Consider the following 144,179-nt stretch of genomic DNA (forward strand, 5'->3'; position numbering starts at 1 on the left):
CTCCCTGTGTCTACATAAGTTTTCTCCACGTGCTCCAGTTTCCTCTCACACTCCAAAGATGGATTTTAGGTGGAATGGCCATGCTAAATTGCACCTTCCTGTCCCAAGACGTGTATGCTAGATGGATTGGCCATGGGAAATGGATGGGGTTATAGGTAGAGGGCAGATGAGAGGGCCTGGGCAAGATACTCTGTCAGGGAGAAAAATTCAGACCATGAGTTCAAATCTCAACATGGTTGCTGGGACAACTTAAATTCAACTAATTAATAAATCCGTATTGAAATGTGATTCTCATTCATACTAACCAGGAAACTAGCAGATTGTCATTAAAAACTCCCTGTTTCATTGCCACACTTATGTGGTCTGGGCTGCACGAGATTCCAGATCCACAACAATGTGGTTGACTCTTGGTTTGTCTCTGGAAATGGTGTAGCAAGCCACTCAGAAACAGGAAAAAAGCACCATGGGCGTACACCACATGGAATGCAGTGGTTGAAGAAGGCAGCTATCCACCACCTTCTCATGAGCGATGAGTATTAGCCTTGACAGCAATGATCACATCACAAGAACAAATATAAAAGAGCAAAATACCCCATGCCACGTTGAGGTTAATCTGAGGCCAAACAGACTATTCTGTCTGATGCAGACCTTTTTCTTCCCAAAGTTGAGGAGATGTGAGAAATTTTCATAATGGTTTCATGGTCATCATTAGACTTTTTTATTCCAGTTTTTTTTATTGAATTCAAATTTCACCATCTGCCATGGTGGGATTCGAACCCGGGTTCCCAGAGCATTACCCTGGATCTCCGGATTATTGGTTCAGTGACAATATCACTATCCCACCGCCTGAGGCAATGAGGCAACAATGTTGTGTTTACAGCAAATTGCCACTGTACATAGGAAGGGTACACTTGTGGTATAGCATGGATTCTCTTCTGATGCATGCTCCCTCATGCTTGCCTAGTTGCTTTCTGAATCGCCTCGGCTGGTTGGACATATTCATGGAGTCACCATTTCCAGACCACCTGCTTCTAATAGTCGAATCTCTACACTCCCACCATTGGCCAGCCAACATGTCCATCCCCTCTGTGCTCCACCCTCCTCTGCTAATTGGAAAGCCGATGAGCTGGCTGCTTTATCACATCAGTCAAACAAACTTTTGTCCACAATGTTTTTGTAACTAACAAACTAAAATATTCAGAGAAAGCTTTAACAAAAAACACCCATTTTTTACTGTCCTTCTGATTTGCTCTGGGTTATTTGCAACTGTGTCCTGAAATTTAGGGGTGATTTTATCAGCTCGCCATGCCGGTCGATCAGCGTGGCAACTCGGTAAGATCAACCAAGAGGCGAAAAATTGGGCTCACGCCCGGTTTCTCAACTCTAGTGATGTTACTCACCCCAGTTCTACCGATGAAATCAGCCTCGTGCCCGGGAAGGGGGAGAGGGGGGTCATGCCCGGGGATTGACCAAGGGAGCGATATCTGTAGGGGAGATGGGGGACGGGGGGGGGGGGGGGGAGGCGGCATGTACGGGATAGGTGGAGGGGAGTGACAGATCTCCCAGTGCACTATGTACACACCTGCACACAGTGCACTGGGAGATCGGGGCGCCTGCACAATGGCACCCTGACATCTCAGCAGCTGGCTTCCCGGCATGAATAGGCTCTGCCCACTACCCGACTGGTGAGAATCACACCTTGCCGAATCTTTTTTTTTTCTAAATGCCATACAATTGAATCTGGGAGCTCGCCCAAAAAATGGGCACGATTCCCTCCCATTTTCATGTTCGCTTGGCACAGCTCACCCAAAAAAAATGGCCCATTTTCATGTTCGTTCGGCACTTAGGGGAAGGTTTTACCAAATTTCTAAGCCTTTAATTCCTGGAGATTGCAGGTATATTCTGGACGATTGGCAAACTTGATGCTTAGGTACAAGATGAGAAAGAAAAATGATCAAAATTCACACCAATATATCTGAAACTTCCAACGCTCATGCTTGGTATCACACGGAATGTGTTAGTGATAGATTTTCCTCCCGCAGACAATCAGATTGAAAACAGCAGTCTGTATTCTGACTGCGCTGCAAAATGTTTCGTTATAAATATGTAGAAATTATTGTTGCAGATGCTCCATAAAAACAAACAGAATGTACTTGGACAGATGCATTATTCATTAAGGTTACAGAGCGCAGGATCACATTACATTTTTATGTTTTCTGCTTTGAGTGCGCTGACCCGCAATGAATTCCACAGATGTTAAGTGCTTTCTGTTACTTCATGCAAGTAACTATTTCCATGTCTGAGACTAGATCGTGAGTGGTGGAAAATGGACTCATCACATACAACACTGATTCGAGCTGGATCTGACATCCAAACTCAAGCAAATCCCCAAAGCGACTGTGAAAGCTGGAGGTCAGTTGAATTCCTCGGTGCGGGGAACACCAGATTATTATCAGGTGAAGATACCAAGGGATGTGGATCAAGAAGAGTTGATGTACATGATCTGACTGAGGGACAGAACAGTCTCAAGGGGCTGAATGGCCTACTTCTGTTCCCAAGCCAGCAGGAAAGCAGCGGACAACCACCAGGAGCAAAGAGATCTTTCTGAAACCTACTTTTAGTGCCACTCGGTGAGATTAGCTGACCCAGTGCCAACTGTGAATTGAACTTGGATCTTCCTGCTCCCTCTGGTCCAATTTGACACTGGGTAGTGGATTCTAGGAGGAATCCATTGTGGATCTTCCTCATTTGTTTCCAAATCTTCCTATCTCACCTGTTTCTGATGGCAGAAGCAGGCGGCACGGTGGCTCAGTAGTTAGCACTGCTGCCTCACAGCAGCGTCAGGTGATTTTCTGCGTGGAGTTTGCACGCTCTCCCCATCTCTGCGTGGGTTTCCTCCGGGTGCTCCGGTTTCCTCCCACACTCCAAAGATGTGCAGGTTAGGTGGATTGACCATGCTAAATTGACCCTTAGTGTCAGGGGAATTAGCAGGGTAAATATGTGGGGTTATGGGGTGAGGGCCTGGGTGGGATTGTGGTCGGTGCAGACTCAATGGGATGAATGATCTTTTTCTGCACTGTAGGGATTCTATGATTCTAAGATGCCCTTTCCATTGCCTTTCTTGACCCAGCCATTGGAAGATACTTAACAGCAGCCAATCGTTGCTCATTGTCCAAATTTTCCCTCACCCAAGGAAGCACCTATCCACTTATGCCTTCCCAGGGCTGCCTCAACCCTTGCAGATCAGAAATTCAGTGCTCTTTAAAAATATTTTTTCATGGTATGTGGCCTTACATAACAAGGCCAGTTTTTATTGCCCATCATTAATTGCCATTGAAAAGTGTGATTAGCACATGTGACACACACATCATGTCAACACAAATAGTTAAACCACATTGCAATTGAGACAACTGTCTTCCTCAAATGGATGAAATTACTTCTTTAAAATGTCAGGAGCGTGGACAACAATTAATGTTTCTTTATCTTTTGTAGGATATGGACTTCACTGGCAAGACCAGCATTTGTTGCCCATTGTTATGCTTCCGGTTAGAAAGTTCAAAGTGTTTTATGAAACATAAGTTTTGCATTTTGAATTTGGCTGGAATAAACATGAGATGTTTCACTTCAGGTGTGTTTGCAAGTGACCCACTAAGGAGCTTTTATCAAACAAAGTTTATTTAAGAATATAGTTAACATGTATAGCAAGACAATTAGCTAGAACTTTTGTCAATTACAAACAAGAACCAAAACAACCGCTATAAGATATAACTCTCAATGAATATCTCTAATGTGTTCCAATCAAAACCAAAACCCATAGACAAGAAAAACCCTTTCCACAGTTTCAACACAGCACCGATTATTTTCTACTGGGATCGAGGCTGCTATTTGAATTCTGCAGTTCAATGTTCCTGAGACTCAGAACAGTTTGAAGACAAGACAGCTTCTCAAGGCACCAGAGAGACTCTGGCCCAGCCCCCGAGAACAACAGATTCTCACCCTTCAGGGAACCAACAGAGTTTTCAAAACAGCAGGGAGGGAAAACACTTCATTTTATCTTGCTGTCTCTTCTAAAACCCAACTCAAACCTGCAGCTCAAAACTGAAACTCAATCACTGTCACCTGACCTGCATACAGTTTTTTCTTCTCCCAACAATATTACAGAATCCCAACAGTACAGCAGGGGGCCACTCGGCCCATCGAGTCCGCACCGACTGCAATCCCACCCAGGCCCTATTCCCATAACCCCATGCATTCACCCTAGCTAGTCTCCCTTGACACTAAGGGGCAACTTAGCATGGCCAATCCACCTAACCCACACATCTTTGGACCACGGGAGGAAACCAGAGCAGCCGGAGGAAACCCGCACAGACACGGGGAGAATGTGCAAACTCCACACAGACAGTGACCCAAGCCGGGAATCGAATCCGCGTCCCTGGCGCTGTGAGACAACAGTGCTAACCACTGTGCCACCGTGCCGCCTTAACAATGACATCACCTAAGACTGTGAGCCTTATTTTTAAAAAAATCTGTTTAAGGTACACTAACATCACACTATCCTCAATGGCCTTGAACACGGAATGGCTTCAGAACCAGCTACATTGCTGTGGATCTGGCATCAGTTCAGATGGAGGGTCATCCAGACTCGAAAGGTTGGCTCTCTCCACAGTTACTGTCAGACCTGTTGAGATTTTTCAGCATTTTCTCAGATTCCAGCACCCACAGTATTTTGTTTTTTTATCAGGCCTGATCAGGTAAGGATGGCAGATTTTTGAACATAAGGTGCTCCAGATGGGTGTTTCACACAAAACAAATCAGCGGTAGTTGTTATCGCCACTGTTACCGAGACCATGGCCGGAATTTTCCCATCCTGCCTGCCACAGGAATCGGAGCAGGCGAGGGGCGGACCATGGAAAAATCCGTTGACCTTGGGCAGGATTTTCCGGTTTTGGGACGAGCGCAGTTGGAAAATCCCGCCCATTGTTCTAGATTTATGAATTGAATTGTATCATGTCCCCAGAGCATTAAGCCCTGGGCCTTTGGATCTCTAGCCCAGTGATATTACCATGGCAGCACCATCACTCTACTTACAGGACCTGAAATTTAGCTGTAAGTAGGAATCCATACCCTGCTGCTCATCAGGGGTTGGATTTTTCCCGTGAAGGCTCATTCTAAAAATTGCAGGGTTAGCAGCATAGTATTGGTCTATCATTATTGTGCATAGCGTCATCCTTACTGCAGCAGGAACAGATACATTATTTCAGAGAGAAAGAAATTCACAGAAGTACTGCATTACATCCTTTGAGTAAGAAGTTTAACAACACCAGGTTAAAGTCCAACAGGTTTATTTGGCAGCAAAAGCCACACAAGCTTTCGGAGCTCTAAGCCCCTTCTTCAGGTGAGTGGGAATTCTGTTCACAAACAGAGCTTATAAAGACACAGACTCAATTTACATGAATAATGGTTGGAATGCGAATACTTACAACTAATCAAGTCTTTAAGAAACAAAACAATGTGAGTGGAGAGAGCATCAAGACAGGCTAAAAAGATGTGTATTGTCTCCAGACAAGACAGCCAGTGAAACTCTGCAGGTCCACGCAACTGTGGGAGTTACAAATAGTGTGACATGAACCCAATATCCCGGTTGAGGCCGTCCTCGTGTGTGCGGAACTTGGCTATCAGTTTCTGCTCAGCGACTCTGCGCTGTCGTGTGTCGCGAAGGCCGCCTTGGAGAACGCTTACCCAAATATCAGAGGCCGAATGCCCGTGACCGCTGAAGTGCTCCCCAACAGGAAGAGAACAGTCTTGCCTGGTGATTGTCGAGCGGTGTTCATTCATCCGTTGTCGCAGCGTCTGCATAGTTTCCCCAATGTACCATGCCTCGGGACATCCTTTCTTGCAGCGTATCAGGTAGACAACGTTGGCCGAATTGCAAGAGTATGTACCGTGTACCTGGTGGATGGTGTTCTTACGTGAGATGATGGCATCTGTGCCGGATCATCGACACAGATGCCATCATCTCACGTGAGAACACCATCCACCAGGTACTCGGTACATACTCTTGTAATTCGGCCAACGTTGTCTACCTGATATGCTGCAAGAAAGGATGTCCCGAGGCATGGTACATTGGGGAAACTATGCAGACGCTGCGACAACGGATGAATGAACACCGCTCGACAATCACCAGGCAAGACTGTTCTCTTCCTGTTGGGGAGCACTTCAGCGGTCACGGGCATTCGGCCTCTGATATTCGGGTAAGCGTTCTCCAAGGCGGCCTTCGCGACACACGACAGCGCAGAGTCGCTGAGCAGAAACTGATAGCCAAGTTCCGCACACACAAGGACGGCCTCAACCGGGATATTGGGTTCATGTCACACTATTTGTAACTCCCACAGTTGCGTGGACCTGCAGAGTTTCACTGGCTGTCTTGTCTGGAGACAATACACATCTTTTTAGCCTGTCTTGATGCTCTCTCCACTCACATTGTTTTGTTTCTTAAAGACTTGATTAGTTGTAAGTATTCGCATTCCAACCATTATTCATGTAAATTGAGTCTGTGTCTTTATAAGCTCTGTTTGTGAACAGAATTCCCACTCACCTGAAGAAGGGGCTTAGAGCTCCGAAAGCTTGTGTGGCTTTTGCTACCAAATAAACCTGTTGGACTTTAACCTGGTGTTGTTAAACTTCTTACTGTGTTTACCCCAGTCCAACGCCGGCATCTCCACATCATTACATCCTTTGATGCAGGAAGTCAGCCTGAGATAACGTAATATCCCACAAATGGATATTAAATAATAGAAACAACCTAATAGAAATTATACACTTGAAATAAAGTCTTGTCGAAATTTTTCCTTGACTAACTGGATTGCTATTGTAAGTAGTCACAAATTATTATTATTAGATATCAGACTCTCCCACGGTATTACTCACTGACGGTAAGGAAGTTCATTACACATTTAAATTGACAGAAGAATTGGTACTCGAGATTTATGCATTTGCTTTTTCATGCTTTTGATTGGTACATCTTAAGTATGTCATGGATAACACTACATGGATTACTCAGGGCCTTTAAGAACTCCTCCATCTATACAGACATAGAGCATAGGAACAGGCGGAGGCTATTCAGCCCCTCGAGCTGGCTTCACCATTCAATAGATCATGACTGGTATGTACAACTCTATCTACTTGCCTCATCTCCATATTCCTTGAAACTCCATTTTTTAATGTTTTATTCATGGGGAGTTGCTGGCTGGCCAGCATTTATTGCCCATCCCTAGTTGCCCTTGAGAAAGTGGTGGTGAGCTGCAAGCCTGAAATGCTGCAGTCCACGTGCTATGAGTTGACCCACAGTGCCGTGAGGGAGGGAATTAAACGAGTTTGACACAGCGACAGTGAAGGAATGGTGACATGTTTCTCAGTCAGGACGGTGAGTGGCTTGGAGGGGAACTTGCAGGTGCTGGCATTCCCATGTATCTGCTGCCCTTGTCCTTCAAGATGGAAATGGTCGTGGCTTTGGAAAGTGCTGTCCAAGGATCTTTGGTGAATTTCTGCCTCAATGTCAAGGGCTGTCACTCCCACCTCACCTCTGGAATTCAGCTCTTTCATCCATGCTTGAACAAGTTAATTTCTAATATTCATCCTCTCTCCCCACCCTATGCCACCCCACCACCAAATACAAGTTGTTGTTGTCTTTCCATTTGAGTAGTAATTATGCAGACTCTGATTCTGGGTGAGTCTGACACTGCGTATCGGATGAGCTATGGCCCACCCAGATCCTCCCATGGCCCCTGCCCTGCGGTGTCCATTTCCAGTGCCCATCTGTGAACCATTTGGGATCTTTCTATTTAATTAATGGCATTGTCCAAACTCACTTGTTGTTGAACATCGTTGGGAAATCATGCTCACAGCGTTCCAAATCTGGCCTTGGACCTTCTGCAAAGTCTGGTTTGTATGGAGGGACAGAGCGTCAAGCCATCCTTGACCATAAAAGATGGCGGCCAACAGAGCCACGTACTGGCCGCGATAGTCATTTACATCCAATGCGACTTCTACCCCAGAAGGGCCTTTATAAAACTAACTCTTCAGATGGATCATAAACCCTACCAACTTCCTTCTTCTCTCACATTTAGGCCTCATTACAATACAGCTGTCAATAATTAAGGCCATTGTTGGGAAACATTTACCCATTGCACCGATTTATTTAAATTGTCACCATTTCTCCATTGGCGTTAGTTTTTAAAGTTTAAGTTTATTTATTAGTCACAAGTCGGCTTACATTAACACTGCAATTAAGTTACTGTGAAAATCCGCTAGTCGCCACACTCTGGTGCCTGTTCGGGTACACTGAGGGAGAATTTAGAATGGCCAAGCCCGCACATCTTTGGACTGTGGGAGGAAACCGGAGCACCCGGAGGAAACCCACGCAGACACGGGGAGAACGTGCAAACTCCACACAGAGAAGTCGGGAATTGTGACCCAAGCCAGGAATCGAACCCAGGTCTCTGGTACTGTGAGGCAGCGGTGCTAACCACCGTGCCACCCCAGTGAGTTTGCAGTTCACCGTATTGCTGCTTTTTTTTTGCTACGGGTAACAAGTAATAGGAAATTTAGGAATAGAAGGTCATAACACCAACCGCAACCCCCCCACCCCGGTCTCCCTGTCCACCATCACCCCTCTCCAAAACTACATTGGCCCAAGCCAAGAGTTGGATTGCCTTTCATTTCCTCCTTTACTGGCAAATGATGCATGGCAGAAAGAAACAGAAAACAAAGTGAATTTCAATCAACTGCTCACTGACAACTAGTGTCCTCGTGACATAACAAATATTTGTAAATGTTCCAAGAATCTTGGAGACTGCTTAACTTGACATCACCTCCCCTTTTGACGACTGTTTCACTGAAGTCTTAGAACACAATAATTACACATTGATTTCAATAGAATCAACTCTGGTCTGAGGTAATGACTTGAATATTTATGAGTATATACATTCTTTTTTCTGACTTGCAATTATGTGCCATCTTAAAAATCAATTTTAATGGAAAATGTGAATTTTATGTTACATCGTATTAACATAGTTTCAACATTACTATTCTGAGAACTGAGTAGCTCAAAGAACATTTACCATTAGCTCCTGTAGTTCTCAGACACTAGACGTTATAAATTGAAGAAATAGAGAGAGATGTAGGGCTGGGCCTGGATTTAATCTCACCATAGTCCAACTCTACATTGGACATTCTATTGGGTGGCCATAGAAAGGACCTAAACTATCCAAATTGAGATTGAGTCAAATCCAGATAAAGCCCCACAGGAAGGGGATAGCAGTTGGAAGTTGGAATTCTAACAGCTGGTTTAGGAGCTCAAATAGGGAAGCAGCCTCTGGTCCTTTCGGTCTGGGAATGCTCTGCTGCACCAGAGAGGAACCTGAAAAGAGTGAATAGGCAGAATAAACATTTCAAACAATGAACTAATGCCATTTGAAGAATAAGATGAATTAAATTCTGTCACACGACAAGAAATAAAAATGTTACGAACGTTTACCTATCAAACTGATGGTCGGTCTAAGATTGCATTGTGCGGAGTTCAGAAACATCAGCCATGGATCAGTGAACACAGAGTGGTGCTGATGGTATACAGATGGTATATGATGTTTTTAACACATTCTCGACAAGGAATTGGACCTTGCTAAAAATAAATTAACACAAAATAAAAAGTTCTGGATTACTAACATTCTTGGGACCACTGGTAAAGTGCCAGCTTTTATCACACCTCAACATGGACAGGGTTTGAGAACCTTTTGGTTATTATGTGGACTTTGCTGATGCAGAGGTGAACACAGTGATTCCAGTTACCACGGGGTGACCAGGTAAAGTTTCATTCCATGACTACCCCGCACGTTAAGCCTCTGTTTTCCTCAGTGCACGGTTTATTCTGCATGATACATTTACTCGTAAGCTCACTAAATACTGTGTTCGCTGAACTACATTAGCTTCTGGTCCAGCAATATCTCAATTTCAAAATTCTCATCCTTGTGTTCAAATTCGTCTATGGCCTTCACCACTCCCTATCTTGGTAACCTCCGAGACATTAGCGCTTCTCCAAATCTGGCCTCCTGGTGGAAGTGTCTTCAGCTGCCTATAGATTAATTCCCTCCCTAAACTTTGCTGCTTTTTTTCTTATCTCTCTTTCTATAAGTTGCTCCTTAAAACCTACCATTTGGTCGAAGAGGTAGATATGTGTGTCCAATCCTGTTAAGGACCTTGGGATATTTACCACATTAAATGCAGGGTTTTTTTTGTTGTTGTAGATCATAGGGTCCTCTGCTCATTTATCAGTCATTTTCCTCCCCCACTTCAGGACACCTACTCACCCTGTGACACTCTCTGGACTACAATACACTTGAAGTGAGTATCCTTCTCAGTGAAGTCAAGGACTATCCATGGATGGAGGAAAGTTAGCAGACTGAGCACCCTAGGTATTCTTGCATATGTCCTCAGCTGGTCTTACAGTGAACGAGTGCCATCGACTGCAGATGTGCAAAACCACTGCAGTTGTTGGTGCTCTTCAATATAAAGCAGCCAATCTCTGGAAAGCCAACAGTTTTGCCAGTTGGTATGTTTTATGATTTTCACAAGCTGCCATTGCGTCTCCAGTAATAACTTGAATTAGCAGAGCCAGGCTCCATCCCTCTGAACAATGAGAATGATAGCTTTGGTTGACAGTTGTTGGCAGGAGGAAAACTAAATGAGGGGCTTTCAGTTGAGGTTAGGAGCACATAGCAGTGGGGATGTGATACGAGGGATAATACTGACGGCCTAGAGGTTAGGCTGGTAGGAACGGCACTGGGTGTTTATTGTGGCTGCAGAAGGAAGTGATCTGAATGTGGGGAAGGAAAATGATGGCTAAATGGATGGAGGATCCCATAACTAAATGATTAGTTGAACCATTTGGAACAGGTCCTTGCTGCATTAAATGCTGGTATGGACTCCTGGGAGGCAGGGAAGAAGGGCAGGAATGGATGGAAGTTAGTCATCATTCCCTTATGCCTATGCAGTGACCTTTGAAACTTAGAAACTTAGAAACCCTACAGCACAGAAAGAGGCCATTCGGCCCATCGAGTCTGCACCGACCACAATCCCACCCAGGCCCTACCCCCATATCCCTACATATTTACCCACTAATCCCTCTAACCTACGCATCCCGGGACACTAAGGGCAATTTTAGCATGGCCAATCAACCTAACCCGCACATTTTTGGACATCTTTGAGGAGGACATGTGAAGAGGTAGCTGGGATAAAGCATAAATGTGACACCCTCTCCTCTGGAGAGTGACTTGCTGTTGCTTCTTGCTTACACACAGATAATGGCCAGTCAAAAAAGTTATAGCAAACCATCAGGTACTCACATATCCTAACAAGGAGTCATACCTTCAGGAATAGTAGAGGTTACAGCAGATAAAAAGAATGGGATCCCCAACATGCATTAATACAGAGATCGAAGGTGATGCTACATTTGGGCATTGCATTGTGGAGAGAATTGGTTTTACATTGGAGAATGTGACATTTAAATGGATGTCTCATCAAAGAAAGCAGACTATACCTCACAAACAGTCTGCCAAGGTGGTGTATGCAATTCTTTTCTGGTTCCTAACTTTTACTGTTTATTTGTCCTTGGTTGTGGATGAATATTCTGTTGAGCCTTTGAAGATAAAGTTATGGGATGAGCAGCAGACTAGGATGATTCACAAAGTCAGCTGTGTGCTTGCTGCTGATCGCGGTGGTCTCCAAGGTTTCCGAAGCAAGGGATGAAGAGGGTAGCCGTGTCTCCAAGAACCTATTCTTGCATTCTTTCGTCCTTCCAATAATCTAGACACGATGCATTTCCCTGCAAACAAAGGCATCTCGACGGCAGCCTGGGAAGCAGACGCTCACTTCTATGGCCCTGTTGTGTTGTGATGTGGAGGTGCCGACGTTGGACTGGGGTAAACACAGTAAGGAGTCTAACAACACCAGGTTAAAGTCCAACAGGTTTATTGGTAGCAAACGCCACTAGCTTTCGGAGCGTTGCCTGTTGTGTTGGCCAAAGCCAACTTGCTTGTTAATGAGGTACGAATCCATGGTGTTCATTAGGACAATGGGATTGTGTGTAACAAGCTGTCTGGATGCAATTTGAGGAAACTGCATTACTCTCCCATTCTGTTGACTGCCCATTGATAAAAGGATAGGATTACTTATCCCAGGAAATAATACACTGGTTACTGTTCAAGACGTCTGTGAAAAGTTATGCACAATTCCATGTTTTTCGCATTTAAGACATACAGCTAACGTTGAGCATGTACTTTCCTACAAGCTGCTTTTTGGTTCAATATTTGGTTATGTCAAAGTGTTTTCAAACCTGGATTCAATTCAGAAAACAAAATGAACGTCTCCTGTTGTATAAATGCCCCAAGAGACCTACGTGAGTTTAAGCAGCCTTGATTCATTTCCCTGCGGCCGTATACAGCGAGCACAAATAGATAGCACAAAACTATCAATGTGTTAGATATTAAATTATATTAATCTGTTCACCTTGTTTTGAAAGGTCACAAGAACAGAAAATGAAGGAATTCATAATGACACACGTGAGATTCCAGGCTGCGGATTGAATTAAGCAGACTCAGGAAACTCAGACCTGGCTCTGCCTTAATAGTCCACCTGGACAGGGTAAGAGTCTTCTGAAATAAGCAAAATACTGCGGATGCTGGAATCTGAAACCAACAGAGAATGCTGGAAAACCTTAGCAGGTCTGGCAGCATCTGTGGAGCGAGAAACAGAGTTAATGTTTCGAGTCTGTTTGACTCTCCATCAGAACTCAGAGAAAGAGAAAATTCTGTTCGGAATTATACTATAGCTGGAAGAGACTGCAACAAAAGTATAGCAATCACAAGAGCAAGATGTGGATGACCAGGGGGGCAGTTAAGGGGAAGCAATGATTTTGCATTGAGACAATATGTTCTTGGGACCCGGGTTCAGATCCCGCCACGGTAGATGGTAGAATTTGAATTCAATAAAACAATGAAATCTTGAGTTAACTGATGACCATGAAACCATTGTCGATTGTCGGAAAAAAATCCATCTGGTTCACTAATGTCTTTCAGGGAAGGAAATCTGCCATCCTTACCTGGTCTGGCCTTCATGTGATTCCAGAACCACAGCAATCTGGTTGACTCTCAACTGCCCTCCAAGGGCAACTAGGGATGGGTAATAAATGCTGGCCAGCCAGCGACGCCCATGTCCCACGAATGAATAAAAATTAAATAAATGTATGGAATATTAAAAAATGGGTTAAGATGGAGGAAAAAGGAAAAGTTGTTGAACTCAATACTGAGTGCTGAGAGCTGTAACATGTCGAATTGGAAGTGCTGATTCCAATATCCCAAAAAATTTTCAAGCACTCTCTGTTTGTTTAAGAGTCTTCTGGGCCATTTCCTTTCAGAACAATCATCCAGATCTATTTTTCAGTCTAAATCTGAAACAAATTGGTTACCATAGCCACTAAATTAATGCAACCAGAAATTGCAGCTTTTATTGTCCTTCCCTTTTTGCCTTTTTCTTTCTCTCTCCTTTACCAAAAATATTGTAGTTAGCTCTCCTTTGCTTCCTTTCTTCTCTCACTTTCCAAATAATTAATCGTGCAGACTCTTTCTCCATTTTGCATCCTCAAAATGTGCTGAAATCAAAGCTCAAGCTGATTATATTCTCATACTCAATCCTTGCCCAGGTTTCAAAATTATGGATCTGCTCACCGTTTATCCGTTTTCTCTTCCTCTGAAAATCTACAGGCCTTAAACCTTGGCTTTGCCTAAAGATTACTTCATGACTTATCTCAGCTCATCTCCCTCTCTTTTTACAGTGAGTCGTAGTTATGACTAGATAAACTGTGGCCAGCCCATGATTGAGAGACAGGAGTTCAAATCCTCCACCATGGTAGCTGGAAAATTGAAATTCATTTAAGTAAATCGAGAAGAAAAATCTCAGGTGCAATTTTCCCAGCCCGCTCCGTTGCTCGAGTAGTGTAATAGCCGGGAAATACCAACGGATGGCCACGAACGGGAATCACAGCTCGCACCGGGGAACAGCGCTGGTGGAATCAAAGGTCATTCAGTCGGTTGGGGGCTTGGGGGGTGCCTGTTGGGTAGTGTCAGCCTTGCACTGCCAGCCTGGCACACTGGCACTGCCCAGCAGGCACTGGACAGTGCCAATGAGGTTGGGCCTGAGGGGCAGGGCCAGATGGGGCAAGCCAGATTGGGGGATGGGGGTGGATAGGAGAGGATGGAATGGGGGGGAATTCCGCATGGGGGGACGGTGGGGGCTGGTGGTGACACTGGCTATGAAGGCCCAGTATGGCCATCAGGAGGCCGGCCATTGAGGGTGGGGTGGGATTCGGGTCTGGCAATCGGCAGGGACTGGGGCTAGTGATGTTGTGGGGGGAATCGGGACCGACCATCAGCAGGGGTCAGGGCCGGTGATGGGGTGGGGGGGGGGGGAGAGATGGCGATTAGGGGTGGACGGAGCCAGTGATCTGGTGGGGGGTGGGGATTGGAGCTGGCAATATCAGGGGAGAGGTTTGGGGCGGGCGATGGGAGTGGTGAGAGGGCGACTGGGGGCAGACGGGGCCAATGATCTGGTGGGGGGGGGAGGGGGGATGGTTTGGAGCTGGCAATATTGGGGGAGGGGTTTGGGGACTGGCGATGGGGGTACACCGGGCTCGATGATCAGTATACTGGGAGATCTGCACATGCGCACTGCTCACCTCAGCAGTCCGATGCTGGCCTCTCGGCTGGGATTTGGCCCTGCCCTACCCTGTCCCCCACCCCACACCCACTGGTGTAAATCCCCTGACGGCCTCAGTGCTCGGCTAAAGAATGGGCGGGAAAAACTCCTGTTTTCCACCCGTCGGGCACTTTGTTTTTTTTTCAGAAAATCACACCCTAATAATGGTGACCATGAAACTGATAGATTCTCCCATCTGATTCACCAATGATCCTTTAGGGAAGGAAACCTGGCATCCTTATTTTATAACTCCCAACACACAGCAACGTGGTTGGCTCCTAACTGCCCTCTGAAATTAAGTAGCAAGTTACTCCGTTGTATTCAAGAGGGCAGCTCACCATCACCTTCTGAAGGGCAATTAAGGATGGGCAATAAATGCTACCCTTACCACTGACACCCACACACCATAACTGACCAAAAACAAAATGGTTGTGTGGGTTAATAAAAGCAAGAAGTGCTCAAAAAGCCCAACCAGTCTGGCAGCATCTGTGGAGAGAGAAACAGAGTTAACGGCCGGAATTTTACCGGCACGTCCACCCCAGAATCAGGGCGGGCGAGGCTCAGAGATCGGTATTCTCCATTGGCCTTGGGTGGGATCTTATGAGCCTCAGACGGGCGAGGAGGTCAAATTCCAGCAAACGTTTCAAGTCCATTATGATGTATTAGAACCACATTGGATTCAAAATGTTAACTCTGTTTCTCTCTCCACAGCGAGAGCAGAAACTGTTAGCTGTTGCAGCACTTCAGATCTCCAGTGCCTGCAGTATTTTTCCTTTATAAAGGCTGTGTGTGTGTCTCGGCCATTCGTATTAATAAAAGGCTCTGCCATTAGGGGTACAGATGGGGTGAATAGGAAGCAGCTGTTCCCCTTGGTGGAGGGGTCAGTCACGAGGCGGCATAGTTTTAGGGTGAGGGGCAGGAGATTCAGAGTGGATCTGAGAAAACATTTTTTCATTCACAGGGTGGCAGTAATCTGGAATGCACTGCCTGGGAAGGTAGTGGAGGCTGGAAACCTTATCACCTTTAAAAAACATTTGGATGGACACTTGAAACGAAAGTGCAAGGATATGGGGCAAGTGTTAGAAAATGGGATTGTTTTATTCATTCGTGGGACACGGGCGTCGCTGGCTGGGCCAGCATTTATTACCCATCCCTAGTTGCTCTTGGAGGGCAGTTGAGAGTCAACCACATTACTGTGGCTCTGGAGTCACATGTAGGCCAGACCGGGTAAGGATGGAAGATTTTCTTCCCGAAAGGACATTAGTGAACCAGATGGGTTTTCCCAACAATCGATAATGGTTTCATGGTCATCAGTAGATTCTTAATTCCAGATATTTTTTATTCAAGTCAAATTCCACCATTTGCCTTGTTGGGGTTTGAACCAGGGTTGCCAGAACATTAGCTAAATTTCTGGATTAATAGTCTAGCAATAATACCACTAGGCCGTTTCCTCCCCTCCAAAAATTAATGCGACTGTAGTGGTAGTTTTCGGTGCAGAATCAAGCGGCCGAAGGATCTTTTCTGCGCTGTATAACTCTGTGGGGTGGAATTTTACCAGCTCGCCCTGCCCCATCCATGGGTGAGGCAAGCTGGTAAAATCCCGCGAGAGCCGAGAAATCAGGATTACGCCCTGGTTCTCGGCTGTCACGATTTTTATGAGAGCCGGATTTCCGGCGAGGTCAGCCTCTCTGAAACCATTGTCGATTGTCGGAAAAATCCATCTGGTTCACTAATGTCCTTTAGCGAAGGAAATCTGCCGTCATTACCCGGTCTGGCCTACATGTGATTCTCAACTGCCCTCCAAGGGCAATTTGGGATTGGCAATAAATCTGGCCAGCCAGCAACACCCATGACCCACAAATGAATAAAAAATAACTACATATAAAGAAATTAAGGTTCATCGAACTTCTTCCAATGATTTAATTCTTTAAGCCCTGCACCAAATCTGCAGAGGAAGTTTAAGATTCTCACTAGGTAAAAGCAATAACTGCATCATTTCAGATCTATTATACATTTCCAGATATCCTTGATATTTAGCATATCAGAGCAGAGTCTGCAATAAGATAGAGTCATAGAGGTTTACAGCATGGAATCAGGCCCTTCGGCCCAACTTGTCCATGCCACCGTTTTTTTAAAACCCCTAAGCTAGTCTCAATTGCCCACATTTGGCTCATATCCCTCTATACCCATCGTACCCATGTAACTTTCTAAATGCTTTTTAAAAGACAAAATTGTACCCGCCTCCACTACTACCTCTGGCCGCTTGTTCCAGACAGTCACCATCCTCTGAAAAAATTGCCCCTCTGGACACTTTTGTATCTCTCCCCTCTCACTGTAAACCTATGTCTTCTAGTTTTAGACTCCCCTACCTTTGGGAAAAGATATTGACTAGCTGATCTATGCCCCTCATTATTGTATAGACCTCTATAAGATCATCCCTCAGCCTCCTACGCTCCAGAGAAAAAAGTCCCAGTCTATCCAGACTCTCCTTATAACTCAATCCATCAAGTCCCGGTAGCATCCTCGTAAATCTTTTCTGCACTCTTTCTCGTTTAATAATATCCTTTCTATAATAGGGTGACCAAAATTGCACACAGTATTCCAACTGTGGCCTTACCAATGTCTTGTACAACTTCAACAAGACGTCCCAAATCCTGTATTCAATGTTCTGACCAATGAAACTAAGCATGCCGAATGCCTTCTTCACCACTCTGTCCACCTGTGACTCCACTTTCAAGGAGCTATGAACATGTACCCCTAGATCTCTTTGTTCTGTAACTCTCCCCAATGCCCTACCATTAACTGAGTAAGTCCTGCCCTGGTTCGATCTACCAAAATGCATCACCTCGCATTTATCTAAATTAAACTCCATCTGCCATTCATCAGCCCACTGGCCCAATTGATCAAGATCCCGTTGCAACTGGAGATAACTTTCATCACTGTCCACTGTGCTACCAATCTTAGTGTCATCTGCAAACTTACTAACAATGCCTCCTATATTCTCATCCAAATCATTAATATAAATGACAAATAACAGTGGAACCAGCACTAATCCCTGAGGCACACCGCTGGTCACAGGCGTCCAGTTTGAAAAACAACCCTCTACAACCACCCTCTAGCTTCTGTCAAGAAGCCAATTTTGTATCCCATTTAGATACCTCACCCTGGATTCTGTGAGATTTAACTTTATGCAACAATCTACCATACGGTACATAGAAATCATAGAAACCCTACAGTGCAGAAAGAGGCCATTTGGCCCATCGTGTCTGCACCGACCACAATCCCACCCAGGCCCTACCCCCATATCCCTACATATTTACCTGCTAATCCCTCTAATCTACACATCTCAGGGACAATTTTAGCATGGGCAATCTACCTAACCCACACATCTTTGGACTGTGGGAGGAAACCGGAGCACCCGGAGGAAACCCACGCAGACACGAGGAGAATGCGCAAACTCCACACAGACAGTGACCCAAGCTGGGAATCGAACCCAAGTCCCTGGAGCTGTGAAGCAGCAGTGCTAACCACTGTGCTACCGTGCCGCTCAACGACTTTGTCAAAGGCCTTGCTAATGTCCATGTAGACAACATCAGCTGCACTGCCCTCATCTACCTTCTTGGTTACCCCTTCAAAAAACTCAATCAAGTTTGTGAGACATGATTTTCCACTCACAAAGCCATGCTGACTGTCCATAATCAGTCCTTGCGTCTCTAAATGCCTGTAGATCCTGTCTCTCAAAATACCTTCCAACAATTTACCCATCAGAGGTGTGAGGCTCACTGGCCTGTAGTTCCCAGGCTTTTCCCTGCATCCCTTTTTAAACAAAAATGATCAGGGAAGCATCCTTGAAGATTTCATGATCTTAGCATGCAGAGTCCGATAAATATTCTGTACTAGAGTATGCATCACCTTGCATTGCCTCTCTGTCTTACAATGGAAAACATAACCAAACCTGAAGCAGCCTCAACCCCAATGGTAGCGCTCCCATCTTTGAGCTAGTAGGTCAAGAGTTTGATTCTCATCCCCCAGCATCTTTATTTACTTGTCACAAGTCAGGCTTACATTAAGACTGCAATGAAGTTACTGTGAAATTCCCCTCGTCGCCACAGTCCGGCGCCTGTTTGGGCCAATGCACCTAAGCAGCACGTCTTTCAGAATGTGGGAGGAAACCGGATCACCCGGAGGAAACCTACGCAGACACAGGGAGAACGTGCAAACTCCAAACAGACAGTCACCCAAGCCAGGAATCAAACCAGGGTCCCTGGCACTGTGAGGTTGCAGTGCTAACCACTGTGCCGCCCCAACTGTGTACAACTTGAAAACTGATGCTCAAGAGCAGCGCTGAGAGAGTACTATTGAGTTGCCTCCAGATGGGAGATTAAACTAATTAATTTTTTGCCTCTTAGATATGTCAAAGACCTTGTGGCAGTGTTTCCATGAAGAGCAGGGAGCTCTAATTGGTATTCTGGCCAATATTGATCCCTCAACCAATGTCACGAACAAATAAGATTGTTTGTCATTGCTATCCTTGGGACCCTGCTGTGTGCAAATTGGTTACACTATAATAGTAACTATACTTCTAATTTTTGTTGACTGTAAAGTACGCTGAAAGTAATAAAAGGTGCTACATCAATGCAAATCCTTCTTTGATCCTCCAGTTCTTATTGGTAAGGTCCCACTCCAGTCAACCGGCCTTGCAGTTCACAATGTAGCCAATATCTCATCCAAGTTGTGTTTTTTTAATTCATTCATAGGATGTGAGCATCACTGGCTAGACTAGCATTTATTGCCCATCCCTAATTGCCCTTGTCTGTCAAAAACAAAATATGTCAGAGTGTTTTGGGAGTAATATTGTAATATATCGTGCCTCAGGCAATACGGCACAAAATTGAGATCTTCAATGCAAAATTATTTCCTAAATCATTTTAATGTCTCATCTTTCATTCATTCTGAATCTATGCGAGTTATATTTGTGGATATTGAATATAAATTATACACAAGTTTTGTAATTCACTACTGTTCAGTTCCAATAATTCACTTTTTGCATTCACGTTTATTGTAAATTTGAATTTAATTCTTAAACATTGTTTAAAAAATAAACTTCAAACACAAATACGTTTAGGGACCATGTGCTCTTTACGAATAAAGCCCAGGAGGAACATAAAACCTTGTGCCATTCCAATTTCCGCAGACAGTTCAAATTTGGTAATGTAATGCTTTAAGGTCCTGCTCTTTGTAATCCGCAGGGAATCAAAATATTTCCCACATGAGTCACTTAATACAATGCGAATGCAACATTTTATGTCAGCCACAACATACAATGTTCATGACCTTAGTACAATAGGATGGTTCATTGTTTGCCTGTCTGCTAGGTCTGTTCAGTTTGTGGGCTTCACTCTTGGAATCTCACGCTAAATTAATGGTGCACATAGATCGTAATTTATTTCCCTGTCAACTTAAGTACATTTTCAAAATGCTCATAGTTTAAATCGAGGAGTTAAAAATTAGAACCCTGGTATTAACTACTTATAACATAAAGATATGATGTGGAGATGACGGCGTTGGACTGGGGTGGGCACAGTAAGAAGTCTCACAGCACCAGGTTAAAATCCAACAGGTTTATTTGGTAGCACAGGCTTTCGGAGCGCTGCTCCTTCATCAGGTGAGTGGGTGAGCCACTCACCTAATGAAGGAGCAGGGCTCTGAAAGCCCATGCTACCAAATAAACCTGTTGGAGTTTAACCTGGTGTTGTGAGACTTCTTACTATAACATAGAGCAGAAAGCAGGGAAACATGTGATAAGCCTGTAGTTGATATGATTTTTTTTGGAACTGTAGAAAGGTTACGGTGCAGAAAGAGGTGATTCAGCATACTGCGGCGAATTTTACTGACCCGCCCTCCACGGGAATCAGAACGGGTAAGGGGATGGAACATGGAAAGGTCCGTTGACCTCGGGCGGGATTTTCCGGTTTAAGGCTGAGCACGGCCAGAAAGTCCCACCCAATGTGTCTTCACCGGCCAAAATAGAGTAAAAATAAACTATCCTCTTGCTTTAATCTAATTTTCCAGCACCTGGTCCATTGTCCTGCAGGTTGCAGCTCTTCAGATGCAGATCCAGGAATCTTTTAAATGAGTTGAGCTCATTTATCATTTCATCTACTCATTCACAGGATGTTAATTGGGCACCACTGGCAAGGCCAGCATTTATTGTCCAGCTCTTAATCGCCCTGGAGGGTCAGGTAGCTCAGTTGGCTAGATGTTAGACTAAAGGAATCAAGGCGTATGGAGGCAAAGCGGGACTGGGATACTGAAAGTGCATGATGAACCATGATCACATTGAATGGTGGTGCGGGCTTGAAGGGCCGCATGGCCTACTCCGGCACCAATTTTCTATGTTTCTATGCCTCGAGTGTGATGCAGAATGATGCCAACAGCATGAGCTCAACCCCAGTATCACCCGTGATAGTTCATGGAAGGCCTTCTCTTTCCCTTACCCCATGTTTGATGTGAAGTGGTGCCCCTCAAACTGTATAAACAATTTGCCTCTTTCTACTGGAGAGAGATGTCTATGGTCCTTCTGAACTATGGCTTATTACCAATTGCCCTTGAAAAAGTGATTTTTTAAATTCATTTGTGGGACATGGGTGTCGCTGGCTGGCCAGCATTTATTGCCCATCCCTAGTTCCCTTGGAGGGCAGTTGAGAATCAACCACATTGCTGTGGCTCTGGAGTCACATGTAGGCCAGACCAGGTAAGGACGGCAGATTTCCTTCCCGACAGGACATTAGTGAACCAGATGGCCTTTTCCAACAATCAACAATGGTTTCATGACCATCTTAATTCCAGATTTTTTTTATTGAATTCAACTTCCACCATCTGCCGCGGCGGGATTCAAACTCGGGTCCCCGGAACATTTGATGATGATCATGAGCTTGCCAGGCTTTTCAGAGAGCAGTTAAGAGCTAACCGCATTGCTGTGGGTCTGGAGTCACATGTAGGCCAGACAAGGCAAGACAGCAGATTTTTCTTCCTGAAAGAATGTTGTGAACAAGATGGGTTTTGCGGTAATACTGTAGTATCATGATCATCATGATACTACAGTATTACTACAAATTGTGGCGGCACAGTAGCACAGTGGGTTAGCACTGCTGTTTCACAGCTCCAGGGACCTGGGTTCGAATCCCGGCTCGGGTCGCTGTCTGTGTGGAGTTTGCACATTCTCCCTGTGACTGCGTGGGTTTCCTCCGGGTGCTCCGGTTTCCTCCCACAGTCCAAAGATGTGCGGGCTAGGTTGATTGGCCATTCTAAATTGCCCCTTAGTGTCTCAGGATGCATAGGTTAGAGGGGTTAGTGGGTAAATATGTAGGGATATGTGGATAGGGCCTGGGTGGGATTGTGGTTGGTGCAGACTCGATGGGCCGAATGGCCTCTTTCTGCACTGTAGGATTCTATGATTCTATGATTCTATCATTACTCAATTAGCTGAATTAGCTTTTCCAGCTACCATGTTGGTATTGAACTGAAGACTCTGCATCATTAGCCCAGGCCTCTGGGTTACTAGAGCAGTAATATAACCATTCTGCTACCGTACGTTGACTACGTCTCTCGATTTCATACAGTACAGCTCTATTGAAGAATGTAAGTAAAATATACCTGAACGGAAAGAAGAAATCACTAAGGCTGAAACCTTGCTCCATTCCCACCCTCCCCAATCTGCTATGCTTACCCTACTTTTCCCAGCCTCAGTAAAACATTGTATCTAATTAATATTTTCTTTACAGAACAATGTTTAAATAAATGACCTGCATCTGAAACAAGCTGAGTAGAGAGAAAGAAAGGGAGATATCTATCTTGAGGTAAATGATGCTACTTAGTTTAATGTTCAAATACAAAACATAAATCTGTATATAAATCACCAGTGTATAAGTTACACCTTTTTCATAGAGTCATTGAATCCCTACAGTGCAGAAGGAGGCCATTTGGTCCATCGAGTCTGCACCAACCAGAATCCCACCCAGGCCCTATTCCCGCAACCCCACATATTTACCCTGCTAATTCCCTGACACTAAGGGTCAATTTAGCATGGCCAATCAACCTAACCCACACATCTTTAGCTGTGGGAGGAAACAGGAGTTCCCGGAGGAAACCCACGCAGACACGGGGAGAATGTGCAAACTCCACACAGACAGTGACCCGAGGCCGGAATTGAACCTGGGTCCCTGGCGCAGTGAGGCAGCAGTACTAACCACTGTGCCACCGTGCCACCCCTAACCACTGTGCCACTGTGCCACCCCGTAACCATTGTGCCACCGTGCTGCTTGTTATCTTCTGAACAAACTCCCTATGAAGTGCATTGGTTTATAAGGGCAGCATGGTGGCACAGTGGTTAGCACTGCTGCCTCACAGCGCCAGGAACCTGGGTTCAATTCCAGCCTCAGGTGACTGTGGGGAGTTTGCACATTCTCCCCGTGTCTGCGTGGGTTTCCTCCGGGTGCTTTGGTTTCCTCCCACAGTCCAAAGATGTGCGGGTCAGGTGGATTGGCCATAGTAAAATGCTCCTTCATGTCAGTGGGACTAGAAGGGTAATTAAGTGGGGTTACGGGGATAGGGCCTGGGTGGGATTGTGGGCGGTGCAGACTCGATGGCCTCCTTCTGCACTGTAGGGATTCTTTCATAAGCCATAGCCCTATAGTTGGTGATCATAAAATGTACATGACATTGCAGTCATTGAGTCATAGAGGTATACAGCATGGAAACAGGCCCTTCGGCCCAACTTGTCCATGCCACCCTTTTTTTTAAACCCCTAAGCTAGTCCTTGAACCACTCATGAACCAGTTGGGGTTTTACAATAAACTGCGGTTATTTTTCAGTGTAGTTTTATCTCGAATCAGCCCAAAAATTACCACACTTACTCTCTGCTGAGATTTGAACTCCCAACCTCTATCGCTAGTCTATTCCCGTAACCATTTGACTATTGCATTCATCTCAATGGTTGCCTCCAAAATGGATCAACTGGTGATTAACCTTGATGTTGTTTTTGGGATATTGCAGTGCATAAGATGCTGCCTTTGCATTTGTACCACGAGACACTCTGAATATTCAGTGTATGTGGGGCATTTTGAGGTGTTTTATTGAAGGATCCTGGGCTTAACAAATAGGGGAATTGAGTACAAAAGCGAGGAAGATATGTTAAAGTTGTATCAAATACGCCATCTGGTGTCTTGTACCCAGTTCTGGTCACCACATTTTAGGAAAAAAAGATTCAGGAGAGTGGTTTCAGGAATGAGGAACTTCAGTGATCTTCTTAGAGAAAGTTAAGAGGAGATAGTCAACATCATCTGGGATCTGGGCACAGTAGATAGGGAGAAGCTGTCCCCATTGGTGGAAGGATTGAGAATCCGAGGGCACAGATTTAAAATGATTGGCAAAAGAAGCAAGGGTGGCACAAGGAAAAGCCATTTTGTGCAGCAAGCGGTTGGGATCTGGAATTCACTGCCTGAGAATGTGATGGAGGCAGATTTAATCGAGGCTTTCCAAAGGGAATTGTGTCATTATCTGAATAGGAAACATTTGGAAGACTGCAGGGAAAAGGTGGTCAAGTGGGACTAGATGAATTGCTGTTGCAGAAAACTGGCACAGACGCAACAGGCTGAATGGCCTCCTTCTGTGTTGTAACTATTCTATGATTCTATGCTTCTTAGAAATGAGATAAGGTGCCGTTTAAATGCAAGTCTTTCTTTTAAACATGTTATCACAAGAGAATCACTGGCTTGTCTTACATTATTATTCATAAAAAGTAGACAAGACTATCAGTTCTTCACTATACTTTAAATATGCAGAGCTTCGTTATTGCCTGATCAACTGAAGCAATCTATTCTAACGCTATGCTTCCAGCTGATTATGCGACAAGGCATCACACTAGTTATTGGGGTTACCCCATTAAAGAAACTGTATGGGACATGTCTTTCCTTGTGTTTCATTGTGAAGCAACAGGAAAAGACAGTCCGACATATCAAATTCTGAAGCGCTTGACTCCCGATTAGAATGTTCCAGTTTCCAGCCCTGAGGCTGCTTCAGATGGCTGAGCCTCATCTGCTTTGAGCTTGGTTAGTCGATGTAATGCCATTTGGAACTGTGGCATTGCATCTTAGAAAGTACAGGGAGTGGAGAGGGAATGACTGACAGCCTGTCTAGATGTTACAGAAATGCATCCCCCACATAAGAATCTGGACTACAAGGTTGAATTATCTGTGTTTTGGGGAGGTCGCTTTAGTGATGAGAATTGTCTAAAAGGCTGGATTGAAAACTGGAAGGAAATAGATTGATGTATTCCAAAGCTCTCTGTGTTAATTTGCTAATGATACATATTTGCTGAAGAAACTGTTTTGTCTGCTAAAGATTATGTATGATACAATAGGCTTTCTTTATTATGCAGAATATGCACACAGTGCAACACTTCCACATGGGTACAAACAATATTAAATTAGAAACTTAATTCTGCATTTATTTAGGTGCCACACAATCCATATTTTAAACCACACATCAATCTTTAAATCACACACCACTTATACTGTTGTTATTTAGTTACGGGCAAAAAATAACTGGAGTGAGCTTCATGTTTATATTTCCTTCCTATATTTAGAAAACATCAAAGTGTACATGAATATATGACTCATATATTGCATCTTATATTTATCCCTCAGGCTGTATACGAGATTCAGTTCTATTACCATTTGTTTAACATCACAGCATCTCAGTCACGGAAAGATGCAGAGTGATGAAAATCCAATCATCATCTATATACCTATATACAGAGGCAGGATACCATAATATCTAGTGTAAATGTCACAGTCGCATATATTACGCATCCCTGTTTTATGGGTGAACTTGAAAGTACTTTATGAATCAACAGGTGCAGATTTCTGTCTTATAAAGAATATCTGAACATGAACTTGACTGGTCCATAGCCACCGACAATACATAGTTGGAGAGGTCATAAATATAGCTGACTCATTATCTTACACTGCGCAACCTAAGATTTGGATGCATAGTTAGTGCAACCTCTACCTAACAGTAAGAATATGAAACGTGTAAATATGAGTAAGCATGACAATTAATATATTGAGCAGAACAGATATGTGAAATGATTGTCCAACTCTAGAGTTCAAAGGGTCTTCAGAAATCATTGGACCTTTGAATGTTTCATACTATCAGAACCCCTGGATTGCCCTTTTGTTTGGGTGTCCTTTTGTCTTTTTCTTTCCCTCTATCTCGCTTCACTCTTCAATATATGATTTTCCAACAAATCTTAGTTGAAATTTAAATTTAATTGAATTCAATCTTTCAACGGCCGCAATAAATGGATTCAAAATCTCATCGTTAGTTTACACAATTGAAAGCTCATATGTTGACAGAGAGAAAAATTAAACTCAGCCGGAGCGATGTAACTCGCAGATAAAAGATGACTGAACAAGGAATAACTAACAATAGATGCTCTATCAGAGCAATTGATCTCCTGAAGTGACTTTTCCCTAACCCTATATAACACAGTAAAACATTCCACGAACACTCAATTCCCAAACTGGCGAGGAATTCAGACATCAGTTCTCAATATCTACTTGCTCTGCTAGATCTGTCATCAATAATGTAGTGAAACAAAGACACTGAACTGAAGCTGGAAGTCAGACAGTGTGACTGAAACACAGTGCTGCTAATATTCTTATCCAGTTCCAAGAAAACAGAACTCCCAATTGTCTGCTTAAGGGACAGGTGCAGTTGAAATGTAACATTCTGTGACAACATTACAGAAGATTTCCATGATGTAATTCATTTGGAGGATGTGCCAGAGTCAAGTAATTTATTTATACAACACAACACAATTTGATGCAGATGAACACACATCTCTAATTGTAAACCACACTATAAGCCACTCAGAACATTATTTAAAATTAGAATCCATTTAATCTATTACAGATGAATACTGCAAGCACGCTTAAGTATCGTACAGCTTGAAACAATATTTCATTAGTGTTTATCTTATTGAACGTTGTTCAATGCCAGATCTTATTTTTAATAAAAAGTTCCATGAATTAATAATGAATCCATCAGTTCTGGATATTACAAAAGCCTCTCCTCCCAAGTCCTGGTCTTTATGTGCACCATCTGAATATGATGATTTTAATTAAAGATGCAGTTTTATCTGTGAATGCCTGAAGGAGGGCTTTCATTATGTGAAGACTCCTCTCTCACCAATGGTCCACTGAGCACCCAGTGTTGCCATTAACATTGGGGATCTGGACTCCATCCACCTCACTGGGAGAAAAACCAATGCTCACAAGGCATAGGTCAGCTCATTGACATCATAAGGTGCGGTCCATTAAAGCTGGTCCGCACCCTAACAATAGAATCTAGTCTCCAGTGAATGTTGTCTCCGTGGTGAGTGTCGCTGTACCTGTGCTATAGTGTATACTGTTCGTACACCACTCAGCCCCCAGTTAGAACTCTTCCCTGTTAAGAAAGCAAATGTGGAAACCTAAAGATGTAAAACGTGTTATTAAAAACAAAGCAACCATCATTTCAACATTTCCGCATCTTAGCGTTATCACCAGTAAAAAGGTTGTCAACCATATCGATATAAACATCCCAATGTACAAAAAGCAAAGGCTGGCGAGATAGCACTGCCCGGAAGCTTTGTTAGCAAGTTCTTGTAGACCTAGACACACCTGTGTCTGTTTGTAAACACATTTTATAGAACTAATTACAAAAATAATGGTGAAGTAGCTCACTGATTATTTTGCCGAGAGCTGGTTTACGCATCTTGCTACAACATGCTGTAGCAATTTTAGATATTGATATATTTCTCTTTTACTCCCGGTTGTTTATTTAACAGCTCAAGGTTAACTGGTCTGTGTGTGTGTGTGGATAATTGCAGATATGCTCATACATGTATGCATAGCCTTGACTGGTTTCAGTTTGACCATATGTACATGAACATAATGTGAGGCAGAGAAGCGGTCCTGTTCCTATATGAGTTCGCTACTTCAGTGCATGTGAAACGGTACTGCTTTAAAAGCAGAATGTAAATAGTTGAGTTTCAGTCTGTTTTAAGGACTGCACTTTCATCTTACCAGAAGACAAAGGAGCACATGTAGGTCATTCGGCCCATCGAATTGCAACTAGCAACATGAATTACAGTGAGGGATACAAAATGCATATTTGATCCTTTTTAGCTTCGGGAAGCCAGAATTCTCTCACTTTGTCCTCAGTCTTCAGACGCCAGGGCTAGGCTGAAGTGGAAAAGGGTTGACGGACCTACAAGGACTTTTTTCCCCTGAGAGATTCTTTCGGATGTGATTATTTAATTTGCTTGTTCCCGCATGGGATTCACATTTTCAAAGTAAGTGAAAGGTTGAGCCATCATTTAAAAAAAATAATGTCGAAATTAACAGCATTATTCAACCGGAGCCGTATCCTTCGCAAGCAGCAACTAGGAAGATTGTCATTGTACAGTGGGGTTGCTTAGAACAAGCACCGTGCTCAAAACTGGGACACAACCTGATCCTTGATCAATTCTTAAGGGATGCATTTCGACTAAAATATAGCTTAAAATCCCAGTTGTTATGCCAATTGATTTGAAAGTATATTCTTTTAGAAGTTATACCACAGCAAATACTTTGATTAAACCTCGTTACATCCTAGTTTGACACAACCACTCTTTGCCAACAAATAAAGTTTGTTTAATCTAAGTAGTTAATTGGTTTACATGCGTCCCCCCACCCGCCCCCCCCCCCCCGCCAACACACACACACAAACAGGGCGTGGACACACTTTGATCCGTCCAGCGAGGATCTGAATCTTACCTTATCGAGCCATAAAGTGTCCAAATTCAGTTCCAAATTGGCTGCGAAAGTCCTCCTTGCCTGCTGATAAGATCCAACCACAAATGAGGGCAAAGTAAAAGAGGATCAAAGAAAGCAAAAAGGGGAAAGGTGTGTTGGGTGGTGGTGTCCTTTCCAGGAAGTGTACAGCTCAGAGGGAGAAGTGGGGGAGCCACTTCCCCATGGCTGGATCACCGTGGCTGCTCCGTCCCTCTGTCTGGGAAGGTGTTGGATGGAGTGAGGATTTCAGCACCAGCTCTCGTGGACAGCTCCCACTGTCTGTGCTTCGTGCGCAGGTGGAGCTGCCGTGACGGGCATAAGCAATCCCAGACTGAGAGAGACTGGGAGGGAGGAAGAGAGAGAGAGTGCCTTGGATAAGACTGGGACAAGAGCTTGTCAAAAAATAAAAGGGAGAATTATGAATGCATTGCAACCAAGCCCCCGCGCACACAGACCTGTGTGAAGGGGGAAAATCTGGCACTCTGTACAGTGGATCCACATTCTGCTTTGAGCGCTGTCAGCTTTACAAAAACATATCTTGTGAAAGGAGTCTGCTTTTGTCTCTCTCTCTCATACACATGCACACACACAAGCGTTCTGCCCACCCAGAACCATTGCGTGTAATAGTTTCACTGACTACAGTTTGCAATTGCATGTTAACCTGATACTAACACATATGTTACATTTCATTGTTGCTACGCTGCGCCCATTCTCCTGGTCACCTGTGCTAATATCTCCTCATCTGACTCTTATCAAATTTAGTTTGATGACCACTCCCCGCTTTGGGATGTTTTGTTACTTGAAGGACGCGATATAAATACAAGTTCTTGTTATTATTACCCATGCGCAGTGCCAATACTTTTGATGGGGTCAAAGCACTTTAGCCAAGTCTTCACACCTTGCACCAGTTTTGAAGGTTTTAAACAGAGGCATCTTTCCATTTTTCAAATCTACACCTTTTCTGCCCATACCCGTGAACTGACTCCTGTCGAAAGCGGTGTCTTGGAAACAAAAAGTGGTAAAATAACCCCGCCGAATTTTAACCGCTGAACCGCCTTGTTTCTGTCTGTTGCATTGGTAACGTCCTTTGGACGATAGCTGCTGATGTTATCATGAAGGGAGTTCATTTGGATGAGGTGGTAAACTGTTTAGGGTGAGGGGAGTGAATTAGTATTTTAACACAAATCACTAGCAGGAATGTGTTCTCTTGGCATATCCAACGTTGGATATTTTAGATAGAATGTAACAGTCCCGTTCAACCAGGTACCTGGCGAGCACAACTCTAAAATAATCAGGGACATAGATCAGCTAGATAGTCAACATCTTTTCCTAAAGGCAGGGGAGTCAAAAACGAAAGGGCATAGGTTTAAGGTGAGGGTGGAGAGATACAAAAGGGTCCAGAGGCGTATTTGTTTTCACACAGAGGGTGGTGAGTGTCTGGAACAAGCTGCCAGAGGCAGGTACAATTTTGTCTTTTAAAAAGCATTTAGACAGTTACATAGGTAAGATGGGTATAGAGGGATATGGGCCAAACGTGGGCAATTGGGACTAGCTTAGTGGTTGAAAAAAAGGTGGCATGGACAAGTTGGGTCGAAGGGCCTGTTTCCATGCTGTAAACTTTTATGACTCCATAACTGATTTTACAAATTCAAGAGATTGGGGCGGCACGGTGGCACGGTGGCTAGCACTGTTGCCTCACAGTGCCAAGGACCAGGGTTTGATTCCTGGCTTGGGTCGCTGTCTATGCGGAGTCTGCACATTCTCCTCGTGTCTGCATGGGTTTCCTCCAGTTTCCTCCCACAATCTGAAAGATGTGCTGGTTAGGTGCATTGATCTGAACAGGCACCGGAGTGTGGCGGCTAGTGGAATTTCACAGTAACTTCATTGCAATGTTAATGTAAGCCTTACATGTGACTAATAAATAAACTTCAATTTATTTTGACTCAATCCCTTCCTAAGCTGGATGTCAGTCTTGTGTTCCCAATAACCACTGAGGCCAATTCTATAGGCATCCATCTTGGAATGCATAAGAGTATTCAGTTAATATTCCTTTATTCTGAGCAGTTTAATTTTAATGATGTAGAATGGGTATGGGAAACTGATGTTGAAATTCCATCTTTAAGAATAACACTTACCAATAGGCAAATACACAAAGTAGAAACAGAAGTAGGCCATTTGGCCCTTCGAGCCTGTTCTGCCATTCAATAAGATCATGGCTGATCTGTTTGTGTTTCAAATTCTGTATTCCAATCTACCCCGATACCCCTGTTTCCCTTTCCTAACAAGAATCTATCTACATCCATCTTAAAAATATTCAATGGCCCTGCCTCCACCCCACCTGAAGCAGAGTTCCAAAGTCTGAGAGAAAAAAAACTCCTCACCTTTGTCTCTAAAAGGGCAACCCCTAATTTTAAAACAGTTCCCTCTAGTTCTGGACAATCACAGAGAGAAACGCCCTTTCCAAGCCCACCTTGTCAATGTTGTTCAGGAACTTACATATTTCAATTCAGTCACCCCCTCACTCCTTCAAACTCCAGTGCAAATAAGCCCAGTCTGTCCAACCTACCCTCATAAGGCAATCTGCTCATTCCTTCTATCAATCTAGTAAATTTCCTCTGAATCACATCCAATGCATTTACATTCTTCATTAAATAAAGAGGCCAAAGTTGCACACAAATTCGAGATGTCTCACCAATGCCTTGTATAACTGAAGCATAAAATCCTTACTTTTATGTTCAATTCTACTTGAAGGGATTCTCAGAATTGTTCCAGGCTTAGGGAGAGGTGGATTGATGTTTGGGTTTACTGGAGGTGCACATTTGCAAGACTTTAAAAAAATGCAATACAGTTAAATAAGATTGTGACCATTGTGTTGCAACATTGGGTGACACAGTGGTTAGCACTGCTGCCTGACAGCACTAGGGACCCCAGTTTGATTCCAGCCTTGGGTGGCTGTGTGGAGTTTGAACATTCTCCCGGTGTCTACATGGGTTTCCTCCACGTGCTCCAATTTCCTCCCACAGTCCAAAGATGTGCGGGTTAGGTGGATTGACTTTATAAATTGCCTCTTAGCGTCCAAATATGTATAGGTTAGGTGGATTGGCTGCGGTAAATGTGCAAGGTTATAGGGATAAGGCAAAGGGAAGGCCTAGGTGGGATGCTTTTCCAGAGAATCGGTGCAGACTTGATGAATGGCCTCCTTCTGCATTGTAGGGATTCGATGATTCTATTTCATAATATTTAGTCTGAATAAGGTTGACGCAGAGATTGCAGGTTGCAATGGCATTTGTTCAATGTAAGAAAGAAGTGATTTAGGGTGTGTACTGCCTTATCAACACAGTCAGGATTTACTTTCTTATTCCTTGCTTAATTTTCTCCCGCAATAAGTGTTATATACTAGCTCAGATCAAAAGTAGAAAACATATATCTGGGCTTCTGTAATACAGTGTCTTCACTGAGACTTACATCGCATCCCTTCTAAACATTCAGAACGGAGGGAAGCTGGCAAAGTACACCAAGAATAGAACTTAACAAACACAAATAAATCTCTTCTGCTCAACTGCTGTTTTTGTTCTCCCAAGATGTATTTTCACTGGCAGGGATCCAGTGTGCTGGTTAAATGAAAGAACATTTTGGAAGGGATGGATGCTCCTTCTGATATCTGCCCCAAAGCATCTCACCTAGAAGAAAAGATTTAGCTATGAGGAGAAGTTGGAGAAACTTGATTTGTTCTCACTGGAACGACGGAGGTCGAGGGGGGCGACCTGATCGAAGTCTATAAGATTATGAGGGGCATGGACAGAATGGATAGTCAGAAGCTTTTTTCCAGGGTGGAAGAGTCAATTACTAGGGAGCATAGGTTTAAGGTGTGAGGGGCAAGGTTTAAAGGAGATGTACGGGGTAAGAGGGTGGTGGGTGCCTGGAACTCCCTGCTGGAGGAGGTAGTGGAAGCAGATGCAATAGTGACTTTTAAGGTGCATCTTGACAAATACATGAATAGGATGGGAATGGAGGGACGTGGCCCCTGGAAGGGTAGGGGTTTTTAGTTCAATCAGGCAGCATGGTTGGTGTAGGCTTGGAGGACCGAATGGCCTGTTCCTGTGCTGTAATTTCCTTTGCTCTTGTTCTTTGTTGACCAGAAGTTGAAAGTCCAAATCCCAGTCCTAATTGGAGTGAAACCCAACTGCCGGGATTGGTTGTTTGTGACTGATGTTCAGCTGAAGCAGTGGGTTCTTATAAAATTCCATCTTCAGGTGGGAAAGCCTACTTTCAGGAAGCTTTTGACTTTCAGGAGGCTTTCGACAACGTCTCATATAACAGACTACTATGTAAAGTTAAAGTGCATGGGATTCTTGAGATGAATGGAAAGCTGGTTAGCAGGTAGGAAGTAGAGAGTTGGCATAAATGGATCTTTTTCTGATTGGCAGGCAGTTTCTAGTGGGGTACCGCAGGGATCTGTGCTATGACTCCAACTGTTCACATTATATATTGATGATTTGGAAATGGGAACAAAATGTATTATCTCCAAATTTGCAGATGATACAAAGTTGGGTGGTTGAGTAAGCTGTGAGGAGGATGCAGAGATGTTTCAGTGAGATTTGGACAGGCTGAGTGTGTGGACCTATGCATGGCAGATGCAGTATAATGTGGATAAATGTGAGGTTATCCACTCTGGTAGCAATAATAGGAAGACGGATTATTACTTGAATGGGTGTAAATTGAGAGATGTGGATACTTAGTGAGACCTTGGTGTCTTTGTGCATCAGGCGCTGAAAGTAAGCACACGGGTACAGCAGGCAGTAAAGAAGGCAATTGATATGTTGGCCTTCATAGTGAGAGGATTTTTTACTGCAATTGTATAGGGCATTGGTGAGGCCACGCCTAAAGTTTTGAGTCCAGTTTTGGTGTTCTTATCTGAGGAAGAATGTCCTTGCTAAGGAGAGAGCACAGTGAAGGTTTACCAGGCTGATTCCTGGGTTGGCAGGTCTGTCATATGAGGAGAGACTAAGTCAGTTAGGATTATATTCACTGGAGCTCAGATGAGTGAGAAGGGATCTCATAGAACCGTATGAAATTCTAACAGGATGAGACAGGGTAGATTCAGAAAGAATGGGGGTGTTTCTCCCAAAAGTGCTGAATTGGAGGGAAAACTGTTCTAGATGCGACTGTTTTTTCAGTTCAGCTTCTCACCTGAATCTCCGCACTCTGTGCACTGCAGAGGTCCCAGTCGTGAATCTCATTAAAAACTTGGGGGGCGGGGCCTATTCACGCCGGAGTCTGACAGCTCTGGAACTCTGCGCATGTGCAGTGGCCCCGATCTGTCAGTCTCCCCGTTTGCTGACCAGCTCAATTGCTGGCCAGCCTGGGACCCCCACAGTGCTGCCTCTCCAGCCCCCCCCCCACCCTGCACCCTCCCCCCCCCACCCCCCCAGGGCTCGATCGCAGCCCCCACAATTCCCGGGCCAGCCCTTACAACCCCCCCCCCCCCCCCCGCCCTGGAGCACCCTGATATCCAATCCACCCCGCCCCCCAGCAGTGGCGATCCCCCCCACCCCCTTCACCCCAGCAGACCTCCCCCCCACCTCCCCCCGCTGACCCCCCCGGGGTCATATCCCTCCTGGGAGGCAGGCCCCCTCAGCAGACCACCCCCCCAGCCCGCCCTAATCGCTGCCCTCCCTCAATTCCAGACCGATCGGCATGCAGAGCGGCAGTAGGACCCCACCGATCACCCCTAGGCTCCACCCACAGTCACCCACAGTTTTGTTTTGGATGATTTTTCCTCTTGCTTTGTCTCTTCTGTTTGGTGTTGGTTCCTACACCTGCTGAATGGTAGGTCAATGCATTGGTCAAATGTTGGCTTCCTCCCAACACTTTCACCAGGAGGTTGTTTCTATAGCTCCTTATTTATGCTGCAATACACCTCTAGCCACTCTGTCTGCTCAGTAATGTCCTGTCTGCAACTAAATGCACTAAGTACCTCATTGGCGGACTATTTTATTATAAAACCAATATCAAGAGACAGTGCCAAGGTACTCCCTGGGCATAGACACTTTGCCCCTTGGGCAGAGCCGGGGGCACAGGCTGGCACTGCCAGGGTGCCCATGCCCAGGGAGCACCACCCCCCCCACCCCAAAACCCCCTGGGGGGCCTCGATTGCCCCCCCTTCATTCCGGCGGGGTCTCCCGCTAGTTCCCCAAACGTGGAGAGCTACTCTAAACCCTGCCAGAATGAAGTATTCCTGGCGGTGTGGGAGATTCAATCGGGACCGCGAGTTCCCGATAATGAAATGTAAAGCATATTTAAAATACATTCAAAAAAGAAGCAAATGACTTACCTGTCTTCCCGCCGGTTTCCAGCGTGGTCTGGTCTCCGACTGTTCTCCGGCTCTGGGAGATGCGCATGCATTCCCGGCGCATGTGCAAATCCCGGAACAAGGCCGGCGACGCACATCTCCCACCCCGACCCGCCAGAAAAGTTGCGGGTTGCGATGGGAGAATCGCCCTAAATGTTCCCAATGGTGGGGGAGTCCAGAACACGGGGTCAAAGTTTGAGGATAAGGGGTAAACCTTTTAGAACTGAGGTGAGGAGAAATTTCTTGACCAAGAGAGTGATGAATGTGTGGAATTCGCTCCCATGGAAAGTAGTTGAGGCCAAAACGTTGTGTGATTTCAAGAAGAAATTCGATATAGCTTTTGGGATTAAAGGGATCAAGGAATGTGTGGGGAAGAGGTGATCAGGATATTGAATTCAATGATCAGCCATGATCATAATAAATGGTGGAGCAGGCTTGAAGGGCCTATTTCTGCTTCTAGATTGTATGTTTCTATTTTTCCATGGATTTTCCTTCAGCCCAATGATCAACAAAGGGATAGATTTGAGCAATGGGCTCAACTAACTTGAGGTAACTATGACAATGCATTTAAATGGAATGTTGCTAATTATCCCTTTCAAGATAGGACTTCAGTGTCCAAACCCTTGTAAAATTCAACCATTTTCAAAGAATCACCCCCCCCCCCCCCGCCCCCAACCTACACATCTTGCAACATGAAGGGGCAATTTAGCATGGCCAATCCACCTTACCTGCACATCTTTGGACTGTGGGAGGAAACCGGAGCACCCGGAGGAAACCCACGCAGACACAGGGAATAATAATAAATAAATTTTAAAACATTATTGAGGATTTGCCTGGAAAGAATTTACTGTGCAAATCATCCGTTACAGAGAAAGTGATTTAGCTTGTGTGGGTGAACTTTAAAAATCACACCGAACATAGTTTGCGGATGACTCCCTCTATTACTTTTGTTCTTGGACTAGCCGGAGCTTTGGGGAGGGGAGATAAGTAGCTTCATGGTTTACTCACTGAAGCCAGCGACACTGACTTGACTACAAAGAGAGACTTTAATCTTCTCAGTAGCATCTTCTGGTCTAATGATGACGGTGTTTATCCTTTTAGAAGACGTTTAACGACAATAGTAGATTTGTAACTTAATCACCCTTGTTAAGAGCTTAATGTTTCAATTCATTTGCTTTCTGCTTGTCAAGTATTGAATCTTTTTAGATTTAAAATGATACTACAGCTAGCGAACAGCTTGTCACTACTCTCCTCCCATGTTCCCTTCAAACAACGCTTCAGTTACTCATTTCATGTGCCGCACGGAAGTTTTATACTATGATTGAGGCTTTATTTTGGTCAAATAAAATAAATGTTAAACCGCATTCCGTTATGTTAAAACTGGTATGAGAGACACTACAATATCACAATGACTTTATATCTTCAGGATAATTTTCATCTTGAATTCAACTGACAGCATCTGAACTCCACCAAAGGCTCAGTCAGTCTTTCCAGTGAATGTTTGAACTATAATCCAGGAATGCCCTGAGTCTTCAGTGCCTCAATGGATGATGCCAGTTACGGATGGCAGAAAAACATCTGTGTTCCCCTGAACTAGTAAAACAGAGATTGACCAAGGTTCCTGCTCTTTTCTGACCTCTATCCAATGCATTGTTCAAAAGTTCAAAAATGTGCTTGTGTCAATGCTTTGGTGAAGTGGATTTGATATATATATGGTTGAATAGCATGCTGTGTGAGTTATCAGATTGGGGAAGATAGGGGTGTGGAGCAGGGGTGGGATGGAAGGGGGGGGTGTGGGTTGGAGGGGGATGGCGAGGAGCTGGCATTGCAAAGCACCCCTTGAAAGTACCCAGCCATATCAACATGATGCAGAGTGATATTGGTGTCCAGTGCATGATTCACAAAAGGCTAGTATACAGGCACTGGAAGTACTTAGGAAAGTTAATAGAAAGTTATAATTTCTGTGAGGGGAATTGAAAGTCGGTAGATTATACTTCAGTTGTACAGAGTATTGGTGAGGCCACATCTGGAGTACTGTGTGCAGCATTGGTCACCTTATTTAAGGAAGGATGTAAATACAATAGAAGCAGTTCAGAGAAGGTTTACCAGATTAATACCTGAAATGGGTGGGTTGTCTGATGTGGAAAGGTTGATTTGGTAGCAAAAGCCACACAAGCTTTTGGAGCCCCTCCGAAAGCTTGTGTGGCATTTGCTACCAAATAAACCTGTTGGACTTTAATCTGGTGTTGTTAAACTTCTTACTGTGTTTACCCCAGTCCAACACTGGCATCTCCACATCGTGGAAAGGTTGGACAGGCTAGGTTTGTGTCTGCTGGAGCTTAGAGGGGATTTGATTGGAAAAATAAGATCCTGAAGGGTCTTATCAGGATGATGTGGAGAGGAACTAGGGGGTCATTGTTTCAATATAAGGGGTTGCCCATTTCAAACAGAGACGAGGGGAAATATTTTCACTCAGAGGTTTGTAAGTCTTGGAACTCTATTCCTGAAAAGTTTGTGGAAGCCGAGTCTTGGAATGTTTTTAAGGCAGAGATGGATAGATTTTTGGCAGACAAAGGGTTGCTGGGTTATCAGTGGTAGGTGGGAGTGTAGATTTGAAGTTACTCTCAGATCAGCCTTGATCTTGTTAAATGGCAGAGCAGGTTTGAGACACTGAATAGCCTACTCCTGATCCTTGCTTGTATCTCATATGCAATGCACAGCAGAGATCATTATGCAGTAACACAGCTAATTGGTTTCTCTTCCTAGTCCAAGGGTACTGTTTAATTGTAATATTCTTACAGTCATCACTTTGTAGAATTAACATAGACAAGGGAAGCTACAGTGTCTCTGGGCCAACATGGCTCTTTACTTATTGATTAATGTACTCACCAGAGGTGCCATTAGTGAAGATCAAGGTTTTATAACATTCAGTGTATAGTCATTCTGCACCTAAAGATAGGCTCCTGTTTCTCCATGATCTGTGTGTTACACAATGTTATTTTCATCATTTTATTTTGCTGTTCTTGGAGCTAAGTTATGGATTTTCTTGTTGTACCGTTCTTCATTAGATTGTGATGTCTATCTTAGGGTGCTGTCTTCACCAGGTGATCATTCTGTTACTCACTCGAAGCACTATTCGTTATCTGTTGGTCCTGTTACTCTCTCAGTATTGCTTTTCACTTAGTGACCCACTGTTACTCCCTTGAGGAGTTGTCTTCATCTGCTGATCTTGTGTTGTTCATCTAATCTGTATCTTTTTTGAGACATTGTGTTGCATCTGTACAGCAAAGTTTGTGAGATCTTGAGTGTGGCCAGCAATTATCAGATTTTGATTTGATTTGATTTATTATTGTCAAATGTATTAGTATACAGTGAAAAATATTGTTTCTTGTGCGCTATACAGACAAAGCATACCATTCATAGAGAAGGAAAGGAGAGGATGCAGAATGTAGTTATAGTCACAGCTAGAGTATAGAGAAAGATCAACTCAGAACGAGGAAGAAGCTGTTCTTGAGTCGTATTGGCAGAATGGGACAGTGGTCCCTGGGTCTTGTACAATTTATGCTTATCTTTCTGTACTATTCATAACTCTGCATTCCTCTGATAGTCCTACAATGATAGCACAGATGTTGTGGAGGAGATAAAATAGTATTTCCATTTCTCATTCTGCACCCAGCATTCTTAATGTATATGCGATATGAACTGACAGTTCTTTCAAACAACCTCAAGCATAATAATCTATATTAGTGACCTTGTTTTTAATTGGAAGTGACGCACCCTGTTTATTCAATAACCTCCTCTGAGCCAGACACTTTAATCATTGTCACTTTATTGTTTTCATAGTTAAGAATAAAAATAGAGGAGTCATTGTGATCTGAGCATTTGGCATTTTGGAAGAAACCTCCTGAAGGAAGAAGGACAATCTGTAGGAAGGAATGCGTTAGATGGAAAGCACTTTGCCCATTTCATCTCTTTCAATGTCTTTGTGGTCAATCCCTTCTGAAATGTTCATCTTATAAATCCTAGTTGACTGGCATTTGCTGAATCCACCTTGGAGTCCCAAATAATCTGTGCAATTGGACTCTCATCCTCCTCTTGTTTGACCTTCATTTTGTTCTTCTTCTATCATCACTTCTCCCCTGAATGTGGTACCATTTGTATTAACATTTGCTCTTGTGGATGGTGCGTGGCATTCAGCATCTCGCCAGAGCTCTGTGTTTGGATAGTGAGTTGTTTCGGAGAATGTCAACCCAGGGATATGATGTTCTCATTCATATACCAGCGCAAAAACCTGACAGGCAGGAATAGATCAGCTGGTCCATCAAGCTTGCCCACTGAAACAGCTATGTAATAATAACCTGATTATTGGTTTCCATGCATTTGTTGAGGAATAAATATTGGGCAGAAATGAACAGAAACAAGACAAGGGATTTTCGCAGTAACTTCATCGCAGTTTTAATGTAAGCTACTTGTGACACTAATAAATAAAACAGGATGATACTGAAATCTACCCCCCTGAAATTGTAGACAGGTGAGCAAGCAAATGGGAGGTAAGGAGAAAAGGGATCATGCTAACCTGAAAATTCTCTTCCATGTGTCTGTATGGGTTTCCTCCGGGTGCTCCAGTTTTTCCCCATGGTTCGAAGATGTGCAGGTTAGGTGGATTGACCATGGTAAATTGCCCCTTAGTGTTCAGGGATGTGTAGGTCAAGTGGATTTGCCATGATAAATGTGTGGGGTTACGGGGATAGGGCGGGGGTGGGCCTTGGTAAGATGCTCTTTTGGAGAGTGAGTGCAGACTCCATGGGCTGAATTACCTCCTTCTGCATTGCAGGGATTCTATGCTACTAATGCAGAATTAACCTTGCACAAGTGGAAGTCACATCGAAATATAAAAGAAGCATCAGTTTCTCACGTTTAATTTTCCCCACTCTTACAAAGAACAAAGGACAAAGAAAATTACAGCACAGGAACAGGCCCTTCGGCCCGCCCAGCCTGCACCGACATGCTGCCCGACTGAACTAAAACCCCCTACCCATCCGGGGACCATATTCCTCTATTCTCATCCTATTCATGTACTTGTCAAGATGCCCCTCAAAAGCCACCACCGTATCCGCTTCCACTACCTCTCCCGCCAGCAGGTTCCAGGCACCCACTACTTTCTGTGTAGAAAATCTGCTCTCAAACAGGGCACAGAGACCTGTCCTGTCTAGAGACAATACACATCTCTTTAACCTGTGCTTAATGCTCCCTCCACTCACATTGTCTGTATCTTTAAGAACTGGTTGGCTGTAGAGATTTGCATTCTAATCAGTATTCTGTAACTTGATTTTGTACCTCTGTGCCCTGTTGGAGAGCAGATTTCCACTCCATCTGACGAAGGAGCAGCACTCCGAAAGCTAATGGTATTTGCTACCAAATAAACCTGTTGGACTTTAACCCGGTGTTGTTAAAACTGTTACTGTAAAAAATCTGCCTCATACATCTCCATTAAATCTTGCCCCTAGCACCTTAAACCTATGCCCCCTAGTAATTGACTCTTCCACCCTGGGAAAAAGCTTCTGACTATCCACTCTGTCCATGCCTCTCATAGCCTTGTAGACTTCTATCAGGCCGCCCCTCAACTTCTGTCGTTCCAGTGAGAACAAACCAAGTTTCTCCAACCTCTCTTCATAGCTAATGCCCTCCATACCAGGCAACATCTTCTTTAAAATATTGCCATGGAACCTTCCCTGTCCATCTGAGAGCGCGGACGAAGCTTCAGTTTAATGTTTCATTCGAAAGGCGATGCCACAATCTTGTGCAGCATTCCTCAGTACTGGCACGGCTGACACAACAACAGTGTCCAGGCTTTCCAAGCCAATGTGGCGCATTGTTAATTTCATCCCAGTTATTGTGGCAACCTAGGTGCATGGGATGGAAGTAGGTGACTGTGTAGATAAATGAATGAGAAAGGTGCAGGCAGCCTGGTGTGGGTTTGCCAAAGGTGATGGCTGTCAAGAGCTGATAAGTACTGTGGGCAGATGCCTTTAGGTTCTGTAGAGATTTGCCATGGTGTGATGATCTGACAGATCAGCTTCTGAATGATCAATTATGTTGCCATGAACTGGTTGGCAATAGTCATAAAAGAGATGCTAATAGATTGAGGCAGGGCTCTCCAAGATCCTTCAAAATATGTAGTGTGTTGAGTGTTTCAAGTCCTTTTCTGCATAATTTTAAGATGTATGGCACATCCAGTGGAAGAAAATGTCCAAGGGAGCCAAATGGAGACAGTCATCTTGTGATCATCATTTTATCTGTTACAATACGAACATGAAAGATGCTGAATAAATTCAAAACTATCTTCTTGTATCTGTTGTAATGCAAATTCATTGCGCTGTTTTGGATGCTTAGCCAAGGTTCGGAACTTGTCTCTCCTCTCATTGTCTCCTGAAGGCACTGATTCACGCTGGGAGTTGATTCAAAAATTGCTCTTAAGCTTGATTAGCTGGTCTTCGAATTCAGCGCAGCACTCAGCCTTCCTGCATATTTAACTGTGAAGACACCACAACTGAGTCCAATCCAGTTCTCATTTGATGTGTACACATAGGAGCACTTTTCAGTAGAAATCAATGAAGAGGCAGCACAATGGTTAGCACTGCTGCCTCTCAGCGCCAGGGACCCAGGTTTGATTCCAGCCTTGGGTCACTGTCTGTGTGGAGTTTGCACATTCTCCCCGTGTCTGCGTGGGTTTCCTCCAGGTGTTTCAGTTTCCTCCCACAGTCCAAAAATGTGTGGGTTAGTTTGATTGGCCATGTGAAATTGACCCTAGTGTCAGTGGATTAGCAGGGTAATTAGTTAGGATTGCAGGAGCAGGGCCTGGGTGGGATTGTGATCGCTGCAGACTCGATGGGCTGAATGGCCTCCTTCTGCACTGTAGGGATTCTGATTCTCCCACAGTCCAAAGATGGGCAGATTATGGATTGGCCATGCTAAATTGTCCCTTAGTGTCCCAAGGTTCAGGGAATTAGCAGGGTAAATATCTGGGGTTATGGGGATAAGGCCTGGGTAAGATGCTCTGTTGGAGAGTCAGTGCAGACTTGATGGACCAAATGGCCTTCTTCTGCACTATAGTGATTCTATGGTTCTAAGAGTAGAATCTTAGAACCATAGCAGGCAATCCACCTAACCTGCACACAAAATCCCCAAAGTGTGGAAGGAGGCCATTCGGCCCATCGAGTCTACACCGCCTCTGACCCAGGCTTACCTCGTAACACCATGTATTTATCCCGTTAAGCCCCCTAACCTATGTATCTTGGGACACTAAGGGCAAATTTAGCATGGCCAATCAAGCTATCCTGCACATCTTTGGACTCTTTGGATCAATGTCTAAATATTCCAGAAATGCTACAAGCCAATCATCTCACCGTATGAATTAAAATATAGAAATGCTGTAAGTACTCAGCAGGTCAGACAGCACCTGTGACGGGACACAGAGTTCACATTTCAGATCGACATTACCTTTCATAAGAACTGAGTGGCTTTTTGGCATACAGACTATTTGAAGGAAACTATTTGTAATCCTCATTTTAGCATGGTAATAAGATTCCTGCTCTGAAATCAATCTTTGCCATCTGTTACTCTTTCCCAATCCTTGTTTCGTGTGGAGATTATTGGTTCTGGTGGTAATTGTAAGTATGTGTTTACATGTAAAAATCCACTCCGTGTCCTCATTATGAATGAATATATTTTGAACTTTTTTTTATACTCAATTTTCTTCGCTCCTCCATTATGAAAACGCTGATCTATTCTGGGATAGTGCGAGCACTGCTTCGCACCTTGTTGCAATGTTTGTGATACAGTCGTGGCAAAGTGAGGGCGGTGGCAGAATCAAAGCTGATCTGGATCCAGTCCAATGTTTGGCAGCTGGCTTGCAGATGGTGATGGGGACATTTTGGCTACATTCCTTCTCCCTGAACCAGAGGAATCTGAAGCCAATTGTTTAGCCTAGATCGCCACGCCAACTGACTCAGCACAACTCAAAATGGAATCTGGCCACATTTCCCTCCCGGGCCATTTGGATCAGTCCGGATGAACGCGCTGAGCCATGTTGGAAATGAGTCACCATATCATGGGGTACACTAGATTTTGGAGGTAGCATACATAGCTTTACTGTTCAGGAAAGCAGGAAGAGAGAAACCAGGAACCTAAGGGAAGGCAGTGGAATTGTGGTATTGTCGTTGGACTAGTAATCCAGAGACCAAGGATAATGCTCTGGGGACCCGGATTCAAATCCCACCATGGCAGATGGTGAAATTTGAATTCAATAGAAATCTGGGCCGTGATTCTCCCATTGAGACCTGCAACTTTTTTGTCGGGTCGCGGTGGGAGACATGCGTCTGTAGCCTTGAATAGGGATTTGCGCGTGCACCGGGAACGCATGCGCATCTCCCAGAGCCGGCGAACAGTCGCCGGTCAGACCATGCTGGAAACCGACGGGAAGGCAGGTAAGTCATTTAAATCTGTTTTTAATCTGTTTTAAGTATGCATATTAGGTAATTATCGGGACTTTTCGGGTCCCGATTGTATCTCCCATACCGCCAGGAGGACTTCATTCCGGCAGGGTCCAGGCTAGCTCCACACGTTCGGGGAACAGCGGGAGACCCCGCTGGAATGAAGGGGGGCAATCGGGGCCCCCCAGGGGGTTGGGCGGTGGGGGGGTCATGACCCCTGGGCATGGGCATCCTGGCAGTGCCAGCCTGTGCCCCAGCACTGCCCAAGGGGCAAAGTTCCCATGCCCAGGGGGCAGCTTGGCACTGCCCACTGGGCATCGGGCAGTGCCAAGGGGTTGGGGCTTACTGTGGGTGGGGCCTAGGGGCGATCGGTGGGGATGGGCAGTCCCACTGCCACTCTGCAGACAGGATCAGTCTGGGATGGAGAGAGGGCAGCGATTTGGACAGGCTGGGGAGGGTCTGCCGGGGGGGGGGGGGGGGGGGAGGGGCCTGCCTCCAGGGGGGTCTGACCCTGGGGGGGAGGTCGGGTGGGGGGATGGTCTGCTGGGGTGAGGGGGGTGGGGGATTGCCACTGCTGGGGGTGGGGCCGGGACATTGGGGCGCTCCAGGATGGGAGAGGTCAGGGCTGGCCTGGGAATTGCTGTGGGGGCTGCGATTGGGCTGTGGGTGGGGGGGGGGGGGGGGGGCTGCTGGAGGGGCAGCACTGCGGGGGTGCCAGGTGGCCAGAGATTGGGCTAGCCAGCAAACAGGGAATCTGACAGATTGGGACCACTGCGCATGCACAGAGTTCCAGAACTGTCAAACCCCGGCGCGTATAGGCCCCTCACCCCTGGGCTTTTAATGAGATTCACGACTGGGACCTCTGCAGTGCACAGAGTGCGGAGATTCAAGTGAGAAGCTGAACTGATAGAACAGTCGGGATTTCGAACAGTTTTCCCGCCAATTCAGCACTTTTGGGAGAATCGCCTCCCTGGAATTAAAAGTCCCAGCGACCATGTAACCATTGTCAATTGTTGGAAAAACCCATCTGGTTCACTAATGTCCTTTAGGAAAGGAAATCTGCCATCCTTACCTGGTCTGGCCTACATGTGACTCCAGACCCCCAGCAATGTGGTTGACACTTCAACGTTCTCAGAGATGGGCAATAAATGCTGGCCCAGCCAGCAATGCCCACATCCCATTAACGAATTTTTAAAAATGAGTCAGTTAATCTGACATCAGTAATAAGGAAGATTCTGGAATCATTTCTTAGGGACAGAATAAGAAGACGTTAGAAAACATAATGGTCCAGGTCTGAACCAGGATGTGAACCCCTATTTCTGTCACACACAGTAAACTTCCTGCAATCTTTCAGTAGAGGATCATTCAGAACTGGCTCAGTGAAGAAACCAAATTATAATTTGATTGTTTAAAAAATAATAATAATTCATGTAGAAGTCATGCCCTACGCATGGCACATTTTTTGGGGTTTGCCCAGTCTTGCACTATCCAGAAACTAGGCCAGTATGATTGGGTAGAGTCAATACTGATTTGTGGAAAGGAAATTGTGTTCAACACATTGGTTTGTTTTTTTGAGGTTGTAACTAACTGGGTAGATAAAGGCAAATCCTTATATAGAATATTTAGTGTTTTAAAATTCACAATGTGCCACAGGGGATTACAAAATCAAAATACCTTGTCCACATCAAAGGGGAGGAAGTGGAAATGGTCGGGAGCTTCATGTTTCTAGGTTCCAGATCACCAACAACATATCCTGGTCCCTCCATGCCGACACTATAGTTAAGAAAGCCCATCAACGCCCCTACTTTCTCGGGAGGCTAAGGAAGTTCGGCATGTCCGCTACGACTCTCACCAATTTTCATAGATGCACCATAGAAAGCATCTTTTCTGGTTGTATCACAGCTTGGTATGGCTCCTGCTCTGACCAAGACTGCAAGAAACGACAAAAGGTTGTGAATGTAGCCCAGTCCATCACACAAACCAACCTTCCATCCATTGACTCTGTCTATACTTCTCACTGCCTCGGAAAAGCAGCCAGCATAATCAAGGACCCCATGCACCCCGGACACTTCTTCCACCTTCTTCCTTCGGGAAAAAGATACAAAGGTCTGAGAATGAGTACCAACCGACTCAAGAACAGCTTCTTCCCTGCTGCCATCAGACTTTTGAATGGACCTACCTTTTCATAGAATCCTACAGTGCAGAAAGAGGCCATTCGGCCCATCGAGTCTGCACCAACCACAATCCCACCCAGGCCCTATCCACATATCCCTACATATTTACCCACTAACCCATGCATCCCGGGACACTAAGGGGCAATTTAGAATGGCCAATCAACCTCGCCCGCACATCTTTGGACTGTGGGAGGAAACCGGAGCACCCGGAGGAAACCCACACAGACACAGGGAGAATGTGCAAACTCCACACAGACAGCGACCCGAGCCGGGATTCGAACCCAGGTCCCTGGAGCTGTGAAGCAGCAGTGCTAACCACTGTGCTACCGTGCCGCCATATTAAGTTGATCTTTCTCTTCACCCTAGCTATGACTGTAACACTACATTCTGCACTCTCTCCTTTCCTGCTCCCCTATGTGCTCTATGAACAGTATGCTCTGTCTGTATAGCGCACAAAAAATACTTTTCACTATATCCCAATACATATGACAATAGTAAATCAAATTAACTCGCCCTTGGTTGAGCATCTCAACTGCAAAACAGCACCTCAGACTGTGCAGAACCACCTCAGTGTCAGTCAAAGTCATTTGCTCAAGTCTTTTGAATGTTGTTTGAATCTATGACCTCCTGATGTAGCGTTGTAAGTGTTACTGACTCAACCATGTCTATTCCCCTTCAGGTGCAGATCTATTGAATATTCTGGACGATTTCTGTGCCTTGCGATCACAGATTTTCCTTCAATCCAAACAAATTTTGCTTTCCCCAGAGCTGGGGAAAATTGTTCCGACGAATCTTTCAGAGTCTGTGGGACTTTGATAAGATTGTTGCTATCCCTTCCCCTACGTGAGTTTTAACAATGCCACAGGTGCATGTGTGGGTAGCAGGCAGAAGGTGACAGGCAGTGGTAAGGCAGATGCACGGATCAGTTCAATGCCATTGCTGGCCCCAATCCCAGTGATATCCAAGGCAACATACGATTCAGTTCAGAAGTGATATTTAATCCCTGTTATTAATTCAGCATGGTTGGATGAGCAATCATCCATCTGGCAACCAACAAGCGCCTGTAAATTGGTAGATTTCTCTCATAGCGCCCATTACAATACAGGAGTATTCAACCCCTTTAGTATTTCAACAATGGATGCTTTCGTCTTTTGGGACGAGAATCAGTTTCTTGTTTTCCCATTCCCCTAAAAGGGACATGGATACAAAGATGCTAAGTACCCCCTCACCCAAGCAGCTATTCCTCATGTGCAAGCTTATAGCGTCAGAACCTGGAGTTCTTCTTCATTTCTTCACCGCCTTCTCATGGAGGAGAGTGTGGAGTAGTTGAAGGATTCGTAGATTGATTAACAATCTGACAGGCCACGATATGAAAGCTGGGTCCTTGGTTAGTCCTGTGGTTAGCCCTAACATAGAGTCATAGAGGTTTACAGCATGGAAACAGGCTCTTCGGCCCAACTTGTCCATGCCGCCCTTTTTTTTTAAAAACCCCTTAGCTAATCCCAATTGCCCGCATTTGGCCCATATCCCTCTATACCCATCTTACCCATGTAACTATCTAAATGTTTTTTAAAAGACTAAATTGTACCTGCCTCTACTACTACCTCTGGTAGCTCATTCCTGACACTCACCACCCTCTGTGTGAAAAAATTGCCCCTCTGGACACTTTTGTATCTCTCCCCTCTCACCTTAAACCTATGCCCTCTAGTTTTAATCTCCCCGACCTTTGGGAAAGGATATTGACTATCTAGCTGATCTGTGCCCCTCATTATTTTATAGACCTCTATAAGATCATGATTGGAAATGTTTATTGGCTCCCAAAACCCAAACATTGGAGTTTGAAGAGACAAAGAGCACTTACAAGAGTTGAGTATCCGGTTAGATATCCAGGTATTTCAAGCTGGAGCTGCTTTGTGGGATTTGAATCCTGCATCTTTTAATGTGGGAATGCTGACACTAAGCCAAAGACTCCCATTATTTGATATTCCTCTCTGCATTCTTTCCAGTGAAGTACCGGAGAATTCCGTCTGCACTTTCCTTCCCTAACCCAGAAACAATTCAGTGACTAATGGATCACCTATTGCAGCCCTGACTCACGACAATCAGACTTGAGAGATATGCCAGATGGCATCCATTCCAGATTACTGAGGGAGACAAGAGATGAAATTGCTGGGCTTCTAAAATAAATTTTTCCTTCTTTGTTGGCCACCACTGAGGTACCAGAGGATTGGAGGATAGCCAATGTTGTCCTGTTATTTAAGAAGAGCAGCAAGGATAACCTGGGTAATTATAGGCCAGTGAGCTTGAGCATCAGTGATAGTGAAACTGTTCGAGAAGATTCTTAGGAATAGTTTTTTAGGTGTCCAGATCACCAACAACTTGTCCTGGTCCCCCCATGCCGATGCTATAGCTAAGAAAGCCCACCAAAGCCTCTACTTTCTCAGAAGGCTAAGAAAATTTGGCATGTCAGCTATGACTCTCACCAACTTTTACAGATGCACCATAGAAAGCATTCTTTCTGATTGTATCACAGCTTGGTATGGCTCCTGCTCTGCCCAAGACCGCAAGGAACTACAAAAGGTCGTGAATGTAGCCCAATCCATCACGCAAACCATTGACTTTGTCTACACTTCCCGCTGTCTCGGCAAAGCAGCCAGCATAATCAAGGACCCCACACACCCCGGACATTCTCTCTTCCAACTTCTTCCTTCGGGAAAAAGATACAAAAATCTGAGGTCACGTACCGACTGACTCAAGAACAGCTTCTTCCCTGCTGCTGTCAGACTTTTGAATGAACTTACCTTGCATTAAGTTGATCTTTCTCTACACCCTATTTGTGACTGTAACGCTACATTCTGCACTCTCTTGTTTCCTTCTCGATGAACGGCATGCTTTGTCTGTATAGCGCACAAGAAACAGTACTTTTCACTATGTTAATACATGTGACAATAATAAATCAAATCAAATCAAATCAATTCAAGGATCTATACACATTTGGAACTGAATGGTCTTGTTAGCGACAGGCAGCATGGTTTTGTATGTGGGAGTTCATGTCTCACTAACGTAATTGAGTTTTTTGAGGAGATGACAAAAATGATTGACGAGGGAAGGGCTGTGGATGTTGTCTACATGGACTTTAGTAAAGCATTTGACAAAGTCCCTCATGGCAGGCTAGTTCAAAAGGTCAAATATCATGGGATCAGGGGTGAACTAGCTAGATGTATTCAGAACTGGCTTGGCCATAGAAGACAGAGGGTAGCGGCGGAAGGGTATTTTTCTGAACGGAGGTCCATAACTAGTGGTGATCCATAGGGATTGGTTCTGGGATCTCTGCTGTTTGTAATATATATAAATGACTTGGAAGAAAAGGTAGCTTGTCTGATTAGCAAGTTTGCGAATGATACTAAGATTGCTGGAGTTCCAGATAGTGATGAAGATTGTCAGAGAATACAGCAGGATATTGATAGGCTGGAAAATTGGGCGAAGAAATGGCAGATGGAATTTAATCCGGACAAATGTGAGGTGATGCATTTTGATAGATCCAATTCAGGTGGGAGCTATAAAATAAATGGCAGAACTATCAGGAGCATAGACAAACAGAGAGGTCTGGGAGTACAGGTCCACAGATCCTTAAAAGTGGCAGCACAGGTGGAAAAGGTGGTGAAGAAAGCATATGGCATGCCTGCCTTCATCGGACGGGGCATCGAGTATAAAAGTTGGCAAATTATGTTACAGTTGTATAAAACGTTGGTTAGGCCACATTTGGAATACTGTGCCCAATTCTGGTCACCACCCTACCAGATGGATGTGGAGGCTTTGGAGAAAGTGCAGAAAAGGTTTACCAGGATGTTGCCTGGTCTGGAGGGTATCAGCTACGAGGAGAGATTGAATAAACTGGGATTGTTCTCCCTGAAAAGATGGAGGCTGTAGGACGACCTGATGGAAGTTTATAAAATTATGAGGGGTATAGATAGGGTGAACAGTTGGAAGCTTTTTCCCAGGGCAGAAGTGACAATTGCAAGGGGGCACAAGTTCAAGATAAGAGGGGAAAGGTTCAGTGGAGATGTGCGGGGGAAGTTCTTTACACAGAGGATGGTGGGGGCCTGGAATGCACAGCCAAGTGAGGTGGTTGAGGCAGTTACATTAGCCACGTTTAAGACTTACCTTGATAGGCATATGAACAGATGGGGAATAGAGGGATATAAGCAGTTGGTTTAGATGGGTAAACGTGATCGGCGCAGGCTTGGAGGGCCAAAGGGCCTGTTCCTGTGCTGTACTGTTCTTTGTTCTTTGAGAACTTTCTGATCCACAGGGCTCAGATATTGGACAAAATCTTACCAAAATATGGCAGTGTTGCTTCCGGTGAGAAAACCGGTGTGTTACTCACCAGAGAAACACGTTGGTTTTCTCTCCAGATCTTACCACACTCTGCCTAGAAAAATCAAGAGGGCGTGTTTCAGGCCGTCAAGCAAATGGGCGGAGCCTCAACACCTCATCTAAACTAGGCTGCACAGAGATCGGGGCGCCATCTTTCCAGGATGCCCCAATCAGAACATGAGTAAACCTCCCCCACAGCCCACCACAGAGGTGCCAGGGGTTAGTATACAGATAGTTCGCATATAGATGATTAGCATATCGATAGTAATAGATGGTTACCATAAGGTAAGCCTATTCCACCGGTACGAGAAGACAGCTGTCTGGTAGAGAATGTTTGCACATGTGCAGTTTCCTCCTTCCTTGTTATCTCATTTTATTTTAACCCCCTACCATCTTTGTGTCAATTTCAGGCTCAGTTTTCTTTTCTATCATGGAGTTCAGTTTGGGAGATTTGGGAAGGTTCTGCCCTGGCCAGGCATGGCTAAGCATTGAGGATAGATTTTTTTGTGGGAGATTTATGGAGGCAAGTGTATGAGAGGGAGACAGAGGTCAGGAAGCAGAGCACTAGTTGGCCTGGCTCCACTATCAATTGCTGGAGCCCATTGCTATGGAGGTTGTAGTAGGATGGAGGATCATGGTGGCATTACCGTCCATCCAAAGATATGCAGGTTAGGTGATCGTCCATGCTAAATTGATCCTATTGTATGGGGAATTAGCGGGGTAAAAGATTATGGGAATAGGCCCTGGGTGGGATTGTGGCCAGTACAGACTTGATGGGCCGAATGGCCTCCTTCTGTACTGGGTTCTATAATTCTATGACTACGCAGAGATGGTATGGTTTGTGGAGGGGAAGTCCTGAAAGGTTGAACAGGTTGGGGCTGTACCCATTAGAGTTTAGAAAAATGGGAGCTGATCTTATTGAAATATGTAAGACCCCAAGGGGACTTGACAGGGTGGATGCTAAGTGGATGTTTCCTCTTGCAGGGGAGATGAGAACCAGGGGACACAGTTTCAGAATAAGAGGTCTATTTCTTAAAATGGAGATGAGGAGCATTTCTTTCCTTATTAGTCTGTGGAATTCTCTTTCCCAGGAAGCCGTGGAGGATGGGTCGTTGAATATGTTCAAGGCCGAGTCAGATTTTTGATTGACAAGGGACTCAAGGGTTAGGGATGGGGATGGGCAGACAGAGGAGTGGGGTTCAGAGCATAACTAGATCATCCTTCGTATTGAATAGGGGACCAAGTCTGAAGAGCCAAATGGCTTAATCCTGTGCCTAAATCTTGTGTTAAGGTAAATGGAACCAAAGCAGGTAGGTGGAGTTAAAACACTGAGCGACCTTGATCTAATTGAATGGCAGAACAGATCTGAGGGGCTGAATGGCCCATTCTTTTTCCTATGAGGTACTGCATAGCTTGATCACAAATTTAAGTTTGTCTCAACTGACTTTCATTTGCAACCCTTTTAAGTTTTTTTTGTATTTTGATTCCAATTCAATCAAACCAAGTCCAATTCAGAGTCTCAACAAGTTGAGACATTCCCGATCCAAGCTGACAAGACAGGGCTCTCACCTCCTTGTCTTGAGTTTGATCCTACATGATCCAAGCTGATTGGAGTCGGCATAGCTCTTCCTCCAAGGCTTGATCTCATTTGCATCTTAGCCAAAAGGCCGAGATGCCACTTTTAAAAATTGCTTCAAATGAAGCTAAAATGTAACCTAATGACTTCAACCAAGCACAGCATGTCGATACTACACTTGATCTTAGCCAAAAGTCCGAGAGATACTCCTTTTGGGGAGCATCCTTTTTAAGTTGTTAAAGGGAAGCATAGCCAGTCGACACTCGTCAGCTCATGATCAATTGCAGTGCTTATTCATCTGACAGAAAAGCCATCCTATTAAAGTAATACCTGCGTCCCTTTCACTGCTCTGTGAATCCAGTCTTCAAACATTAACTGAGCACACGACAGACCCACTGCAAAGAGCTCAACCATTGGGTACTATCAGATCCAGAATAGAAATATGTTAAAATGCTAATCGTGTGTTTACAGGAAATTATATTTAAATTAGGCACAAAATAGCCCTTACAGTCAAATGGTGTTGTGACTGAAAAACATATAATTTGTTATTATATTTCTGAATTACTATTATATTCCTGGTCAGAGACCAGTGAGCTTATTAAAGCTGCAGGAGCCACATTAGTGGCTTGCTCGTAGGGAATATAAATTCTGTAACAAACCAGAAATACGTTTAGCATTGCACACACCTCTGTGTTAGAAAGTTGGATCCATTTAAGGTCTATTTCAATGAATAGCTGCTCCTCTAGTGGCTAATTTTTGTAAATACAGTATCCAATGATTATTTCTCATGACTAATATACCATAATTTTACCGCCTCGCCCGCCCAAGGCTCATAAGATCCCACCCGAGGCCAACGGAGAGAATACCATTCTGCGAGCCTCGCCCGCCCCGATTCTGGCGCGGGCAAAGCTGGTAAAATTCCGGCCAGAGTCTTCCCTTCCCGAGGGCAGCACGCTGGCACAGTGGTTAGCACCGCTGCCTCACAGCACCAGGGACCCGGATATGATTCCCAGCTTGGGCCACTGGCTGTGTGGAGTTTGCTCATTCTCCCCGTGTCAGCGTGGGTTTCCTCCGGGCACTCTGGCTTCCTCCCACAGTCTGAAAGATGTGCTGGTTGGGGTGCGCTGACTGTGCTAAATTATTCCTCAGTATCATAGATCATAGAGGTTTACAGCATGGAAACAGGCCCTTCAGCCCAACTTGTCCATGCTGCCCTTATTTTTTTTAAAACCCCTAAGCTAATCCCAATTGCCCGCATTTGGCCCATATCCCTCTATACCCATTGTACCTATGTAACTATCTAAATGTTTTTTAAAAGATAAAATTGTACCCGCCTCTACTACTACCTCTGGCAGCTTGTTCCAGACACTCACCACCCTCTGTGCGAAAAAATTGTCCCTCTGGACACTTTTGTATCTCTGCCTCTCACCTTAAACCTATGCCCTCTAGTTTTAGACTCCCGAACAGGCGCTGGAGTGTGACGACTTGGGGATTTTCACAGTAACTTCATTGCAGTGTTAATGTAAGCCTACTTCTGACACTAATAAAATAAATAAACTTTAAACTTCTGTCATGGTGCATCTAATCTTCATGTTGGTCCACTTTTACCACACTAGACTGCACTCCGCTCACTCTGCAGTGTTTTGTGTTATCGACATTTCTAGTGGTGTCACTTAATGAGGAACGTGACCCTTGGGGATTGACAGGTCCGAAAGGTCGAATGTAGCAGTGAGTGATCAGTTTCCACTGCTGTCATCATGAAATATTCTGAAAAGTTCAACTGAGAGAGCTATCCAATTAGTTCCACTCTCCTACTCTTCCCCCATCACCCTGCAGATTTCACTTTCCACGTAAACACCTAATTCCCTCTGGAAAGTTCATGCTATAACTACTTCCACAACCCTTTCAGATATTGTATTACAGATCATAACAACTTGAGAGACTAAGGCGGTTACATAGAACATAGAACATAGAACAGTACAGCACAGAACAGGCCCTTCGGCCCACGATGTTGTGCCGACCTTCATCTGAAACCAAGATCAAGCTATCCCACTCCCTACCATCCTGGTGTGCTCCATGTGCCTATCCAATAACCGCTTAAATGTTCCTAAAGTGTCTGACTCCACTATCACTGCAGGCAGTCCATTCCACACCCCAACCACTCTCTGCGTGAAGAACCTACCTCTGATATCCTTCCTATATCTCCCACCATGAACCCTATAGTTATGCCCCCTCGTAATAGCTCCATCCACCCGAGGAAATAGTCTTTGAACGTTCACTCGATCTATCCCCTTCATCATTTTATAAACCTCTATTAAGTCTCCCCTCAATCTCCTCCGCTCCAGAGAGAACAGCCCCAGCTCCCTCAACCTTTCCTCATAAGACCGACACTCCAAACCAGGCAGCATCCTGGTAAATCTCCTCTGCACTCTTTCCAGCGCTTCCACATCCTTCTTATAGTGAGGTGACCAGAACTGCACGCAATATTCCAAATGCGGTCTCACCAAGGTCCTGTACAGTTGCAGCATAACCCCACGGCTCTTAAACTCCAACCCCCTGTTAATAAAAGCTAACACACTATATGCCTTCTTCACAGCTCTATCCACTTGAGTGGCAACCTTTAGAGATCTGTGGATATGGACCCCAAGATCTCTCTGTTCCTCCACAGTCTTCAGAACCCTACCTTTGACCCTGTAATCCACATTTAAATTAGTCCTACCAAAATGAATCACCTCACATTTATCAGGGTTAAACTCCATTTGCCATTTTTCAGCCCAGCTTTGCATCCTATCTATGTCTCTTTGCAGCCTACAACAGCCCTCCACCTCATCCACTACTCCACCAATCTTGGTGTCATCAGCAAATTTACTGATCCACCCTTCAGCCCCCTCCTCTAAGTCATTAATAAAAATCACAAAGAGCAGAGGACCAAGCACCGAACCCTGCGGCACTCCGCTAGCAACCTGCCTCCAGTCCGAAAATTTTCCATCCACCACCACCCTCTGTCTTCGATCAGACAGCCAGTTACCTATCCAATCGGCCAACTTTCCCTCTATCCCACACCTCCTTACTTTCATCATAAGCCGACCATGGGGGACCTTATCAAACGCCTTACTAAAATCCATGTATATGACATCAACCGCCCTACCTTCATCTACACACTTAGTTACCTCCTCAAAAAATTCTATCAAATTTGTGAGGCACGATTTGCCCTTCACAAATCCGTGCTGACTATCCCGGATTAATCCGCATCTTTCTAAATGGTCGTAAATCCCATCCCTAAGGACCTTTTCCATCAATTTACCAACCACCGAAGTCAGACTAACCGGTCTATAATTACCAGGGTCATTTCTATTCCCTTTCTTAAACAGAGGAACAACATTTGCCACTCTCCAGTCCTCTGGCACCATCCCCGTGGACAGCGAGGACCCAAAGATCAAAGCCAAAGGCTCTGCAATCTCATCCCTCGCCTCCCAAAGAATCCTAGGATACATTTCATCAGGCCCAGGGGACTTATCGACCTTCAGTTTATTCAAAACTGCCAATACATCCTCCCTCCGAACATCTATTTCCTCCAGCCTATTAGCCTGTAACACCTTCTCTTCCTGAAAAACATGGCCCCTCTCCTTGGTGAACACTGAAGAAAAGTATTCATTCATCACCTCGCCTATCTCTACTGATTCCATACACAAGTTCCCACCACTGTCCTTGACCGGCCCTAACCTCACCCTGGTCATTCTTTTATTCCTCACATAAGAGTAAAAAGCCTTGGGGTTTTCCTTGATCCGACCCGCCAAGGACTTCTCATGTCCCCTCCTAGCTCTCCTCAGCCCCTTTTTCAGCTCGTTCCTTGCTAACTTGTAACCCTCAGTCGAGCCATCTGAACCTTGTTTCCTCATCCCTACATAAGCTTCCCTCTTCCTTTTCACAAGACATTCCACCTCTTTTGTGAACCACGGTTCCCTCACTCGGCCATTTCCTCCCTACCTGACAGGGACATACCTATCAAGGACACCCAGTATTTGTTCCTTGAAAAAGTTCCACTTTTCATCAGTGCCTTTCCCTGACAGTTTCTGTTCCCATCTTATGCCCCCTAATTCTTGCCTAATCGCATCATAATTACCTCTCCCCCAATTGTAAGCCTTGCCCTGCCGTCCGGCCCTATCCCTCTCCATTGCAATAACAAAAGACACCGAATTGTGGTCACTATCTCCAAAGTTCTCTCCCACAACCAAATCTAACACTTGGCCCGGTTCATTTCCCAGTACCAAATCCAATGTGGCCTCACCCCTTGTCGGCCTATCCACATATTGTGTCAGGAAACCCTCCTGCACACACTGCACAAAAAGTGCCCCATCCAAACTATTTGACCTACAAAGGTTCCAATCAATATTTGGAAAGTTAAAGTCCCCCATGACAACTACCCTGTGACCCCCACACGTATCCATAATCTGCTTAGCAATTTCTTCCTCCACATCTCTATTACTATTTGGGGGCCTATAGTAAACTCCTAACAACGTGACCGCTCCTTTCCTGTTTCTAACTGCAGCCCATATTACCTCAGTGTGCATATCCCCCTCAAAGTGCTTTTCCGCAGCCGTTAAACTATCCTTGATTAACAATGCTACTCCTCCACCTCTTTTACCAGCTTCCCTACACTTACTGAAACATCTATACCCCGGAACGTCCAACAACCATTCCTGTCCTTGTTCTACCCACGTCTCCGTAATGGCCACAACATCGTCGTCCCAAGTAGCAATCCACGCCCCAAGTTCATCCACCTTGTTCCGGATGCTCCTTGCATTGAAGTAGACACACTTCAACCCATCTTCCTGTCTACCGGTACCCACCCTTGACCTTGATACCTTCCCCAATACCTCACCACCCTCAACACTGACTTCTGGACTACAACTCCTTTTCCCACTCCCCTGACAAATTAGTTTAAATCCCCCTGAAGAGCCGTAGCAAATTTCCCTCCCAGGATATTGGTGCCCCTCTGGTTCAGGTGCACCCCGTCCTGTTTGTAGAGGTCCCACCTTCCCCAGAACGTGTTCCAATTATCCACGTATCTGAAACCCTCCCTCCTGCACCATCCCTGCAACCACATGTTTAAGTGCACTCTCTCCCTGTTCCTCAACTCGCTATCACGTGGCACCGGTAGCGTACCAGAGATGACCACATGTTTTGTCTTTGCTCTCAGCTTCCAGCCGAGCTCCCGAAATTCCTGTTTTAAATCCCCGTCCCTTCTCTTACCTATGTCGTTGGTACCAATGTGTACCACGACTTGTGACTGTTTCCCCTCCCCCTTAAGAATCCGGAAAACACGGTCCGAGACGTCACGGACCCTGGCATCCGGTAGGCACAAACCATCCTCGAGTCTCTTTTGCTGCCACAGAACCTCCTATCTATCCCTCTAACTAACGAGTCCCCAATAACTATTGCCCTCCGGCTCTCCTCCTTACCCTCCTGAGCCACAGGGACGGACTCAGTGCCGGAGATCCTCTCACTGCGGCTCACCACTGATATGTCGTCCCCCTCAACCGTATCCAAAGCGGAATACTTATTGCTAAGGGGAACGACCACAGGGGATCCCTGCACCGACTGCTTCTTCCCAGCCCCTCTCACCGTCACCCATCTATTTTCATTCCGCGGAGTAACTGTATCCCTGAAGCTTCTGTCTATGGCCATCTCTGCATCCCTAATGATCCTAAGTTCCTCCAACTCCAGCTCCAGTTCCCTTACACGGTTTTGGAGGAGCTGCAGATGGATGCACTTCTCACAGGTATAATCAGCAGGGACACTGACGTCGTCCCTCACCTCGAACATAGTGCAAGAGGAACATTGCACTGCCTTCACACCCATCCCCTCTAGATACCTTGCCAGTACCAGGTAGAAACAGCAAAAAATGAATTAACTCACCCCTGCTCGCCCAAGCCCTGTGAGCCAAAGCCCTACAGCTTTCACTCTGCCTCCTGCTCACTCTGCTGCCCGCTAACGACGCTGCCCGCTCAAAAGTGCAGCCTACTTTTAAACCCTCCAAAAACCTTCCCAGACTCCTGCTGGGCCCACTTCCTGTTTTAAAAAAAAACCTCCGATTTTTTACACAAATTTAACTTAAAATAAATAAATAAATGTAGTGAACAAACCAACTGCCTTCTCCTCAGCCTGGTCCTGTGGTTACGATTATATTCTTTGGAGTTCAGCAGAGTGAGAGGTGATCTCATAAAAACTTAGGAAATTCTAAAAGGGTTATGCAGGGTAAATTCAGAAAGAATGTTCCCGATGGCGGGGGAGTCCAGAACTACGGGTTATAGTTTGAGGGTAAGGGATAAACCTCATGGGACAGAAGTGAGGAGAAATGTCTTCACTCAGAGAGTGGTGAATGTGTGGAATTCGCTACCACAAAAAGTAATTGCGGCCGAAATGTTGTGTGATTTCGGGAAAAAATTAGATATAGCTTTTGGAGCTAAAGGGATCAAGGGATATGGGGGGAAGGGGGGATCAGGATCTTGAATTCAATGATCAGCCATGATCAAAATGAATGGTGGAGCAGGCTTGAAGGGCCGAATGGCCTATTCCTGCTTCTATTTTCTATGTTTCTATGTTCGCAGTATCAGAAAAATAATCTACCACGTGCCTCAACTCCGTAAGTCCAGTCAGAATCATCAGGTTATTGGGCTGTGAATGTTTGCCTATTTGGCCCTCATCCTTTATCGCCCAGTGTCCAGAGTCTCCACAGCCCAGAGTCACGGAGTCAGGTTATGGCACTCAATGTACCTGCCTGGCTTAGTCCATTTCATTCACCACTGAGTGAGTACGGAACATCTTTCAATACATCGGTGGTATTTTTCTTCCCAGGGTGGCATGGTGGCACAGTGGTCAGCTCTGCTGCCTCACGGTGCCAGGGACCTGGGTTCAATTCCGGCTTTGGTCACCGTCTGTGCGGATCTTGCACGTTCTCCCTGTGTCTGCGTGGGTTTCCTCCGGGTGCTCCGGTTTCCTCCGGTTATTCAGGTTAACTGGATTGGTCATGCTAAATTGCCCCTTAGTGTCAGAGGAATTAGCAGGGTAAATATGTGGGGTTACAGGGATAGGGGAGGATTGTTGTCGGTGCAGGCCTGATGGGCCGAATGGTCTCCCTCTGCACTGTCGGGATTCTATGAATCAATTTATAATCCATTGTCTCTATTTTAACTATGAACTCACATCTTAAAAAACAAGCGAAAGCATCTTCAATTATCCACAGCGTTTGTGAATTAAACATAATGCTCAGCCTTTTCTTTTTTATTTCCAACAAAAGTTAATTGGGAGCAGTTTTAAGCTAGCCAGTCCATTGAAAATACAAAAGGATAAAGGCGCAATGCTGGTTTTACACTCTGCTCGATTTTACCCAATTCCCTTTTTTGAAATGGCATTCTACCCATCCCTGTGGGTTTATCTGCTGAGAGTTGGGAAAAATTGTCCCTAGAATGTCGATTAACTACAATTGGTGTAGCAGGTGGCATAGTGGCACAGTGATTAACATTGGCACCTCAAAGCGCCAGGGACCCGGGTTCAGTTCCGGCCTTGAGTGCCTGTGTGGAGTTTGCATGTTCACCTCGTGTCTGCGTGGGTTTCCTCCGGGTACTCCTGCCTCCTCCCACAATCCAAAGGTGTGCGGGTTAGGTTGATTGGTTAGTCAGTCAGACTAGTAGGGTAAATACGTGGGGTTACGGGGATAGGGTTGGGTGGGATTTTTGTTGGTGCAGGCTCGATGGGCCAAATGGCCTCCTTCTGCACCTTAGGGATTCTTGTTCTTCTTCACCTATCCGGCACCTTTTTCTTCATTAGTGAATTGGTTTCTAAGCTCCTCTGCCATTATTGTGAAGCCATTGTAGGTTTGGTGGGTAAAAGGTTGGTCTATGATTCCATTTTTTTAAAGTTTATTTATTAGTGTCACAAGTAGGCTGACATTAACACCGCAATGAAGTTACTGTGAAAGTCCCCAGGTCGCCGCACTGCGGCGCCTGTTCGGGTACGCTGAGGGAGAATTTAGCATGGCCAATGCACCCTAACCAGCACGTCTTTCAGTCTGTGGGAGGAAACCGGAGCTCCTGGAGGAAACCCACACAGACATGGAGAGAACATGCAAACTCCGCACAGACAGTGACCCAAGCCCGTAATCGAAGCCAGGAATTGATCCCGGGTCCCTGGTGCTGTGAGGCAGCAGTGCTAACCACTGTGCCACCGTGCCACCCTTATACTGAAAGGTCCTTGACCCCGAAACTTTAATTCTTTCTCTCTCCACAAATGCTGACTGACCTTTGAACTTTTCCAGCATTGTCCATTTTTTGTCTGTTTTCCAGCATCTGCAGTATTTCGCTTTTGGATAAATATCACGTTTGAAGTGGAAGCTGCTGGAAATGGGGCGAGATATTAAAGAGCCTGCTGTACAAATACAACCACTGACAAATGGGTTATTAATGCAGCTTTCATTGATTTTTTAAAAAAGTGCCGGTACTATCCCCTACAGCCAAAAACAGCTGCTGAGTAAAAGCTTAGAATTCTTATTCTCTATAGTTAGAAATAATACATTAAATACTGATCAGTTGGGAAGGAGGCTAGGATGGTAGTTGAGTCTGACATGAGTTGTCTAATGATTTTCATTCCAAAAAGGCAACAGGTAGATACATAAGCATAGAGTCAACATGCACCATAGGAAGCATCCTTTCTGGTTGTATCACAGCTTGGTATGGCGCCCGCTCTGACCAAGACCACGAGAAACTACAAAGGATTGTGAACGTAGCCCAGTCCAGCTCACAAACCAGCCTCCCATCCTCTGACTCCGTCTTCACTTCCCACTGCCTCGAAAAAGCAGCCAGCATAATCAAGGACCCTACGCACCCCGGACATTCTCTCTTCCACCTACTTCCGTCGGTAAAAAGATACAAAAGTCTGAGGTCACTTACCAACCGATTCAAGAGCAGCTTCTTCCCTGCTGCAATTAGGTTTTTGAATGTGTAAATTAAGGGGATTAGCGGGGTAAATGCGCAAGGTTATGGGGATAGGATGGGGGAGAGGGCCTGGTTAAGACATTCTGTCAGAGAGTTGGTGCAGACTCAGAGAGTCATAGATGTTTACAGCATGGAAAGAGGCCCTTCGGCCCAACTTGTCCATGCCACCCTTTTTTTTTAAACCACTAAACTAGTCCCAATTGCCCGCGTTTGGCCCATATCCCTCTATACCCATCTTACCCATGTAACTGTCTAAATGTTTTTTAAAAGACAAAATTGTACCCGCCTCTACTGCTACCTCTGGCAGCTTGTTCCAGACACTCGATGGGCCGAATGGCCCCCTTCTGCACTGTAGGGATTCTGTGATTCTATGAAGACTCGTGTCTCTTGCTGTGGTACTTGAAGCTCATGACAATTCTATCATTTTCATTCTTGGAAGATTATATTTTTCCCTCAGTTGAGTTTAGGCTTTGCGGGCATTAACACACATGACTGACCTCTTCTGCAGGAAATGCATCTCGTAATTGACACCTAGGTCATCCCAATATGGCCTGGGCCTTTTTTAATAAGTAAGAGTTTTAACAACACCAGGTTAAAGTCCAACAGGTTTATTTGGTAGCAAATGCCATTAGCTTTCGGAACGCTGCTCCTTTGTCAGGTGGAGTGGATATCTGCTCTCAAACAGGGCATACAGAGACACAAAATGAAGTTACAGAATTTTTTAATAATTCAGGAATGTAGGAAGGACCAGCATTGGCCGGCACCATTGCAGTTGATCCGGCTGATAACAACGTCTGCATGGTTTTGTGAACAATGAGACTGATAACGTTGCGCTTGGAAAGTGGCAATTTGAGATCAGCTCAGTTTAGATGTCAGTTATACTTAGGGATTTAAACACTCCAGGATTAGCCTAGAGTCCTCAGGAATTCTCAGAAAAATCATAGAGGGATTAAAATTCAGATTTGCATCTTCTTTGGACATTTTTATAAACATATTGAAAATGGAGAATTGAGGATATTTGGCAATCATATTGTCCAGTTGTATGCTGAAGCTGACATGTTCTCTCTCCGAGTGGTATGTGTAATGTGCTAACTATATTAGGCGTGGTGGGTTTTAACAAAGAGAAAAGAACATGGTTTGCACACACACATTTAAACTAAGGGCCCGATTTTACCATTGCGTCGCGCCCATTTTCGGGCGCGAAAACTTGGTAAAATCGATCATGAGGCGATTAGCACGACCCGCGCCCACGTCCGCACGGATGCCCACTTTACCAAAGCCCGAAAATGGCCGCAATCGGAACCCCGAAATGGACGCAACGTCAACTTAAATTAATTTGCATGCATTTAAATTGACTTAACAAGCTGGATGCCCAACTTTACCGACACTTCCCCCTTTACCATCGCGTTCGCCCATCCAGATTCGGCATGAAACAGACATGCTATGCAAAGGTCTGTTTTGGGCATTCCAGCTTCTGAAGAGGTGGGTTCAGAGCTTCCAACAACTCTCTGACTCAGATCAGTGGTGGGGAGGGGGGGGGGGCAGCAGGGGAAGGGAGGGAAGCAGGTCAGGTCATTCTCTGGTGGGGGAGGAGAGGAGGAGGCGGGTCAGATGTATCTCTGGTGGGGGAGGGGGGGAGGAGGGAGGCCCGATCATTCCCTGGTGGGGGTGGGGGGGAGGGCCAGATCGCTCTCTAGTGGGGGAGGGGGAGGGAGGCCAGATGGTTCCCTGGTGGTGGGGTGGGGGGGGGCGGGCAGGTTTGGGGGGTGTCCGCTTCCACTCTGCGAGCGATCGGTGGGGGGACAGGGGGGCTCTGCTGCCATTCTGCATGCGATCAGTAAGGGGAAAGGGGGCAGGGGGTCACGATTGGTCTGGGTAGCGGGGGAGGGGAGGTGGGTGGATAAGGGGGACAGTTCACCCGTCCAGATTCGGCACGAAACAGACATGCTATGCAAAGGTCTGTTTCGGGTGCTCCAGCTTCTGAAGAGGTAAGTTCAGAACTTCCAATGGCTCTCTAACTCAGATCAGTGGTGGGGGAGTGGAGGGAGGGAGGGAGGCGGGTCAGATCACTCTTTCGTGGGGGGGAGGGAGGGGGAGAGAGGCCATATGGTTCTCTGGTGTTGGAGGGGCGAGGGGGTGGGGGGGAGGAGGGACAGATCGCTCTCTGGTGGGGGAGGAGGAGGGAAGCCAGATGGTTCTCTGGTGGGGGAGGAGGAGGAGGACCAGATGGTTTCCTGGTGGAGGGGGGGGGGACAGGGGCGGGGGGTCCGCTGCCACTCTGCGGGCGATCGGTGTGGGGGCAGGGGGGGTCCGCTGCCACTCTGCGGACGATCGGTGGGGGGAAGGGGGCAGGGGGTGGATAAGGGGGACAGTTATGTTGTGGGGGTGGGGCGATATCTGTGGCGGCCATCGCTCCCGGGCTGCTTTATCTGCTTTTTGCGGCCCGGGAGCAATGTGACAGGGGAGTGATTTTCAATGTTTTTTCACTGTGCATGCGCAGTTGAAGGCTCCGATCAGAGTTGCAGCGTTTCGGGCGTGATAAGCCCCACCCCCAGCGTGATTCAGACTCGCAATTTTTTTTTCAGGCTGAGTGTGTATGGGGGCGCCTGAGAACAGGTTTCCAAGTCGGATCTGAATTGTGCCCAGATTCAGCACTCAGAATCAAAATGGTCAAATCGGGCCCTAACATACAACAGCTTTATCGAAAGAGATGTCCTCTGCATCGCAAAGAGTATAAACTAAAAGTAAAGCAGCAGCCTCTGCAAACACCCTGATCACATCATCATTAAATCATGTGGCCAGCTCTTAAAGCAACCATGTAATCCTTTTAAATATATAACACTATGGGGAAGATAGTACACTCCGAGCACTGCCACGTTGGGTGGCCAATGTTGGGTGTTTGGAAGTCGAGCAGTTGAAGGCAGGATATCATAGAACAAAGAACAAAACAAAGAACAAAGAACAAAGAACAATACAGCACAGGAACAGGCCCTTCGGCCCTCCAAGCCCGTGCCGCTCCCTGGTCCAAACTAGACCATTCTTTTGCATCCCTCCATCCCCACTCTGTTCATATGGCTGTCTAGATAAGTCTTAAACATTCCCAGTGTGTCCGCCTCCACCACCTTGCCTGGCAGCGCATTCCAGGCCCCCACCACCCTCTGTGTAAAATATGTCCTTCTGATATCTGTGTTAAACCTCCCCTCCTACACCTTGAACCTATGACCCCTCGTGAACGTCACCACCGACCTGGGGAAAAGCTTCCCACCGTTCACCCTATCTATGCCTTTCATAATTTTATACACCTCTATTAAGTCTCCCCTCATCCTCCATCTTTCCAGGGAGAACAACCCCAGTTTACCCAATCTCTCCTCATAACTAAGCCCCTCCATACCAGGCAACATCCTGGTAAACCTCCTCTGCACTCTCTCCAAAGCCTCCACGTCCTTCTGGTAGTGTGGCGACCAGAACTGGACGCAGTATTCCAAATGCGGCCGAACCAACGTTCTATACATCTGCAACATCAGACCCCAACTTTTATACTCTATGCCCCATCCTATAAAGGCAAGCATGCCATATGCCTTCTTCACCACCTTCTCCACCTGTGACATCACCTTCAAGGATCTGTGGACTTGCACACCCAGGTCCCTCTGCGTATCTACACCTTTATGGTTCTGCCATTTATCGTATAGCTCCTCCCTACATTATTTCTACCAAAATGCATCACTTCGCATTTATCAGGATTGAACTCCATCTGCCATTTCTTTGCCCAAATTTCCAGCCTATCTATATCCTTCTGTAGCTTCTGACAATGCTCCTCACTATCTGCAAGTCCTGCCAATTTTGTGTCGTCCGCAAACTTACTGATCACCCCAGTTACACCTTCTTCCAGATCATTTATATAAATCACAAACAGCAGAGGTCCCAATACAGAGCCCTGCGGAACACCACTAGTCACAGGCCTCCAGCCGGAAAAAGACCCTTCCACTACCACCCTCTGTCTTCTGTGACCAAAGTAAGAAGTCTCACAACACCAGGTTAAAGTCCAACAGGTTTATTTGGTAGCAAATACCATAAGCTTTCGGAGCACAGCTCCTTCGTCAGATGGAGTGGATATCTGTTCTCAAACAGTGCAAACAGACACAGAAATCAAATTACAGAATACTGATTAGAATGCAAATCTCTACAGCCAGCCAGGTCTTAAATGTACAGACAATGTGGGTGGAGGGAGCATTCAACACAGGTTAAAGAGATGTGTATTGTCTCCAGACAGAACAGCTAGTGAAATTCTGCAAGTCCAGGAGGCAAGCTGTGGGGGTTACTGATAATGTGACATAAATCCAACATCCCGGTTTAGGCCGTCCTCATGTGTGCGGAACTTGGCTATCAGTTTCTGCTCAGCGACTCTGCACTGTCGTGTGTCGTGAAGGCCGCCTTGGAGAACGCTTACCTGAAGATCCAAGGCTGAATGCCCGTGACTGCTGAAGTGCTCCCCCACAGGAAGAGAACAGTCTTGCCTGGTGATTGTCGAGCGGTGTTCATTCATCCGTTGTGACCAAGCCAGTTCATCTGTGACCAAGCCAGTTCTCCACCCATCTTGCCACCTCCCCCTTCATCCCATGAGATCCAACCTTTTTCACCAGCCTACCATGAGGGACTTTGTCAAACGCTTTACTAAAGTCCATATAGACGACATCCACGGCCCTTCCTTCGTTAACCATTCTGGTCACTTCTTCAAAAAACTCCACCAGGTTAGTGAGGCATGACGTCCCTCTCACAAAACCATGCTGACTATCGTTAATGAGTTTATTCCTTTCTAAATGCGCATACATCCTATCTCTAAGAATCTTCTCCAACAACTTCCCCACCACGGACGTCAAGCTCACCGGCCTATAATTACCCGGGTTATCCTTCCTACCCTTCTTAAATAACGGGACCACATTAGCTATCCTCCAATCCTCTGGGACCTCACCTGCGTCCAGTGACGAGACAAAGATTTGCGTCAGAGGCCCAGCGATTTCATCTCTCGTCTCCCTGAGCAGCCTTGGATAGATTCCATCAGGCCCTGGGGATTTGTCAGTCTTTATATTCTCTAACAAACCTAACACTTCCTCCCTTGTAATGGAGCTTTTCTCCAACGGTTCAACACTCCCCTCCGAGACACTCCCAGTCAACACATCCCTCTCCTTTGTGAATACTGACGCAAAGTATTCATTTAGGATCTCCCCTACTTCTTTCGGCTCCAAGCATAATTCCCCACTTTTGTCCCTGAGAGGTCCGATTTTTTCCCTGACAACCCTTTTGTTCCTAACGTATGAATAAAATGCCTTGGGATTCTCCTTAATCCTGTCTGCCAAGGACATTTCGTGACCCCTTTTTGCCCTTCTAATTCCCCGTTTGAGTTCTTTCCTACTTTCTTTGTACTCCTCCAGATCTCCCTCCGTTTTTAGCTGCCTGGACCTAACATACGCCTCTCTTTTCTTTTTGACCAGTCCCTCAATTTCCCTGGTTATCCACGGTTCTCGAATCCTACCCTTCCTATCCTTCTTTTTTACAGGCACATGCCTGTCCTGTAGCCCTAACAACTGTTCCTTAAAAGACTCCCACATGCCAGATGTGGATTTACCCTCAAACAGCCTCTCCCAATCAAGAGCTGCCAATTTCTGCCTAATCCCACTAAAGTTAGCCTTCCCCCAATCCAACACCTTACCCTTGGGACACCACTCATCCTTTTCCATCACTATCCTAAAGCTAACAGAATTGTGGTCACTATTTGCCACATGTTCCCCTCCCGAAACTTTGAAGACCTGACCGGGCTCATTCCCCAGTACTAGGTCCAGTATAGCCCCCTCTCTAGTCGGGCTATCTACATATTGTTCCAAAGAACCCTCCTGTACGCATTTTACAAATTCCTCCCCATTCAGAGTCCCAGCTCTCAGCGATTTCCAGTCTATACCAGGGAAATTGAAGTCTCCCACAACAACAACCCTATATTTCCTGCACCTATCCAGTATTTCCTGACATATCCGTTCTTCCACTTCCCTTGGGCTGTTGGGGGGCCTGTAGTATACCCCCAACATAGTGACTGCGCCCTTCCTGTTTCTAAGCTCCACCCAGAGTGACTCGTTACACGACCCCTCTGAATTGTCCATGTCCTGATATCATGTCCGAGATGAAATGTCCTGGAATTGCTACGCAGCCTACAGTACAACTTCAGTGCTCTTCCTCTAAGTAAAAGAGGTAGTGATTCATTTTATAGAGGTTTACAGCATGGAAACAGGCCCTTTGGCCCAACTTATCCATGCTGCCCAGTTTTTACCATTAAGCTAGTCAGAATTGCCTGCATTTGGGCCATATCCCTTTATACCAATCTTGCTCATGCAACTGTCTAAATGCTTTGTAAAAGACAAAATTGTACCTGCCTCTACTACTACCTCAGGCAGCTTGTTTCAGACACGCACCACCCTCTGTGTGAAAGAAGTGCCCCTCTGGACCTTTTTGTATCTCTCCCATCTCATCTTAAACCTATGCCCTCTAGTTTTAGATTCTTGTACCTTTGGGAAAAGATATTGACTATCTACCTTATCATTATTTTATAGACCTCTATAAGATCACCCCTTAGCCTCCTATGTTCCAGGGGGAAAAAGTCCCAGTCCATCCAGCCTCTCCTTGTAAGTCAAACCATCAAGTCCCAGTAGTTCCTAGTAAACCTTTTCTGCATGCTTTCTAGTTTAATAATATATTTTCTATTGGCAAAAGTGAGTTTCCCATGGAAAATAAAAGTGGGTGGATTATAAAACAGATCACTGATTCACTATCTCACTGTTTTTCATTGTCATCCAAGGCAAATTCCTATCCCTTTTAGTATGAGCCAGAATGAGACACAGAATAATTTTCAAAAACTGCAGTGCAACAGTGAATGTGACACTGCCAGCTCTTGACAAATAAGGCAACAATAAAATTGTTCCCAATTTTGAGAGAACTTCGAGACTCCTGTGTCTATTATGGTCAACTTTTGTTTAATTCAACTTTGTAAGGGCGTCAGATCAGAAACCTCAAGGCAGATAATATAGCCAGACGAGATCCCAACACTTTTCCATTTTTTTGGCATTCATGTGAGGATAGGATGTTTTGTTCCAGACATGATTCTACTTACTAACTCGGGAGCTTTTCTCAAAACAATGTTTTATTTAACAACACAACTTAACTATAACAAATGAATTAGCTTAACCTTTAACAATTGAACAATACTTAAACATGATAAGATACAATTCTTAATCGCTAACCTATCACTTTTAGTTCCAATCAAGCAATATTTCTCGTGTCGAGCTAAACCTCTCTTTATAATTAGTTAGCAGAACACAAGCACGTTTGCTTTGACTTGGAGCTTTCAGAAAGTCCCTGGAGAGAGTGACTGAGAGAGAGAGAGTTAGACACTTTATTCTTTCACCATGTCGGGGCACCAACTGCTCTTTTGTTTAAAATGAAAATGAAACATTGTTTTTCCTGCAAGCTTAGCTCCTTCCATTAACCACACGATGGTAGCACAGTGGTTAGCACTGCTGCCTCACAATGCCAGGGACCCGGATTCGATTCCCGGCTTGGGCCACTGTCTGTGTGGAGGTTGCATGTTCTCACTGTGTCTTCATTGGTTTCCTCCGGGTGCCCTGGTTTCCTCCCCAGTCCAAAAGATGTGCTGGTTAGGTGCATTGACCCGAACAGGCGCCAGACTGTGGCGACTAGAGGAATTTCACAGTAACTTCATTGCAGTGTTAATGTAAGCCTTACTTGTGACTAATAAATAAATAAACTTTAACATGACTCTGTCCTTGTCAATCAACTCAATTAAAACTCACCTAGACTAAAATCCCAGGTTATGGATTAAACAAAAGCTCATTGGGCCTTCTGAATAATAAACACTTACATGGCTAAAATGAATAAGTATCTGGCTTCCCAGACAAAATGACTCTTGTATCAAAACACTGCCCCTTAAAGCAACCCCATCTTAAGCATTAAACATGTTACAATAGCACAACATTAATACTGGTACCTATATGCGTGTAGGAAGTTGTTTTAGACGATAGCGTGAAATAGCCTGATAGTCAATCTGCCATTCTTTTTATCCACCTGTTGCTTTTTATTTCTGTTAGGAAAGTGTTTTTGGCTAAGTGGAATCCCAAACCCTCTCAGTTATAATGAGATCACACAAGTTGGACTGTAGAATATGTAGAACATGTGAACAAGAACATGAGAAGCAGGAGTAGACCATTCGGCCCTTGATCCTGCTCTGCCACTCAATAAGATCATGGATGATTTGAGTGTGGCCTTAACTCCACTTTATTGCCTGCCTCCCGTAACCTTTGACTCCCTTGATTGCCTAAATGAGGCTTGAATATATTCAGTGACCCAGCCTCCTCTACGTTCTGGGGAAAAGGATTCCAAAGATTGATGACCCACTGAGAGCAGAAATTCCTCCTTACCTCAGTCTTAAATGGGGGACCCCTTATTTTTAAATTGTGTCCTAGATTCGCCTCCAAGAGGGGAAACATCTTCTCAGCATCTATCTTATCAAGCCCCTTCAGAACCGTGTTTCAATAAGACCACCAATAAGTGTAGGCCCAACCTCCTCAATCTTTCCTCATCGAGCAACCTCTTTATCCCAGGAATCAACCTAGTGACCCTTCTCTACCTCCAATGCAAAACCAAATCTGCATCGATCTAGGGGGATGGTGGTGTAGTGATTGTGTTGCTGTACTAGCTCTGGGCACCTGGGTTCAAATCCCATCACGGCAGTTGGTGGCATTTAAATTCAGTTAATTAAACAAATTCAAGAATATAAAGCTAGTCTCAGTAATGGTCATTATCATTGGTTGTCTTAAAACCCCACCTGGTTCCACTTAGGGAAGGAAATCTGCCGCCCTTACTTGGTCTGGCCTACATGTAACCCCAGATCCACAGCAATGTGGTTGACACTTAATTGTCTGCGGAAATGGCCCAGCAAACCACTCGGTTCAAGGGTAATTAGGAATGGGACATTCAGGTCAAGGGACATTTAGGGATGGGCACAATGATGCTCAAATCCCATGAAAGAATGAAGAAAAAATATCTGTTTGCAGTACTCCAGGTGTGGCTTCGTTGAACTTCACCGGAGCATGGCGACTTCCTACGACCTGTGCCCTGCAAACCCTCTAATTCTATCTTTTACTCTCCTATGCTTTTAAAACTGTACTCTAAGGGTGGAATTTTTCCTTCTTGCCTGCCACGGGAATCGTAGCGGGCGGGACACAGACCATGCAAAAGTCCATTGATCTTGGGCGGGATTTTCCGGTCTTGGGGTGAGCACGGCCGGAAAATCCCACCCTAACTCTTTTAAATTTTCTAACAATGCTCTAATTCAATAATTTGATCTTTCTCTATACCCTAGCTATGACCGTAAAACTACATTCTGCAACCTCTCCTTTCCTTCTCTATGAATGGTATGCTCTGTCTGTGCAGCGCGCAAGAAACAATACTTTTCACTGTCTGCTAATACATGTGACAATAATAAATTAAAGCAATCCAATTCAAAACCATTCCCTCTACGCTTGGAACAAAATCTCCCTACTTTCATATTCCATCAAAGGCCAACATTCATTTTCCTAATTAACCATGGGCGACACGATAGCACAGTGGTTAGCTCTGCTGCTTCACAGCTCCAGGGACCTGGGTTTGATTCCTGGCTTGGGTCACTGTCTGTGTGGAGTTTGCACTTTCACCCCGTGTCTGTGTGGGTTTCCTCCGGGTGCTCCGGTTTCCTCCCACAGTCCAAAGATGTGCGGGTTAAGTTGATTGGCCATGCTAAAATTGCCCCTTAGTGTCCTGGGATATGTATATTAGAGGGGTTAGTGGGTAAATATGTAGGGATATGGGGGTAGGGCCTGGGTGGGATTGTGGTCAGTGCAGACTCGATGGGCCGAATGGCCTCTTTCTGTACTGTAGTGTTTCTATGATTACTTCCTGTATTTGCATGCTAGCTTTTACTGGTCCATTTACAAGACCACCCAGACCATTCTGCGTCACATCGTTCTGCAATCTCTTTCCATTATCATAATATTCAGCTGCTCTATTTTTCCTGGGGCAACCTCACATTTTCCCACATTATACACCATCTGTTACATTTTTGCACTCTTCATTAACCTATCCATATCCCGAATAATTAAGTACAAATTTTATTTCAGATCAGAGTAATATGGGCAGCATTAGTGACCCATTAAGAGTCCAATTACAATGTCAGTTTCCTATCTATGTGTTCATGCGCTTTCTCATCACTAATATGAGTACCTTACAGGGAGAGGCCCTTTCATTACAATAAATAGACTTTTCATCAACATTCTCGTTGCTAAAGCAGTTAAGCATTCAAGCTATTATTTTCCTCTGGGTGTTGGAGTTAGCACATCTATAGACATATATAAATATACTTCACAGATTATCCAAACAGCCAGGAATATTAGAGAACGGATCTGGAATTTATTGAATTTCAGGCAATTTACATTCCTGTTACTAGAGGGTGCTGTTTTAATGAATTTCAAACAACTAGAAAGTCCTGCTCTCAATTTAGAATCATAGATTAGTACAGCACAGAAGGAGGCCATTTGGCCAATCCAGTCTACACTGGCTCTTTCAAAAAGCAATCCAATTACTCTCACTCCTGCCACTCTTGCCCCATATCCCTGTAAATGTTTCTCATTTGAGTATTTATCCCATTCCCTTTTCGAAAGTTGCTATTAAACCTACCAATCTATCAGACAGTTCATTCCGAGTCGCAGTCAATCATAGGAATCATAAAATGGTTAAGGCGCAGAAGGTGGCCATTGGGCCCATTGTGTTTGTACTGACTCCCTGAAGGAGCAATTCACTTTGTGCCTTCTCCAGGTAACTCTGCACATTCTTCCTTCCCAGATAACATTCCAATTTCCTTTTGAATGCTTTGATTGAACCGACTTTAATCGCACTCTTAGGCAGCGCATTCCCGACCTTAACTGCTGACTGTGTGAAAGAATTTTCTCCTCACATCGTTGTGGTAAACCACTGTTAGCTCATTACCTGTATATGTGACATGCCTGGACACATCCCTGCCGGCCCTACCCAAGACTCCTCCTCCCCCCCCCCCGGTCCAGGTATAAAGGCGACTGCTCCCCACCCCCCCTGCCTCAGTCTAGACCAGTTCATTGGCATGGGTGTGCTCCATGCAGATGTATGGGATTGGGGGTGATCTAGGAAATTGGATCAGGAATTGGCTAGCGGATAGGAAACAGAGGGTGGTGGTTGATAGTAAATATTCATCATGGAGTGCGGTTACAAGTGGTGTACCTCAGGGATCTGTTTTGGGGCCACTGCTGTTTGTAATATTTATTAATGATCTGGATGAGGGTATAGTTGGGTGGATTAGCAAATTTGCTGATGACACCAAAGTCGGTGGTGTGGTAGACAGTGAGGAAGGGTGTCGTAGTTTGCAGGAAGACTTAGACAGGTTGCAAAGTTGGGCCGAGAGGTGGCGGATGGAGTTTAATGCGGAGAAGTGTGAGGTAATTCACTTTGGTAGGAATAACAGATGTGTTGAGTATAGGGCTAACGGGAGGACTTTGAATAGTGTGGAGGAGCAGAGGGATCTAGGTGTATGTGTGCATAGATCCCTGAAAGTTGGGAATCAAGTAGATAAGGTTGTTAAGAAGGCATATGGTGTCTTGGCGTTTATTGGTAGGGGGATTGAATTTAGGAGTCGTAGCGTTATGTTGCAACTGTACACAACTCTGGTGCGGCCGCACTTGGAGTACTGTGTGCAGTTCTGGTCCCCACATTACAGGAAGGATGTGGAGGCTTTGGAGAGGGTGCAGAGGAGGTTTACCAGGATGTTGCCTGGTATGGAGGGGAGATCCTATGAGGAGAGGCTGAGGGATTTGGGATTGTTTTCGCTGGAAAGGCGGCGGCTAAGAGGGGATCTTATTGAAACATATAAGATGATTAGAGGTTTAGATAGGGTGGATAGTGATAGCCTTTTTCCTCTGATGGAGAAATCCAGCACGAGGGGGCATGGCTTTAAATTGAGGGGGGGTAGTTATAGAACCGATGTCAGGGGTAGGTTCTTTACCCAGAGGGTGGTGAGGGATTGGAATGCCCTGCCAGCATCAGTAGTAAATGCGCCTAGTTTGGGGGCGTTTAAGAGATCCGTAGATAGGTTCATGGACGAAAAGAAATTGGTTTAGGTTGGAGGGTCACAGTTTTTTTTTTAACTGGTCGGTGCAACATCGTGGGCCGAAGGGCCTGTTCTGCGCTGTAATGTTCTATGTTCTATGTTCTATGTCTTTTGTTAATAAAAGCCTATTTGTTCTTGCATACAAATCCGTCTTTGCTCGATTGATGGTGCATCAATCGTCAGTGCTTCTTTTTCCAATTGCCTTAAATTGGTGTCCTCTGCCTCTCGATCCTTCCATCAATGGGAACAGTTTCGCCCTATCTCCACTGTTCAGACCCCTCATGACTTTGAATAACTTTATTAAATCTTCTCTAAGGAGAACAGTCTCAACTTACCCAATCTATCGACACAACTGAAGTTCCTCATCCCTGGAACCAACCTCGTGAACCTTTTCTGCATCCTCGCTAATACCTACACATCTTTCTTAAAGTGTTGTGCCTAGAAATGGACACAACACTCCACTTAAAACTGAACCTGTGTTTTATAGACTTAACATAACTTTCTTACTCTCCTCCATAACCCAGTTAATAAAGTCCAGAATTCCATATGCTTCATTAACTGTGCTCTCAAATCATCCTGCCATCTTCAATGATTTATGCACCCAGGTCCCTGTACTCAAAGAACAAAAAGAACAAAGAAAATTACAGCACAGGAACAGGCCCTTCGGCCCTCCAAGCCTGCACTGACCATGCTGCCCAACTTAACTAAAACCCCCTACACTTCCGGGGACCATATCCCTCTATTCCCATCCTATTCATGTGTTTGTCAAGATGCCCCTTAAAAGCCACTACCGTATCCACTTCCACTACCTCCCCCGGCAGCGAGTTCCAGGCACCCACCACCCTCGGTGTAAAAAATCGGCCTCGTACATCTCCTTTAAACCTTGCCCCTCACACTTTAAACCTGTGCCCCCTAGTAATTGACTCTTCCACCCTGGGAAAAAGCTTCTGACTATCCACTCTGTCCATGCCTCTCATAATCTTGTAGACTTCTATCAGGTCGTCCCTCAACCTCCGTCGTTCCAATGAGAACAAACCAAGTTTCTCCAACCTCTCTTCATAGCTAATGCCCTCCATACCAGGCAACATCCTGGTAAATCTTTTCTGTACCCTCTTCAATGCTCCACATCCTTCTGGTAGTGTGGCACACTACCAGAAAGTAGTAGTGCACCCCCTTTAGAATTGTGCCCCTTATTTTATATTGTCTGTGTTTCCCTTCTACCAAGATGAATCACTTCACACTTTCTGTGTTGAACTTCTGTCACCTGTCTGCTAATTCCAACAACCTGTCCTTTTGGAATTCTATGCTATCCTCCTCATGCTTCACAATACTTCCAAGTTTTGTACCATCTGCAAATTTTGAAATTGTGCTCTTTACGCTATGGTCCAGGTTATTATTATGTATCAGGAAAAGCAGGGGTCCTTACACTGATCCCCAGGTAACTCCACGGTAAAACTTCCTCCAGTCGGAAAAGCAACCAGAAGCCATTAGTCTGTTTTTTTGTCATTCGGCCTGCACCTCCACAATCCCACATAAGCCCTATCCGCCTGATGTATAAAAATGTTTTATCGCATGATGCCTCTGGTTTTCAATCTTTCAAACGGTGGCACAGTGGTTAGCACGGCTGCCTCATAGCACCAGGGATGCAGGTTCAATTCCAGCCTTGGGTGAATGTCTGTATGGAGTTTGCACGTTCTCCCCGTATCTGCGTGGGTTTCCTCCAGATGCTCCGGTTTCCTCCCACAGTCCAAAGATGTGCAGGTTAAGTTGATTGGCCATGCTAAATTGCCCCTTAGTGCCAGGGGGATTAGCAGGGTAAATACGTGGGGTTATGCGGATAGGCCTGGGTGGGATTGTGGTCAGTGCAGGCCCCTTCTGCACAGTAGGGATTCTATGAATTTCTGTTTATTTACACAATCTAAAACCTTCATGATATTGAACCACTCTATCGAACCTGCTCTTAACCTTCTCAGCTCTAAAGAGAACAAGCCTAGCTTCTCCAGTCTTTCCATGAAACGATAATTCCTCTGGGACCATTCAAGCAAATCACTTATGTAGCCTCTCCAAACCTTTATTTTTACTTGCTCGTGGCTTGGGGCCATCATCAGCAAACTCAGCATTAGTTATCCTTGTGAAGGTGTTAATGAACCACCTTCTTGAACTCCAAGTAGTGGTTGGATACAGAAGAGTGGTTTATTCGCCCATCTTTAAAAAATAATTCATTTATGGACATCACGGACTGGACCAGCATTTATTGTCCATCGCAGAGAGCATTATAGAGTGTAAGCCAGACCAGGGAAGGATGGCTGATTTCCTTCTCTAAAGAACATTAGTGAACCAGATGGGTTTTTTTGATTCATTCTTGGGACATGGGCGTCGCTAGCTGGCCAGCATTTATTGCCCATCCTTAGTTGCCTGAGGGCAGTTGAGAGTCAACCACATTGCTGTGGCTCTGGAGTCACATGTAGGCCAGACCAGGTAAGGACGGCAGATTTCCTTCCCTGAAGGACGTTAGTGAACCAGATGGGTTTTTCCGACAATCGACAATGGTTTCATGGTCATCAGTAGATTCTGAATTCCAGACATTTTTTATTGAATTCAAATTCTGCCATCTGCCACGGTCCCAGAACATTCGCTGAGTTTCTGGATTAATAGTCTAACGGTAATAAAAAATTTACGATAATCAACAATGGTCATCACCTAGATCTTTAATTGAATTCAAATTTCTACCAAACCCGAGATTCAAACCCGTGTTCCCAGATCATCACCTTGGGTCGCTGGATTACTAATCCAGTGACAATGCCGCTCCACCACGGCCTCCCCAGAGGATAGTTATCAATCAATCATGTTGCTGTGGATCTGAAATCACAGGTTGGCCAGACGGGGTAAGGATGGCAGATTTCCTTCCCTGCAGGACATTTGTGACAGGTTTCAGGATAATGGACACTATGTTCTTTGCTGTACCATGACCAAATCATAGAATCATAGAATCTCTATTCGGACCATCAAGTCAGCACTGATCACAGGCCCTATCTTCATAACCCCACTTATCAAACCTACAAATCCCCCTGACACTAAGGGGCAATTTAGTGTGGCCACCAACCTGCACATCTTTGGACTGTGGGAGGAAACCAGAGCAACTGGAGGAAACCCACGCAGACACGGGGAGAATGTGCAGACTCCGCACAGACAGTCACCTGAGGCCGGAATTGAACCCGCATCCCTGGCGCTATGAGGCAGCAGTGCTAACCACTGCGCCATCCAGTGTTTCAGCTTTTGGCACGATCAGCAATCTGAGTGCAATTTATTCTCACTTCACGAAGCATTTTTTATCTGGTTAAGTTTGCACTCAACATCCTTTGCATGTCACTGAGTTCTTCAATGAGCCAGTGCAATCAGGTGGAACTTTAGATCATAATTTGTGAAGAAAATTACAATAAAAATATTCCTTGATATATTTAAGAGTGGTAATTTGGTGAAGTTTGATTAATGGGTTTATCACAAAAAAAATAAGTATTTTAATCAGAGCCTTCTACACCACCTGTGGAAAACCTGATTCCAAATAACTGAAAATATGCTTGAAAAGCTACACAGAACCAGTTATTAATTACATCGCTGTACAGTGGTGGGTTTCTCAGTAAATTGCAAAATCTTAGAAAGATTTTAAAATGTGCCTTTGTCTAAAAATAAAGCTTCATTTTAAAAGCCTCTTCACAGACCCGCAAACAGGAATAATTATGTGAAACTCGTCGTGCTGAGTACTAGGGGAAGTGATGGCGTAGTGCTATTGTCACTGAACTAGCAATCCAGAGAGCCCAGGCAATTGGGGTTCAGGTTCAAATCCTGCCACCACAGATGGTGAAATTTGAACTTAATAAAAATCTGGAATTATGAAACCATTGTTGACTGTTGTAAAAAAAAAACCATTGGCTTCGCTAATGTCCCTTAGCGGTTAGCATTGCTGCCTCACAGCGCCAGGGATCTGGATTCGATTCCGGCCTTGGGTCACTGTCTGTGTGGAGTGTGCACGTTCTCCCTGTGTCTGCGCGGGTTTCCCCCGGGTGCTTCGATTTCCTCCCACAGTCCAAAGTTGTGCAGGTTAAGTTTTAATTTTTATTACTTAAAAATGAACCCGCACATCTTTGGACTGTGGGAGGAAACCGGAGCACCTGGAGGAAACCCACATAGACACGGCGAGAACGTGCAAACTCCACACAGTCACACACAGTCCAAAGATATGTGGGTTAAGTTGATTGGACACGGTAAATTGGCCCTGTCAGGGGGATTTGCAGGGTAAATACTTAGGGTTAAGGGATAGGGCCTGGGTGGAATTGTGGTTCGTGCAGATTCGATGGGCCAAATGACCTCCATCTGTGCTGTAGGGATTCTATGATTCTATGATATCTGCCATCCTTACCCTATGTGACTCTAGATGCACAGCAATGTGGTTGACTCTTAACTCTCAAGGACAATTAGGGATGGGCAATAAGTTCTGGCCCAGACACCCACATACAATGAACAGTGGTTAGCACTGCTGCCTCACAGTGCCAGGGACCCAGGTTCAATTCCAGACTCGGGTCACTGTCCGTGTGGAGTTTGCATGTTCTCCCCGTGTCTGCGTGGGTTTCCTCTGGGTGCTCCGGTTTCCTCCCACACTCTAAAGATGTGCGGGTTAGGTGGATTGGCCATGCTAAATTGACCCTAGCGTCAGGAGGATTCGCAGGGTAAATATGTGGGTTTACGGGAATAAGGCCTGGGTGGGATTGTGGTCGGTGCAAACTCGATGGTCCAAATGGCCTCCTTCCGCACTGTACTGATTCTAAGAATAAAAATAAAATGATCTGGGGCTGTTTTCATGGGAGAGAGGGAGCAGCTCCAAGGGCAATGTTTTTCAAAATAGCCAAAATAATTATAAAATTATGATTTGCATGTGGCATTGCGACTGCAATGTTTTTCTTTGGTTTGGGCAATTTTTGAGAGAATTGAGTTGAACAAAATGATAATTCCTATCATAAATTAATAGCGCCGCAGCCTAATTTGGCTGTGACGTTGGGATTCCCTCATTTGTCCCCTCATTTACTCTGGCTGATGAATCGTGCAGGTAGTTCTACAAATACCTGCTTTCACTGGCAACCTTAACAAACTGGACTAGGCAGACAGCATCATTGAACTATTTAATGCTAAGTGTTTCCTTAGAACCAAATAGGATCGAAGGACATTGAATAGAGGTGTTCATAATCTTGAATGGGTCTGACAGACTAAATAAAGAGAAACATCTCCACCAGTAGATGAGTCGATAATCAGAGGACACAAATGGAAGGAGAGTGCCAAAAGAACTGGAGTCAACTCTGATTGCTAACCCTCCAGGATTGGCCTGGAGTTTCCAGGTATTGAAGCTCAATCTCCAGGACACTGTTGCGTGCGACCCTGGAGAAAAATCATCAAGACACAAAACATTTTTTGTCATTTTCATAGAATCATAGAATCCCTACAGTGCAGAAGGAGGCCATTCGGCCCATCAAGTCTGCACCGACCACAATCCCACCCAAGCCCTACCCCCACATATTTTACCCGCTAATCCCTCTAACCTACGCATCTCAAGGGGAATTTTTTAACCTGGCCAATCAACCTAACCCACACATCTTTGGACTGTGGGAGGAAACCGGAGCACCCGGAGGAAACCCACGCAGACACAAGGAGAATGTGCAAACTCCACACAGACAGTGACCCGAGCCGGGAATCGAACCCGGGACCCTGGAGCTATGAAGCAGCAGTGCTAACCACTGTGCTACCGTGCCGCCCGATTTTCTTTGAACATTTCTCTTTACCAGATATAAAAGTATTGAAAACAGGAGGGGAAAAGGCTGTGTGGCTAATAGTCAAGAATCATCCAATTGGATAATGAATCCTTTTTCTTCCCAGTTGGTGTAGGAAGGCCGTGCATCACAAGGATGGGTGTGTTGGTGACTAATGGCTGGTGTGTGGGGGCAAGTCATGTGATGAAACCTTCAGGAGTAGGACTAATCGCAGTTGGCAACCCCACAGGTGACATGAGGAAATTTTGACAACACAATGGGACAAATTTTACCGTCCTGCCCGCCACGGGAATCGGAGCAGGCGAGGGGCGGACCATGGAAAGTTCTGTTGACTTCGGGCAGGATTTTCAGGTTTCGGGGCGAGCGCGGCTGGAGATCTCCTCCCAGTGAGTGGTTAGGATTTGGAATGCTGCTTCCAGACAAGGTAAAGTTTTTTTAAAAGTTTATTTATTATTCACAAGTAAGGTTCATATTAACACTACAATGAAGTTACTGTGAAATTCCCCTGGTCACCACAATCCGGCACATGTTCAGGTCAAAGCACCTAACCAGCACATCTTTCAGAATGTGGCAGAAAACCAGAGCACCTGAAGGAAACCCACGCAGACATGGGGAGAACGTGCAAACTCCACACTGACAGTGACCCAAGCCGGGAATCGAACCCGGGTCCCTGGCGCTGTGAGGCAGCAGTGCTACCCACTGTGCCACCGTGCCACTCTGTTGGTGAAGACAGATTCAACAGTGGGCATCAAAATGGAATTGGATAAATGTTAGAGAAAAAAATTACAAGGTTATTGAGAAAGAGCTGTGAAGGGACTAAATAGATTATTCTTTAAAAGAGCCAGTACTAACTCAATGGGCTGAATGGCTAGCTTCTACGCTGCACCTTGTCTACAGGCTAGATTTCAAAGTATTGCTCACCACATATAATCTCAGCACATATGGGAATTGAACCTGCACTTGTTGGCGTCGCTCTGCATCACGAACAGTGACTCAGTAGTTCGCACTGCTGCCTCAGTACCAGGGGCTTGGGCTCAATTGCAGCCTTGGGTGACTGTTTGGAGTTTATACATACTCCCCGTGTCTGCGTGGGTTTCCTCCGGGTGCTCCAGTTTCTTCCCACAGTCCAAATATGTGCGGGTTAGGGGATTGGCCAAGCAGGGTAAATATGTGGGGATGGGGCCTGGGTGGGATTGTTGTTGGTTCAGGCTCAATGGGCTGAATGGCTTGCTTCTACAGCTTAGAAATTCTGCAAACCAGCCGTCCAACCAACTAGGGTAAAGCGACTGAGCTAACCGGCTCATGGAGACGTGAAGTTATGAAGGGATCTGAACACGAGGATAATGGGAACAACTACAGAAGGGTCAGTCATGAGAGGGCATAGGTTCAAGCTGGGGGGTTGGGGGTGGGGGCGGGTGGTGGGGGATGTGAGAAAAAACATTTTTACCGGAAGGTAGTGACGGCCTGGAATGCGTTGCCTGGGAGGGTGGTAGAGACAGGTTGCCTCACATCCTTTAAAAGGTACCAGGATGGGCGCTTGACACATCATAACATTCAAGGCTGTGGACCAAGTGCTGGTAGATGGGAGTAGGTTGGAGTTCAAGGCCAGAACTTTACCATCCCGCCCACCACGGGAATCAGAGCAGGCGAGGGGCGGACCATGGAAAGGTCGGTTAGCATTGCTGCCTCACAGTGCCAGGCACCTGGGTTCAACTCCAGTTTCAGGTCACTGTTCTGTGTGGAGTTTGCACGTTCTCCCCGTGTCTGCGTGGGTTTCCTCCGGGAGCTCCGGTTTCCTCCCACAGTCCAAAGAGGTTGATTGGCCATGCTTAATTGACTCTCTTGTCAAGGGGATTAACAGGGTAAATACATGGGGTTATGGGAATAGGGCCTTGGTGGGATTGTCGTCGGTGCTGACTCGATGGGCCGAATGGTCTCCTTCTGCACTGTAGGGATTCTCGGGGCGGCACGGTGGCACAGTAATTAGCACTGCTGCCTCACAGTGCCAGGGACTGGGGATCGATTCATGGCTTGGGTCACTGTCTCTGCAGAATTTGCACGTTCTCCCCATGTCTGCGTGGGTTTCCTCCGGGTGCACTGGTTTGCTCCCACAGTCCGAAAGACGTGCTGGTTGGATGCATTGACCCGAACAGGTGCCAGAGTGTGGCGACTAGGGGAATTTCACAGTAACTTCATTGCAGTGTTAATGTAAGCCTGACTTGTGACTAATAAATAAACTTATTGCTTTTATGACCTTGGGCAGGATTTTACAGGTGCAGGACGAGCGAGGCTGTATAATCCCGCCCCAGGTGTTTCTCACGTGTCAGTGCAGACTTGATGAGCTGAAGGGTCTCCTCTGCAATGTATGATTCCATGAGAAGCAACAAAGTGCTTCTTTCTTCTGTCATTCTTTGCAATTCTGCATGATGATATCTTAAAAGCTTGTCTTGATCAAACAGAATTTTGCCACGAGAGCGAACATTACAACGGGCTTTTTGGTAATGATGAGCTTCAATTAACTTATGTAAATGCGTGTCCAGCTGCGCGTAAGGAATTAATAGCATCTTTGCAGTTGAAGCTCCTTCCCTCCAGACATGTTAAACAGCTTTCTCCTTTGCTTACCATAAGCGTTAAACAGTGAAATTAATGCAAATCAGCTGTTTATTTACAATGGAAATTACATTTGAATATGAAGCTGATTGGATGCTCTAAAATTAAAATGTAATACATAAAAACCTCAGAGCTTGATTTATTTCCCCCTGAGGTTTCTTTTGTCTTTGAAGATTTTTTCTCTCTCTCCTAAACGCTCTCCCCTTCTCTGATCCTGCACTCCAAATTCAGGAGAGTGTGAAATCAAATCCTGCTTTGGAATTTCAGAACCCAAAGTAGATTTAAATTTTAATGAAGTGTGGAAGTGCTCTTCTTTTTCTGAAGATCCTATGAATAAGATCTTAAATCTTTCTTCAATAAAAAATAAAGAAAAGTTACGAAGAGTCATGTTCGACTCATAAGGTTAACTCCATTTCTCTCTCCACAGATGCCGCCAGCCTTGTTGAGTTTTTCCAGAATTTTCTGTTTTTCTTTCACAGTTCCAGCAGAAATTTGCTTTTCATTAAACCTACCTTATTTGAATTTGAACAAGAATCTTGGCAGTTAACTGCCTCCTGCTGCATTCCCCATGGCAATGCATCTACCAATCAGAGTCCACTTGCCAACCAATCAGCACTCTCTTCCCTTGCAATATAAATTGTTGGTCCTTTTACTGTTGACACTTCCTTGCCAGCTATCTTGAAGTGTGGAAGACCTTCTATTTAACCTGGACCTCTGACTGATTTCCCATTGTGTGGAGATGCCGGCGTTGGACTGGGGTAAACACAGTAAGAGTTTTAACAACACCAGGTTAAAGTCCAACAGGTTTATTTGCTACCAAATAAACCTGTTGGACTTTAACCTGGTGTTGTTAAAACTCTTACTGATTTTCCTTTCCCAGGGAAGTCAGGGACAGTTGTAATGCTCATTATGTTCCAACATCCCACCAACATTCACACTGAACACAGGTTCTCATTGTTATGCAAAAAGCAGGGTCTTTGTCCAGCATTCTAGTCAAAACATCTGTCCGCCATCGAATACCATGGAAAATAAATCAATTGTCATCTAAAAGGAACAATTTGCATTTGTATAGCACCTTTCAAGATGCCCAGACATCCCAAAACACTTTACAACTATTGAAGTACTTTGGTAGTAACTATTGTAATTGTGGCACAGTGGTTAGCACTGCTGCCTCACAGTGCCAGGGACCTGGGTTCGATTCCCGGCTTGGGTCACTGTCTGTGTGGAGTTTGCACGTTCTCCCTATTGTCTGCGTGGGTTTCCTCCAAGTGCTCCGGTTTCCTCCAAAGATGTGCAGGTTAGGTGGATTGACCAATGCTAAATTGCCCCTTGGTGTCCTAAGATGTGTCGGTTAGGGAGAAATAATGGGGTGAGTACATGGGGTTACGGGGATAAAGCCTGGGTAAGATGGGCTGAATGGCTTCCTTCCGCACTGTAGTGATTCTATGATTGTAATGTAGGGAACATAGCGACCAAGTTGTCCTACAAACAGCCATGTGATGAAGACTAGTTAATTTGCTTCGGTGATGTTGACTGAGTGGCAAATATTGGGCAGGAATTTGGGGTGGCATGGTGGCACAGTGGCCAGCACTGCTGCTTTACAGCTCCAGGGACACAGGTTCAATTCCGGCCTCGGATCACTGTCTGTGTGGAGTTTGCACATTCTCCCCGTGTCTGCGTGGGTTTTCTCCGGGTGCTCTGGTTTCCTCCTACAGTCTAAAGATGTGCGGGTTAGGTTGATTGGCCGCGCTAAATTGATCCTAGTGTCTGGGGGATTAACGGGATAAATGTGTGGGGTTACAGGAATAGGGCCTGGGTGGGATTGTGGTCGGTACAGACTCAATGGGCCGAATGGCCTCTTTCTGCACTGTAGGGATTCTATGATTCTATGAGGACATCAGGAGAGTTCGTTGTTCCTTTTAGATGCATCTGAAACAGCAGACAGCACCTCAGGTCAATGTCTTGTCTGAAAACCATTTCAGAGGAAAGTGATGGCGTTCTCCCCAGTGTCTTGGTCAATATTTATCCCTCAACTCATACAAACAGATTATCTTGTCTTCATCACCTTACTGTCTGTCTGATCCTGCCGTGTGCAAATTTGTTTCCAATGTTAGAACAATAACGGTGCTTGAAAACAACACTGTAATGGATCAAGAATGAGATCATCTGTGATGCCTGTTCTTATCAGATTCGATTTAGTTTGTCCCTTGTTCGGGCACTATGAATTGGATTCAATTTGAATTGGTTTTTGGAGTAATTAAGAAGATCGATTGCTCTGTTCACTCTGCACATTGTAACTATGAGGAAGGAATAAAATTTAAAAATTTGTTGGTGTTATCATTATTTTTACCAGTGTATTCCCCCGGTCACTTTTCACGAAGAACTGATACCCCGAGAGGCACCAGTTTAAGTGTTTACATAAACTACTACTCAGTTTTGAGACATGGGCACTGTATAAGGCTCTGACGAAGGGTCATCCAAACTCGAAACGTTGGCTCTATTCTCTCTCCACAGATGCTGTCAGACCTGCTGAGATTTTCCAGCATTTTTAAAAATCGAATCCGACAATGCAGAAGGAGGCCATTTGGCCCATCGAGTCTGCACCGACCACAATCCCAACCAGGCCCTATTCCCATAACCCCATGCATTTACCCTAGCTCGTCCCCCTGACACTAAGGGGCAATTTAGCATGGCCAATCCACCTAACCCGCACATCTTTGGAATGTGGGAGGAAACTGGAGCACTCGGAGGAAACCCACGCAGACATGGGGAAAATGTGCAAACTCCACACAGACAGTGACCCAAGCCAGGAATTTTGTCTGCTGTCTCTCTTCCAGTCATTGTTGGTTATTATTCATGTGTTCAATGTGAATGTTGGTGATATGTTGGAACATAATGAGCGTTACCACTGTCCCCGTCTCCCCTGGGAAAGGAAAATCAGTCAACGGTCCTAGTTAACTAGAAGGTCACTGCTCATGTCTCCACTGGTATCCGCAAACAAGGGATTTGGGGAGATGTCACCTTGAGAGTCCTCAGACATGGAAACACGGGCTGATTTTTAAAATCCCTCTCAAATGTCAAACAGTAACAGCCTAACACAGTCACAATTTACATTTTGTCTATGTGCTGCAGGTGTGGTTTAAATCCTGAAACATGTATTAAATGCATAGAGTATCTCAGTATCAGGAGACCCTGGGGGATAATTCCTTCCCTCTACAGTGTTTGCTACTGATTTACTGCTTGTCTTTAAGGACTGATTTACTGCTTGTCTTTAAGGACTGATTTACTCTTGTCTTTAAGGTGTAACAAGCTGTTCCAGTGAGTTTTGTTTTGTGTATTTACACTTCCTCTATGTCCCTCGGCGCTTGGTTCATTGGTCTAGGGCAGCAATCTCCAAACTTTTCAGTACGAGAGCCACATCGTATATTTTACACATTTTCGCGGGCCAAAGAAAAAAATTAGTTATATAAATGAATTAATAAAATTTATTTTATCCGGGCCGGATGTGACCCGCTGTGGGCTGGATGTAGCCCGCAGGCTGTAGTTTGGAGACCCCTGGTCTAGGGTATGAGACTGGCTTAGGGTGTAGTATTAGAATGCGAGAGGTCCCAGGTTCAAATCCTGGACAAGCCTGATGCTTTAGGGTGGCATGGTGGCACAGTGATTAGCACTGCTGCCTCACAGTGCCAGGGACCCAGGTTCGATTCTCGGCTTGGGTCACTGTCTGTGTGGAGTCTGCACGTTCTCCCCGTATCTGCGTGGGTTTCCTCCGGGTGCTCCAGTTTCCTCCCACAGTCCAAAAATGTGCACGTTAGGTTGATTGGCCATGCTAAATTTGTCCCATAGTGTCAGGGGGACTGTCATAGAGTCATAGAGGTTTACAGCTTGGAAACAGGCCCTTCGGCCCAACTTGTCCATGCCTCCCTTTTTTTTTTAAATCCCTAAACTAATCCCAAGTGCCCGCTTTGGCCCATATCCCTCTATACCCATTGTACCCATGTAACTATCTAAATGCTTTTTAAAAGACAAAATTGTACCCGCATCTACTACTACCTCTGGTAGCTTGTTCCAGACACTCACCACCCTCTGTGTGAAAAAATTGGCCCTCTGCACACTTTTGTATCTCTCCCCTCTCACCTTAAACCTATGACCTCTAGTTTTAGACTCCCCTAGCTTTGGGAAAAGATATTGACTACCTAGCTGATCTGTGCCCCTCATTATTTGATAGACCTCTATAAGGTCACCCCTCAGCCTCCTACGCTCCAGAGAAAAAAGTCCCAGTCTTTCCAGCCTCTCCTTATAACTCAATCTATCAAGTCCCGGTAGCATCCTAGTAAATCTTTTCTGCACTCTTTCTTTTTTAATAATATCCTTTCTATAATAGGGTGACCAGAACTGCACACAGTATTCCAAGTATGGCCTTACCAATGTCTTGTACAACTTCAACAAGACATTCGAACTCCTGTATTCAATGTTCTGACCAATGAAACCAAGCATGCCGAATGCCTTCTTCACCACTCTGTCCACCTGTGACTCCACTTTCAAGAAGCTATGAACATGTACCCCTAGATCTCTTTGTTCTGTAACTCTCCCCAACGCCCGACCATTAACTGAGTAAGTTCAATCTACCAAAATGCATCACCTTGCATTTGTCTAAATTAAATTCCATCTGCCATTTGTCAGCCCACTGGCCCAATTATCAAGATCCCGTTGCAACTGGAGATAACTTTCTTCACTGTCCACTATGCCACCAATCTTAGTGTCATCTGCAAACTTACTAACAATGCCTCCTATATTCTCATCCAAATCATTAATATAAATGACAAATAACAGTGGGCCCAGCACTGATCCCTGAGGCACACTGCTGGTCACAGGCCTCCAGTTTGAAAAACAATTCTCTACAACCACCCTCTGGCTTCTGTCAAGAAGCCAATTTTGTATCCATTTAGATACCTCACCCTGGATCCCGTGAGATTTAACCTTATGCAACAACCTACCATGCGGCATCTTGTCAAAGGCCTTGCTAAAGTCCATGTGGACAACATCAACTGCACTGCCCTCATCTACCTTCTTGGTTACTCCTTCAAAAAACTCAATTAAATTTGTGAGACATGATTTTCCAGTCACAAAGCCATGTTGACTATCCCTAATCAGTACTTGCGTCTCTAAATGCTTGTCGATCTTGTCTCTCAAAATACCTTCCAACAATTTACCCATCACAGATGTGAGGCTCACTGGCCTGTAGTTCCCAGGCTTTTCCCTGCAGTCCTTTTTAAACAAAAGCACAACATTTGCCACTCTCCAATCTTCAGGCACCTCACCTGTGACTGTCGATGATTCAAATATCTCGGCTAGGGGACCCGCAATTTCCTCCCTAGCCTCCCACAATATCCTGGGATACACTTCATCAGGTCCCGGAGATTTATCTACCTTGATGCACTTTAAGACTTCCAGCACCTCCTTCTCCGTAATATGTACACTCCTCAAGACATCACCATTTATTTCCCCAAGTTCCCTAACATCTATGCTTTCCTCAACAGTAAATACTGATGAGAAATATTCATTTAGGATCTCACCCACCTTTTGTGGATCCGCACATAGATGACCTTGTTGATCCTTAAGAGGCCCTACTCTCTCCCTTGTTACTCTTTTGCCCTTTATGTATTTGTAGAAGCTCTTTGGATTCTCCTTTGCCTTATCTGCCAAAATAATCTCGTGTCCTCCTTTGCCCTCCTGATTTCTCTCTTAACTCTACTCCTACACCCTCTATACTCTTCAAGGGATTCACTTGATCCCTGACATGGTAAGTGTGTGGAGTTGCAGGGATAGGGCCTCGGTGGGATTGTTGTCGGTGCAGACTCGATGGGCCGAATGGCCTCCTTCTGCACTGTAGGGGTTCTATGATTCCAAGATGATAAGCCAACTCTTATTTCATTGAACCTTAAGAGCTGTGAATCTACAACAAGGCCAAATTCATCAAAACTCTCTTGCTTTTGACTTTATAAGAGATGAGAGAATATTGTTCACACTCTTTTAAGTATCTGATGACAATATTTCATTTTTGGCTGTCTATTTACCGATTAAGAGCTTCCCAGTTGATCATTAAGTTGATGAACCGCTGGGGGCTGTACAAGCCAGCATGCCAATTGAACTGAACTCAGCAAGTGTTGCATTTTGTTCTGCCTGACCTCAGTGTTTCCTGTGCTAAAGAAGGATTAAAAAGGATTTCTTGTTTATAGCCGTTAATCAGCGATACCTGTTGCGAACGTCTGTTGTGCGAGTCATCTTTATTTCTGACCCCTGTTGCTGCCTTGATGGCATTTATCATCCTGACTGCTTGAGTGAAGTGTGTTACTGGTTAGCCTGCTATTCTGTCAGGTAGAAGTGCATCACCATCACTTTTAGAGAGTGTACTGGACTGCAGGTTGGTGAGTTAAAGACTGTAGGAAGCCCAATTGCATCCAGTAAGCACTCCTAGAACCAGGTCACCAACCTACCAATAGAATCCTGATGCAATTCCCAGTGCTTGTCCAACTTAGATTACCCTGCATAGAATTTGTGGCACAAATCAGGCCATTCAGCTCAACAGCTCCATGCAACATTCATAGTGCACCCAGACATCTCCCAACCCTCAACAAATGCATTGAGGCCAGTTGAGGGCAGGTCATTCTTTGCTGTGAGGCCCTTGCAATGGAATAGCCTACAAAGCTTCCTGCTTTTGGTCAAAACTGAAGGATGACCATTTAATGAAGGAAGAGTAGAATATCTACAGTACCGAAGGAGGCCATTTGACCCATCAAATCTGCACTGGCTCTTTGACAGAGCATCTTACCCAGGACCACCTACTGCCCTATCCTCGTAACCCCACACATTTCCCATGGCTAATCTCCTTAATTTACACATCTTTGGACACTAAGGGACAATTTAGCATGGCCAACCTAACCTCCATGTATTTGTGGATTGTGGGAAGAAACTGGAGCACCCGAAGGAAACCCATACAGACACGGGGAGAACATGCAAACTCCACACAGACAGTCACCCAAGCCTGGATTCGAACCTGGTTCCCTGGCACTGTGAGGCAACAATGCTGACCATTGTGCTGCCGTGGAAGATAAGTTCCTTCAGAATTGTGCCCTAGGAAGGAGACACTAGTGGAGGAGGAAAGGAGAGGATTAAACTGATGGAGAAAGCCAATTGATGATTGATTCATTAAATGAGCATCGTCCTCTTATGAAAAAAAAGGTGTCTCTTTGTTTGGAAAGGTACCTGCAAAATTAATTGACAGGAAAAGATGAAATCGTCCATCAAGCATGTCGTATACAACAATGGCATCATGTAGGGTGAGACTAAACACTACCTAGTTTCCCCTTTGTTGGGCTGAATGGCCTCTCTTGTGCCATAAATTCGATGTAGGGTGGTCCGAGTTGGACAAGCACTGTGCAATCTCCTGGGAGAGGGAAAGAGACAAAATAAAAGCCCAAGGCCACTAAAAGAAAGACAGACTTACATTTATATAGCACCTTTCATGACCACAGAATGTCTCAAAGTGTTGTAGAGCCAATGAAACCAAAGCATGAAAGTTGTTTTTGAAAGGGTTTCTTTGAAAAAGGTGGTGGGGGGTTGGGGGGGTGGAATTACCAGTCAGGGGTGTCCTGTGTGCATCAGGATTAACCCCCATCCCCCAAATATGTCACCCCACCTCTTTGTTCCTTGCTGCCTGCTGTCCAAGTCTTGGTCCACTACAGTCTCGTTCTTTAATTCTCCCTCCTGGCTCGCAGGTCTACCACTGTCCTAAAATTCCTGTCTCTGGCAGCCATTTCTTTTCTTGCTGTGTCTCCTGAGCTCTGAACAGTGCCCACCATTGAGTTCTAGTGCTGCTGGGACAACTCGCGCTTCTAACCAATCAGAATACCCAGCAAGCAGCAGTCAAGGGTGAGACTTCCTGCTCCTCAGGCGACAGAAGGCCGACCCTTGACCTGTTTATCCCCCTCACTGTGGAAGAGGCCAGTTGGTCCGTTCAGAACCAACTTTCCTGCGGGAGTGGGGGGGGGGGGGGCAGGAGGAGGGGTTGTGGAGTCGTTGGGGGTTGCTTGGCAAGCAGTCCACTCCTCCCCTCCATTCCCACCTCCTAAAATCCAGCCCATAGTCACTGTTGTAATGTAGGAAACACGGCAGCCAATTTGTGCACAGCAAGCTCCAACAAACAGCAAAGTGATAATGATCAGATAATTCCGGATGCAATGAGTGTAAAAATATCCCTGTAAGTTCCTCTCTGGCATTGTTAGGTGATTGAAACCTGCCTCGGAGATCATGTGGACCAAGTATTATCCACAAAGACACTTCCCTTCTCTGATCTAATGCCACTTGTATTCTGACGTGATTTAATGCCACTTGTGTCTCTGCATTACTTAACAAAAATAGGTTTGCACTTTGAAAACATTGCCCTTTTAAATCTAGCTGGCAGTGAATTCATCCAACCCACACTCACACAGATCAATGAATCCCATTTTCAGATTTGAAATGCTAATCTGCCACTGATTGAAATAACTTAAATAACTAACTACAAGTCCATCCGGCGTAAATATCACAGTCGCAGTAAGTTCTTTAACTGGAAAATTACAAGCTGAGAAACGCTTGCCACGATTCAGTCAAACGTGACTGCAAATTATCGACACAGATATTGTTCAGCCCTTTGCTGAGATCCATTCTCTGGTTATTCTGTAACATACTGCCTCACAGGGCAATAGAAAATGGACCTGTTTCTGCCATTCCACATACAAAAGCTGCGGCTTTCAGTTAGAACCCTGTTAGTCCATTGGAAATTTCATTGCATATTCCCTCCCCACCCCCGTCTCCCGTTTAAATTCAGCTCCTCCTCGATTGCAGTGCTCAGCTGAGACCCAGGTCGGGCAAATCAGGCGCCTGGCTAGTCAGCCGTGGCATGTTTCACGTGAGGGAGGGTGGGGGGAGTGGGGTGGGGGGGTGGTGGTGGGGGCGAGATCACAATTGTTGTGCAGCCGGTACTGTCGTGAACCACACTGATTTACAGTGTGATTCACGCCACACAAATGCTAGGCAATGACCATCACCAATAAGAGACACTCTAACCACCGCCCCTTAACATTCAATGGTGTAGCCATCACTGAATCCCCCCACTGTTAACATCCTCGAAGTTACCATTGACCAGAAACTCAACTGGACTCACCACATATACAGAGGCTGGGAATACTGCGGCGAGTAACTCACCTCGTGACTCCCCAAAGCCTATCCACCATCTGCAAGGCACAAGTCAGGAGTGTGATGGAATATTCCCCACTTGCCTGGATGGGTGCAGCTCCAACAACACTCAAGAAGCTTGACACCATCCAGGACAAAGCAGCCCGCTTGATTGGCACCACATCTACAAACATTCACTCCCTCCACCACCGATGCTCAGTAGCAGCAGTGTGTACTATCTACAAGATGCACTGCAGCAATTCACCAAAAATCCTTAGACAGCACCTTCCAAACTCATGACCACTTCCATCTAGAAGGACAAGGGCAGCAGGTGCATGGGAACACCACCACCTGCAAGTTCCCCTCCAAGCCACTCACCATCCTGACTTGGAAATACATCGCCGTTCCTTTGCAGTCGCTGGATCAAAATCCTGGAATTCCCTCCCCAATGGCATTGTGGGTCAACCCATAGAGCATGGACTGCAGCGATTCAGGAAGGCAGCTCACCACCACCTTCTCAAGGGCAACTAGGGATGGGCAATGAATGTTGGCCAGCCAGCGACGTCCACGTCCCACTAATGAATTTTTAAAAACCACTGATTTACGGGGCCGAAATGACAGTCATTTTTGGGAAAATTGCACCCTGGCTCTTCATGGATACGTGGCCCAGCTGATCCCCTGGACCGGTTTCAATTGCCTGGGGGAGTCAAGGCACTTTACAGCCAATGAAGTATTTTTTGAAGTGAAGCCACTTGTGCAATGTAGGCAACACGATGGCCAACATGCGCACAGCAAACTCTCACAAACAATGACCAGATAATCTATTTTTGTAATGTTGGTTTAGAGATTAAAGATTGGCCAGGACACCCGGGGAGAACTCCTCTGCTCTTTTACGAGATAGTGCCATGGGATCTTTTACATTCACCCAAATAGGCAGATGAAAGCCTTGGCTTAACATCTCATCCAAAAGAAGGCACGTTCAACAGTGCTGTACTCCCCCAACACTGCACTGCAGAGTCAGCCCTGAGTTTTTTTGTACACTAGCCGTGGCTAAGAGGCTCAAGCATGCGAGAAGTGAGTCAGCACTTGTTACATTACTGCAGTTGGGCACCGTGACTAAGATAGCAGCGGCAGCCTACATCACCAAGTGATTGCTCCAGGTGAATCAGGTCTCATTTTGAATTATGCCAGCCACAATTTGACAATACATACACTTTAGTAGTAAAAGCATTGTCACTATCAGCAGGAATCCATTTGGGGTGTCCGCACTATATCACAGGCGTTCTGGCAGCAGTAACAGAGTCTGTTGCGCTATACAAGAAGATCTCTGCGTTGGTAAAGGGCCATGATAAAACTGCATTGGATAATGATGAATATTTTTCCACACTTGTTGCTCAAGAGCTGAATATCACTGTTGATAAAGTGTATGAGCCTGCAAGGAAAATTGATGAGAATGACACTTCTCAACTCTCTTCACATTGTCAAGAAGTACAGAGTTCAGTATGGTTTGAGTTTTAAGGAGAGGCTGGATAGACTGGGACTTTTTTCCCTGGAGCGTCGGAGGCTTTGGGGCGATCTTATAGAGGCCTATAAAATAATGAGGGGCTTGGATCAGCTAGATAGTCAATATCTTTTCCTAAAGATAGGGGAGTCTAAAACTAAAGGGCATAGGTTTAAGGTGAGAGGGGAGAGATACAAAAGGGCCCAGAGGGGCAACTTTTTCACACAGAGGGTGGTGAGTGTCTGGAACAAGCTGCCAGAGGCAGTAGTAGAGGCGGGTACAATTTTGTTTTTTAAAACACATTTAAACAGTTACATGGGTAAGATGGGTATAGAGGGGTATAGCCAAATGCAGGCAATTGGACCATATCCCTAGCTTAGTGGTTAACAAAAAGGATGGCGTGGACAAGTTGGGCCAAAGGGCCTGTTTACATGCTGTAAACCTCGATGACTATGAGATGCATAGAGATCAAACATCGGACTGGGAGCATAGTTAATGTAGAATATATTCAACACAACCTTCCAGAAGAGCTTGCCTTGGAGGTGACCAAGACCACGTTTGAAAAGTTACCAGAGCATATTAAAGAATTTGCCTGGAGCATGCATTTTTTAAAAGATTAAGAGAAACCCAAAAGTTCAAATCAATGGACATTCGCATGTAACTATTTATTTTAAATAAAAAAGTTCACTAAGTGCTAAGAAAATAACTTCAAGAGTACTTTTTTGGCTGAAAACGCTTTGGGGTGTGTTTATTTCAGTTGTGACGATACTGTGCCTTTAAGAAACGTACTTGGTAATGTTTTCTGTGCAGGGTCTGTTGTAGCAGTTTATTTTTTGTTATCTAAGCTGCTCTGTCTGTATCCATGATATGGAGATACCAGTGTTGGACTGGGGTGGGCACAGTAAGAAGTCTCACAATACCAGGTTAAAGTCCAACAGGCTTTTTTGGAATTATGAGCTTTTGGAGTGCTGCTCCTTCATCAGGTGAGTGACTCACTTGAGGAAGAAGCAGTGCTTCAAAAGCTTATGATTCCAAATAAACCTGTTGGACTTTAACCTGGTGTTGTGAAACATCTTACTGTCTGTATACAGCAGCACTGTGTTGTTACTGCAGCAGCATAATTGATCTTAATTGTTACAATGTTTGTTTTACTCTGGATTAATGCTGTTGTGTTGTTTTTAATGTGTTTCCCTGGGAATTTGCAGAGTAGGGCTTGATTACGTTAATTGACAGGTAGGGTCGAATGATTGGGTAAAGCTTGGCTGACACAGAGAAATCAAGTGGAGTTACGTTTTAGATGTGACGTGGAGTTGAGAGGGAGTGATGCCTCTCTTTTCCCCTTTCTGCAGTCTGGAGACTGGGAACTGCCAGAGACTATGTTTACTTCTCTGAAGCTTTGGTGTTTGAGGATATATCCTTCTCTGAAAACTGCTGTCCGGATCTCTGTCCAGAAGTGTTAAAAGGCTGGAAATCGAGCACGATGTGAGCATACTTGTTCTTTTGACAAATTAATTCTGAAGAAGAGTATATGCCTGTGGGGAATAAATTAGAATTATATAGATAGCTAGCTGTTAAGAATTATACTTTGTCATGTTTAAGTATTTTAATTGATAAAAGTTATGCTAATTCTTTTTGTTATATTCCAACTATGTTCTCAAATAAAGTTTGTTTCAATAAAAGCTTCCTAGTGGGTCATTGGAATCATACCTGGAGTGAAACACCTTATGTTAATCCAGAATCAAATGTAAAGGTTGGGGTCATAACATACCTTGGAGTTTCTGATCTGGTCCCTGACACAGTGCATCTATCCATCATGCTCATTGTTCTGATTGCTTTAGGTTCAACCGTGCAATGTCTTCACAGGACCTTGATTCAGCTTTCGTCTGCTTTGGCTCCATTCCACCTGTGGACCACAAGACCATAAGACATAGGAGCAGAATTAGGCCACTTGGCCCATCGAATTTGCTCCACCATGGCTGATATTTTTCTCATCCTCATTCTTCTACCTTTTCCCCATAATCTCTGATCCCCTTATCAATCAAGAACCTATCTATCTCTGTCTTAAAGACACTCAATGACCTGGCCTCCACAGCCTTCTGCGGCAAAGAGTTCCACAGATTCACCACTCTCTGGCTGAAGAAATTCCTCCTCATCTCTGTTTTAAAGGATTGTCCCTTTAGCTTGAAGTTGTGCCCTCTGGTTCTAGATTTTCCTACTAGTGGAAACATCCTCTCCACGTCCACGCTATCCAGGCCTCGCAGTATCCTGTAAGTTTCAATAAGATCCCCCCTCATCCTTCTAAACTCCTACGAGTACTGACCCAGAGTCCTCAACTGTTCCTCATATGATAAGCTCTTCATTCCAGGGATCATTCTTGTAACATGTAAAAAAGTAATTATAGCCTCTGGTGATACAATTATGTAGCTTTAACCTGGTGTTGTTAAACTTCTTACTGTGTTTACCCCAGTCCAACGCCGGCATCTCCACATCATGGATACAATTATACACGAGTGTTCCTTACTATCCTTTTAGTCCAATTCATCACTATCTAAAAGATGAAAGGACTTGGTAGTTTACAGCACCAATCATAAACCTCAAAATGTCCCAAAGTGTTTTACAGTCAATTAAGTACTTTTCAAATGTAGTTACTCTTTAATGCCAATTCGCACGCAGTCTATGTTAGTGATGCTGGTTAGGGCTAAATATTGGTCAGGAAAAAGAAAACTTACTTCTCTTTGAAATGGTGTCATAGGAACAGGCACTTGGGTAGCACGGTGGCACAGTTGTTCGCACTGCAGCCTCACAGCGCCAGGGACGCGGGTTCAATTCCAGCCCTGGGTGACCATCTGTCTGGAGTTTGCACAGTCTCCCCGTGTCTGCGTGGGTTTCCTCCGGGTGCTCCGGTTTCCCCCCACTCTCCAAAGGTGTTAGGTTGATTGACCATGCTAAATTGTCCCTTAGTGTCAGGGGGATTAGCAGGGTAAACGCATGGGGTTGCAGGGATAGGGCCTGGGTGGAATTGTGGTCGGTGCAGACTCGATGGGCTGAATGGCTTCCTTCTGCACTGTAAGGATTCTATGATTCTATGAATTGAGAGGACGGACGAGGTCTTGGTTTAACATCACATCTGAAAGATGGCAGCCAGAATGTTACGGGCTGCTCATGCCGGCAGGACTTTCCCGTCCCGCTGCAGTGAATGGAGATACGGCTGGGTGCCAAATTCTCTGACCTCGCTGCAGAGGGATTGTGGCATGAACGGCCAGTAAGATTGCGCCCGACAGACCAGATTCTCTAACCTCTACCACAGCTGGGATTCTCTGGTCCCGCTGCAGTGAACGGAGATTTGGCTGAGCGCCAAATTCTCTGACCTCTCTGAAAGTTGAAAGTTTATTGATTAGTCACAAGTAAGCTTACATTAACATTGCAATGAAGTTACTGTGAAAATTGCCACACTCCGGCGCCTGTTCGGGTAGACTGAGGAAGAATTTAGCATGGCCAATGCACCTAAGCAGCACGTCCTTCAGATTGTGGGAGGAAACCGGAGCACCCGGAGGAAACCCACGCAGACACGGGGGAGAACGTGCAAACTCCGCATGGACAGTGACCCAAGCCGGGAATCGAACCTGGGTCCCTGGTGCTGTGAGGCAGCGGTGTTAACCATTGTTCCACCCGATAGCAGCAACTGGATGGCATCTCTGACAATTCAGCACTTCCTCAATGCAGTCCTGCCAATCAGCTCAGCACAGATTGTTTGCCCAAGTCCCTGAAGTGGGACTGGACCCCACAGCTGTCTGACACAGAGTGGGATTGTACCCCCTGAGCAACCCACACCTGTAACACCTATGTACACAGTAAGAGGGGGGGAACACGTGTATAGTATATTTTTTGATGGAGATAAACTGAATTAATGGCCAAGAAGCAGTTCACATTTCAACAAGTTGCATACAGAAAATCAGTCAGAGAACCATTTTGGCAATAAGGCAACAGGTCGAGTATCCTTCATTTGTAAATCTGGAAACCAAACACATCCAAAGGACACAATGTTTTGAACTGCACCAACCTTTAACATGGAAAGTCTAATTCTTATTCTGCACACTTTACTTTCCCAAAAGGAAAGAACAGTTCAGACAAGTATTCTTATTGCCCTGTTTTTACCATTTTTTCCTTCTGCGATGTGATTTCTGTGGTGAACTTCTGTGGAGAAAAGAAACTTATTATAGACAGGTACCCTATGTTTCATCAGGAGTAACTCTTCAAATGCAGACAATAAGAATAGAACAAAACTTATTCCAATTTAGAAATCAAAGAACGGATTTAATTAAGAAACATCATTACTCCAAGCATGGGGCCTCATCCTGGGCAAATCCAAGCTCCCCACAATGCTACACAGGTTCTTATTTATAGTGAGTCAGTTGGTCAGCTATTACATCATTCTGTAATTCATAGAATCATAGAATCCCTACAGTGCAAAAGGAGGCCATTCAGCCCATCGAGTTTGCACCGACCACACTCCCACTCAGGCCCTATCCCCGTAACCCCACATATTTACCTTACCCTAGCTAGTCCCTCTGACACTAAGGGGCAATTCAGCATGGCCAATCCACCTAACCCGCACATCTTTGGACTGTGGGAGGAAACCGGAGCACTCGGAGGAAACCCACCCATACACGGTGAGAATGTGCAAACTCCACACAGACACTGACCCAAGCCGGGAATTGAATCTGGGTCCCTGGAGCTGTTAGACAGCAGTGCTAACCACTGTGCCACCATGCCACCCAAACACTGTGCCACCATGCCACCCAAACACTGTTCCATCGTGCCGACCATTGGTTCCATGGTTTACTGGGTCAGCTGACCTTTACATATTGTTGCCACTGGTCACATTACATCCAATACAAAGTTGTCACTGGTTGCATTCTAATACCCTCTATTTATTATTCAGTGATACATCTTACTTTTCTAACCATTTTATTTACTTTAGACTATAGCTAGCTTTGTCTTTGGCTATTGGGATTGTAATGATGCACGGTCACAGACTTCGTCAGGAACACAAAGGATATTTATTAACAAGGATAAACTGTATAGAGGCCGGCAGGCCTCACCCATGGCTGCTCTGGAACACCCCACCGACTGCCCCAGTGTGACATATCTTCCACACGTCTTCAGACTGTCTTTTGCCCAAGAGAGAACCCCACCCCCTGGGATGATTACCAACTTCTGTCCTAAATAGTCCCTCTAACCAGGTTGCCCTTTTCTGCTGTGGTTTTGGATAAAGGATACTCAAGCTGTATAAACTTAGACACACACAACTGTGGCACTTGTAAATTAATTCTTTAGCAATGTAAAAAATGAAGAAGTGACAAAAATGCAAAAATAAAAGCAAAATGCTTTGATTTGATTTGATTTATGATTGTCACATGTATTAACACACAGTGAAAAGTATTGTTTCTTGCGCGCGATACGGACAAAACATACCATTCATAGAGAAGAAAACGAGAGAGTGCAGAATGTAGTGTTACAGTCATAGCTAGGGTGTAGAGAAAGATCAACTTAATGCAAGGTAGGTCCATTCAAAAGTCTGACAGCAGCAGGGAAGAAGCTGTTCTTGAGTCGGTTGGTATGTGACCTGCTGGAATCTGAAACAAAAACAGAAAATGCTGGGAAATCTCAGCAGGTCTGACAGCATCTGTGGGGAGAGAATAGATATGGAGATGCCGGCATTGGACTGGGATAAACATAGTAAGGAGTCTAACAACACCAGGTTAAAGTCCAACAGGTTTATTTGGTAGCAAACGCCACTCGCTTTCGGAGCGCTGCTCCTTCGTCAGGTGTGTGGGAGATTTCTCACTCCACCTGACGAAGGAGCAGCACGCTCCGAAAGCTAGTGGTTGAACTTCCACTCTGAAATTCTGGAGTGGAAGGTTGAACTTCCACTCCAGAATTTCAGCACAAAAATCAAAGCTGTGAGATGGGCAGCCCGGTGGCACAGTGGTTAGCACTGCTGCCTCACAGCACCAGGGACCCAGGTTCAATTCCCGGCTTGGGTCACTCTCTGTGTGGAGTTTGCACGTTCTCTCTGTGCCTGCATGGGTTTCCTCTCACAGCCCAAAGATGTGCAGGTTAGGTGGATTGGCCATGCTAAATTGTCCCTTAGTGTCAGGAGGACTAGCTAGGGTAAATGCATGGGTTTATGGGGGTAGGGCTTGGGTGGAATAGTGGTTGGTGCAAACTCAATGGGCTGAATGGCCTCCTTCTGCACTGTAAGGGTTCTATGTGAACTGAGGCTCCATTTGGCCTCTCAGGTGCACAGAGTGTCCCACAGCACAATTTTGATGATGACAGGAGTTATCAATGATTTACCTCTCTGTCAACACCACAGAAAATAGACCATCTGGTCATCAACACATTGGTCGTTGCAGGAATTAGTGGTGTATAAATTGGCTGCCATGTTTCCTGCCTAACAACAGTGACTACACTTCAAAAATACTTCCTTGGTTCTAATGTGCTTTGGGACATGCTGAACTTGTGAGAGATGGTTTGTACATGCTGTCTTTTCCTTTCATTGAATTGTGGCATCAAAGAATAGTATAGTACAGAAAGAGGCCATTCAGCCCATTGAGACGGCATTAGCCCTTTTGATGAACAATCCAATTACTCCCTGACTCTCCCCCAATGCCCTGCGATTTTCTTTCTTATCAAACCAGTTACGAACAAAAGCTTTTCTGTCAAAGGTCACTTTTCAGTATTTAACCTGAAGTCCTTCAATTGACCCTGATAAGGAAAGGAATAAACAGGTTAATGTTGGTTCTGTTCATGCGATATTTCTTTACCCTTTGCAGCCAATTTAATGAGGGGGCTTAATGAGAGAACCATTTCTCCTTTAGCTGGAAGAAGCAAACTTACTCCATATTAATATGTATTTAATATGTGCAGTGATGTCAGAAACAATCTTCCACTCCAATTGATCTACTTTAATATAACCTACTTACTTGCTGTAACCTTTTGCTGAAAGTCATGCTACAGACAGGAGGGACGTCAATTTAAACAGCACTAATTTCTCCTCTCACCAGCCATCCATAAAGGGAAAGGTATTTTGATTTGTTTCCCCCTTTATCAGCCGGCACGGTGGCACAGTGGTTAGCACTGCTGCCTCACAATGCCAGGAAGCCAGGCTCAATTCCAGCCTTGGGTCACTGTGGGTGTGGAGTTTGCACATTCTTCCCGTGTCTGCGTGGGTTTCCTCCAGGTGCTCCGGTTTCCTCCCACAGTTCAATGATGTGTAGGTTAGATGAATTGTCCATGCTAAATTGCCCCTTAGTGTCCCAAGATTTGTTGATTAGGGGAAATAGTGGGGTAAATGTGTGGGGTTACCGGGTTAGGCTGGAGTGTGGGCCTGGGTAAGATATTCTGTTGGCGAGTCGGTGCAGGCTAGACGGGCCAAATGACCTCCTCCAGCACGCTAGTGATTCTACAATGTTGGTACAATCTAATTTTCTGGTAAGAACCCCATAGCAAGCTCACGAGAGGATGAACACAAAGGGTTAGTTTATTTGTACACACTCAAAACATGAAAAGAAGGTCACAATATCTCCTCCACAATTAGAAAGCAAACAGAGAGATAGAGAAAAGAAGGTTTTACAGTACAAAGATCACAGAGAAAAGAAATATGATTTCATGTGGGTTCCAGAGTCCAGAATCAATGAAGTATTCCTTCATAGATGTCGGTGCGCTGAAAATCAAAGCTGGTTAATTCACACTTCCGGTGATGTTGACTTCACATAATGAGGTAGCCCATGCAGAGATGAATCAGTCTTGAAGATGATGGTACAGAATTTCAAAAGAAACAGTGTAGCTGGGGCCAGGTATTCCACCTGGGCAGAGCTCCTTGTCAGTGAGTTAGATGGCAAACAGAAAATTGAGCTTTACAGTTCATCAAAGCAGTGTTATTTGTTCCACCAGCCAGAGACCCATGTCACAAGACTCCCACTTCCCCAGCAAGTCTTTGACAAAGGATGTATGTCCATCTGTTGGATGCCAAAGACTGTTAAATATCTCAGCCATTGGGAATTGAAGGGCAAGTTTCTCCTAATGGATAGCCTGGTGTCTTCAATGCAGATGACCTTTCTATAGCTCTCTTTGAATTTTAGATCTGCAGTCCACATGTTGGGTCATTAGTGGCACCTCAGAGATAACGAGGTGATTGTTTTCCAAAGCAGCCAGGCAGCTTGTTTTGTTTGTGGGTGGGGGGGGGGGGTCACAGACGGACATGATTTCTGCCATTTTAAAGGTCTTTGTTCTGTTTTAAAACTTTAGAAATAGCAATGCGCACACCTCTAGACCTTTTATGAAAATATACAGTGCGAGTTGGGGTGATAACAGCACTGAATCAAAGCTTACACAGTATCCTACAAACACAAGAGCTGAGAATGAGGGCCCAGCAACAATTAAAGTATTCAGTCTGCTGAAGCTGCCGGTGAAGGGAAAAGGGGCCTTGAGTGGTTCCACTGATATGGAGAATAAAAGATGTTGGCAACTCTTACCATTGACACGCCGAATGCTGAGACTGTAAACCTCAGTAAACAGGGAGCAACATTCCTCTCGCTAATACTTCCATCAAATTTGTTGAACATCTACATGTCACCAATACACTTACTCAGAACTTAATATAATTTTGCCTTTAATTTGGTCCAGATGTGATTAAAAATAAATACTAGGTGGCATGCACTTAAGGTGAGAGGGGGAAAGTTTAAAGGAGATGTGAGGGGCAAGTGTTTTTACACAGTTGTCTGGAATGCATTGCCGGGGTGGTGGTGGAGGCAGATATGATAGGGGCATTTAAGGGGCTTTTAGATAAGCACGTGAATATTCAAGGAATAGCGGGATATGGACCGAGGGCAGGCTGAAGAGATTAGTTTAATTTGGCCAGGAAATGATGGAAAATCTCAGCAGGCCTGACAGCATCTGTGGAGAGAGAATAGAGCCAATGTTTCGAGTCTGGATGATCCTTCGTCAGAGTTTCATCCGCTCTGATGAAGGGTCATCCAGATTTGAAACGCTGGCTCTATTCTCTCTCCACGGATGCTGTCAGACCTGCTGAGATTTTTCAGCATTTTCTGTTTTTGTTTCAAATTCCAGAATCCGCATGCAGTATGTTGCTTTTAGCTTAATTTGGCGTAATGTTCAGCACAGCATTGTGGGCCGAATGGCCTGTTCCTGTGCTGTACTGTCCTATGTTCAATTCATGGAATGTGGGCAGTGCTGGTTAGATGGTTTGCTTTGGTTCGTGGCTTACAATTCACTCCTCCTGCTGCATAAGAATGTAAAAAATAGGACTGTCAGTAGGTCATATAATCCCTCGAGCCTGCTTTGCTATTTGATAAGATCAATGATTCCTTAAGACCTCAACTCCTCTTTCCAGCCCGATCCTAAAATCCCCTTTGGGTTCAGAATAATCTTTCCTTCCTACTGATCACAATCTGATTCAGTAACAGTTCTTACTTGATTTGATTTGATTTATTATTGTCACATGTATTAGTATACAGTGAAAAGTATTGTTTCTTACACCCTATACAGACAAAGCATACCGTTCATAGAGAAGGAAATGAGAGAGTGCAGAATGGACTGTTACAGTCATAGTTAGGGTGTAGAGAATGATCAACATAATGCAAAGTAGGCCCATTCAAAAGTCTGACGGCAGCAGGGAAGAAACTGTTCTTGAGTCAGTTGGTAAGGGACCTCAGACTTTTGTATCTTTTTCCTGACAGAAGAACGTGGAAGAGAGAATGTCCGGGGTGCGTAGGGTCCTTAATTATGCTGGCTGCTTTGCCGAGGCAGTGGGAACTGTAGGCAGAGTCAATGGATGGGAGGTTTGTTTGCGTGATGGATTGGGCTACATTCAAAATCTTTTGTAATTTCTTGCGGTCTTGGGCAGAGCAGGAGCCATACCAAGCTGTGATACAACCAGAAAGAATGCTTTCTATGGTGCATCTGGAAAAGTTGGTGAGAGTCGTAACGGACATGCCAAATTTCCTTAGTCTTCTGAGAAAATAAAGGCATTGGTGGGCATTCTTAACTATAGTGTCGGCATGGGGGGAATAGAGGGGCGTACTTAACCTTGGTCTCCACTAATGTTTGGCTCCCATCTTTTGAATGGATTCCTCATCTGCGGTTGTAGAACGTAAGAATTTGTTTGGAATAACAGGTTTTTTGGGCTAACAGGTTTGTCCCATTATATTTCTCTTTGAATGAAAAAGTTCTCTCTTTCTGACTTTTAGCTTTCAGTGTCTGACATTCCTTTGCTTTCTGCATTGCAAGAATGGCATTATTCTGTTACAATAAGCAAATAATCCATCAGATAAGCATCTTGCAGTATAAATCCTCATCAAGAATTTTTTTGCTTGGTTGAATCGAGCTCTATCACCCTTAAAAGTTACGCAATTATTTTCTCGGAAACATTAATAATTAATTTACCCCTGTGTCACTGCAATGTAATAAATTTCTAAATCCAAGTTCTACAGTCACTGAGGCAAAGAATCACAATAATTTATGAACCATCATGTTAAAATAGACTGAGGACTTGAAAATTAAGTTAGAAACTTTGGTAACTCAATGGCAGGAACTCATTCCTGGCCTTTAATCAGATAAAGGAATAAGAAAATTGCAAAATACTGCGGATGCCGGATTCTGAAACAAAAACAGAAAACGCTGGAAAATCTCAGCAGGTCTGACAACATCTGTGGAGAGAGAATAGAGCCAACGTTTCGAGTCCAGATGATCCTGGATGAAAGAAGTAAGAACCGGCATTTGGTCTGCTGGCTTTTATGTCCACATTTTGAAGGGAGATAATAGGTCATTTGTAACAAAGGAGCAATTTTTCCAGTCTCACCCACTACAGGAGTTGTTGTGGGTGGGATGGACAATTTGAAGGTCCGTTGACTTCAGGTGGGATTTTCCGGTCTTGGAGCAGGCATGGCCGGAAAATTCTGCCCAACTGTTTCCCCTTCAACTCTCTTTTGAAGGAAGAGTCTATCCATTTCCTTGTTGTATGTTTCAATCAAATTCATATTGACTGCGCTTGGTGCATTTAAGAATGCAGCTCTGACGAATTGAAACTGTCCTTTGTCACATCAACAACAAACATATTCTCGAGAGTCTCAAGCAAGGGGACAAGATAAAGGGCTGGTCATTGAAACCGAGGTGCCTGGAAATTTCTTCTCTCGCAGTTGGTGGTGAATCTCTGGAATTCTCTGCCCAAAGGATGGGAGAGGCTGGATCATTAGAAGTATTTAAAGTGGAAGTGGATAAATATTCGATAGATTGGGGAATAGAGAGCTATGGGGAAATGGCACAGAGTAGGAGCTGAGGCTGGTATAGATCAGCCATGATCACACCGAATGGCGGGGCAGGTTTGAAGGGCTGGGTGGCCAATTCCTGCTTCTATTTCTTGTGTTCTTGTGTGTGTGTTCTTTATTTTGAACCCTAATGTGAAACGTGCTTCTGTTCATCGTAAATGAATCAATGTGCTCCTAAAGTATTTATTAATAATATTGTACAATGTGTTTTCTTTTGCCTAGTAACGAAGATTTTTTGAATGCTCCCTTTCTTGAGAATGAAATTCATGATTTCTTATATTCTAATTCGAAGAAAAGAATCTTTCTATTCCCTTCATAAGCTTGAAGTTTAAACCGATCCTTACTCTCCTTTCCAGTTCATTGCTGCCATGCTCGCAACACGTACATCCTCCTCAGACACACTCGCATGCAATCACACATTGCATGCTCTTCCAAATACCCTCTCTCACAGCAGTGACATTCATGATAATACACACACAGATGATTGAGTATACCCCTTCTAAGACTTGTCTTCTGCACCTCTTTTTTTCAAAATCAACCGTGCGTAAAGAATTGTAGCCTCGGAATTATGTTGCATGGCATTAATGTATGAAGCTTAATGGATGTGAAAGAAATCACTTTAATTATTGGTTCAAAATTGGCTTTAATCCATTCGCTTTAGTGCTCAAATGTTTTTTTCTGTCCCTTCCACATCTTGAATGTTTTGCTTGAGGGTTGAATCTGGGTGGCATCATTACTAAGATGGTTGAGAGTAGATACTGATCTCAAGAATGAGGGAATAAATATAGTCCTGGCACCCTCAGTGGTTTGCCTCCTAACTGCACTTCGCTGCGCCAATTCCTTTCACAATTGGTGATGAATGCTAGTTTATATGCTAGTCATCACAGCTCAAAGATTAAGCTCCATCTGCCTACTGCTGCCAATTCCTACTGTGGATCGGTTATCATAGAATCCCTACAGTGCAGAAGGAGGCCATTCAGCCCATCGAACCTACACTGATAACAATCTCACCCAGGCCCTAACCTGTAACTCCATGTATTTACCCTGCTAATCTCCCTGATATGAAGGGGCAATTTAGCATGGACAATTAATTTAGCAAGAGGAAACCAGAGCACCTGGAGGAAACCCAAGCAGACATGGGGAGAACGTGCAAACTCCACAGAGTCATCCGAGGCCAGAATTGAACCTTGGGTTCCTGGCGCTGTTCATTCGTGGGACATGGGCGTCGCTGGCTGGCCAGCATTTATTGCCCATCCCAAGTTGCCCAAGGGCAGTTGAGAGTCAACCACATTGCTGTGGCTCTGGAGTCACATGTAGGCCAGACCAGGTAAGGACGGCAGATTTCCTTCCCTAAAGGGACATTAGTGACCAGATGGGTTTTTCCAACAATGGACAATGGTTTCACAGTCATCAATAGACCCTTAATTCCAGGTATTTTTTATTGAATTCAAATTCCACCATCTGCCATGGCGGGATTCGAACCCGGGTCCTCAGAGCATTAGCTGTGTTTCTGGATTTAGAGTCAAGCGATAATACCACTAGGCCTTCGTGTCCCTGAGGTAGAAGGATCTGAAAGATAGTTAGATCGGGTTAGATGAGGTAAGGTGGGAGGAGGCTCAACTGGGACACAAACAAACTCTGCTGAGTGACCAGTTTCTATGCTGTAAATTATGTTTAACTTACTCCATCTGCATTGTAGTAAAAACATAAAGTTGAATTACTTTATCTGAATGTGCAAAGCATTTGCAAGAAGATAGATGAAGCAGTAGCACAAATAGAGATAAATAATTTACAACTAATCGCCAATACAAAGGCATGGTTGTAGGGTGACCTAGGATGAGAAATAAATATTCCAGACTATACAACATTTTGAAAAGACAGGCAGAATGGAAGAGGAGGAAGGGTAGCTCTGATAATAAAGGATGACAAAAGGACAAGAGTGAGAAAGGATCTTGGTTCAAAAAATCTGGAGGTACAACCATAGAATCATAGAAAAGATACAGCTTTAAAGGAGGCTACTCAGCCCATCTTGCCCATGCCAGTCTCAGAACACCCAGGTGCCCTTTCTAATGCCACCTTCCTGCATCAGGCTCATAGCCCTGTAGCTTACAGCACTTAAGGTGCAGATCCAGGTACTGAGTTTAGGGTCTCTGCCCCCATCACCCACTCAGGCAGCAAGTTTCCCACTACCCTCTGTGTAAAATCTGTGTGAGTAGAGATTAGGAATAGCAAGAACAAAAAAAACTGATAGAAGTGGTTTATCAGCTCACAGTAGTTATATCATTGGGCAGAACATTAAATAAGAAAAGATTGGAGCTCATGACAAAGGTTATTTAGTAATTCTGGAGAACTTGAATCTTCATATAGGCTGGGCCAATAAAATTGGAAAAAATGGTCTGGAGATGAGTTTATAGAATGCTTTTGTGATAGTTTCCTCAATTGTGGAACCAGCCAAAGATAAAGCTATTTTAGGACTACTATTGTGCAATGAGGTGAGGTACTTAGCAATGTCATAGTAAAAGTGCCATTGGGAAATAGTGATCATAGTATATTTGAGTTCTACGTTGGATAAATAGATCTAACACGGTGGCACAGTGGGGGGCAGCATGGTAGCATAGTGGTTAGCACTGCTGCCTCACAGCACCAGAGACCTGGGTTTGATTCCTGGCTTGGGTCACAATTCCCGACTTGTCTGTGTGGAGTTTGCACGTTCTCCCCGTGTCTGCGTGGGTTTTCTCCAGGTGCTCCGGTTTCCTCTCGCATTCTGAAAAACATACTAGTTAGGTGCATTGACCCAAACAGGCGCCGGAGTGTGGCGACTAGGGGAATTTCACAGTAACTTCATTGCAGTGTTAATGTAAGCCTTACTTGTGACTAATAAATAAACTTTAAAGGCACAGTGGCAAATAAGCAGTGTAAACATTTAATGAAATAATTTAAAATGCTCAAAAGAAAACACGGCATTGAAAACATAAACTCAATGAGAAAGATTCACCTGTGGCTTTCTATTGAGGGATTCAGGGTCATGTTAGATTAAAAGAAGCTAACAATCTTACAAAACAAAATAGTAGTAAATCTGAGGATTGGGAATGTTTTAGCAACCAGCAAAGGGTCTCCAAAAATGGACAAAAAGGGAAGAGGTAGAATATAACAGTAAACCAGCCAGGAATATAAAAACAGATTGTAAGAGCTTTTAAAGTTATAGAGAAAGGAAGAGAGTAGCTCAATAGACATTGGTCCCTTAAGAAGCAGAAACAGAAAAACATGATAATGGTGAGGAACATGATGAGAAAATGGCAGAGGTATTAAAATAATATTAAATGTCTATCTTCACAGTTGAAGATACAAGTTGCATATCAGAAATAGAGGGTAACCTAGTAGCTAATAAGAATGAGGAATCTAAGATACTTAATATCAACAAGGAATATGTACTGGAGAAACTCAATGCACTAAAATCTGACAAATCCCCAGGGCCTGAATGTCTACATACTGTGGTTCTGAAAGAGATAACTGCAGAGATGGTGTACACAGTGGCTATTGTTTTCCAAAATTCCCTACATTCTAGAACAGTCCCAATATATCAGAGTTAGCAAATGTAACACCCACTATTCAAGAAAAAAAGGAAAGAGGAAACACAGAATGACAGTCCAGTTAGTTTCTCGTTAGTTATCAGAAAAGTGCTGGAATTTATTATAAAGGAAATCTTACTAATGCACTGAGAAAAGGGTAGCATGGTGGCATAGTAGTTAGCACTGCTGCCTCACGGTGCCAGGGACCCGGGCTTGATTCCCAGCTTGGGCCACTGTCTGTGCGGAGTTTGCACATTCTCCCCTTGTCTGTGTAGGTTTCCTTCAGGTGCTCCGGTTTCCTCCCGCACTCCAAAAGATGTGCGAGTTAGGTGGATTGGCCACGCTAAATTGCCTTTTAGTGTTAGGGGGACTAGCTTGGGTAAATCCATGGGGTAATGGGGATAGGGCCTGGGTGGGATTGTGGTCGGTGCAGACTCGATGGGCCAAATGGCCTCCTTCTGCATTGTAGAAGTCTATGATTCTATGAAAAGGATAATATGATTGAAACAGATCAACATGGCTTTACAAAAGGAAAATCCTGTTTGACAAATTTATTGGAGTTTTTTGAGGATGTAAGTAGTAGGGTTGACAAAAGGAAACCTATAGATGTAGTATACTTGGATTTCCAAAAGACATTCCTTAAGGTGCCACATTTAAGGTTGATACACAAGATAAGGGTTCTTGGAATTAGGAGATATATTCACATGATTAGAGAATTAATTAATGGACAGGAAGCAGAGGGCAGGAATAAATGGGGCAGGTTCAGTGGGCAGTGACTCGTGGAGTTCCACAAGGATCAGAGTGTAAGCTATGAGGAGGACACAAAAAGGTTGCAAAGGGATACAGGCAGGTTAAAAGAGTGGACATGGTGGCAGATGGAGCATAATGTGGGCAATTGAGAGGTTATTCACTTGAGATGTAAGAACAGAAAAGCTGAATATTTTTTTAAAAGGCGTGAAAGCTGCAAATCTTGGTGTTCAGTGAGATTTGGCTGTGCTCATGCAAGCAACGCAGAAAGTTAGTATGTCAGTACAGCAAACAATCAAGAAGGTAAGTGGCATCTCAACCTGTAGTAGATGGGAATTTGTGAACAGGAATGAAGATGTCTTGCTACAGTTCATAGGTCATAGAGGTTTACAGCGTGGAAACAGGCCCTTTGGCCCAACTTGTCCATGCCGCCCAGTTTTTACCACCAAGCTTGTCCCAACTGCCTGCATTTGGCCCATATTCCTCATATCCCTCTATACACGTCGTACCCATGTAACTACCTCAATGCTTTTTAAAAGACAAAATTGTACCCGCCTCTGCTACTGCCTCTGGGAGCTCGTTCCAGACACTCACCACCCTCTGTGTGAAAGAATTGCTCCTCTGGATCATTTTGTATCTCTCCCCTCTCACCTTAAACCTATTCCCTCTAGTTTTAGACTCCCCTAACTTTGGGAAAAAGTGTTGACTATCTATCTACCTTATCGATGACCCTCATTATTTTATAGACCCCTATAAGATCACCCTTAAGCCTCCTACGTTCCAGGGAAAAAAGTCCCAGTCTATCCAGCCTCTCCTTATAACTCAAACCATCAAGTCCCAGTAGCATCCTAGTAAATCTTTTCTGCACTCTTTCTAGTTTGACAATATCCTTTCTGTAATAGGGTGACCTATTTGGAACTATCAGTTCATGCTGAGCAGAGGCAGCGCTCTAATATAATAAGCTGGTCTCCACATTCAAACGGAGTGTCACACAATTGCTCTACAGTATTTTGAATGAAAGAAACAGCTGCTCAAAACATTTGTCTGTTGTACAGGGCTTTGGTGAAACCACATCTGAAATAATGTCTACAGCTTTGGTCTCCATATTTAAGAAAGGGTGTACTTGCATTGGAGACAGTACAGTGAAGGTCCACTGGATGAAAGGTTGTCCTATGATTGACTAACAAGGGATTCAAAGGTTATCGGGGTAAAGTTGAGGCCACATTCAGATCAGACACAAACATATTGAATGGTGGAGCAGGCTCGAGGCTTCAAATGGTCTACTCCTGTGAGAGGTTGAGCAAACTGGGGCTATATTCTCTGGATTTTAGAACAATAAGAGATGATCTCATTGAAACAAATAAGCTTCTGAAGGAGCATGATTGGGTAGACACTGAGAGTTTGTTTCCTCTTAATGGGGAAGCTAAAACACAGGGACACAGTCTCAGGATAGGTGAGTGATCATTCAGGGCTGAGAGGAGAAGAACCTTCTTCACTCAAAGCTTTGTGAATCTTTGGAATTCTCTACCCCTAGAGGGTTGTGGCTGTTTCATTGTTGAATAGATTTAAGACTAGGATAGACAGATTTAAGGGGAGGCAATGGCATTGTGGTATTGCCACTGGACTTGTAATTCAGAGACCCAAGGTAATACTCTGGGGACCGGGGTTCGAATCCCACCACAGCAGATGGTGAAATTTGGATTTAATAAAAATCTGGAATTAAAAGTTTAATGATGACTATGAAACCATTGACAATTGTCATAAAAACCCATCTGGTACACTATTGTCCTTTAGGGAAGGAAATCTGCCGTCCTTACCTGGTCTAGCCTACATGTGACTCCAGACCCACAGCAATGTGGTTGAATCTTAACTACCCTCAGGGATGGGCAATAATGCTGATCCAGCCAGTGACACCCACATCCCATGAATGAATTAAAAAATAATTTTGGTCTCTTGAGGAAAAAAAAGGATATGAGGGGCGAGTGGCAAAATGGAGTTGAAGCCCAACATCAGCCATGATCGTACTCAATGGGTGGAGCAGGCTCGATGGGCCGAATGGTCTGCTCCTGCTCCTATTTCATGAGTTGTGGTAAAACTTTAGATATGATGAGATAAAACTGGGAAATAAAAACAGGTAGAAAGAAATCAACATAATAAACATTTCAAATGGACCGATCGTTACGTTCAATTAAATGAATCGGGCTGGATTAACAATGATATGACTAATGGGAATGTGGACGTAAGAAGTAGGAGCAGGAGTGGGTACAAAGAATAGATCACACTGCGATAAGTAAGTAAGGCAAATGGAATCCAGACTGCCTTCAGTTGATGCAAATTCATAATGAGGAGGTTAAAAACATTTGTTCTGTAATACCTTTATTTAAAAGTAAAATTATCCTTTGTCTTCTGAAACATAGTCTTAACTACATCTCAGCCATGCTTTGATGGTGCTTTACACAAGTGGTGCACCTGGTTATGAAGCTAAATGAAAAGACAATGATTGTGCTTTGGAATACATAATGAGCGCATACAAATGGATTACTTCCTTTTGAAGATTTATTTTTTTCTCTCTGCCAGATGCTTAATGGACAGGAAGATGGAAACAAACAGTCTGAAGTATAATTAACATCTCCAATGCCACATACCCCCAGCCCAGACTTTACGCACGATGCTGTCATATTTACTGTCTTGTTGCTGTTCTGGGTCTCACCTGCGATTCAAAAAAGTCACAATAAATATTATTAATGCAATTATTTTTCCTTCCCATTTCAGGGATGAGGGATTCGAGATATACAAATAGACTGGGAAAAGCATAAGAGGAGATTTGATGGAAGGATTTGAATTAAAATGAGGAATTGTTTAGTTAGGGTGAATAAAGAGAAATTGGGGCAAATGTTCTCATTCCGCCCACCATGGGCATTGTAGTGGGCGAAGGTTGGACCATGGAAAGGTCCATTGACCTCAGGCGGGATTTTCCAGTTCCATGGCGAATACAGCTGAAAAATCCCGCATATTGACCAGCGTTTTACTGGCAGGCCTGCCCCGATTCCGGAAGTGGGTGAGGCTCAGAGAACGGTATTCTCCGTTGGCCTCGGGTGGGGTCGTACAAACCTCGGGTGGACGTGCCGGTAAAATTCCGCCCATTGTTTCCAATTGGTAAACAATGGACAGAGACTTAAGCGATTGGTAATTATGGATTCAACAGTAGCCTTCGAAAAGGATTCAAATGAATAACTGAAGAATAAAGAGTTGTAAGAGTGTGGGGAAAGGGTGGAGGAAGTGGACTGCTCCCTGAAAGAGCTAGTACAGACTAGATCGGCTGCATGGCCTTCTATGCTAACCCATTCTGTGACTTGATCGGGTTTTAACACATTTTGCTTTACAGTGGTCCAATTTATTCTACTCAGACAATTGTGTTGTCGCTTAAGATCCTAATATAGAGCTACTGTCTTCCAACATGCAGAGATTATGTCATGTAAAATGAGACATGTGCAACCATCTGGCAAATTGTGTGAAGCCATGTCTTGCTGTTGGAGCCTTTAGGGCTCTCAACACTCTAGGATTGTCCCAGAATCTCCAGGACCTGAGGAAACCAATTGTGTGAATCTATTCCTTATTATTGATTATAAAACTGAGTACTTGGGTTTTTTGTCTGAAGGTCAAAAATCATCCAGCTGGGTCATGAAGAATGTGTTTGTATTTCAACTGGCTATATGAAGGATGAGTAACCAATGGTGGGAGTGTGGGAGAGATAATTGGAGGCAGGAAGTCATGTTTCTACAGTTTATTTATGAGTGTCACAAGTAAGCTTACCTTAACACTGCAATGAAGTTACTTTGTCAGAGTCATCCGTACTCGAAATGTTGGCTCTGGAAGGTTTTTGCCACGAAGAGAGGTTGGATAAACTCGGTTTGTTCTCACTGGAACGACGGAGGTTGAGGGGGTGACCTGATGGAGGTTTATAAGATTATGAATGGCATAGACAGAATGGATAGTCAGATGCTTTTTCCTAGGGTAGAAAAGTCAAGTACTAGGGGACATAGGTTTAAGGTACGTGGGGAAAAGTTTAGAGGAGATGTGTGAGGCAAGTTTTTTACACAGAGGGTGGTGAATGTCTGGAACGCGCTGCCCGGGGAGGTGGTGGGAGCGGGTACGATAGCAGCATTTAAGGGGCAACTAGACGAATACATGAATAGGACGGGAATGGAAGGATACGGACTCTGTAAGTGCATACGGTTTTAGTTTAGGCAGGCATCATGATTGGCGCAGGCTTGGAGGGCCGAAGGGCCTGTTCCTGTGCTGTACTGTCCTTTGTTCTTTTTTCTGTTCACTCTCCGGAGATGCTACCAAACCTGTTGAGACTTTCCAGCATTTTCTGTTTTTGAACCAGATATCTGATTTGAGTTGTGCTGCTGGTGAAATGTTGCACAGTGTAGAGGATGTCACTACAAAGAGATTTGACCTGACTGAAAAAGTTCTTCCTGAATTTGGCAATACGGTCGGAGAATAGAAGCAAGAACTGCAAAGCTCTCTTTATAATAAAGAAATGAGCTTGGTTGAAGATGCATCAGTGGCCACCAAGTCCCAGAGGCAAATAGACTTCCCATTTATTACCTCCAATGAGCACATGCAGATAAGCAATGAGTCAACACAGCTCAGCTTCCTCAGCACTGTAGATCACTCATCTGATCAAAGTGTGGAGATTTCATATGGGCATGAGGTAATGGAAATAATGGAATATAGTAATGGAACTGAAGGGGAACAGAAATGTTGGGTTAAATGACAGATTGTTTTCCAACTTTCAGCTGGAGGAAGTCACCTCAAATAAATGCGCAGATGGAACTCGTGATGAACCATCCAATGTGCGCCCTTTGCTCAGTTTCTTAGTGACGCGGATTGAATGGAAAGATCTGTTTGAAGGGTCAAAAGAGAATGAGCTGAAGGCAGGTCTAGAACTGGCCACAGTTCTCAAGAACTTTGGTCAACAAATTCCACCTCCAACCAAAACTAAATCTGGTCAACTGCCCTGTCATTGTTCAGAGTTGGCAGATGGTGATGAAAGAGTCCAACAGAGTGCAGCATCAATCTGTGCAGGATGCCGGGCAGTCAAACAGCAATTCCCAATCTGCAGATAACCTTAAGCAATGATTTTATTACAGAATCCGTGGCAGCTTGTCGTGTGCAGGACAAAATAGAAGCAATGATCAAGAAAATAGAGATGTGGGCCAAACGGCTCGATCAGTCCAATTACGACTCCTCTGCGAATTTGTCAGATTTTTTTGGCCACGGCAAGAAGTGCAGCTTTCCAACAGCGTGAAACATGATATCAGAGAGTACCTGCAAAGTTTGAAAGCACAGTCACGCAAGCATTTCCCTGTTCCCCAGACAAAATTCAACTGGATACAAAATCCCGTTGTGAGCCGTGATGATGACATCCTCGCAAACCTGACCTTGAGAGAGCAGGACAGCTGTGTGGAACTGGCCTGTCGCAGTGCTCTAAAGCTGGATCTTTCTCTGAACTACCTGACTGACTTTTGCCTTAAATTTGCCTCGTAAAAGCTAGAACTGTCTGACAAGGCAGTGAAGTTTCTGTGGCCTTTTCCTCCAACCTACTATAGCGAAACTGGACTTTCAGGGTTTGTCGCACTTAAGACCAAATATCGGAATAAACCTAACTTTGAACCAGATCGCCAATTCCCTGGCACAGTGGTTAGCACTGCTGACTCTCAGCGCCAGGGATCTGGATTCAATTCCCGGCTTGGTTCACTGTCTATGAGGAGTCTGCACGTTCTCCCCGTGTCTGCGTGGGTTTCCACCAGGTGCTCTGGTTTCCTCCCACAGTTTGAAAGACGTGCTGGTTAGGGTGCATTGGCCATGCTAAATTCTCCCTCAGCGTAACCAAACAGGTGCCGGAGTGTGGCGACCAGGGATTTTCACAGTAACTTCATTGCAGTGTTAATGTAAGCCTACTTGTATTAATAAATAAACTTTACTTTAATCCAGTGTTTGGCATTTGCGAAACAACATCATTAGGCAAGCATTATCTGTTTCCATTGATACTGCAGGTAAATGTGCTGTGACTAGTGTAATGTATTTGTGAGTATGCATCATATACTATTAGAAATAGCTGTGTTTTATACCATTGATATATAGGTTTGACTCCCATCATCCGTAGGCTATGTAAAAAACATGTTTAAGATGGCTTGTGGTCCACAGAAGCTTTTGGTGATGATCTAGTAGTCCAGATAAAGGAAAAGGCTGGGAACCACTGATTTAACTGTTCCTTGGTGAATCTATAGTCAAGGGAGAGATGGTGATATAATGGTAACATCACTAAACTAGTAGGCTAATCCAGAGGCCCACACTAATGATCTGCAGGCATGGATTCAGATCCCAGTACAACAGCTGGTGGAATTTGAATTCAGTCAATAACTCTGAAATGTAAAGTTCCTCTCCATAATGGTGACCATGAAGCTAAAAATGAATGTTGTAAAGGTTCGCGTACATCCCTCAGTGAAGGAAATCAGCCACCCTTACCCAGTTTGGCCTACATATGGCTCCAAACCAACAGCATGGTTGCATCTGAACTACTCTCAGTTCAAGGGTAATTAGGGATGAGCATCAAATGCTGATTTTGCCAGTGATGCTCACATCCCATGGAAAAATGAAGAGAAGAATCACAATGGCATCTCAGTACCAACTCTGTGGTATATATTTCAATGTGTTGGGTACAAATTGACCATTCACTCACCTCTCGCATTGAGCAGGTTGGGTGTCTCATTAATTAGCTCAGAAATATGTATTTAGTACAATGTATGCAAAGTCACCAATGTAAAGGAAGTAGGGCCTCCCAATAAAAAATCGACAACTTTATTTGCATTAATTGAACTTACGTAGGTATAGGAGAACAACAGCAGAATTGGCAAAAGTATATTAAGTTCTCAAACATCTCCAATAGGAACAGTCAAGATCATTTACAGAACCACAGAACTGTTGTGGTGCAGAAGGAGGCCATTTGGCCCATCGTGTCTGCACCAGCTCTCCAAACGAACATCATGACTTAGTGCCATTCCCCTGCCTTTTCCCTGTCGCCCTGCACATTGTTTCTATTCAAGCAATCTTCTGATGCCTCAGTTGAACCTGCCTCCACCACACTTCCCGTCAGTGCATTTCAGACGCCAAACACACGCTGTGTGAAAAAGTCTTTTATGCATACTCTGCAAGCAATATCCTGTCCCAGTAACCTCTACCTAACTGGGCGGCACGGTGGCACAGTGGTTAGCACTGCTGCCTCACAGCACTAGGCCTTGGGTGACTGTGTGAAGTTTGCACATTCTCCCTGTGTTGGTGTGGGTTTCCTCCGGGTGCTCTGGTTTCCTCCTAAAGATGTGCAGGTTAGGTGGATTGGCCGTGCTAAATTGTCCCTTAGTGTCCAAAGATGTGTTGGTTAGATGGATTAGCCACAGTAAATGTGTGGGGTTACAGGGACAGAGTGGGGGAGAGGACATGAGTAAGATACTTTGTCAGGGAGTCCAGTGCAGACTCAATGGGCCAATTAGCTTCTTCTGCACTGTAGGGATTCTCAGACACTCAAATTGAATATTGGAATATTTCTCAGATTTAATGCAAAACTCCCTTTTGCAGGAACTGTTTACTGAATAAGTTTGACCTCTATTTTCCAATAACCTCTACTTTCCCGAAGTTACGTTAAGCCTGGGACGGTTGAATGGAATAATTCATTTCCCTTTCATCAAAGTAAAAATAATGGTGCACAGGAGAGAAAAATAGGAGACTCATTAGCATTCAGCTGAAGAGATGCCACAGAATATGACCGGAATGGAATGCCGTGATTTAACAAGGTCACGCTAAGGCAGAGAGCTTATGTGATACGACCCTACGGTACTTGAATTAGCATTGCAAGTTAGGTGAGGCAGAACCACACATAGAGTCATAGAGCCAAAGAGGTTTACAGCATGGAAACAGGCCCTTCGGCCCAACTTGTCCATGCCGCCTAGTGAATCTCCTCTGCACCCCCTCCAGTGCCAGTATATACTTTAGAACGATAGAGGGAATAATGACGGCAATAATCAGTCTCCTATTTTTCACTCCTGTGCACCACTTGGGCAGCATGGTGGCACAGCTACCTCACAGCTCCAGGGGCCCGGGTTCGATTCCCGGCTTGGGTCACTGTCTGTGTGGAGTTTACACATTCTCCCCATGTCTGCATGGGTTTCCTCTGGGTGCTCCGGTTTCCTCCCACAGTTCAAAGATGTGCAGGTTAGGTTGATTGGCCGTGCTAAATTGCCTCTTAGTGTCCCAGGATGTGTAGGTTAGAGGGATTAGCGGGGTAAACATGTGTGGTGACGGGGCTAAGGCCTGGGTGGGTTTGTTGTCAGTGCAGGCTCGATGGGCTGAATGGCCTCTTTCTGCACTGTAGGGTTTCTATGATTCTTCAAAGCTGCTGGCAACACAAAAGGACAGGAAATGGATGGCTGAACTTATATCAGGTTGACTTTGAGCTGACTCATTCCGGCTCACGTTGGCACAAGCTATGTTCCAGGCCACTATCCTCATGAGAGGCACATAAAGAGATAAAATCGAAGACCAAAGAATTTCTCACAATAAAATGAACTCGGGATCGTCACAGTTCACAACCAGCCCAATCCTTGATTTTCGCACTTCCATTATGGCGGTAGCTATTTTCTGTTGACCCAATGGTCTTTAGCAGGAAACAAAGGTCTACACATGTCTGCCTTCCCCTTGTTTTTGCTCCACCGAGTTGTGGATTGCACAAAACCAGTGGAAAATTTCCTGCTTAATAATTGAATGCAACAAAGTGTTTTACAAGGACTTTGGGGACTTCAAATGTTTGTCATATGCTGCGGAGAAGAAAAGACGATGATCTAAAATAAAATGTGTCGCCACCAATTAATATGCTCTTAATCTGTCGCATTATTGTTGGTGCTAACAGACCTCCCGTTACAGTGGGTCAAGTGACACATTTTATTTAAAGTTTTAAGTTTTTAAAGTTTATTTACTCGTGTCACAAGTCGGCTTACAATAGCACTGCAATGAAGTTACTGTGAAAATCCCCTAGTCGCCACACTCCGGTGCCCGTTCGGGTACACTGAGGGAGAATTTTAGCATGCCCAATGCATCTAACCAGCACATCTTTCAGACTGTGGGAGGAAAACGGAGGAAACCCACGCAGACACGGGGAGAATGTGCAGACTCCACACAGACAGTGACCCAAACTGGGAATTGAACCCAGGTCTCTGGTGCTGTGAGGCAGCAGTGTGCTAACCACTGTGCTACCGTGAGACAGCAACTTATGACAGGAACATCTTCCGACGTGCTGTATTATCCTGCTAAATTGCAGCAATGTGGAATTTGGACTACCTCGCTTAAGGCCACAGGTCCTAATTGCTGCAAACAGGCACATCTGAGGTCAGTTAGAAGGTTAATGTTTATCCGTTCATTGGCATCCAAATGCACAACTTCTCCTCAAAGTCACAACAGCCAGAGGGAAATGGCTATCTTTCTCGCAGACCTTCTTATTAAGATCATTTTTTGCAGTTCTAACAAAAATGTGACACTTTGAAGTGCTGCATCTCAAGTGTGACGAACGCACTTCCATAAATATACAAGGTATAAATAGATGGAAATTAATGAGGAGGAGGAGATAGTCATTAACCTGCAGGGTTCAGCAATTTTAAAAAAAGTCTAACTGGATGCCACAGCAAATGGCAATTGCAAATTTATACTTCTGTTGAGCAACATTTGCGAAGCAAATAATTTAAAGGAATACAGGTTAAATATTTTTAACTGCAATTTCACAAATGCAAAATATCCAATAGATTTCAAAAGCAGTACGTGAAGTTAACCACGCTAGGAATCTGGGATGAAAGGGCGGCGGGGTGGCAAAGTGGTTAGCACTGCTGCCTCACAGCACCAGGGACCTGGGTTCAATTCCGGCCTTGGGTAACTGTCTGTGTGGAGTTTGCATGTTCTCCCCGTGCCAGCGTGGGTTTCCTCTGGTTTCCTCCCACAGTCAAAAGATGTGCAGGTTAGCTTTGACAAAAAGGGTCATCTGGACTTGAAACGTCAGCTCTTTTCTCTCCATCCAGTTGCTGCCAGACCTGCTGAGATTTTCCAGCATTTTCTCTTTTGGTTCCAGATTCCAGCATTCGCAGTAATTTGCTTTTGTTAGATGTGCAGATTAAATGGATTGGCCTTGCTAAATTGCCCCTTCGTGTCCCAAGATGTGTAGGTTAGGGGGATTAGTGGGGGTAAATATATAGGGATAGGGCCTGGGTAAGATGCTCTGTCAGAGAGTTGGTGCAGACTCAATGGGCCAAATGGCCTCCTTCTGCACTACAGGGATTCTATGAAAGTTAAATAGCACAATTTTGAAATGTGTTTAATTCAACGCTGATAAATGCCAAGAGGATTTGTACTTGAACGGGAAAATGTGATGTTAGATATTTGCACAATGTACTATTTTATATTAATAAGAACTAGGCTTGTGCTGGAACCCATCCCAATTTATTTTTTTTACATTTTGGGCATTGTTCTTATTTGCTTTTAATTTGTCGAGACTTGTCCAGATGTAACTTCCTCCTCTGGGGATGCACAGAAGCCCCTGTTCTAATCAATGTTTTGCTGAAATAAATATTTGTCTGGACAGCAAACCTACATTCTCCAGGCAGCAGAAGGAACATTATTTGTAGGAAAACATTCTTCATGTTTTAAACTTGTCATGGCTGTCATTCTAAAGACAGGACTTGCCCTCAGAGTAACCTTTTTTTAAAAAACAAAACGCAGAGTGAAGCTCCTCCACTCATCAATAATTTTACTGAAGGAGCCAATGTGAATTGACGATGAAGATCTTCCTTTCTGCCCATCTTTAATTTTTCACTAAAGCTATCAGACCGTGAAGTGTTTAAAGGAAATATGCAGCTATCTGACAAAAAGGGCAAGAATTTATGCAAAAGTTTCAAGATCTTGAACGGGGTGGTCGGGGTGGGGGGGTGGGGGGGGGGGGAGCGGGGGATGGGGTTGGTCAAAGCCTTGTGCGTGGGAATGGAGTCTCCTGCCAAATTGGCCAATTCATTTTACAAGATTTTAGATGTTTGTTGGATGCTGCGGAGGAGAATCATAGAATCCCTACAGTGCAGGAGAAGGCCACTCAGCCCATCAAGCCTGCACTGACAACCATCCCATCCAGGTCCTATTCCCATAACCCCATATATTTACGCTCCTAATCCCCCTGACGCTAAGGGACAACCTAGCATGGCCAATCCGCCCGCACATCTTTGGATGGTGGGAGGAAAATGGAACACCCAGAGGAAACCCATTCAGACACGGGGAGAACGTGCAAACTCCACACAGACAGTGATCCGAGGCCGGAATTGAACCCGGGCCCCTGGTGCTGTGAGGCAGCAGTGCTAATCACCGTGCCGCCCAAAAAAAGAGGATCGCCTTTGCATCACCCCCATGCAATATACTGTGAGCCCGGCATGTCCACCCGAGATTCGTACGATCCTGTCCTAAGCCAATGGAGAATGCTGTTCTCTGAGCCTCACCCACCCCCGGAATTGGGGCAGGCATGCCGGTAAAATTCTGGCCCATGTCATTCCAGGCATGTTTGGCACCGGTGTGTTTTCCCGCTGGCATCGCGGAGATTCGGGCGTGGGTGGCTGGGCCTTTAGCTACTTCCTATTAGTGGGATGCAGATGTGGTTCACGCCGGCCTCCAGTGGGTTACCCGCTCCGCCATGTCAGGCACCAGTAGAAGATCCCGTGGGGAATTCACACTGCCATAAAACTGAACTTTGGGCCTCCTGCTGAATTCTCTCTCCCCCCCATTGAACCTGTTGGTAGGGGCTGTGGTAGAATCCTGCCCAATGTCCAATATGACTTCTCTTGGCACTGCAGATCTCTCTGCCAGACCTGCTGAGTTTTTCCAGTACTTTCTGTTTTGTTATGCCAGTTAGCCTGGGTTGGGTTGGCCTGAGTTAGAAACCATGGAAACCATAGAATCCCTACAGTGCAGAAGGAGGCCATTCGGCCCATCGAGCCTGCACTGACAACAATCCCACCCTGGCCCTATCCCCGCTTAGTTACCTTCCGAATGCCTCTAACCTATCACATCCCGGACACTAAGGGTTAATTTCACATATCCAATCAACCTAACCCACACATCTTTGGACTGTGGGAGGAAACCGGAGCACCCGGAGGAAACCCACGCAGACACGGGGAGAACGTGCAAACTCCACACAGACAGTGACCCAAGTCGGGAATTGAACCCAGGTCCCTGGAGCTGTGAGGCAGCAGTGCTAACCACTGTGCCACCGTGCCACCCCATGGGTTGGGTTGGGTTGGGTTGGGGGGGATTGTGTTGGGGGATTGCCGTGGCGAGGACATGGGGCTGCGGGGATGGAACCTGGGTGAGATGCTCTGTTGGAATGTTGATGCAGAATTCGATGGGCCGTATGGCCTCCTTCTGCACTGTTGGGATTCAATAAAGCTGGCCCCTTTTGGGGGGGTGTTGGTTGAGGAAAGAGAAGTAGGAGATATTAGGAGGGTGCCACCTTTCAGACGAAACGTTAAACAGGAGTACCGTCTACCTTTGTGGTGGAGGTAAGTGAGCTTGCGGCATTGTTAGGGAGCAGAGAAATCGTGTCAGGGAAATAAATGGATGGCAACATCATTTTTCTTTGCCTAGAAAGACACAGTACATTTTCATGGAATAAGCAATGAATCACAATCCCAGTAGGAATGCTCTTCAAATCCGCACCACAGAGTTTGTCCAGGTGCCAAAGATGTTTCTCAGGCAAACTATTTTGACATTGCTGCTGACATGTTGGAATGTGGAGCTGACTTTGAGAGAGTTGGACAAAAGGCATTGCAAAACGAGGAAGTGAGAAAGCCGGCTGAATTTTAAATTCACTCATTAACCCATGAATCTTCTCACTTAAAGATTGAACGGTTTCCATTACAATAATGCAATTTATTGAATTCCTGGCTGCAACCAGGAAATATGGAACTATGGAAAAATATAGAAATGCTGAATGAACACAGGTTACCTCTGTGGCAATTACTGAATGGGGATTAATGGGACTGATCTTAATGTTTGTTCAGGAAGTTGGGTACTTTCATTGAATCCTGACAGTGCAGAAGGAGGCCATTCGGCCCATCGAGCCTGCACTGACAACTATCCCACCCAGACACTATCCCTCTTACCCCATGTATTTACACTGCTAATCCCCCTGACACTAAGGGGCAATTTAGCATGGCCAATCAACCTAACCTGCACATCTTTCAGACTGTGGGAGGAAACCGGAGCACTCGGAGGAAACCCACGCAGACACGGGGAGAACATGCAAATTCTACATAAACAGTCACCCGAGGCCGGAATCGAACCCAGATCCCTGGTGCTGTGAGGCAGCAGTGCTAACCACTGTGCCACCGTGCCCACTTTTTCGGGCTTCTGTCTCGTGGGCCGATGGTTTGCAGCTTAGAGTTTGACTCTGTGTTAAATGGCGTCCTGGTGGGGTTCAGGAACCCCACTCTGGCACGGTTGCCTCTGCCGCTTTTGCTGCAAAGGAAGCCAGGAGGCTGAGAAAGTGCAGGATTCTCTGACCTCTGGTTTTCTCTGGGCTGTTCACCCAGGCAGCTGAGGGCTCAGGTGGTGCAGCTACATAGTTTGAGGATTTATATTTGAGGGTTTAGCAGGAGATAAATCCTTCAGTTTTAATGTGACCTTTGAACTTCAGTTAATGGTTGATGATTCAGTTTAGGGTCAATGTTTCTTCCAACAGTGGGTACCAGAGAAGACTGATGCCATTCATTTTGTTGAGAAGTTGAATACAGAGGGATAAGAATCATATCAACCATGATTGAATGGCGGAGCAGACTCTATGGGCCAAATGACCTAATTCTGCTCCTATATCTTATGGTCTTATGGGACACACTGACTGGACACTGAGCTGGGCTCTGTACACTGGAATACAGTGAGCTGGCATATGTTGTATAATAATTAATTTATTCATAGATCTCTTTAATTTGATGATCAAGGATGAATTGTATGGGAAGTAACGCACCCTGTTTAGTATTTTTGCTTACAGTCCGATTGAACCATCTGAACTCTTTATTGCACAGTGACATTACACATATTTAACCAAATGCAATAAAATCCCAATGAGTTAAATACCAGGCTATACACTCACAAATGTTTGTTAAGTGGAGCTGTGTAACAGCTGAGGAGCTCCATTCCCAGATGAATCTGCCTCTATGTAACCCAATGTGCCTACAAACACGGTCTGTATCAAAAACAACTAATTCCAATACTCAATGAGAACACAGTGACGCAGTATGTGAAAAACCTTTATTCAATTTGTTCACATCTTACAATGGCCTGACCTTGTAAAAGGCTGGAGCTTTGCATTGAAAAGTTTCAGGAGTTAGCTCCATAAAAACCCATAAACTCCTTCTGCTGCCTTCAGACCTGGCGATACAGACTGCCACGTCGGATATGCACTCGAACGCGTTCTTGGTATTTCTGTGCAGCAATGCAAAGTCCAGAGCATCTCTGTGGTCTTTGTAGCGTTGGCTAGGGAAAGGGGCGGGTGAATTGGCGGATTCATCAGCTTTTCAGGGCCATCGGTTTCCTCAAACCTGCACTTTTAACTTTCTCACAGTTTTAGCCATCCTCGCAGGCACTTGTCATAGAATCTCTACAGTGCAGAAGGCGGCCATTCGGCCCATCGAGTCTGCCCCGACCACAATCCCACCCAGGCCCTATTCCCATAACCTCACATATTTACCATGCTAATACCCCCTGACACTAGGGTCAATTTAACACGGCCAATCAACCTAACCCGCACATCTTTGGACCGTGGGAGGAAACCGGAGCACCCGGGGGAAGCCTCACCCAGACACGGGGAGAATGTGCAAACTCCACACGGACAGTGACCCGAGGTCCCTGGCATTGTGAGGCAGCGGTGCGAACCAGAGGGAGATCTCGATGTTAAATGATGGTTGGCCCGCATCCCATGTGTGGTCTAAAGCCGCTCTTATTGTTTGGTGCAGTCACATGACAAGCTTAGACAAGCTCATCTAATCCAGAGTCACGGGTGTGGAATTTCAGTTTATCACGGGCACCCTTCGATGCGATTCACTATTCTGCCGGAATGTTTGATGACTTCAACATAACTGGAATCTTGCGTCTTCCGAATTTGACTTATTGCAATTTCACAGTAACCCTGCCACTGATTGAATGTTATTCAAAAATCAAGATGAATAGATTGTTCTCTTTATTAAACCATGCACCAGTGAATGTTCTTTTACTTTTGATTAACTGAACATGAATTATTTCTTCGGCTAAGATGAGTGGGGAGTGTGTGTGTTTCCCAGTCTGTGTTGATTAGTTTTTTCTTAAGTTTATTTTATTGGTGTGAGAAGTAGGCTTACATTAACACTGTAATGAAGTTGCTGTGAAAATCCCCCAGTCGCCACACTCCGGCGCCTGTTCGGGTACACTATGGGAGAATTTAGCATGGCCAATGCACCTAACCAGCATATCTTTCGGACTGTGGGAGGAAATCGGAGCACCCGGAGGAAACCCACGCAGACACAGGGAGAGTCTGCAGACTCCACTCAGAGAGTGACCCAGGCCGGGAATCGAATCCGGGTCCCTGGCGCTGCAAGAGAGAGGAGTGCTAGCCACTGTGCCACCGTGCCGCCCCAAGTTGAGTTGATTTGGAGTGACTCTCTAGTTCTCATTCATGTCTCAACTATTCGAAAGCATTGTGGCCTGGTCTCCAACATCCTTCCCTCTGTAAATTGAGGTCATCCAATACTCTGCTGCCTGTATCATAATTTATAGCAATTCCTATTCCCCTATAACCCCTGTGCATGCTGACCCACTTTCATTCCCAGTCAGGCAACAGGTTGATTTTAAAAGTTTTCAACCTTGCTTTCAAATCTCTCCATGATCTTGTAACCTCCTCCAGCCCTACAATCCTCTGAGGTATCTGCTCTCCTCATCCTGGCCTCTTGGGCATCTCTAATTTTTAAGCGTTCCACTTTTGCTGGTCATGCCTCCAGTAGTCTAGGTTTATGGATGCATCCCACAGTTACATTGCCATCTCCTTCAGCCCTATTCTCTGTCAACCTTGGATCAGAGCGAACTCTCCTGCTTTTGAGTCAGAAATCATGGTTTATTTATTAGTGTCACAGGTAGGCTGACATTAACACTGCAATGAAGTTACTGTGAAAATCCCCTAGTCGCCACACTCCGGCACCTGTTCGGGTACACTGAGGGAGAATTTAGCACGGGCAATCCACCTAACCAGCACGTCTTTCAGACTGTGGGAGGAAACTGGAGCACCCGGAGGAAACCCACGCAGACACGGGGAGAACATGCAGACTCCGCACAGACAGTGACCCAAGCCAGGAATCGAACCCGGGTCCCTGGTGCTGTCAGGCAGCAGTGCTAACCACTGTGCTGCCCTGCCCCCCATCATGGATTCAGCCGCACTCAGAGACTCGAGCACATAATCCAGGCAGACCCTTCATTGCAGTATTCAGGGACTGTTGTACTGTCGGACATACTTCCTGATCCATTAAACCAATGTCCTGGTTGCCCTCTTAGGTGGATGTGAAAGACATCATAACACATTCAACAAAGAGCAGGGGTCTTTCTCTTAGTGTCTAGACCAATATTTACCCTCCAGTAGCAGCACTAAATAGTTTATCGAGTCACTTACGTCATTGCTGTTTCTGGTATTTTGCTGTGTGCAAGTCCATTGTCGGAATTCACAATGGCAACAGTGACTACATTTCAAAAGCAACTTGTTGCCTTACCTACACATTGCCAATCCTGAGGCTGTGACAGGTGTTAAGTAAACGCAAATTCTTACTGGCAACGCCTTGGAATTCACCCACAATGCAATCATGATATCTTCCACAGTACAAGTAGCTGGAACTAGTTTTACTTGGAACTAATTTGCTGAAATAGAAAGATGATTTGTTGCTCTACATTGCTTGTGTAAAATGACTTTCAACAGTTCTCAGTCGGAAACAGATGGTGCATTTCAGATTTTATCGAGCACAGCATCTTTCTCCTGTTAATGATGTTTGCATACTTCTGTCAATGCTGACATTGGAAGATGTGGGTAAGTCAGCAAACGGCTTTTTGTTGCTTATTGGGTAATGGAGGACAGGGAAGGTGAGTGCGAGTCACTCTGATGCATCGACAATTATATAAAGGGAAGAAGAAAAATGGAAAGAGAATAATATAGTTTATCTCTCTTTCTTTATCTGATAAGTATATGCATGTAGAAGGCTCATTAGCTTGCAAGGTCTTCCAATGACTTAATAGAATGAAGAATTGCCTGCAATGGTGTTGACCATACATAGGGCAGCATGGTGGCACAGTGGTTAGCACTGCTGCCTCACAGCGCCAGGGACCCGGGTTCGATTCCCGGCTTGGGTCACTAGCTGCATGGAGTTTGCACCTTCCCCCCATGTCTGCATGGGTTTCCTCCAGGTCCTCCGGTTTCCTCCCACAGTTCAAAAATGTGTGGGTTAGGTGGATTGGCCATGCTAAATTGCCCCTTAGTGTCAGGAGGTTAGCAGGGTTAATAGGTAGGGTTATGGAGATAGGGGCTGGGTGGGATGTAGTGGGTGCAGATTCGATGGGCCGAATGGCCTCCTTCTGCACTGTAGGGATTCTAAGATTTTCAGGATTCTAAGAATGGGAAAATCCTAGATTCAATGGCCACTTTCTGAATGAATTGAATTCAGAAGGTGTAGCAGTAGGGGTACCCTTTAAATTAGGACCTGCATCCAACAGAAGGGGAACCATCGGTTCCCCTCCTGATTGTCACCCTACAGCCCCCTACTGGAAATGGAATCAATGTTGGGCAGGTCAGGAATGACTATCTGAAACCCATATTTATGCTGTTCAGGATGAAAATGAAGATTGGACAGCTGGGGAGGAAGCACAGGCCGACAGATCAACCAAACTGAGCTGAATCTTCAGAAGCGGGATGGGCAGGTAAGAGATAAAGAGGGAGCTTCAAAATGGAGGTGCCTGGCCTCCCTCCAGCCTTCTCAAACTTTAAATAAAAAATGGACTTTGCGGCTGGGGCAGCACTAGGGGCGGCAGGGAACCACTTTACACAAGAGCCTATCGATGCTATTGCACAAGCAGGGAGGATCTGTAAACCTGCATGGAGCACAGCAACCACCACGCCCCCCACCCCACCCCCCACCTCCAACTCCCCCTCACCCTGGTCTGTCACCAGAAGACAATCCCCAGGCAGCTAAACTGGCTCCCATCACCTCGGGCACCCTGGACGCACCCTCGGGCACCCTGGATGCAGGCTATCACTGAAGCTGATAGCGATCTAGGACCATTGTTCTTGCAATTGCCGGTGGGGGCGGAGCTCACGGGACTTTTGAAATCTGAACTTTAAAAAGTGTGGCTTCGCAGCCATTCTCTCTTTTCTCTTCGGACCCACATGGCAACTCTCTCACCCTCCTGAACCGCGTTGCAGACAGCAGTTTTCCAGCACACAGACGGCCCAGAAGGTCAAGGTCGGCTCAACTGAGTATTTCCTAGTAATTCGTGAAGTTCCCGAGGGTAACATAGCAGTAGAGGCTTTTCTGGGAATGGTGGGTGCATGAACCTTTTCATAGTATAAGATATTGCTAACACTGTTTAAAGTTAGAATTTACATTGTGCCCGTTTAGTTTTGTCCCCATAGTCATAGTTATAGAGTATAAGATACCTATATGTTGTTTTCTGGTGTTGATGAGGTTTAATTTTGGTGTTTAATAAAAGATATATGATTTGAACTCGATTGGAGCCCATCTTGCTCTTTCATTTTCTCATCAGCTATCTCTGGTCAGGTCACATTTTAATATCCCTTACCATAATTCCGGAGCCGAGAACCGAGGGTACTCTGGGCGATTCGAACCCGCCCACTCAGGAAAGGCTGCCAGGTAGTGGATAGGCAGCAGTTTCCTTTTCTCTCTCTTGGGAGCGCTACTCTAGTGAAGTAGATGCAAGGTGGCCGTTGTTCCATCGGCGAGAGAGAGAATCACTCGGGCATTGGTGGGGTTTGGGTAACGGAGAACCAAACCTAAAATAAGCCCACGAGTGGAGTTGAAAAGAGGGAGCCCGCTACAAACTTGAAAGTTCCAGTTGACCTCCTTTGATTGACCTTAATAGGCCATTAAATACCTGATTTAACTACCTGTTGCTTGTGGAGAGGGATGGGGTAGTAAGCTCACCACCACTCACCCAATCTTTCTTCTGGCTCTGGTGGGAAACCGGGCCTCAGGCTGGTGTGCAGAAAACCTCAAGTGTCCACCACCGTGCCAGGCTCCCACAAGAACTAAAAACCCAGTTCCCCATCTTGCAGCGAGATTTGAACGAATATTCTGTCTTTCTATCCTAGTTGTTCAGATGGATATTGAAAGTTCCATAACACTCTTCGAAGGGGAGCAGGAATTTCTCGCCATGCCTAGGTCATCATTCCTCCCTCAACTAACACCAACCAACCAGATGAACTGGTCATTTACCACATTTCTGTTTGTAGAAATTTTCTGTGCATACAATTGCTGCCATATTTGCTTATGTAACAACAGTGACCAGAATATTCTACCTGAAGTGCATGAATTGTGGACTTGTAGTCCATAAGTGGAGAAGATGAAGGGGTGATCATAGTCGAATGTTTAAGATGATTGAAATGTTTAAAAGCAAATTACTGCGGATGCTGGAATCTGAATAGAGTCCCCCTTGTTCTCACATTTCACCCCAACTGCCTCCGCATACAAAGCGTAATCCTCTGCCATTTTCGCCAACTCCAGCATGATGCTACCATCGAACACATCTTCCCTTCAGTCCCTCTGTCAGCATTCCGCAGAGACCATTCCCTCCAGGATAACCTAGTTCACTCCTCCACTATACCCAACACCTCTCCCGTCCCTCATGGCACCTTCCCATGCAATCGCAGGAGGTGTAACATCTGCCTCTTTACCTCTTCCATGCTCACCATCCAAGGTCCAAAACACTCATTCCAGGTTAAGCGGCGTTTCACTTGCACCTCTTTCAATCTGCTCCCAATGTGGTCTCCTCTATATCGGAGGGACCAAGCGTAGACTGGGTGATCACTTTGCTGAGGACCTTCGGTCTGTGCGCAATCAGGACCCTGACCATTTTAACACATGATCCTGTTCCCATGCCCACATGTCTGTCCTTGGCCCTGCTGCAATGTTCCATTGAAACTCAACGCAACTGGAGAAACAGCATCTCATCTTCCGGCTCGGCACCTTACAACCTTCCGGTCTCAACATCAAATTCAACAACTTCAGATGATTAGCTCTACCCCACCTCAACCCCTTTGTTTTCATTTCATTTAATTTTTTACTGTTTAATCATAGAATCATAGAAATCCTACAGTACAGAAAGAGGCCATTCAGCCCATCAGGTCTGCACCGACCACAATCCCACCCAGGCCCTACCCCCATATCCCTACATATTTTACCCGCTAATCTCTCTAATCTACACATCCCAGGACACTAAGGGGCAATTTTAGCATGGCCAATCAACTTACCTTTTTTTATTTATTGTCTTTCTTTATTTTTCTCCCCCCCTCCACTCTTTCCCCCATTTTATCCCCCTTTTCCTTACCTTTTCTCCCCCTTTTTCTCAATTTTACCTCTCTCCCACCCATTCCCCCACACCCACCCACATCTTCATCCATCACAGCTTACCATCTGATTTCAGCTTCTCGACCATTTGCCCATTCACACCCTTTATTCTCTCTATGGACTGCCATTAGCAGCCTTTCCCCTTGTTTTTGTGGCTATGACTCATCTTTCATTCCCTCCCCCTGCAGTATAAATATCTCCCGCTTTCTGTGCCTTTCAGCTTTGACAAAAGGTCATCTGGACTCGAAACGTCAGCTCGTTTCTCTCCTTACAGATGCTGCCAGACCTGCTGAGATTTTCCAGCATTTTCTCTTTTGATTGAAAGGTTTAATGGATTGAATGGAGAAATTATTTCCTCTTGTGGAGGAGTGCAGAAAAAGAGAGCAAAATTTCAGCTTAAAATTAGAGCTAAGCTGGCAGACAGCACGGTGACACAGTGGTTAGCACTGTTGCCTCACAGCATCACGGACCCAGGTTCAACTCCAGCCTCGGGTCACTGTGTGTGTGGAGTTTGCATGTTCTCGCCGTGTCTGCATAGGTTTCCTCCGGGTGCTCCGGTTTCTTCCCACAGTCCAAAGATGTGTGGGTTAGGTTGATTGGCCATGCTAAATTGCCCCTTAGTTTCAGGGGATTAACAGGGTAAATGTGTGGGGTTACGGGGATAGGATGGGATTGGTATAAGTGCAGACTCAATGGGCAAGATTTTATGGCCTGGCTAGTCCCAAAACCATAAAATCCAGCCCGAGGCCAACGGACATTCCCATTGTCCGCCCCTCGCCCGCTCCCATTCCTGTGGTAGGTGGGGCCATAAAATTCCAGCCAATGGATCGAATGTAGGGATTCTATGATTCTAAGCCAATCAGGGGTGATATAAGAAAGCAATTCCTCATACAAAGTGTAATGGAACTCTGGAACTCCCCCTGTTCCCCTGCCTTTCCCCATTCCCATCTATCCCCCCCCCCCCCACTCCTCCTCATACTCCTGCTCTCCCCCTCTCCCTATCACTCCCCTTCATTCCCCACTCTCTTCCCCTTTACTTCCAACCCTCCCAAAAAGCGGTTGTGTCTGGGAATTTCAGATTGAGATTTTATTAAGCAAAGATGTAAGGGTTACAGGACAAAGGCACGAACAAAGATGAAATTAAGGTACAGATCAGCCATGATCTAATTGAACATAATTGGGATCAGGCTGGAGGGCCAACCTATTTTTCTGCATCCCTTTAAATAAGCTGTTACACCAAGCAAAATAATTCTGTTTTAATTAGAGAAATATATTCAGATGTCAGTGAAGTCTCTACACCATATCTAAACCTGTGGATAAGTGAACATCATCACCAAAAACAAAACAATACTGATTGTTACTCAATGTAAAAGCAGTCTCTTACACCGTGATGACTTTAGTTTAACTTCTGGACCGAACAGAACATGCATTCATATCGATAAACCGTTGCAATTTATAATGTTGTTCTAAACCAAAATAAAGCCTTTTGTCAACTGATTTTGGTTAATTAGGAAGCCTAACAATAACATGAAGGCAGTTGAGTGTTTCAAGTACACAACACTATCATTTTGAAGACTTTGCTTCAGTTGAAGTGTCATTGAACAGAGAAGATAGGCTGAAGATTATAATTGAGGTTCTCAGCTTGGATTGAAAGCCTTTGTTCCAACCCATCCCCAAGGCTGGACTGTCCTTCAGTTGTATATTTTCAATTGGAGCCAATGACACGACTGCCAGTCGACTGATCCGAATTCATCAGCTGGCAACCCTGAAACTCTGGCAAGCTCAGGGAATTCTTTACTCAGCTATTTTTGAATCTGTCAGCTCAGGCTGCTAAACAATCTCCTTACAGGGCAGTAACTGTGCTGAAGCAGCTCCGTTAGAATAGAATCATACAGTGCAGAAGGAGGCCATTCAGCCCATCGAGTCTGCACCGACCCCAATCCCACCCAACCTTATCCCCATAACCCCATGTATTTACCCTAGCTAGTCCACCTGACACTAAGTGGCAATTTATCATGGCCAATCCATCTAATCCACACATCTTTGGACTGTGGGAGGAAACCCATGCTGACACAGGGGAGAACGTTCAGACTCTGCACAGACAGTGACCCAAGCTGGGAATCGAACCAGGCTCCCTGGCGCTGTGAGCCAGCAGTGCTAACCACAATGCCACCGTGCTGCCCAGTTAATTGTGTACTAACATTACAATCTTTTAAAATTACTCTACCTCTCCTCCTGCCCCCTTTCATTTGGCACTTGTTGCCATTCCTCTGAAAACTACAACTATTAGTTGGTTTACATCATCTGCCCCAGTCTTTCACCACTTTGTGTTAAATATCGTTTTTGCTAGCATGTTTGTGAAAATAAAGGCACTATATAAATGGAGGTTGATGTTGTTGGAATAGTTCTCACCGATATTTAACTTTCATTTTACACTTTTCCTTATTCATTTTATGTTTAAAAGTAAGACTTCACCTGAGATGATAAATATAGTCGTTCTGGTAGTACAGAGCATGAATGCTGCTGGAAAATAGTGAGGGGAGACGGGCTGTAAAATGTGGTTCGCCATTCAAAACTCCATTGACTTTGGTGGGACCATAAAAACCCACTGGTGTAAAATTCTGCCAATGGTGGCGAAGCTTTTCATCTTGCACTTATCAGAACAGCAAGAACATCAATTATAGAGTCATAGAGGTTTACAGCATGGAAACAGGCCCTTCGGCCCAACTTGTCCATGCCACCCTTTTTTTAAAACCCCTAAGCTAGTCCCAATTGCTTGCATTTGGTCCATATCCCTCTATACCCATCGTACCCATGTAGCTGTCTAAATGCTTTTTAAAAGACAAAATTGTACCCGCCTCTAGTAGCTTGTTCCAGACATTCACCACCCTCTGTGAAGCAATTGCCCCTCTGGACCCTTTTGTATTTCTCCCCTCTCACCTTAAACCTATGCCCTCTAGTTTTAGACTCCCCTACCTTTGAGAAAAGATATTGACTATCTAGCTGATCTGTGCCCCTCATTATTTTATAGACCTCAATAAGATCACCCCTCAGTCTTCTACGCTCCAGGGAAAACAGTCCCAGTCTATCCAGCCTCTCCGTAAAACTCAAACCATCCAGTCTCGTTGTAAAAGGAACAACAATTCATACCGGATGAGAAGAGAGTGCTGATTGCCAACAATTAAGGGGTGCTCAGATTGAGGTGTTTAACACGATCAAAGGATTTGATAGGATAGATAGGAAGAAAGTAGTTCCTCTGGTAAATCAAATCCAGGATAATCTGAAAATTTGAGCCAAGTCATTGAGGGATGATATTAGGAAGTATTCTTCACACAAAGCACAGCGGAAAACTGGAACTCTCTCTCTCAAACTACAGTCGACTTTCAGGTGAAAGTAAATTACTGCAGATGCTGGAATCTGAAACAAAAACAGAAAATGCTGGAAAATTTCAGCAGGTCTGACAGCATCTGTGGAATCACCCAAACACCCCCTCTTTCCCTGTAATCTATGTAACAATTTATCCCTGTAGCCATTTAGCATAGCTAATCCATCTAATCTACACATCCTTGGACACTTGAGGGGTATTTCACCATGGCCAATTCACCTAACCTGCAAATCTTTGGAGTGTGGGAAAACGTGCAAACTCCACACAGTCACCCAAGGCTGGAATCAAACCGGGGTCCCCGGAGTTGTGAGGCAGCAGTGCTAACCACTGTGCCGTCTTCTGCTTTTGATGCAGTTGACAGTTAGTTGAAATTTTTAAAACTGATTGATAGATCTTTGTAATGAAAGCCTATTCAGGGTAACAAAACCAAGAGTTAAGGTGCGCAGTTGCTGTAAGCTAACTGGTGGAATAGGCTCAAGGGGCTGAATGGCCTCCTTCTGTTTCTGAAGTGTCTGTGGTTAATATTGGGGAAAATATTTTTTCTTGCCCTTGAAGCAGGAAAAGCTTACATCCTGCAACGAATTCTTCACTTGCCAGCGTTTGTTTATTTCTGGACACAAACCTTGGGAACAAGCCGGAGACAACAGTCTCTTTTCTTTCTGACACTAGAAATTCAATGGCTTGCTTGATTCTTAAGGGAAAACAAGTCCGCATCATACAGGTTGCATTGAGCCTCCAGCTGACACTGGTGTCAAGAGGCTAACTCCTCAATTTACTGATATTTGACATTGCTGTAGTGCTATAGTTCGTACTAGACTGAGGCTAAACGTTCAATATAACTGGGACATTATTAACACATGGAATGCTACCATTCATCCTTCTTCATTCTGCCGGGAAAGATTTCGCCGGTCATAAAAGATTCTTATAGAAGTAACTATTCCCTGCAGACTATCCTGTGGTTACGGCTCAAGCTTACGTCTATTAAAAGGCTGCCAAGCAATTTTTGCAGTCCAATACACATTCTCTCTCTCTCTCTCTCTCACATATGCATTGAGGGAGATGCAAGAAGCAACTGGAATGGCAGAGGATTTGGCCGGGAAATGAATTGAAACATCGGAGACTCAAATTCACAGGAAGAACAACAAAACAGGACTGTGGGCAGGAGGTATTTCATAACCATGTAAATAATTGATGACTAAGTATTTGGGTTGATGCCAATTAGGGAGTTTGAAAGACATTAGGGTAAAGAAATAAAACGTGATTATAAACAAACAAACATGTGAAACCGATAGACAGGAAAAAACCAGCTGGTCCATCAAACCTCTTGGATACTGGTGTAGAACTCGTGGACAGATGGGAAAGTAGGCATGCAATGCTTTTTCACATCAGGGAGACTCATAATGAGACAAGTGTTGAACATTGACATATAATTAAAAAGGCACTAACAACAATCAAAGTAGCGCTAAAACTGAAAGTTGTTTTCGATTGTTACCGGTAGCAAATATCAGAGGCCGCTGGGGCCAGATTGGCCAGATGATGTGTTTAAAGTTTATTGAATAGTGTCACAAGTTTTAGGGGGTCCTATTTAGTAGGCTGCAGTGAAGTCACTATAAAAATCCCCTAGTCGGGTACACTGAGGGAGAATTTAGCATAGCCAAAGCAGCTAACCAGCACGTCTTTTGGTCTGTGGGAGGAAACCGGAGCACCCGGAGAGAAACCCACGCAGACACAGAGAGAACTTGCAAAGGCCCCTCACAGACAGTGACCCAAGCTGGGAATCGAACCTGGCCCCCTGGTGCTGTGAGGCAGCAGTGCCAACCACTGTGCTGCCTCTGTCATTGCCATGTGGTAACTAAAGATTAATAATCCAAGCAGCATCGATTTTAATATAGTTGATCTAAACGTGGACAAAAATGAAAATTGGGGGCATAAGCTTTTTTAAAAAATGAAATTAGGTGTAGGTAGGTGATTTATGCAGATCTGTTAGCCGCAGAGGGTAACAATGGGTGTAATTCTCCTGTAAACCTATGATTTCTATGAAACCTGTTGGACTTTAACCTGGTGTTGTTAAAACTCTTACTGTGTTCACCCCAGTCCAACGCTGGCATCTCCACATCGTAATTCTCCGAGCCAGGGCTGCCAGTGAGAACGGAGAATTTGGCGCTCAGCCAAATCACCATTCACTGCAGCGGGACTGGAGAATCCCAGTCGCAGGCGAAGTCAGAGAATACTGGTTAGTGTTTGTGGAGGAGAACACTGAGACCGGCAGTATAAATGATGGAAATGACAGTTCGCTTTTCTCCGTTATACAAGGGTGTTCGGTGTTGTAGATGGAATTATGATACAATTAGCCATTGGCTATCTGAATGACAAGAATGAGTTCAGTAAAGCTTCTGTTCCCTTGGAAACTGCACCTGTGGAGAAAAAGAGAAAATAGGGCAACAGGATAGGATAACTGGGTGGGATCAAGCAAAGGGCCAAACGGCCATTCTGGAATCCTAATAATCCTTTGGTTTTGATATGACGCTATGGGATATTTATCCAGGCATTTTCCTGTCTGCGTCTGGGGCTCTTTTATCTACCTGTTAGCAGAGATATTAATCCACTTGTACTGCTGAAGGCACAATAAAGAGAGGGCACACACAATTAAGGTGATTGGCAAAGGAACCAGAAGCAACATAGGAAGAAACCTCTGTAAGCAACTTGTGGTTAGCATTTGTAATTCACTTCCTACTTGGTTGATGACAGTAAGAAGCCTCACAACACCAGGTTAAAACCCAACAGGTTTATTTGGAATCAGGAGCTTTCGGAACGCTGCTCCTTCACTCACCTGAGGAAGGAGCGGCACTCCGAAAGCTCGTGCTACCAAATAAACCTGTTGGACTTTAACCTGTTGTTGTGAGACTTCTTACTGTGCCCACCCCAGTCCAATGCCGCATCTCCACCTCATCACTTGGGTGATGGATGTAGATTAATTAGTAGTCTTCAAAAAGAATCACCGAATCATAGATTTGGTATAGTGTGGAGGCCATTCGGTCCATTGTAATGGATAAACACTTGAAGGAGATTAAAAATGAAAGGTTATGGGGAAAGAGCAGTGAGTGGAAGTAACTGGACTGTTCTTTGAAAGTGTTCACACAGATTTAATTGTCTGAATGGCCTTCTGTGCTACGTTGTTCTATGAATTCTGTTTTGGAATGGATGACAAATCTATCTTATTGTATCTCTCAACCCCTCCCCCCTCTCCTTTCACAAATGCATCTCGTTGCCTCATAAAACCATTTAGGTTTTTTGCTTTAGTGGCCATCCCTGATAATAACTTGCAACACAATTTAGAATAGAATCGAATCGAATTGAATCCCTCCAGTGCAAAGGAGGCCATTCGGCCCATCGAGTGTGCACCGACCACAATCCCACCCAACCCTATCGCCATGCATTTACACTTGCTAGTTCCCCTGACACCAAGGGACAATTTAGAATGGCCAATCCACCTAACCCGCACATCTTTGGACTGTGGGAGGAAACTGGAGCACCCGGGGGAAACCCACACAGACACGGGGAGAATTTTGCAAACTCCACACAGGCAGTGACCCGAGCCGGGAATCGAACTTGGGTCCCCGGCGCTGTGAGGCCGCAGTGCTAACCACTGTGCCACCGTAATTTCAAGGACTTGGAGTCAATTTCTACTCTTATTTGCGTTGTGCCTTTCCAAAAATTAAGGTTCAGCGTTTGGTTGAATTGAACATTCATCTTTTGTTGACTGAAGTCTGAGACTAGATTGACACTGGCAGCAGCTCATTTCCACTTGTAACAAGCAACTACTTTTTTGCAGCTGCCTAGATGAACATCCATGAAATCACCTCCTAAACTGAGCACTTTTCCTGGAATTGAAAGGTGGAATTGACCCATAATCGTTTAAAAATGATGGACTCTCTCTCCCTCTGAATAACACATTATCTTGATTATAAATTTTATTGTACATGTATTTCCTGGGCTGTTAAACAGAAGACTCCTATCATCAGTAGGAGTAAATATTGATATATTCCTGTCTATTATGATTTTGGAAGGAATTGACTAGGGTGGACGGTGACACAGTGGTTAGCACTGCTGCCTCACAGCGCCAGGGACCCGTGTTCGATTCCAGCCTCAGGTCACTGTCTGTGTGGAGTTTGCACATTCTCCCCGTGTCTGCATGGGTTTCCTTCGGGTGCTCCGGTTTCCTCCCACACTCCAAAGGTGGATTGGCCATGCTAAATTGCCTGTTAGAGTCCAGGGATGTGTAGGTTAGGTAGATTAGCTATGGTAAATGCATGGGGTCACGGAGATAGAGCCTGGGTGGGATTGTTGTTGGAGAGTTGGTGCAGGTTCAATGGGCCGAATGGCGTCCTTCTGCACTGTAGGGATTCTATGATAGGGCAGATGGGTGAAAGGGCTTTTGCTGTTGATGGGGAGCTTAGGACAAGGAGACATCCGGAACTTTCCAGCTGTTCGCGCTGGCGGGATCTTCTGGTCCTGCCGACGTTACACACCCACCACGGGTTTCCTCACGGCGTTGGGTGGAGTCAATGGGAAATCCCATTGACAGCGGCGGGACTGGAAGACCCTACTGACAGTGAACGGCAGGAGGACACGCCACGGGATGGCCTGGGAATCCTGCCCATCACCTCAAAGTTAAAACAAGGCCATTCAGGAGAGAAGAGGGGCAACATTTCTTCATGTAAAGAGTTGTAGAGGTGTAGAACTCTTTCTCAAACAGTCGTAGATTCGAATACTTTTAAGTCTGAGTTGAAGGCATTTCGCTAGGAAAGGGTGTGAAAGGATATGGAACTAAGATGGGAGGATAATGTTGAGATACAGATCAGCTATGATCTCAACAAATAGCAGAACAGGCTCCAAATGCTGAATAACCAACTTATCTCGTTATATTGTTAATTACTACAGATTATCTAGTCTGTATTTATTTATTAATTATTTACTTATTTAGTATTAATTTATTTATTGCTATTTAATTATTCATTATCTATTTCCTTACTCATTTCGTTTACTTTTATTTACTTTGTGTATTTATTAATTATTTACTTATTTGATACTAATTAATTAATATATTTTTGTTATTAAATTATTCATCATCACCTATTTACTTATTTGTTTAGTTTATTTTTATTTATAGAGTAGTCGAGCACAGAAGAGGTCCTTCAGCCCTATGAGTCTGCTGAGACACATGAGAAACACTTGAACTCCCACCCAATCCCAATCTGCCACTTGGCCCATAGCCCTGAATGTTATGATGTGCCAAGGGCTTATCCAGGTACTTTTTAAAGGATGTGAGGCAACCCGCCTCCACCACCCTCCCAGGCAGCGCATTCCAGACCATCGCCACCCTCTGCGTAAAAAGGTTTTTCCTCACATCCCTCCCAAACCTCCTGCCCCTCACCTTGAACCTATGCCCCCTCGTGACTGACCCTTCAACTAAGGGGAACAGCTGCTCCCTATCCATTCTGTCCATGCCCCTCATAATCTTGAACACCTCAATCAGGTCGCTCCTCAGTCTTCTCTGCTCCAGAGAAAACAACCCAAGCTTATCCAACCTCTTTTCATAGTTTAATGTTCCATCCCAGGCATCATCATGGTGAATCTCCTCTGCACCCCCTCCAGTGCAATCACATCCTTCCTATAATGTGATGACCAGAACTGCACACAGTACTCCAGCTATAGCCTCGTTGAGTTCTATACAACTCCAACATGACTTCCCTGCTTTTGTAATCTATGCTTTGATTGACAAAGGCAAGTGTCCCATATGCCGTTTTCACCACCCTATGAACATGCCCTCCCATCTTCAGTGATCTCTAGACAAACACGCCAAGGTCCCTTTGTTCCACGGAACTTCCTTGTGTCATGCCGTTCATTGAATACTTCCTTATCAAATTACTCCTTGCATAGTGTATCACCTCATACTTCTCAGGGTTAAATTCCATCTGCCACTTATCTGCCCATTTGACCATTCTGTCTATATCCTCTTGTAGCCCAAGATATTCAGCCTCACTGTTAACCACCCGGCCAATCTTTGTGTCATCAGCAAACTTACTGATCCTACCCCTCACATAGTCATCTATGTCGTTTATATCAATGATGAATAATAGGGAACCCAACACAGATCCCTGTGGTACGCCACTGGACACTGGCTTCCAGCAATTAAAGCAGCCTTCTGTCATCACCCTCTGTCTCCTACAACTGAGCCAATTTTGAATCCACTTTACTAAATTACCCTGCGTCCAATGTGCATTTACTTTCTTTACAAGTCTCCCCCTGTGGGACCTTGTCAAAGGTTTTGCTGAAATCCATATAAACTACATCAACCACACTACCCTCATCTACACACCTGGTCACCTCCTCAAAAAATTCAATCAAATTTGTTAGGCATGACCTCCCTCTGATGAAGCCATGCTGACTATCCCTGATCAAGCCTTGCATCTCCAATTAGAGATAAATGCTCTCCTTCAGAAGTTTCTCTAATAGTTTCCCTACCGCTGACGTGAGACTCACTGGGTTGTAGTTCCCTGGTTTATATCTATAATCCTTCTTAAATAGTGGAACCACATTAGCTGTTCTCCAGTCATCTGGCACCTCCCCCATAAGAAGTCTCACAACACCAGGTTAAAGTCCAACAGGTTTATTTGGTAGCAAAAGCCACTAGCTTTCGGAGCGCTGCTCCTTCGTCAGGTAAGTGGGAGTTCTGTTCACAAACAGGGCATATAAAGACACAAACTCAATTTACAAAATAATGGTTGGAATGCGAGTCTTTACAGGTAATCAAGTCTTAAAGGTACAGACAATGTGAGTGGAGAGAGGGTTAAGCACAGGTTGAAGAGATGTGTATTGTCTCCAGCCGGGACAGTTAGTGAGATTTTGCAAGCCCAGGCAAGTCATGGGGGTTACAGATAGAACATAGAACATAGAACATTACAGCGCAGAACAGGCCCTTCGGCCCACGATGTTGCACCGACCAGTTAAAAAAAAAAACTGTGACCCTCCAACCTAAACCAATTTCTTTTCGTCCATGAACCTATCTACGGATCTCTTAAACGCCCCCAAACTAGGCGCATTTACTACTGATGCTGGCAGGGCATTCCAATCCCTCACCACCCTCTGGGTAAAGAACCTACCCCTGACATCGGTTCTATAACTACCCCCCCTCAATTTAAAGCCATGCCCCCTCGTGCTGGATTTCTCCATCAGAGGAAAAAGGCTATCACTATCCACCCTATCTAAACCTCTAATCATCTTATATGTTTCAATAAGATCCCCTCTTAGCCGCCGCCTTTCCAGCGAAAACAATCCCAAATCCCTCAGCCTCTCCTCATAGGATCTCCCCTCCATACCAGGCAACATCCTGGTAAACCTCCTCTGCACCCTCTCCAAAGCCTCCACATCCTTCCTGTAATGTGGGGACCAGAACTGCACACAGTACTCCAAGTGCGGCCGCACCAGAGTTGTGTACAGTTGCAACATAACGCTACGACTCCTAAATTCAATCCCCCTACCAATAAACGCCAAGACACCATATGCCTTCTTAACAACCTTATCTACTTGATTCCCAACTTTCAGGGATCTATGCACACATACACCTAGATCCCTCTGCTCCTCCACACTATTCAAAGTCCTCCCGTTAGCCCTATACTCAACACAACTGTTATTCCTACCAAAGTGAATTACCTCACACTTCTCCGCATTAAACTCCATCCGCCACCTCTCGGCCCAACTTTGCAACCTGTCTAAGTCTTCCTGCAGACTACGACACCCTTCCTCACTGTCTACCACACCACCGACTTTGGTGTCATCAGCAAATTTGCTAGTCCACCCAACTATACCCTCATCCAGATCATTAATAAATATTACAAACAGCAGTGGCCCCAAAACAGATCCCTGAGGTACACCACTTGTAACCGCACTCCATGATGAATATTTACTATCAACCACCACCCTCTGTTTCCTATCCGCTAGCCAATTCCTGATCCAATTTCCTAGATCACCCCCAATCCCATACATCTGCATTTTCTGCAGAAGCCTACCATGGTGAACCTTATCAAACGCCTTACTAAAATCCATATATACCACGTCCACTGCCTTGCCCCCATCCACCTCCTTGGTCACTTTCTCAAAAAACTCAATAAGGTTAGTAAGGCACGACCTACCTGCCACAAAACCATGCTGACTATCACCTATCAATTCATTACTCTCCATCAGGTACATCAGGAAAGGATGTCCCGAGGCATGGTACATTGGGGAAACCATGCAGACGCTACGACAACGGATGAATGAACACCGCTCGACAATCACCAGGCAAGACTGTTCTCTTCCTGTTGGGGAGCACTTCAGCGGTCACGGGCATTCGGCCTCTGATATTCGGGTAAGCGTTCTCCAAGGTGGCCTTCACAACACACGACAGCGCAGAGTCGCTGAGCAGAGGCTGATAGCCAGGTCCCGTACACATGAGGACGGCCAAAACCGGGATCTTGGGTTCATGTCACACTATCTGTAACTCCACAACTTGCCTGGACTTGCAAAATCTCACTGGCTGTACTGTCTGGAGACAATACACATCTCTTTAACCTGTGCTTAATGCTCTCTCCACTCACATTGTCTGTACCTTTAAGACTTAATTAGCTGTAAAGACTCCCATTCCAATCATTATTCATTATCCTGTAACTTGAGTTTGTGTCTTTATATGCCCTGTTTGCTGTTTTTTGGCAGATCTCTCACTCACCTGACGAAGGAACAGCGCTCTGAAAGCTAGTGACGTTTGCTACCAAATAAACCTGTTGGACTTTAACCTGGTGTTGTTAGACTCCTTACTGTGTTTACCCCAGTCCAATGCCGGCATCTCTACATCATGAAGATCATAGAGACTGGGAGCGGGTGAGACATTGGATGTATTTGAACATGAAGATTTAAAAATTGACGTCTTGTCGCTGTGGGAGAAAATTCTAAGATAGGTGCCATGATCATTGAGGATCTGAACAGGCTTGAAGGGCTGAATGGCCTACTCCTGTTCTTGTGTGACAGAATTGGGGTTTTCTGTGAGAAAAGAAGGAAGGAATTAGTGAATGAATTGATGTAGCCCATTTCATATTAAAATATTCCAAAGATTCTTTGAAAGCAATGGAGTACTTTCAACTGGACGTACTTATGTATTGCAGGGTAAGGTTGGCACAGGCAATGAATCGTTCAGGCAAGAGAGAATAAGATTTTTAAAATTGCACATTGAATTTAGGCAGAACTATTTCTCAGACAGCATAAACATTGGGAAGGCCACTGAAATTGAAGTTCAGACTTATGACCTTCTAGATCTCTATGACCTAACATATCAATTATTTAATCCATCAACACTAACAGAAGGCACTTAATGCTTTTCAAATGGCACCTCAAAATGAATTGGCATGTACAGAAGAAGTGCTTGTACTACACTGATTTTAAGGCATGTCCTTATCCATTATGCTGTACAATTCCCATATTACCACCACCCGTTCCTCCTGTAATTTGTTTCTTCAGAGTTCAACACAACCAATTATTTCGAGCTCCCTTGTGATATCAAGTGGCATTCTTGGAACCATTCACGTAATGTTCTCTATTTTAACCTCATTGAATGGTCACATAAACAGTCTCAGGGCCCACAGAATCACAGCATCTTTGCAGTGCAGAAGGAGGCCATTTGGAGTCTGCACTGGTTCTCTGAAAGAGCATTCTGCCCAGTCCCATTCCCCGCCGTATCCCTCTAACTTTGCACACACTCTCTTTTCAGATGGCCTTTTGAATACCTCAATCAAACCTGCCTCTATCACCCTCTCAGGAAGTTTGTTCCAGACGCTAACCACCTTCTGGGTTTAAATATTTTTGCTCACATCACTTTTACTCTGCCCATTATTGTGAAGCTGTACCCTTTAAGTTCTTGACACACTCTTGAGTGGGAACAGTTTCTGATTTTTTTACCCTGTCCATACCCCTCAGTATCTTGAATACCTCTACAAAGTCTCCTCTCGCCTCCTTTTCTCCAAGGAATACGGATCCAACCTCTCCAATCTATCCTCTTAGTTCTTAATCTTGTGAATCTCCTCTGTACTCTCTCCAATGCCGTCACATCCTTCTTCAGGTATGGTGCCCAGATCTGGAGGCACTGCTCAAGCTGAGGCCTAACTAGTGTCTTACACAGACTCAACATGTACTCTTGTATTCAAATAGCCACCTTGTAAGAAATGAACTTTCTAACTTTGTGAGGTCTGACAGCTATTCAGCTGTTTTGTGGTAGCAGTCATGCATTTGGAAGGTGCTGCCCAAGGAACCTTGGTGCACTGCAGCTTGTAAATGGCACACACCATTGCTATTGTGCATCGGTGGTGGAGGGAGTGACTGTTTGTGGATGGAGTGTCAATCAAGTGGGCTGCTTTGTCCTGGATGGTGTCGAGCTTCTTGAGTGTCATTGGAGCTGCACCCATCCAGGAACTGGAGAGTATTCCACCACATTCCTGACTTGTGCCTTCCAGTTCCAACAAAAGAAGCTCAACATGATCCAGGTCACAGCAGCCCGCTTGATTGGCACCCCACCCACAAACATTCACTCCCTCCACCACTGACGTACAGTGACAGCCGTGCGTACCATCTACAAGATTCTGTCCACTCCAACTATTTATATACTTTAGATCCATTTATCAGGGTTAAATCAGAGGAAAACCTACCCTGATATGTCAAAGGGGTTCCAGATTGCTGAATTCTATGCCTGATTTATAACAATGTGAGATCTCTACCGGGAGATTTAGGTTAGATGGATTGGCCATGCAAAATTGCCCCTTAGGGCCCGATTTTACCATTTTCATTCTAAGTGTTGAATCTGGGCGTAATTCAGATCCGACTTGGAAATCTGCTTTCAGGCGCCCCCCATACACACTATGTGCATGCGCATGCGCAGTTAGAAAAAAAATTGAAAAAGCGCGCCCGTGTCAGATCGCTCCCGAGCTGCAGAAAGCGGAGAAAGTGGCGCAGGAGTGAAAAGCGGGAGCGATGGCTCCCACAGATATCACTGTCCCCCTTATCCACCCCCCCCCCAATACCCACATACATTACTGTACCCCTTATTCACCACCCCCCACTACCCACACTTCACTGTCCCCCTTATCCACCCCCCCCCCATTACCCACACATATCACTGCCCCCTTATCTACCCTCCACTACCCACACACATCGCTGTCCCCCTTATCCACCCTCCCACGATCCACACACATCGCTGTCCCCCTTATCAACCCCCTCCCCGCTACCCAGACAGATCGCCACCACTGCTCCGTTCCCCCCCGCGCCGATTGCCCGCAGTGTGGCAGCGGATCCCCCTGTCCCCCCCCCCCCCCCCCCCCGCGCCCCCACCGGAGATCCATCTGACCCCCTCCCCCCCCACCAGAGATCCATCTGCACCCCCCCCCACCAGTGAGCGATTAGGCCTCCGCACCCCCCCCCCCCACCCAACCAGAGATACATCTTACCCGCCTCCCTCCTCCCCCCCCCCCTCCCCCGCAGACAACGATCTGGCCTCACTCCACCCCCCAGACACTGATCTGACCTCACGCACCCTCCCCGCCCTCCCCAGACAATGATCTGGCCTCACTCATAATCCCCCCCAGAGAATGGTCTGCCCTCACTCACTCCCGACCACCCCCCCCAGACAATGATGTGACCTCACTCTCCACCCCCCCCCCCCCCCCCGCCCTCCCAAGACAACGATCTGGCCTCACTCATCTCTCCCCAGAGAATAGTCTGGCCTCACTCTTCCCACCCCCCCCCCCCCCTCCCCCCCGTCCCGGCCAGAGGAACATCTGACCCGCCTCCTCCTCCATCCCCATCAGACAACGATCGGCCCTCCCCCTCCCAGTCAACGATTGGCCCTCCCCACCCCTCCCACCCGCCCCGCCGGAGATACATCTGACCCACCTCCTCCTCCTCCCACCCCCCAACCAGAGAATGATCTGACCCGCCTCCCTTCTCACCCTCCCCCCATCACTGATCTGAGTCAGGGAGCCGTTGGAAGCTCTCAACTCGCCTCTTCAGCAGCTGGAGCGCCTGATTCAGACTTTTATTTTGCAGGTCCATTACGGCGCGGTTCCGGATTGGCAAATGCGGTGGTAAAGGTGGAAATGCTGATAAAGTTGGGCGGGCAGTTCATTAATTCAATTTAAATACATGCAAATGCATTTAAATCGCCGTTGTGCCCGTTTTGGGCGCGAATCAGATCGTGGCCATTCCCGGGTTTCGGTAAAGTGGCCATCTGCGCAGATGCGGGTGCGGATCGCGTTAATGGCCTCACACCCGACTTTACCACGTTTTCGCACCCGGAAACGGGC

The 144,179-nt window shown here is 45.1% G+C and overlaps 1 pseudogene; it reads left to right on the plus strand.

The window, feature by feature from the left end:
- Positions 1 to 1,305: 1,305 nt before the first annotated feature.
- On the plus strand, positions 1,306 to 92,641 carry LOC144480002 (small ribosomal subunit protein uS10m-like; annotated as a pseudogene).
- Positions 92,642 to 144,179: the final 51,538 nt, after the last annotated feature.

Source organism: Mustelus asterias, chromosome 27 (genome assembly GCF_964213995.1).
Source record: "Mustelus asterias chromosome 27, sMusAst1.hap1.1, whole genome shotgun sequence".
Lineage (NCBI taxonomy): Eukaryota > Metazoa > Chordata > Chondrichthyes > Carcharhiniformes > Triakidae > Mustelus > Mustelus asterias.